The 144,179-nt window shown below is 40.8% G+C and overlaps 1 protein-coding gene across 2 annotated transcripts; it reads left to right on the forward strand.

Annotated features, from left to right (window-relative positions):
- The first annotated feature begins 793 nt into the window (after nucleotides 1–793).
- On the forward strand, nucleotides 794–87,336 carry PTH2R (parathyroid hormone 2 receptor). Of its 2 annotated transcripts, XM_067470252.1 has the most exons (13): nucleotides 794–891; nucleotides 25,372–25,477; nucleotides 30,568–30,678; nucleotides 30,792–30,913; nucleotides 32,412–32,509; nucleotides 34,858–35,044; nucleotides 37,209–37,362; nucleotides 52,555–52,615; nucleotides 71,579–71,645; nucleotides 76,965–77,059; nucleotides 82,071–82,209; nucleotides 83,090–83,131; nucleotides 86,371–87,336. In XM_067470252.1, exons 1-13 carry the CDS (start codon nucleotides 835–837, stop codon nucleotides 86,773–86,775), a joined length of 1,644 nt encoding a protein of 547 aa, XP_067326353.1. In that variant the 5' UTR covers nucleotides 794–834; the 3' UTR covers nucleotides 86,776–87,336. The 2 variants fall into 2 exon arrangements, with proteins under 2 accessions (XP_067326353.1, XP_067326351.1); XM_067470250.1 differs by lacking the exon at nucleotides 794–891 and having other exon boundaries at nucleotides 25,368–25,438.
- Nucleotides 87,337–144,179: the final 56,843 nt, after the last annotated feature.

Below are 144,179 nucleotides of genomic sequence, written 5' to 3' on the forward strand. Positions count from 1 at the left end.
GATAAGGAAGGAAGGAAGGAAGGAAGGAGGAGGAGGAAGGAAGGAAGGATGGGAGGAAGGATAAGGAAGGAAGGAGAAGGAGGGAAGGAGAAGGAGAAGGAAGGAAGGAAGGAAGAGGAAGGAAAGAAGGAGAAGGAGAAGGAAAGAAGGAAGGAAGGAAGGAAGGAAGGAAGGAAGGAGAAGGAAAGAAGAGGAAGGAAGGAAGGAAGGAGAAGGAAGAGGAAGGAAGGATGGGAGGAAGGAGAAGGAAGGAAGGAGAAGGAAGGAAAGATGGGAGGAAGGAGAAGAAAGGAGGAGAAGGAAGGAGAAGGAAAGAAGGAAGGAAAGAAGGAAGAAAGGAAGGGGAAAGAAGTAGAAGTTAGGAAGGAAGGAAGGAAGGAAAGAAGGAAAGAAGGACGGAAGGAAGGAGAAAGAAGGATGGAAGGAAGGAAGGAGAAGGAAGGAAGGAGAAGGAGAAGGAAGGAAGGAGAAGAAGAAGGAAGGAAGGAAGGAAGGAAATGGAGAAGGAGAAGGAGAAGGAAGGAAAAGGGAGGGAGGGAAAAACTTTGGGGAAACGTGCTCAGGACCTGCCTTCTTTGTATGCTGGAGATGAGGGCAGTGACACCCAGCCTTGGCTCCCCAGAATGCGCTTCCACGGCGAGAGCCCCCACCCTCCAGCCACCTCCTCTTCTTCGTTGCGCCTCATTCAAGGCGGAGCGGCTGCTGGAGGGAGCAGGAGGGAAGTTGTCTTCCGACTTTGGAGGAGCGGCTTCGGCTCTGGGAAAGGGATCGCTCTTCCTCCTCCTCCTCCTCCTCCTCCTCCTCCTCCATCCTTGTCCTTGGTCTCCTTCCCCGATGGAGCCAGCCTTGGCTTTCCTGGTGCTGAGCGGATGCCTCTTGGCCAGGGCGCAGGTAAGCATCTCCCTTGCCTTCTCCTCTATGCTTGCCTGTTGGGTCTGCTGCTGCTCCAGAGTCTGGGGATCCTTTCTGTGTGCCTTGCGTTTCAATCCAACTCCCTTGATGCAAACAGCGACGCTTCTTGCGGCTAGCAACTTGGAGTGAAGCCGAATCAAGCCGGCAGACGCCACGTTAAAGACCTGGGTCACTCTCTCTCAGCCACAGAGGGAGGCAAAAGCAAACTCAAACAAACCTGGGCCAGGAAACAGCTCGGAAAGGATGGAGAAATCCTATTTACACTATGGCTGGAACTACACTGCCCAGGACCTGATTATTCCAGATTATCTGGCAGTGTAGACTCATAGAATCCAGTTCAAATCTGTTGAAGCTCAGCCTGTGATTGTGTTCCAGGATCAGGGTGCTTTGGATGTGGGGAGTGATGTCAATGAGTTTCAAGATGGCAATAGTTTGGTCAGTGATTCTCATGCAGAGACTGACCAGGAAATCCCTGTTCGAATGTAGTTCCCCATAAGAATGTCCCTGAGGGCTGTGGGGATGATGGTGTACTCTCTGAATTGTTACCAGAGAGTTCCCATGATTGGGAACATGAAAACAGCTCGGCTGGAGACGTTAATAAGCAAATAGATAATGAGCAAATAGATAGACATGAGGAGATTAGTCAAAATAGGAAAGCCGAACAGTGGCTTCAGCGGTCTGCCAGACTCCGAGAGAAAAAGATAAGAAATTCTAATTTCTGAATGCTAGAGACTAGCTAACAAGGAGATAAAAGTCCCAAGTACAGGATATGTAGTCAGATGAAGCATCATTTGGAATCAAATCAAGATCTCATGCTTGTTCATGGAAGTTTTGATTGGGAAATTAATGTTTTAAGTGCCTTTGTTTCATGGTTTTGATTCTCAGATTTTATGCTCTATATTCATGCCTTGGGTTCATTTTTCCTGAATCATAGAATCATAGAGTTGGAAGAGACCTTATGGGCCATCCAGTCCAACCCCCTGCCAAGAAGCAGGAATATTGCATTCAAAGCACCCCTGACAGATGGCCATCCAGCCTCTGTTTAAAAGCTTCCAAAGAAGGAGCCCCCTTCACACTCCGGGGCAGAGAGTTCCACTGCTGAACGGATCTCACAGTAGAATCATAGAGTTGGAAGAGACCTCATGGGCCATCCAGTCCAACCCCCTGCCAAGAAGCAGGAATATTGCATTCAAAGCACCCCTGACAGATGGCCATCCGGCCTCTGTTTAAAAGCCTCCAAAGAAGGAGCCTCCACCACACTCCACCACACTCCAGGGCAGAGAGTTCCACTGATTCTTGGCATTTTATTTGGAAAGTTTTGCCTTGGTTTTTATGGACTATTACCCCGGATTACTTTGTTCCTGCTTATCTTCCTACCTAATTGGATTAACCTATTTCTTTAAAGTGCTTTTACCTTATTGTTTTTCAATTATCTTCAATGAAATGATTGTTTTCCATCCAACAGTGTGGTGTTTAAAGTCAGTGAGCTTTTCTTGTCCTGGAGTGCAACAAAATCAGATAATCCTGAGATATAGGGTCAGAAAGTTTTCAGAGCTGGAATCATTGGGGTGTTGTGTGCTGCATGGTCCTGTTCTAGCAGCATTTTCTCCTAACCTTTTGCCTACATCTGTGGTTCGCATCTTCAGAGGATCACCAGCCTCAGATGCAGGTGAAAAGTCAGGAGAAAATGCTACTAGAACACAGCTGTGTAGCCTGGAAACTACACAACACTCCAGTGATTCTGGCCCTGAAAGCCTTCAACAATACATAGAACTCTTTCTGTCTTCCCAAGAAGAGGGCTTGGGGCAAGGCCAGCTCAAGTGAATTCTTTTAAGTATTCATCTGTTTCATATGGACCACATTTCGCTGTGTGACAGAATTCTTCATTCCCCTTTTGGGGTGTAGGATGCCATATTTTACACTCAACACCTGTCTCCTAGGGCCCTTCCACACCACCTTATAACCGAAAATATCAAGGCAGAATATCCCACAATATCTGCTTTGAACTGAGATATTTGAGTCCACACTCTAGCTCAAAGCAGAAAATGTGGGATTTTATTCAGCTGTGTGGAAGGGGCCCCAGAAATGGTTTAAACAAAAGATATTATTGAAGACTTTCATGGCCAAAACCACTGGGTTGTTGTGAGTTTTCCAGGCTGTATGGCCATGTGCCTGAATCATTCTCTCCTGACGCTTCAACTGCATTTATGGCAGACATCCTCAGAGGTTGTGAGGACAGTTTCTTTTTTCAAAATTAATTTTTATTAGGATTTTTTAAAACACACTCAGGACAGTTTCGAACAGACCTCACAAATCATAGAATCATAGAATCAAAAAGTTGGAAGAGACCTCATGGGCCATCCAGTCCAACCCCCTGCCAAGAAGCAGGAATATTGCATTCAAATCACCCCTGACAGATGGCCATCCAGCCTCTGCTTAAAAGCTTCCAAAGAAGGAGCCTCCACCACACTCCGGGGCAGAGAGTTCCACTGCTGAACGGCTCTCACAGTCAGGAAGTTCTTCCTCATGTTCAGATGGAATCTCCTTTCTTGTAGTTTGAAGCCATTGTTCTGCTTCCTAGTCTCCAGGGAAGCAGAAAACAAGCTTGCTCCATCCTCCCTGTGGCGTCCTCTCACATATTTATACATGGCTATCATATCTCTTCTCAGCCTTCTCTTCTTCAGGCTAAACATGCCCAGCTCCTTAAGCCACTCCTCATAGGGCTTGTTCTCCCTTGATCATTTTAGTCGCCCTCCTCTGGACACATTCCAGCTTGTCAATATCTCTCTTGAACTGTGGTGCCCAGAATTGGACACAATATTCCAGGTGTGGTCTAACCAAAGCAGAATAGAGGGGTAGCATTACTTCCCTAGATCTAGACACTATGCTCCTCTGAGGATGCCTGCCATAGATGCAGGTGAAATGTCAGGAGAGAATGTCAGGAGAGAATATGGCAATACAGCCCAGAAAACTCACAACAACCCGGTTTGAAGAAAAGTTTGGGAACTTAATTTGGAGTGCACTAGTTGGTGTCCACACTAGGCGGTGCTCACGGCTGCATGGAATTCTGAGGAAGAGTTTGCTTCAGTAAGGAATGCCCGGCTTGCATTCTGGAGGATTTTAAGGGGCATCCCTTCTCCCAGCCCAAACCTGACCCATCTCTCCAGTCTGTCAATAATAATAGATTTATTCCAGCGTCAGGTGCTCTTTGGCAAGGGTCCCCAAACTAAGGCCTATTTACCCAGCATCCGCCCTAAAGATAATTGACCCCCCCCCCCACACACACTTTAGACTTAGGGTTTCCCTCAGTCCAAAATGACTTGAAGACACACAACAACAATCCTGATTAACTTGGGTTGCTGTGAGTTTTTCAGGCTGTATGGTCATGTTCCAGTAGCATTCTCTCCTGACATTTTGCCTGCATCTATGGCAGGCATCCTCAGAGATGAATTGCACTCATTGAGTCTGTACCTCAGCTATGTTCTTTTCTCAGCCATATTGTTTTTATGCTGTTTACAATTGTTTGTACTTTATTTTTATCTGATGTTTTTAATCAGTTAAACTGTTTTGTGTGTTTTACTTGTAATTTTGGGTTTGTCCTTTGTAAGCTGCCCCGAGTCCCTTAGGGGAGATGGTTGGAGGGGGTATACAAATAAAGTTATTATATTATTATTCAGAGGTCTGTTGGAAATGAGGTAAGTGGGGGTGTGTGTACACACACACACACACACATATATATCTGAGGAATGTCCAGAGTGGGAGAAAAAAACCCTCATCTGTTTGAAACAAGTGTGAATGTTGCAATTAACCAGCTTGATTAGCATTGGGTAGCCTTTCAGCTGCAAAGTCTGGCTGTTGTTGCCTGGGGGCATCCTTTGTTTGGGAGGCATTAACTGGCACTTTGTTGTTTGCTGTCTTGAATTCCCCTGTTTCTGAGTGACATTCTTTATTTTCAGTCCTGGTTTTAGAGTTTTTTAAAATTCTGGTAGCCAGATTTTGTTCATTTTCATGTCCCCCCCCCCCTTTCTGTTGAAATTGTTCACATGTTTGTGGATTTCAGTGGCTTCTGACATGGTGGTTGTTAGAGGGGTACAGCATTTCTGTGTTCTCAAATAATATGCTGTGTCCAGGTTGGTTCATCAAGAGTTCATCCACTTACTACAATGCAGTCTGAGCCCTACTACATTAGGAAGAACTTCCTGACTGTGAGAGCTGTTCAGCAGTGGAACTCTCTGCCCCAGAGTGTGGTGGAGGCTCCTTCTTTGGAAGATTTTAAACAGAGGCTGGGTGGCCATCTGTCGGGGGTGCTTTGAATGCAATTTTCCTGCTACACTCTTCAGTAGAGGTTTCACTTCCTGCTAGTAGTATTGTATCATCTGAATATCGGAAATTGTAGATGTTCCTTCCTCCTATTTTTATACCTCCTTCCGCTGATTCTAATCCCATTTTCTGTGTATAAATTAAACTGATAAAATACAACCTTGTCTGACCCTCCTGTTAATGGGAAACCATAATAATAATAATAATAATAATAATAATAATAATAATAATACCAACAACAATAACAATAATAATAATATACTTGATTTATATTGCACCCTTCTCCTTGTGGTGACTCAGAGCAGATTACAGTATTATCAGATACTGGCAAACATTCAATGCCTTGTTACAATACAATGTCTTCCTAGTCCCATATCCTAGATATCTCACACAAACACAAACAAATGCAAAGATTTCTCCTTTCATTTCCGGCTTTGGACGCAGTACTCATCTCTGGCTCTGGGGGAGGTGCTGTTCTCCATTTCAAAGCCGAGGAGCCTGTGTCCATAGACACCTCCTGGTTGTGTGGCCAGCATGACTGCTTGGAGCATCTTATGCCTTCCCCACTGAAGCGGTACCTGTTTATCTACTCACATTTGCATGTTTTCGAACTGCTATGTTGGCAGGAGCTAGGGCTAACATCAGGAGCTCACCTCATCCCTCGAATCTGAACTACCAGCCTTTGGGTCAGCAGTTCAGCAGCACGAGGGTTTAACCCATTGCACCACTGCAACCCCTGAAACCATACTTTTTCATATTGTGTCCTGACAGTGGCCTTTTGTCCTGAGCATAGGTGATGTAACAAGACAATTCAAACACTGTGACATATTCTTGCCTGAATTGGGCTCTAGAACTATGACAATGGAAGGGATCCCTAATCCAACTCTCTGATAACACATGCTAAAGCATCCCTGATGCGTGATCACCCAAGAAAGAATTTTGTATTTAGATTTGAGTCTCATCGCTTAGATGTCTCACGATGTACATGTACGGTTTTGGCCCAACTTACCTGTCCGAACGTATCTCCTCCTATGAACCAGCTAGGACGTTAAGATTGTCTGGGAAGGCCCTGCTCTTGATCCCGCCTGTGTCACAAATACGTTGGGCGGGGACGAGCAACAGGGCCTTCTCAGTGGTGGCCCCTCGGCTATGGAATGCCCTTCCCAGAGATATTAGATCGGCCCCTTCTCTGTTAGCATTTCGTAGGAAGGTTAAGACCTGGTTATTCGAGCAGGCATTCGAAAAGGCAGTGTAAAAAACATTGGAACATGAAATGACTGGATGATGAGATTGGATCTTGAGACGCCATGAGTTATGCAGTATTGACTTTGTGATGTTTGTATATTGATGCTATGCTTTTTAATTGTTTTAATCTGTTTTATGATGTTCAAGCATTGAATTTTGCTATTGCAAACCGCTTTGAGTCGCCCAAGGGCTGAGAAAAGCAGTATATAAATGGAGCAAATAAATAAATAAACAAACAAATGTATGCAAATGCAGGTATTCCAGAATAATTTTTTTAAACCCTCAAAAACTAAAGAACCTTCTGGTCCCAAGCATTTTGGATCAGGGATATTCAATCTGCACCTTTCCTAATCTGCGGTAACCAAAACTGCATACAATAATAAGGAGAATAACATCTGGAAAAGGTTCAAGGAAGCACATACTAGCCTTGGATCTATTTCACCAATGTTGGCTTTGCCCTCTTCATTCCTTGCCCTCCTCATGTTGAATGGAAAGGTCTTCAGGCAGCTATTTCTGGTGCTTACTGGTGTGAATGTGACTCCTGTGTTGGTATGGAAATCCTAATAAATTGGAGTTCCCCATGACTCAGAAGTGTCACCTCGTACCTTCTTTCCACCCCATAAAATATGTATTGCAAATATATGAGGAATGGGGAAGAGCACAAGAGTGGATATAGAACAGGGGCATTTTTAATATCTTACATCTTTGTCTTCTTCCACTGTTATCTAATACAAAAAAAATTATATGATGTTCAAAGAGAAAGAGAAAAAAAAGAGCATTTCTTTTCTAATCTAAAACAGAAGGATAGAAAAGCGGGTGTGTGCAGTGTTTTGAAACAAAGGAGATAGAAGAGTTGAGAAATGGAAAATAGAAAATAGAAAGCCTCTACACTTTCTGTCTCTGCTGTCTTCTTCATAATCAAACATCTTTTCTCTTTGTTATAGAACTTCTTGTCTCTGGTAGATTAACTTTCCAGGATCCCTTGGATATCAGTGAGGATCCTGTTGTTCTTTTCACTATTTTTTTCTATTTTTCTATACTTGTTATTCCTACATCCCTCTATGAATAATTTTCTCTTGAACCCAATATTTTCATTTCCATTTCTTCTCTTAAATAGGCAGTAAAGAGCTGCAATTCTTCAAATTTGGAAGGATCTGGTGGTTTTATAAGCCTAGTCCATTTGTTCCTATCTGCCACATCTAACATTGTTGTAATCCATAAATCTTGGGTGGGATTTTTTTCTTGTTTCCAATAGTAAACATAAACAATCCTTGCTGCAGTCACCAGGTCTAAAAAGAGTATCCGATTTTATTTGGTAATGTTGAATTTGTAAGCCTCAACAGAAAGACTTCTGGCTCTAGTGGTACGCGCGCTGGGCCTATAACAATGTCTGTTTACAGGACGTGCTTTCTGTATGCCCAACGGGATGCCGGGGTGCCTCAGCTAAAGGGTCCCATAGGTTTCCCAACACAAAGTTCTGTAGAGGCTCAAAATAGGTTCAACAAAGCTTTATTAAGGCTTAAATCTTCAAACAAACGAATTAAATGCTTTATAATCTTGAAAAACTAGTAGCTTTCTTGATCTGTCAACAAGGGACAGGCAACTGATGATAAACCGTCCTATCTTCTTTAGGGAAACCTTCCGACCCCTCCTTGGGAAATCTTTCTTTACCCTGCTGGCGTGAGGCCCCAATTACCAGCTCCAAGCTGTGTTATGGATAGCCCGAGTGGTCTCTTACCAGGCAATGGTTACTGTAGATCTGCCAAGCTGGTGTCCTGTAGATTTGCCCCACAAAGGCCATGGAACCATTCCTTCATTTTCCAGCAAAAGCTGGCTGTATTCCCACAGCAAAGCTGTGGAACTGTAAATTTATTCCCCAGCAAAAGCTGTAAGAAGTGAAGCTTTTTGCAGGTGGGACAGAGAAAGCCCACACATCCTGCTGTAAGGCTCCAAACTGTGAGACTGAACTAAAAGCCCCCCTTTCCCTCCAAAACTGGGGAAAGGGGCGGATCTAAAGGCTCCAACGATGATTGATAGGTTGTTGGCCCTATGACTGCAACCTGGGGAAAGCTACCCAACTGCAAAATGCATGGCCCAAAATGGATTCATGCAAACTAACTGCAAGAAAAAGAAATTCAAATCTGGCACAGCCGTGCCAGCACACACACACACACACACATATATATGGCGTTAGGACATGTCCACCACATATGGTAAAAGATTCCTTCTTTTTAATGACATTTTTAACAAACTTAAAAAAATGGTTCCATATTTGCTAATCTTTCTGGGATCATGTACTATCTCATCCTGTAGAATTTTTTTTGTAGTCTACAACATTTTGTAAATTTAATCTTTGTTTTCCAGTGTAACAGTATGTTGTGTGATCATCCATACTGTTGATCACAGTCGTCGAGCCTTTTGCTGTCGTCAAGCATCATCCTGGTCCAATAAATCCTTTGCGATTGTCATTTCTATCTGTTTTCTTGGGTGTGCTCGACTCTCTTGCGTTCATTATTTTTCTGCTATTTTGTTTATTAAGTTACAGTTAGGTTGTTCTATATTGTATAATGTGCTTTGTCTTCATGTAAATTGTATGGTTTTCTTTTTGGCATTGAATGTTTGGCATACTTTGCAATCGCGTCTGGTGGGGACAAGGGACAGGGCCTACTCGGTGGTGGCCCCTCGGCTCTGGAACTCTCTCCCGTTGGAGATTAGATCTGTCCCTTCTTTCCTGACTTTCAGAAAGCTGGTAAAATCTTGGCTTTGGAATATAGCATTTGCAGAATGATGATTGAGTCAATAACGGCTGACCACACCGGCGGATGGTGATGAATTTGTGATTTTACTCTGACGACCTGGCTTTTGTAATGGTATGATCTGAATTTTAATGTATTTTTGTATTAATGTATTATGATGCTATTATGTTTATTCTATGTGTGTATGAATTTTCTGCTGTTAGCCGGCCTGAGTCCCTCTTCGGAGGTCGAGAAGACCGGGTTATAAAAGCTCTAAATAAATAAATAAAAAAAACTACCTGGAAACTGCCCTGAGTCCTTTCAGGGAAATAGGGTGGTCTATAAATAAAATGTATTTATTTATTTTTTTATTGTTCTTTTGGGGCATGTTTCATACCTTCTTGCTCAGACATTTCAATGATACATGCGAGGGCATGGAGGACCAGACATCACATTCATTCTAAGCTTTTCTTGTTTCAATAAATTTTATTAAGTCTTTCAGATAAGTACAATAAAATAAGATAAGTAATGGAAAAGAACTTGATTAATAGTAAAGTGTGTGTATGAGATATCTATCTATCTATCTATCTATCTATCTATCTATCTATCTATCTATCTATCTATCTATATGAGAGAAAAGGAGAAGGAAAAGAAAAGAAAAAAAGGGAAAAAAAGAAAAATATAAAAAACAAGGAAACAAGAGAAAGCTTTTCATATACAATTGAACACCATATGTTTGACCATGGAACGGCTTTGGACTATGATTTCTGGATGGCGTGATTTTAATATTGAATGTAATGCTTTTAAAAGGCTTAATATGTATTCGTTTGAATTTAATTTATTTTAAGCTTAATGTGTTGTATGTGTTTTAAGGCATTGAATAATTGCCGGTATGTAAGCTGCCTTGAGTCCCCTTTGGAGTAGAGAAAGGTGGGGTATAAATAGGGTACATAAATAAATCTTTGGGGGTGCCTTTCTAGACTTCGTGCTGATACACTAAATCATACATAGCAAATCCTATTGAAATGAAGTCCAAACTAAGCATAGAATCACACTAATTTAACCTGGAAATGCTTAGAGACAATATGTTTTTTTAAAATAAAATGCTCCATTGAAACCACATATTTTGGTTCTGTAGTTATGTGGGCATGCATACATGTGTGTGTGCCTGGATCGGGCAAATATTTGTCTTTGCACTTAATGATATTTTTCTAGCTCATGTCAATGTCTCCTTGTAGGAAGTTCAAGGAAGAAGTGATTGAGCCGTACTTCTGTGCATATATACATCTGTTTGCTCAAGGGAACACCAATATTTTAAAGGTACTTTATTTCTAACTAGAAAATTTGGTACACAGTCAATCCAAGATACCAAGATAACTAGAAAAGCAAGAAGCTTCCCAAGGCACTTCTTTGATATGCCTATGAATCTGCCTGTGTATGTGTGCAGATGTTTCAAATAGTTCTCCATCTTTTTGAAAGATACAGCTGTACCTTTAGTTTCATTAGTCATTAATTCCTAATGTTCTACTGAACTTTTTGGACCTTGTGCAATGGCAGTATACATACATCTATTTTTTTTTTGTTTTAATAAAGCAAGGGTTATGAGGCTCATTGTTTGTGTTTTACATGAAGCTTTGCTGGGAGCAAAATGCTTACGGGGGTTGAATGAAAAGTAATGCCTCCAGCTTTGTTACTTGGGTTTGGATGGGAATATTTTAATAAATCAAACACAGAAATAATATTTAGAATGTGCTCTTTAACTACCACTATTCACTTTTCCACATAAGCACCAGACAATTGGATACATTTCTGCCAACGATGAACAAATTTTCTGAAGCCGTTATGGAAGAAGTCTGTGCGCTTTCATTTCAGCATCCTGGGTACCCATAGTGCACAGATCTTCCAATAGCCAAGCAAAGCAATAATGTGACCAACACATTCTTGTGAAATGCCAATTATGCTTACAATTTCCCTTTTAGTGATACGACAATAGTCTTGAATTAATCTGTGAACCTTTTGCTTGTGAAACTCTGTGGTTGCTATCAGAGGACGTCCAACTCTTTGTCACGCAAGTCAGATGTTCCCACCTCAACATCTTTAAACTTACTTGCCCAATGACGTACAGTACTCACATCAACACAATCACCATAAACAGCTTTTATTTCCCATTTCCTCTCTTTTTCCTAATACCGCTGATTCCTTTGTTATGACCCACTCATTTCCTAGTATTTGATTTTATACAAAATGTGTCAAATCAAATACTAGGAAATGAGTAGGTCATAACAAAGGAATCAGCGGTATTAGGAAAAAGAGAGAAAATGGGAAATAAAAGGGAAATAAAAGAAGCAATAATTGAATGTGCACAAGCAGTAATAGTATTAGGGTGGATAAATCAAAATGGACAATAAATAAATGGTGGAGCAAATGGAATTTGAAATTATGAATGTGAAATTAAATGATTTAAAAATCAATGAAAATCGAATGAGAGAAATGGAAGATAGATGGCTATCTTTATGAATCATTCCGGAGATCAAGCCATAAGAAATAAGATACAAATGTTATATAGCATACAGGATGGAAATGTATAAAGATAAAGAAATAATGATTGTCTCAAAAAGAAATGAATATGTGAAAGAAAATAATCCTCATGTTGGTGGTGGGAATTGAAAATGTTTTGTGTGTGCACGGTATGTATTTTTTTGTATTGTAAAAAAAATTAAATAAAAAAAACAAATCAAAACCATAAACAGCTTGCATTCTCTGATGAATCTCCTTTGGGGTGACACCTTCTGCTGCCAAGGATTCAATGACTGCACGTTGCTTAAGTTGCATTGACCCATCGTCTGCGCAGGGTTCCATACTTCCCACTTTAACAACACAACCCTTCAATGCTAAGGCTTCCTGCCAAAATGGAAATGTAGAGGAGAGTCTACTGGACAAGCCAGTACCTGCCGCATACCAGTTCTGCCATCTGTTGAGGAATTACGGAGATGGAGGCATTATTTTTCATTCAACCCTCATAATTCCATGGATTTTCCATGGACGTCATACTTGCTATAGTGAGAGAAAGTGTCTGAGGCAAAAGATTCACAAAACATAGATGATTAAATGTTTAGAAACAAAACTTATGAGGAAGGGCTTATGGAGCTTGGAATGTTTAGACTGGAGAAGGAAAGACTGAGCAGTGATATGATAGCCATTCAAAAGTATTTTAAGAGAAGTTGGGCAGGTGAAAGAGCAAGGCTATTAAAACAGCAGTATGGTACCCTGGGCAAAGTAGTGTGATAAGGTCATAAGCAATGGATTCAAAATACAAGAAAAAGAAAGAAATAATTCCTTACATCGAAATGAACTTTCTTTGAATACAATGGGCTCTGGAATTTTAAAAACAAGGTTTGATTTTTGAAACAGAGCCATCTCTTTGTTGTGTTCTCTTGCCTAGTCGCAGTTGGACTGGATGACCCTGGCAATACCTCCCAGTGCTGTGATTCTATGGTAGGTCATTGTAGCTTGTGGTAGGTAATAATACAAGAGAATAGCTAAATGAAAATCATTATTAGACAATATTATCTCCCCTGCCTTGTCGCTGCAGGTATTTAAGAACAGCAATGGCAGTATACATTTCCTACTGATTGAGCCCACATAAGGGTCAGATGAGGCTTGGTTGACTGGGGAGATCTGCAGCACTAATTGTGCTTTTCAGCAAGACGCTCAACAAGAGCTAAACAGCAGGTCAAGTAGTTTATTTATACTGTTAAAACATGGCTGCGGGCATGTTAGTCATATTTCTCAAAAATATATTTTCAAGCTATTGCTTGTATCAAGAGGTCTTAGCAAAAAGTTTGGTCAGTTTAGTCATGACAAATGTAAGAAGGACAATAATCAATCAGAACTTGGGAAACTTATTTTAAAAACTTGAAAATTTAATAAAGACTTATTATTAAAAAAAAGAACTTGGGAAACTGACTTTTGAAGAGTCTTGACTCTCAGAATACCCCAGCCAGGGAGTTCTAGGTTCCAAAAGCAATGCTTCTGAAGCTCCACAGTCAACCAACTCCTTCGAAATTGAGAAGCCAGAGAAATCCCTTTCCTTGTTACACACTGAGGACTGGAATCACTCAGATGTAATCACCTGTTTCCTTGCTCAGGTTCTTGCAACGTAATTGTCACTTGATGTTTAGCACCTGAACATGTGAACTACTTTCACTGAAGAGGGTAGATGGGATTGAAGGAGGCTGAAGCCTGTAGTAGATTTGCTTTGGTAACAAATGGAAAGAAGGTGTGCCGTCGCTGCCTGGGGGCTATAATTCTTAGTGAAAAAACAAGGACGTGGCAACTTTTCCCCAGGGGATTGCTTCTTGCCTTCCTTTAGAGAACTGGAACTCTCAAGGACCAACAAAACACTATAGATAACTCGAAATAGGCTTTATTGTTCACAAAGAGTTATCTTTCTAAGGCATTAAACTTGATGTTCCAAAAGAGGTAAAGAAAATATACATTACAGTCTCTGGTTGTCTTGAGTCCAAGGAGTTTTGCAGCTGAGTAGCTTCCAAGTTCCCTCTATCTCAATGGCTATGAGGTTGGAACATTCACAGCTCCAGTCCAATTGCCTATGTTGAAGGCACAAAGTCTTCCTCTTGATGCCAAAGGACTGGTTTGAAGGCGCTTAAGATTCTTCAACGTCATCCAGATGAGCTGGGCATGAAGTATGAATCTTAAGGGTATAAACCTGAGAATTGGTGGTAAGAAATGACTTGACTAAGGGCTTTGAGCCAAGCCTTTCGCATGTCCATCTTCCATCTGTTGCTATTTGATGGTGGAATGAAAAAGAAAGCACTGCCCTCCTCCCTAGGAAGGGGTGGAGCCAAACAATTGAGCTGGGAGAGCAATTCAACTGATGCAAAACAACATTGTTTGACAGCTGTAAATAACCAAACAATTCAACTATATATTTACATACAAGTGGCGCCAGACGTGCCGTCACAGAAGGTACCCCTCCCTGCAGAAAAGGAGCAACACGTCAAGAGCAGGATGAATAAATTGTGTGTTCTACAATAGATAAGCTGATCATGAAGGCAGGGCTTGCCAGAAATGGGCTAGAGCCTTGAGTGTCAACGGATATTTGGCTGAAATTTGCCCCAGAAAATATGTGCAGTAGAATCTTGATAGATAAGAAAAACCTATATAATGTGCAGTCAAAGGATATGGGGCATGGCAGCCTTTTTCAAGTACTGTGACCTTCGAGTGTAGTATGCCTGATCCGTTTCCTTATGGCCATAATGGAATAAATCTTTCTTTTTTAAAAAAAAATCATTAATTTATTGAAAGTAATTTGTCTCCAGAAGATTGGAGAGTGAGAGAACTAATAAAATCACGATAGATTTACAGTGAAAGAAAAGTAGGAAGGGGTGAGGATCAAAAATCAAAAAAGGAAAAACAAAAAACCAAGAGTGTAGAAGTTGTAAGTTACTTCCGGGTTACTTCAGATTATGTTAACAACTCTTTTTTTGTTGTATATTCTGTCAGAGTGCTGTCTGGTTTCTCTCTAGACATTAGCCTTTGATACTTTGTTATATCTCCTGAATATGAATTTCTACACTGTCTTTTCTAATAAATTTGATAAATTTTCCCAGTTTGTTTTCTGTCTTGGTACGAGGGGTATTTTTTAAGTAAGGTCCGTTGAAACATAAGTACACAACGAAAGTTTATTTCAAAAAAGTAAATTTATTTTCAGAAAGTACATACTTCACTCTATTTTTCGACATAGTTGCCAAGTTTGTTCGAACACTTATCATACCTCCGAACCAATTTTAAAATACCCTCTTTATAAAAACTTGCCGCCTGCTGAAGCCACCAAATCGTCTGTAATCAAAGAAGGCCGACCGGAGCGGTCCTCATCATGGACGTTGTCACGGCCATCTTTGAATTGTCGTACCCACTTACGCACTTTGCTTTCACTCATAACAGTATCACCGTACACTTCACAAATCTGTCAATGAATTTCTGCAGCAGGCAGGTTTCTTGCTGACAAAAACCGTATCACTGAGTGAACCTCACATGCGGAGGGTGAGTTGATAGTCTTAAAACATTTTTAAAGCACAGAACAGAACCGTACAGGTTAGCTACAGAGCGGAAACTGAGCACAGTTGTTCCCGAGGCATGCCAGTACACGACGCATGCGCTCGTTGCGGTATGCGCACGAACTACTAGTGTCTACAACAAAACGGACCTTACTTAAAAAATACCCCTCATATATTATTATCTGTTAATTTTTACGTAAGTAAGTCCATATTCATTATGTCCCAAACTTTCAATAGCCAGTTTTCAGTTGTTGGTATTTCTTCTGTTTTCCATAGTTGAGCTAGTTTGATCCTGGCTGCCATTATTAAATAAATGAAAGGTCTATTTGTGTTATTGTCCATTTCAAAATCCATTAGTCCTAATAAAAAATATTCTGGTTTGAACTCAAAGCTAACTTGCAAAATTGATTCTGTCATTTTGTGTATCAACCGCCAGAAGGATTAGATTTTCTTGCACTTCCACCATAAATGTATAAAGGTGCCTACTTTCCCCCCGCATTTCCAATATTTTGCACTTATTCTACCTTTATTAATCTTTGATAGTTTTTCTGGTGTTAAGTACCATCTGTAGAAAAGTGTATACCAATTGTCTTTAAATTCTGTGGAGTATGTTAGTTTTAAATTTAGTCCAAATCTCTTCCCATTCTGTTATGCTTATCATTCTACCTATGTCTCTGGCCAGTTTGTCATTACCTCCTTTCCCTGTTCTTTTTCTGTTGACCAATTGTTGGTAAATCTTTTTAGTTAGTTTTGTATCTATTTTTAATATTTTATCCCAGAACGTCTCCTTGATTTCAAAATCTACTTTCCTGTCTATCATAAAATATTCCTTTATCTGCCAATATCGACACCAGGATAGTGTCGGGTCAATCACTTTTAATTCCTCTTGTGACTTCAAGATAGGCTCTTGTCTGTCTGTTTTGAGTAGCTGACTGTAGGTCAACCACTTTTCTCTTGGTAACTCTCTCAAGTGGGTTGCCTCGTTTGGCAAGAACCAAAGTGGTGTTTTCGTGTGAATTCTTTCTTTGTATTTATTCCAGGTTCGAATTAAGGCAGATCTTATAAAATGGTTCTTAATTTTTTTTCCTTATCAGATTTTCCCCTCCATAGGTAGCTGTGCCACCCCGTCTATGCTGCCATATGTTGTTGTTGTTTATTCGTTCAGTCATCTCCGACTCTTCGTGACCTCATGGACCAGCCCACACCAGAGCTCCCTATCGGCCGTCACCACCCCCAGCTCCTTCAAGGTCAGTCCAGTCACTTCAAGGATGCCATCCATCCATCTTGCCCTTGGTCGGCCCCTCTTCCTTTTACCTTCCACTTTCCCCAGCATAATTGTCTTCTCTAGGCTTTGCTGTCTCATCATGATGTGGCCAAAGTACTTCAACTTTGTCTCTAGTATCCTTCCTTCCAGTGAGCAGTCGGGCTTTATTTCCTGGAGGATGGACTGGTTGGATCTTCTCGCAGTCCAAGGCACTCTCAGCACTTTCCTCCAACACCACAGCTCAAAAGCATCCATCTTCCTTCGCTCAGCCTTCCCTAAGGTCCAGCTCTCACATCCGTAGGTTACTACAGGGAATACCATGGCTTTGACTAGGCGGATCTTTGTTGCCAGTCTGATGTCTCTACTTTTCACTATTTTATCGAGATTGGACATTGCTCTCCTCCCAAGAAGTAAGTGTTTTCTGATTTCCTGGCCACAGTCTGCATCTGCAGTAATCTTTGCACCTAGAAATACAAAGTCTGTCACGGCCTCCACATTTTCTCCCTCTATTTCCCAGTTGTCAATCATTCTTGTTGCCATGATCTTGGTTTTTTTGATGATTAGCTGCAACCCAGCTTTTGCACTTTCTTCTTTCACCTTGATTATAATCCAGGTCAAAGCAGATAATCTGGGTTTTTTTTTTTTGCAGTGTAGAAAGGACCTGAGCCAGTTGAGTTTCATGGTTATGTTTGGGTTAGAATCTAGACTTCCCAAGATTCAGTCAAACAGTCTGACCACTTCATCTCTCTACCAGTCATCACAATGAGGAGCAGAACGACTTGTACCTATTCAGTACAAAGAGCAGAAGAAATCACTCAAAGAAACATGCCACTGGCTCCAAATGATCTAAGTAATAATTTGATGTGAAGAGGGAGAATTGAATCAAATACTAGATTACAATCAGTTCTGCTTCTTTCCAGCTTTAAATTGGTTGTAGCAGTTGAGAGGAAGGTTTCCACTTCAAATGGTAAACGGTGCCTTGCAGAAGTATTCACCATTTCTGACATTTTGTTGTAGACCTGGAATGAATTTAATTGGCACTGTTACTTCTTGATGCACACAAGACACTGCAAATGTCTTTTTTCCTGCGGCACAGAAGCAAGCTAACAAAAACCAACTGGCATTTTCTGTTACATTAAACATTCACCCCCTGAGTAATTATTACTTGAGGCACGCACCTTTGGCACCAATTGTAGCAGTGAGCCTTGTCAGGGAAGTCTCTATCATCACTGCAGATCCAGTTTTTTTACTAAATTCTCCCAGCCAAATTGTTCTAATTCTTTCAGGGTGGATGGGAATTCTCTGCCCCCTTCTACACTGCCATATAAAAATCCAATTTATCTGATTTGAACTTGATTTTATGTCAGTGTAGAAGGGGCCTGAATTATCACTGGCCTCCTGATTACTTCTCACATTAAAACCCTTCTTATTTTGGTCACAGTGGGTTAAACCCTTGTGCCAGTAGTGAGGTCGAAGATGACCCCCCCCCCCCCCGGATTCTGTAAAAGATAGTTCAAGATCAGGAATTTAGAGTTTTTCCAAGGACACCAGGCTGGAATTATTCTATAATCCCCTATCTCTCCCCCATGTGGGAACCTAATGCTTTTTTCCATGGCCCCACATGGCAATGCCCCTGTGACCCAATCTAACATCTGACCAATTTGGCTATTTATTTATTTAATGTATTGGATTCCTTTTTTCATGAATGAAACTCCTGTTTTATGAATGGACTCCAAGTTCTCAGTGCTCTCATTGACTCCCCATGGACTCTTACGGACTTCTCTAGGACTTTTACACACTTTCCCCAACCCTCATGAACTTTTATCAACCTTTGAAGGACTTTAGAGCTCTTAGGAGCTCTCTTGTAAAAAACAACAACCCTATGTATCTTTATGATACCACCAATCTTTATGAACTTTTAATGGACTTTGGAGGGAGGGAAGGCTGACATGGTCCCCCAGAAACCACTGGTCTAATGTTTAAAGTTTATGTATGTCTTATGTTTAATGGTTTTAATTGATTTTCGGTTCATAGTTGAATGTTGTAATTAATTATTATGATTTCTTTGTGTACTGTAGGTTGGCATTAAATTTTTGCCCTTAGTATGTTGTAAACCACTTTGAGTCCCCCCTGCTGAAATATTATCACTATGCTTTATTTATTTGCTGTATTTATATACTACCTGAGAAAGGTGGTATATAATAAATAAATAAATAAATAAATACTTATTTATTTAGAAGGCAAGAGCTGGCTAGCAGAGCATAGTGATAATATTTCAGCAGGGCTAAAGTTAACCGCACAATGTAGATTCACTTGAGCACTTCAATAGTGTTAATAGAAAGACAATTTCTATGTCCACTGAGACAGCATATGCTAGCTTTGAACAATTTAGGGCAGATATATGCAGTACTTAAAGCGAGGAACCGAAATATCAATTGCTTTTTTCCTGTCTTCCGTTTTTTGCCTTTGCGAAAATATGCAGCAGACCAATGTGCATTTCATATCTACTACTTTGCCTTGCAGATTTCACAATGATTTCATGAACATCAGATTCATTTCAAATATAAGGCATTGACTTGCTCTTCGTCTGGTGATTATTTAGTATTCAAGGGGCATGTTTGAGATAAGAGACAGCCATTGCATTTGCACATAATCACAGTGGTGAGCTGCTCTATATGTATAAGATATTCCTTTCTCAATGAGACTGTGAACATGGCTTAGAACGAGGTAGGAGTTCACTTTCAATTCATGAGAAGTTTAGTGCCAGTCCTTCACTTGGGAACACATGAGTTAAAATATTCCCATATCATCATTGCAAAGGTGGTTTCATTGCCCATGCTTGATCAAGGGGAGGCATGGATCAGGGGTCCCTAAACTAAGGCCCGCGGGCCACTTCCGGCCTGCCAAGGGCACTTATCCGGCCCGCGGAGGAGAAGCACCCCCCCCACACACACTGCCCCTCCCTTGGCTGGCTCACGCTATCCGTCAGGCCCGATGAGCAGCGTGAGCCAGCCAAGGGCAGCTGCTCTGCACGGTCTACTCTTGCGTAAAGCACCTCACGAGGTGCTTTACACGAGAGTAGGCCACGCGGTGCTGCTCCTCCCTTGGCTGGCTCACGCTATCTGTCAGGCTGCCCCGGCACTCCATGCAGTCATGCCGACCACATGACCTTGGAGGTGTCTATGGACAACGCCGGCTCTTTGACTTAGAAATGCTGATGAGCACCACACCCCAGAGTCGGACATGACTAGACTTCATGTTAGAGGAAAACCTTTAACTAGGATAATTGTGGAAGATCCAGGGTGGGAGAAAGAACTCTTGTCTTTTGGAGGTAGGTATGAATGTTTCAATTGGCCACCTTGATTACCATTTCATGGCCTGACAGTTTTTAGAGAGAATCCTTTGTTTAGAGGTGATTAGCTGGCCCTGATTGTTTCTTGTCTGGAGTTCCCCTGTGTTTGAGTGTTGTTCTTTATTTACAGTTATAATTTTAGAGTTTTTTAAATACTGGTAGCCAGATTTTGTTCAGACTAGAAATAGGAAGATTTCCCATTCTCTGCTCCTGGAATTACTGCCTAAAGAGGGCTAGAAAGAACTCCCTCTAAGGGCCCTTTCCAACAGCAAAATAAGATATGTGCAATGTGCATAGGAGGTTTTTTATTGATTTTTTTAAAAAAACTATAGTCCGGCCCTCCAATGGTCTGAGGGACAGTGAACTGGCCCCTGGTTTAAAAAGTTTGAGGACCCCTGGCATGGATAAACATGAGGTGCCAAGGAGTGTGGTTGCCTCGTCTCACTTCTTGTTTTCCATTTCACTGCAGGAGCTGTCTCTTGCATGAGATAGGGTGATTTGGATCATGCTAGTGGGAATTTTAATTTTTTTCATATAATTGCACTAATGTGGTTGTAATCAGTCAACTCATGTGGGCACCCCTTTGCAAGTATAAATTTCCACATCATTTGACAGCTCATGCTGTGGCAAAGCTAGAAATGAAATGAGTGTGCTTGTGAGTGTTAATGGACATTTCAAGGCAGAGCTTGGAAAGGTTCCTCTATCTATATAAATAAAAATGTAATGTTCGTTTGTGGGATTAACAGAACTCAAAAACCACTGGACAAATTGACACCAGATTTGGACACAAGACACCTAACAACCCAATGTATGTCTTTCACTCAAAAAATTGACTTTGTCATTTGGGAGTTGTAGTTGCTGGGATTTATAGTTCACCTACAACCAAAGAGCATTCTGAACCCCACCAACAATGGAATTGAACCAAATGTGGTATAACAAGACTCCCATGACCAACAAAAAACACTAAAAAGGTTTGGTGAGCATTGACCTTGTGTTTGGGAGTTGTAGTTCACCTATATCCAGAGCGCACTTTGGGCTCAAACAATGATGGATCTGGACCAAACTTGCCACGAATATTCCATATGCCCAAATAGGAACACAGATGGAGTTTGGGGAAAATAGACCTTGACATTTGGAAGTTGTAGTTACTGGGATTTATAGGTCACCTACAATCAAAGAGCGTTCTGAACCCCACAAACGGCAGAATTGGGGCAAACTTCCCACACAGAACCCCCATGACCAACAGAAAATACTTAAGGCCGTTCAGTTCAACTCCCTTCACCAGATCAAGAAAATTTAATCAAAGATGGGACCAGCATTTGGGTACAGGACTGTAATAGGTAAAATGACAAAAGCGGGGACAAAAGCTATTTCCAGAGCTTGTTGATCGAAAGGTCGCAGGTTCGATTCCAGGGAGCGGCGTGAGCTTCCGCTGTCAGCCCTAGCTTCTGCCAACCTAGCAGTTCGAAAACATGCAAATGTGAGTAGATCAATAGGTACTGCTCCGGCGGGAAGGTAACGGCGCTCCATGCAATCATGCCGGCCACATGACCTTGGAGGTGTCTACGGACAACACTGGCTCTTCGGCTTAGAAATGGAGATGAGCACCACACCCCAGAGTCAGACATGACTGGACTTAATGTCAGGGGACTACCTTTACCTTTTATTAGGAGAATGACCAGGGTAATATATAGGGGGCTAGGTCGTGTCCAGACAGTGTCTGGGCTGAGCTAGGTTATCTGCTTATCCTTGATTATTGGGCAGTGTAGACTCATATAATCCAGTTTAAAGCAGATAATCTGGGGTTAGATCATGGGATATAGGGCAGTGTAGAAGGGGCCTGTATGGTTTCATTGGGAAGGCAGCAAGGAGGAAAAGTGAGTACCTTTCCCTCCTGCTTGAACGAAGAAGTGCTGGGTTTGTACAAAAGAAGAAATAATATAGAAAATTAGAAAGTGAATCTTGGGATAAAATGGAAGTGTGGAATTCATTCATTTATTTAATCCTCAAGCAGCCAGAATCTGAATCTTTTCAGGTCGGAAAGACAAGTACTACCTCCACCCCAGCCTTACAGGAGAAAAGGGTTTTTAAGTTTTTCTGAGGTTGTCTGTACATTGTGATTCTATATACAGATGTCTTGTCTGTATATTCTGGAGTGGTTTCTATTTTGTATTATAGTATAAATCTACATTTTGCCTATTATCTGCCCACCTCTTTTTTACCCACACGCTTTCAAATGTACAGTTAAATTTAGATAGATGCAGAAAAGAATGTGCATTTTGGAAGTGTGATAATTCAAACCGACAATGTCATTGACTGAATCAGGATTCCACTATTCCTGCATATATAATCCAAAGGTGACCCTGAATTAGGTATGAGGTTAAGCATTGTGTTTTAGGGTCCGAAACCATAGTGCTATGATTACTTTTATTCATTTTAGACCCAAAAGAGACATCCTAGACAATTTTGGGGTTGTCTGGAAGAAAAAGAGTAGGCCTGTGCGGTTTCGTTCGTTAATTCGTTAATTCGTTAAACATTCGTTAATTTTTGCATATACGAAACGATAACAAAACATATTTCCAAACCCGGAAGGGTTTTTAAATATCGAAACGGCAACCCCCACAGTTTTAACGAGCTTTTGCTCGTTTCGTAAATGGGGCGGGCAGGGGCGAAGGGGCGGCGCGAGCGCGCACCCAGTGAGCCAAGCCCCGCGCCTGCCTGTTGGGCGCGAGCGCGGCTCCCGATTGGCCGGCCCGCGCACGCTCGCCCTTAGGCTGAGGCCCTCTTTGGCAGGAGCTTCCCCCTCAGCGGCAGCAGCTTCCCCCTCACCCCTTTGGTGCTCCGTGCTCCTTCTTCCCCAGGTTGGGCGCCAGGCTTGGGAGCCCAGCCCCGGGAAGGAAGGGAATTTTTAGCCACGGAGCAGCAGAAGGGCGACGAGGAGGCTGCTGGCGAAGAGGGCCTCAGCGGCGGCAGCTTCCCCCTTGCCCTTCTGCTGCTCCGTGGCTAAAAGTTTCCTTCCTCCCCGGGCTGGGCTCCCAAGCCTGGCGCCCAGCTTGGGGAAGAAGGAGGACGGAGGAGCAAAGGGGCGAGGGGGAAGCTGCCGCCGCTGAGGCCCCCTTCGCCAGTAGCCTCCTCCTCGCCCTCAGCGGCAGCAGGCTTGGGAGCATTTCCAGAGGGCATTTCCATTTTAAAATATTATTTTAATATTATTTTAATATTATTCTTAAAAAATACAAAAAATATTCTAAAAATTCGTTAATATTTACAAAATTTTCGTAAATACCGAACTTTTTTTTGGGAAAATTTTGTAATTATTTTAAATATCGAAACAAAAAAACACCCCAATTACAAATCGATTTTAGAAACAAATTTTTTCTTGATCAAACAGGCCTAAAAAAGAGGGCTGAGTACTGTTACGTTATCTGGGTGAAGGCCACAAGAGGGTGCTAGACAGAGAATGATAGTCCAGTTTATGGAGGGGGGGGGGGGAAGAATTGGGTTGAAGAAGTTAAATAATTTCCCCCTGATTTCCTGTTATTCCTTCCACTCATATCTCCGTTGTGGAAAGAACACTCTTTATGAGATGGGGAAGGGGAGGGGGAAAATGATTTTCCTTCTTCAACACCCTCTCCCCTGTAAAACAGACCATCATTCTTTCTCTACCGCCCCCTTGTGGCCTCTGCCTGGATAATGGAACATCATCTAGGGCTGTAAAAAGGGATTTTGGAAAAAAAGGAGATTGCGTAAAAGGGATTTGTGTACTTCATGTGGCCTATAAAATGTACTTTCCCTCCTTACAATTTGAAAACTATTGTCTGTGTTTATATCATATTATATTACTAGCTGTGCCCGCCACGCATTGCTGTGGACAACCTTCCCTCCCTCTTTCTCTCCTGCTTGTTTTCTCTCCTTCTTTCTCTTTTTTTTCTTTCATTCTCTCCTTCTTTCCTTCTCTTCCTTTCCCCTTCCTTCCCTTTTCTTTCCCTTCCTCTTTCTCCCCATTTTTCCTTCTCTACCTATTCTTGGACTGTAACTCCCAGCAGTCCTCCTGATCAATCTAACTACCTACTTACCTATCTATCTCTATCTAATCTATCTATCTATCTTATCTATCTGGAGGATTGCTGGGAGTTGCAGTCCAGGAATAGGAAATTGGAGATATGCAGGGATTGGGATGCTCTCAAAGAAATCCAAGGAGAAGCAAGCTTTCAGCTTGGAAGCAGTGCCTTTGGAACATTCTTCTCTCCTAAAGGGCCTGGTCTAGGGGATGCTGGGAGCTGTAGTTCAGAAGAGAGTGTGGATATGCTGTTGTGTGTTTTTTTGCCAGGGGGAGTTGTTTTTGTGCATGTGTCTTTTTGTGCAGCGTCTTTTTGCTTTTTGGGCCTTTTAAGTCTCTTCTGTTGTGTTTTTATGAGTGATGGTCACTTGTTGGCCTGACAGGTGTGTTGTGTCCAAATTTCATGTCAACTCATCCAGTGGTTTTTGAGATATGTTAATCCCACAAACGAACATTAGATTTTTATTTATATAGCCATCTCCCATGCACGTCGCCTGGCTTTAACGGCCAGCTGTTTCCCTGCGAGGAGGAGGGGGGGCGTGGCCATGGGTCTCTGTAGACATGCAGTTTCCCCTTTGTGGACATGCAGTTTAGAAGTCCTTTCTGCTTTTTGTTTTAGTTTTTTTTTGAGTGGAGAACATACATTGGGTTGTTAGGGACATGGTGTCCAAATTTAGTGTCAATTGCCCCAGTGGTTTCTAAGTTCTGTGAATAGCACAAACGAACATTACATTTTTATTTATATAGATTAGCCACTCTTGAGATAAAGTCAGTTCTTGGAATAGCCGGCTGGAGTAGCAAAAAAGATGGTTCTAGTGATGGAACTACTTCCATCAGCAGAACTGGGAAAGAGAGGTGCCAATGGGAGAACATATATATACAACCAAGCAGAAGGGAGTATTGCTGTTATATTACATTGTGAACTTCTTGCAACTTTTGCTTTTCTTGTTTTCAAGTCAGCCTCGTATCCACCTCCTCCTCCTAGTTTATCTTGAAAAACCTATGATGAGTTTGCTCTAATGGAGATTTGGAATTTGTGTTATGACTAATGTGGCTACTGTTCGTTTTTGTTCTGTTGAGGATGCTTCACAATGTGTGTCTCACCCTGCCTTTAGAAAATAGCACAAAATGGAACAATTGCAAGGGAAAAAAACAATTTTGCTTTCTTGAGCTCACGGTGACACAAACCAAACCCGATTTAGTGATGCAACAAGTGATAGGAAGAAGTTGGTGTGTTACTTAACTATGACTATGGTTCTCATTATGTAGAAAGGTATTGATTCCCCCCCCCCCCCCCACTGAATGAAAACACAGTCTCGGTGAAAATGCAAGTATTTATTATTCATTCTTCTCAACAAAGAATATTCATCACTAAGAATATTTCTATGTGGGCTCTTTTTTGGCAGGATGACTTTGATTCTACCATCACAATGGAGGAACAGATTCATCTTCTGTTGGAGGCCAAAGTGCAATGTGAGCAAAATATCTCTTCTCAGCTAGAAGCAGAAGGGGGTAAAGTATCTCAATATTCTAGACTGTTTTCAGGCACTGTCACATGCATTCAGTCATAGTTGCCGCCTCTGCGTGAAAGGGGCAGCAAACCTGCTCTGATCTTTATAAACAAGATATTGAAGGTGTCTGGTCTATTTCTGGAATAGGGTTCAATATGCTGGATAGCTCAGACCAAATCTGGAGCAGATGTCCCACTCCACTGACTTCAAAGCAGTCAGCGTCCACTCCCTTTATTGAAAGTTAGAAGGAGTCCCCAGTGGTGCAACGGGTTAAACCAGGGGTCCTTAAACTTTTTAAACAGAGGGCCGGGTCACAGTCCCTCAAACTGTTGGAGGACCAGATTATAATTTGAAAAAAAACATGAATGAATTCCTATGCACACTGCACCTATCTTATTTGTAGTGCAAAAAACACTTTAAAACAATACAATAATTAAAATGCAGAGCAATTTTAACAAATATAAACTTGGGGAGGTGGCGGGTGAAGCGGCCCCAAAGCCGCTTCGCCCGCCTCCTCCCCCCTTCTACTACCTTCAGGATGAGGCGAGGCCCTGTCCTGAAGGCAGGAGAAGACCAGACTGGGCCCAAGGAGGCAGCAAGCAAAGCAGCCCCAAAGCTGCTTCGCCCGCCACCTCCCCCCCTTCTCCTGCCCTTGGGATGAGGCGAGGCCCCGTCCCAAAGGCAGGAGAAGACCAGGCTGGGCCCAGGGAGGCAGCAGGCAAAGCAGCCCCAAAGCTGCTTCGCCCGCCACCTCCCCCCCTTCTCCTGCCCTTGGGATGAGGCGAGGCCCCGTCCCAAAGGCAGGAGAAGACCAGGCTGGGCCCAGGGAGGCAGCGGGCAAAGCAGCCCCAAAGCTGCTTCACCCGCCACCTCCCCCCCTTCTCCTGCCCTTGGGATGAGGCGAGGCCCCGTCCCAAAGGCAGGAGAAGACCAGGCTGGGCCCAGGGAGGCAGCGGGCAAAGCGGGCCCAAAGCTGCTTTGCCCGCCACCTCCCCCCTTCTCCTGCCCTCGGGATGAGGCAAGGCCCCGTCCCAAAGGCAGGAGAAGACCAGGCTGGGCCCAGGGAGGCGGCAGGCGAAGCAGCCCCAGAGCCACTTCGCCTGCCACCTCTCACCCTTCTTCAACCCTGCGGACCGGATAAATGCCCTTGGGTGGCTGGGGCCGGCCTGCGGGCCGTAGTTTGAGGACCCCTGGGTTAAACCCTTGTGCTGGCAGGACTGCTGATGGACAGGTCCGAGGTTCAAATCCGGGGAAAGCGCAGATGAGCTCCCTCCTGACAGCTCTAGCTCCCCAAGTGGGGACATGAGAGAAGCCTCCCACAAGGATGGTAAAACATCAAAATATCCAGGCATCCCCTTGGCAAGGTCCTTGCAAAAGGCCAATTCTCTCACACCAAAAGCTACTTGCAGTTTCTCAAGTTGCTCCTGACACACACACACAACCCTTGCATTTTGACCATCCTACTGTAAGCCACCTTGAATCCCATTCTGACAGAAATAGAACAAGAAATAGACTCAGGAAACAATTTCGTGAAGTGCCGTATTATAAAAGCCAACCTTGGAAAGTTTTTATTTGATAGACATTGGCATAAGCATAACAAAGACCTAAGCCCTGAGTCACAGAAATATTTCCATCCCTGAAAACACTTCCCCCATCATTCTTGGGCATTCCTCGCTGTTTTATATGCCCTTTTGTCTCTTGGGGTTCGGTTGAATATGACGGAGTCCCAGTGGCACAATGAGTTAAACCCTTGTGCCGGTAGGAATTCCGACCGACAGGTCAGTGGTTTGAATCAAGGGAGAGCAGGTTGAGCTCCCTCTGTCAGTTCCAGCTCCCCATGTGGGGACATGAGAGAAGTCTCCCACAAGGATGGTAAAACATCAAACATCTGGGTGTCCCCTGGGCAACGTCCTTGCAGACAGCCAATTCTCTCACACCAGAAATGACTTGCAGTTTTTCAAGTCACTCCTGACAAACAAACAAAAAAACTCAAAAACATCCCCCCCCCCGCCAAAAAAACCTCACAAGAAGGCAATCTTGATTTCTGCTTTTACAAATTTAGAACTGAGTGCAATATAGGGGAATATACCCTCCTTGTTTCTCATCCAAACATAATCATTTTCTCAGATAGGCCTTTATGTCAGGAACCTTCAAATGTCACAGTCATCCACAGGTTTATAATTTTCACACTTATTTTCTTCCTTTCATCCAAATAGCAAATACAGGTTGAGCATTCCTTATCTAGAATACGGTGTATAAAACTACTTTCAATACTTACTACTTTATCTTGGTTTATTCCTTTGCCATACAAATCTAGATGTATATTTTTCCATTATTTATATCTACTGTCCAAACAGATATTGTCTGAAGAACGTTGTCATTCTAGGTAACATGTTCATTTTATCATTGAAATACTCCTCAACAGTGACAAATTTACTCTCTCGTGAATTTCATGTTTTCACATATTTATTCTGAAATAACATACCATTTGTATTTGTATTGGTTAGCACTAAGTAGTTAACTTTATTCGCAATTTTAAAAAGAGTTTATTTCAATGTGTTGCACTTAATCCTCCGAACCTACATTTCTCTCTGACATGTTTTGTTTTCGATTATTAATTTGAAAACCCTGCCACAATGCTAATCTTTATTTATTTATTTATTTATTAACTTCATTTGTATACCGCCCCTCTCAGCCTTACGGCGACTCAAGGGGGTTTACAAGGCAAAATTCAATGCCACAAAATACAACACAATTTAAAACATTAACATCAATAAAATCATAACAACAGCAATCAAAACATAAGCCAGCAAATCCTCAATAAAAACATTGTCCAATTCCATCGTATAGTTGTTCCATTTTCCTATGTCCATTACTCAATATTTGCAAATGCTTGCTCAAACAGCCATGTCTTGAGTTTTTTCTGAAAATGTTAGGAGCAAAGAAGCTGATCTAATGTCCTTAGGGAGGGCGTTCCATAACCGAGGGGCCGCCACTGAGAAGACCCTGTCTCTCGTCCTCTCCAATCGTACTTGTGACGAAGGCAGGACCGAGAGCAGGGCCTCCCCAGATGATCTTAACGTCCTCTATGGTTTGTAAGTAATTGTTCCATTAACACCTCTATATCCTCCAAAGGGTTTTTATTTATCCTAATTTCCCTATTTCGTCTTATATCTCTATTTAAAAATTAAGCACCAAAATAAACTAAAGTAGGGACAACAGACATCCTTGTCTTGTGTCTCATTACCTTGATAATTTCTCCAATTACTTTGGTGATTTTGGAGGGGAGGTATAAATCTATTTAATCCATTTAATAAAGCTATCCAAAATGCATAACTTCTAAAGTCTGTAGAAAATAGTTCGGTAATTTATTTATTTATTTATTTCACTTACTTATACCCCGCCCTTCTCACCCCGGGGGGGACTCAGGGCGGCTTACAGTGGGGGCACAATTAGATGCCCAAATCAATGACAAGTAATACAAAATACAAAATAATTCAACAATTAATTAAAACATCAATACATAATAAGATAATAAAACAATCTCACGCTAAAACAATCTCATGCTCAGGGTTCAGAGTCCATATTTCATTCCATTCCATTTGTCCTTGTTTATCGTCAGATCCTTAGTTTAGTTGTCAGAATGACCAAAGGCTTGGTCCCACACCCAGGTCTTCAGTTTTTCCTAAACGCCAGAAGGGAGGTCGCCGATCTAATCTCCCCGGGGAGTGAGTTCCACAGGTGGGGGGCCACCACTGAGAAGGCCCTGCTCCTCGTCCCCGCCAACCTCACTTGTGACAGTGGCGGGGTCGAGAGCAGGGCCTCCCCAGAAGATCTTAAACTTCGAGATGGGATGTAGAGGGAGATCCGTTCGGACAAATACACTGGGCCGGAACCGTATAGGGTAACTTCAACAACTCCAAAGTTCTGCTTCCAGATTATTGATTAGGGGATTTGCAAACAAGCTCATGGCAAACAAATCAGGTGGAAATAGCCCAGTCTTCTAAGAACGGTCAGGAAAATTCCACAAAGAATAGATGGGCAATTAAGGAAATGCTGCATACTTGATGATGATGAAAGTCACCAGCTGTACACAAAAATATTCTCATTGTCATTAATTATGTTTCTGGTTCACTGTTGGCTCATGCAATCAAGAATCTATTTTAAACTGCTTCATAGGTGGAAATGTCTTTTGTTATTGACCTGACTTTGGCTAATTCGAGAGCGTGAAGCACTTTATAAAAGGGCCTTATATTGCATCTTTAATGTTTACAATGTGGCGCAATGAGATAAACCCTTGTGCTGCTGAATTGCTGATCTGAAGGTTGGCAGTTCGAATCCGCAGGACAGGGTGAGCTCCCGCTGTTAACCCTAGCTCCTGCCAACCTAGCAGTTAGAAAACATGCAAATGTGAATAGATCAATATTCACAATAAAAGGCAAAATGATGCTCCAAGCAGTCATGCCAAACACACGATCAGGAGGTGTCTATGGATGCAGGTTCCTTGGCTTGGAAATGGAGAAAGAGCACCTCCCGCAGAGCTGGAGATGAGCACTGCCTCCAGAGCCAGAAATGAAAGGAGAAGCCTTTGCCTTTGTCTGTATGTTTCTGTCTCGTTGTATGTCATTGTAATCAAGGCATTGAATATTTGCCTGTGTCTGTTTATATACTGCAATCCACTCTTAGTCCCCTCAGGAAGAAGGGCGGAATATAAATAAAGTGTTGTTGTTGTTATTATTATTTTACTGACAAAAACACAGTATCTCACAGCAAATGAGATCTATATGCTGGATTTTGTATCACAAAATCACAAGTCGAACACTTCCCAAGCGTCTAGGACTGTGTGATATATTTTCGAATGATGCATGCAGATCCAAGTAAGGTGGCCTTTTGCAGTTGACAGATTGTGATTTTGTCAATGTTTATTGTTTCCAAATGCCGGCTGAGATCTTTTGGCACGGAACCCAGGGTGCCGATGACCACTGGGACCTCCTGTACTGGTTTATGCCAGAGCCTTATTATAATATTATTATTATTATTATTATTATTATTATTATTTTCTTTATGACTTGTTTTTTTCTCTCTCTTTAGGAAGTGATTGCCTTCCAGAATGGGATGGGCTAATCTGCTGGCCCAGAGGGTCAGCTGGGAAGACAGTAGCTGTCCCGTGCCCTTTGTATGTATATGACTTCAATCACAAAGGTACCAGCTCTGCATTCCTCACTGGGTTTAATCTTTCACAAAATCTAGGTTGCGCAGAGCAGGGGAGAAACATCACTAAAGTTATTGACGGAAGTCTTCTTTCTTTCTTGCAGGGATGGCGTTCAGGCGCTGTAGCTCAAATGGAACATGGGCTTACGTACTGAGCTTAAACCGAACGTGGTCAAACTATTCAGAGTGCCTTCGCTTCCTGCAAGCAGAAAACAGCCCAGGAAAGGTATTGGCTCTTTTTCTAGTTTTTTTTTGTCATGTCAGGAGTGACCTGAGAAACTGCAAGTCGCTTCTGGTGTGTGAGAATTGGCCGTCTGCAAGGACATTGCCCAGGGGACGCCTGGATGATTTGATTTTTTTTTAATCATCCTTGTGGGAGGCTTCCCTCATATCCCCACATGAGGAGCTGGAATTGATAGAGGGAGCTCATCCGGCTCTCCCCGGATTCGGACCTGTGACCAGGGGTTTAACCCACTGCGCCACCGGGGGCTCCTTTTTCTAGTGAGAGGTTGGAGTTATAAAGCTACATTTAAAACTAGGACTATGGTGGCACAACGGGTTAAACTGCTGAGCTGCTGACTGAAAGGTTGCTGACTTGCTGACTGAAAGGTTGGCGGTTCAGATCCGTGGGACAGGGTGAGCTCCCACTGTTAGCCCCAGCTTCCACCAAGCTAGCAGTTCAAAAATGTGAGTAGATCAATAGGTACCGCCTCGGCGGGAAGATAAATGGTGCTCCATGCAGTCATGCTGGCCACATTACCTAGGAGGTGTCTACGGACAATGCTGGCTCTTTGGCTTAGCAACGAAGATGAGCACGACCCTCAGAACTGGATAAAAGCAGCACCCCTCAAGAGCCAGAAGGGGAAGCCTATAACTTATCTGTATTTCTAGGCATTGGCTGTTTGCCTTGTGTTGTGTATGCTGGAATCTACCCTAAGTCCCCTCGGGGAGATAGGGTGGAAAACAAATAAAGTATTATTATTATTATTATTATTATTATTATTATTATTATTATTACATTTGACGAGGTCATGCTGGTGCTGAAGATCTTATCTGTTTCTTTGTTGTTGTGTGCCTTCAGGTCATTTCAGACTTATGGTGACCCTACATAGCGTTTTTCTGGGATCGAGAAAGTTCCTTGCCCAGGGTCACCCAGTGGGCTTTCATGGCTGAACGGCCCTGGTCTCCAGAGTCATAGTCCAACATTCAAGCCACTACATTATTCTGGCTTTCACACTGTTCCCTCACTTGATTTCAAATCTTATCCCAAAACAGAAGTGAGGAAAGAGTGTTGTAATCTTTGTGAGAGGATTGCTTCATAAGAGCTAAGGCATTCATGATGATAATGTTTTAATGGTAATGCGTACAGGCGATTTGATGGAAGATGTGCTGCTCTGGGGTGATTGGATCTCGAACAGCTTCTCTTTGCTATAATTTCCAAGATTTAGCAAATCTCAAGTGTCACTAGGTGAGAGAGCGCATTTAGGGAACAAAAACTTAACTCTTTCTCCACCCTGCTATATAATGAATAGAAATGAGCTTGTGATGAGACGTGACTTTAAAATCAAGTTTGTTTCCTTCTTCCCTCGCCCCCTCTGCTTTTTGAAACATTTTGCCTGGTGATCTGGATTTGGAATTTATTGTATAACCAGTAGAGATTACTCTGCTTTTACCATACATTACAATTGCTCACCTAGAAAATGTTCTTTTGTTGTTTCTTCCAGCGGGAATTCTTTGAACGTCTCTATATTATGTACACAGTTGGGTATTCCATCTCTTTCACGTCTTTGGCTGTAGCAATTTTCATCATTGGTTATTTCAGGTGAGTGGGCCATATCTCAAAAGTAGGTCCATTCTCCATTCAATTTGTGTGCCAAGAGTGGGGAATTATTTGGATTCTGAGGGGCAGAAGGTCTTGGGAAGGAACAAAAGCACAGTGGGCTTGAGATGAAGGAGCACTTAGTTTAAAGTGAAAGGCGACACACTGATATTGGTGAGAAAACTTTATGTGGGTTTCAAAAGAGCTTGGAACCTAGAATCATAGAATCATAGAGTTGGAAGAGACCTCGAGGACCAACCAGTCTAACCCCCTGTCAAGAAGCAGGAAAATTGCATTCAAAGCACTCCCAACAGATGGCTATCCAGCCTCTGTTTAAAAGTCTCCAAAGGGGGAGCCTCCACCACACTCTGGGGCAGAGAGTTCCACTGCTGAACAGCCCTCACAGTCAAGAAGTTCTTCCTAATGTTCAGATGGAATCTCCTTTCTTGTAGTTTGAAGCTGTTATTCCACGTCCTAAACTCCAGGGCAGCAGAAAACAAGCTTGCTCCCTCCTCCCTGTGACTTCCTCTCACATATTTATACATGGCTATCATGTCTCCTCTCAGCCTTCTCTTTTTCAAGCTAAACATGCCCAGCTCTTTGAGCCGCTCCTTATAGGGCTTGTTCTCCAGACCCTTGATCATTTTAGTCGCCCTCCTCTGGACACATTCCTGGAGGGCTTGGGCAGAAGACAGAACCCAAATATAGGATGAGGCCAACAAAGGGAGTTTGAGAAGAGAAGACAGACTGGTATGTAGTCCAACTTTCCAAAGTTCTGAACCACAATACTTAAATGAGACCTCCATGTTCAAACACCTCTGGCTATTGAATAATGGGGCAAAACAGTAAGGAACGGTCATTGTGTTCACCTCCTGTAAACATTGGAAAAAGGATGCTGACCTAGGTCTGAGCCATTAGTCTGACTTGGCCATAGTAGTCCACGCTCTGGTTACATCCCGTTTAGACTACTGCAACGCTCTCTACATGGGGTTGCCTTTGAAGACTGCTCGGAAGCTTCAACTAGTTCAACGCTCGGCAGCCAGGATACTAACAGGAGCGGCACTCAGGGAGCATACAACTCCTCTGTTGCTCCAGCTCCACTGGCTGCCAATTTGCTACCGGGCACAATTCAAAGTGCTGGCGTTGGCCTATAAAGCCCTAAACGGTTCTGGCCCAAGTTACCTATCCGAACGCATCTCCGCCTATGAACCCACTAGGACTTTAAGATCTTCTGGGGAGGCCATGCTCTCGATCCCGCCTGCAACTCAGGCACGGTTGGCGGGGACGAGAGACAGGGCCTTCTCGGTGGTGGCCCCTCGGCTGTGGAACGCCCTACCCACAGACATCAGATCGGCTCCCTCATTAATGGCATTTCAGAAGAAAGTGAAAACCTAGTTATTTGAATAGGCGTTTTAATAGGCAGTTCAATGAATTACAATGAATTATAGGAAATCGGAACAACGGATGACGGCTTGGATTATGATTTTAGTTATGAGATGCTAGTGAGTTGTTTATTGATGTTTATTGATGGTTATTGATGTTAATTGCTTAGTGTATTATTGTGTTAATTGTTTTTGAATGGCTGTATGATGTTTGCATTGCATTTTTGCTGCTGCTTCTTGTTAACCGCTCTGAGTCGCCTAATGGCTGAGAAGAGCGGTATACAAATAAAGCAAATAAATAAATAAATAAATTAGGGTTCCAGTTAAGGACTTTCTCACACTGGAATATAATCTGTTTATATCAATATGCATCCCATCTTTTTAAAGGACTGGATACATACTGTATTGAGATGCATACTCTCCTCATCACACCTGATTATTATGATTCTTATGATTTGAAAATACTGAGCTTATACTTATCACACCACAGAAGGCTGGCTCCTCCCAATCCATTCAAAACACCTTCTATGACAGTGTTTCTCAACCTGTAGGTCCCCAGATGTTTTGGCCTTCAACTCCCAGAAATCCTAACAACTGGTAAACTGGCTTGGATTGCTGGGAGTTGTAGGCCAAAACACCTGGGGACCCACAGGTTGAGAAACACTGCTCTATGACCTTTTAAAGAGTATTGTGACTGATGGGATGCATACAGATTTTCCTATCACACACGCAAGCAGCACTTCAGCAATGCAAGAATCTGTAATATTTCAAAAACAATCTGCAAATAATCTGTTTCTGCGATGCTTTGCAGATGGATTCTGATGGAATATTGATGGGATGAGGCAAACATCATGTGATGGGACCCATTCGAAATAATTCTCAAACAGTCTCAGAAACAGAGTATTTCCTAATGTGATAAAGTCCTAAGTTCTTGAGCTCTATTAACAGTTTTTCCTCCACTTCCCACAGAAGGCTCCACTGCACCCGGAATTATATACATCTGCATTTATTTGTCTCATTCATGCTCAGAGCTACCAGCATTTTTATTAAAGACAAAGTTGTTCATACCCATATAGGAGCAAAAGAACTTGATGCACTATTTGTGGGCGACCTGCAAAATGTTTTAGTGGCTCCGATCACAGACAAGTCTCAGTACGTAAGTACTTCTCCCTTCATTCTACTCTGTATCATCCAGATGGGATTACTTATAAATATTCTCTTGCCTGGCTAATAGGAGGGAGTGCTTTCGAAGTGACAGAACTTTATGGTTTCCCCAAGCCTTTGATCCTGCATCCAGGCTGTCTGATTTTGGTTACGATGCACAGTACAAGTTTGTTCCAGGTTTCTGAGAGATCAATGTAAAACTCTAGATAGTGTTGCCTTTCAGCAGACTTAGGGCCTTTCCACCCAGCCATATAACCCAGAATATCAAGGCAGGAAATCCCACAATGTCTACTTTGAACTAGAATATATGACAATGTGGATTCAGATAACTTGGTTCAAAGCAGACATTGTGGGCTTTTCTGCCTTGATATTCTGGGTTATATGGCTGGGTGGAAGGGGCCTCAGAATAGTTTTTTATACTATACTCACATAGGAATCAGTTAGTGCATGCTGTGTTATGTGTAAATATTTCCTCAGTATAGCTCCGGTAGTATTTACCACTTGAATCAATATTGCTGTCCTGAGCTGGGTCCATTTAGCTACATCAAAACTGTGTGAAAAATGACAAAATTGAATGTGTTTTCAAAGTGTTCAATCAGCTGAAAATAATGAGAAAGATACTTCCTTTAAAATAAATAGTATATTTCAGGCAGGTTTGTCACATGAATCCCGACCAACTTTGAAACCTAACAGGCATCTTCATGGTACAATTAATGCATTCTGACACCATTTTAACTCCCATGACTAAATGCTATGGAATCATGGATTTTGCATTAGTTCTACAGTGTAGATATAACCAAGATATCTACTAATTGGATATACCTGATTGCAGAATACCAGATTGTGGAACGTAGGTAGTCTTATACCACCTCAGACCCTTGGTTCATCTACTTAGTGTTCTCCTCTTTGATTAGCAGCAATGGTTCTTCAAGATTTGAGGAAGAATTCTTCCCCAGCAATATTTGGTAATATCTGATGTTTCCTGGTGACTATTCATTCAAGTGTTAAACAGACTCAGCCATGGGTTGTTGTAGGTTTTTTCGGGCTATATGGCCATGTTTTAGAGGCATTCTCTCCTGACGTTTCGCCTGCATCCTCAGAGGTAGTAAGGTCAGTTGGAACTAGGAAAATGGGTTTATATATCTGTCAAATGATATATAAACCCATGGTGGGACAAAGAACTCTTGAAATCCACAAGCATGTGGACAATTTCAACAGAAAGGAAGAAACCATGAAAATGAACAAAATCTGGCTACGAGTATTAAAAAAACTCTAAAATTACGACAGCAAAACAGCAGAGAGGAAACAGTCAGGGACATCGAATCACCTCTCAACAAAAGATTGCCCCAGGTACTCACAAGCCACACCAAACAACTGCCAGGGCATCAAATGCTAATCAAAGTGGCCAGTTGAAACATTCACGCCTGGCTCCAGCAGACATAGATATATAAACCCATTTTCCTAGTTCCAACAGACTTCACAACCTCTGAGGATGCTTGCCACAGATGCAGGCGAAACGTCAGGAGAGAATGCCTCTAGAACATGACCATATAGCCCGAAGAAACCTACAACAACCCAGTGATTCCAGCCATGAAAGCCTTCGACAATACACAGACTCAGCCATGTTACCTTTACAAAATTAGACATGCTCAAGTACGTTGTGTGATGACATGGTGTGATAATGGAAAAGACAGCGAGAAAGTTTAATCCAAGGAAATATATTCCCTTGTTTCATGCACTATTTAAGCAAACACCCTTATAATTCATGCTCATTTTCTGCTGGAAAAAAACCCCCACTAATATAACACTAACGTGTTGTCCTGTAAGCACAATTGCTGCAGAAGTACAGAATTGGTCCACAAAGTATGCATTTCAATAGCAGTAATTGTGCAGAAAAAACCCATTTTTAATGTGTCTGACATCTGCTATTTTGGCAGGCCTTAAATATGAGTCATAACCAATACAGAAAGGAAAAAGAGAGAGTGGTGAAACTTGTTGAAGTGCTTGTCTTTCAAAGACAAGTAATCCTGGCCTTTATGCATCTAATAAATGATGCCTTTCACAATGGAAGATGAAGGTCAATTTCCAAGTATATTGTTGGATTTGATTATACCCTCAGCTGCAGCAACTGGATTTCTTTGTGGTTTGATTGGCAGGTGTGGTGCAAGATTACCGTGGTGATGTTTATTTATTTCCTGGCGACCAACTACTACTGGATCTTGGTTGAAGGCCTTTATCTGCACAGCTTAATATTTGTGGCTTTCTTTTCGGATACCAAGTACCTGTGGGTATTTATCTTGGCAGGCTGGGGTAAGGTACACCATCTGTCATTCAAGCAATATATCTGCACTGAAAGCTAAATTAGAGCTGTTCATTATTGAGTGAATAGATTTGTAGCTGTCATGTAGTTCCCATTTTGTCATTTTTCTAAAATCGATACAGCTTGGGAATCCCTTTTATAGAACTCCAAAAATTTAAACCTTTTTTTGCTGATGGCACCATTTCCACCTTTCAGGAAAGGGGGCTAATCACACATTTATCACCTACTGATATATATATATATATATATATATATATATATATATATATATATATATATGCTAAAGGATCTCTTATTCCACCACAGACAAGCATTTGATGATGGAAAGGGAAGGTACGGGGAAGGACTCTGAGTCCCGTGGCCTGATTTAACAGGCATTTAACAGGGTGCTGCAGTGGTGCAGTGGGTCAAACTGCTAAGCTGCAGAATTTGCTGACCGAAAGGTTGGCAGTTCAGATCTTAGGAGCAGGGTGAGCTCCTGTCATAAGCCCCAGGTTCTGCCAACCTAGCAGTTCGAAAACATGCAAATGTGAGTAGATCAATAGGTAAGGGATTGTGGCGCAGCTGGCTGAGTGTCAGCTGCATTAAGATCACTCTGACCAAAAGGTCATGAGTTCAAAGCCAGCCTGGGTTGGAGTGGGTTTCCAACCAATTGTGTAGCCTGTTGTCGACCTTTGCAACCTGAAAGACAGTTGCATCTGTCAAGTAGGAAAATTAGGTACCATCTTAAAGTGTGGGGAGGCTAAATTAACTAATTTATGAGGCCATAAAAAAGACTCCAGCAAAGCACTCCAGCAAAAAAAGCACGCGGGGAATGCAGAAGTACTTCATCAGTGTCGCAAATGGACGATGAAAGCGACAGCTCCCCTGGCGGCCAGAAAAAGTTAAATAGCCTCTGTGTATGTCTGTATATGTTGTAAGTCAAAAATTGGCATTGAATGTTTGCCATATATGTGTACACTGTAATCCGCCCTGAGTCCCCTGCGGGGTGAGAAGGACGGAATATAAATGCTGCAAATAACTAATAAATATGTTTTCACGGGGAGGTAACGACACTCCATGCAGTCATGCTGACCCCATGACCTAGGAAATGTCTATGGACTTTGCCTGTGCTGGCACGGCTGTGCCAGGAAATTTGATTCTTTTTCTTGCATTGTTAGTTTGCATGAATCTATTCAAGCTATGCTTTTTTGCAGTTGGGTAGCTTTCCCCAGGTTGCAACCATAGCGCCGACAACCTATCAATCATCATTAGAGCCTTTAGATCTGCCCCTTTCCCCAGGTTTTGGAGGGAAAAGGGGACTTTCAGTTCAGTCTCACAGTTTGGAGCCCTGCAGTAAGAGGTGTGGGCTTTTCTCTACCCCACCTGTAAAAAGCTTCGCTTCTTACAGCTCTGTCGGGGCCAAAGATATAGATCTACAGCCAGCTTTTGCTGGGGAAAAAGGGAAAACCTCTACAGCTTTGCTGAAGATTAAATTTACAGTTCCACAGCTTTGCTAGAGGAATACAGCCAGTCTTTGCTGGGCAAAGAAATAGTTCCTACAGCCTTTGTGAAGAAACTAAAAGGACACCAGCTTGGCAGATCTGCAGCAACCATTGCCTGGTAAGGGACCACTCGGGCAATCCATAACACAGCTTGGAGCCGGGAGTTGGGGCCTCACGCCAGCAGGGTTAAGAAAGTTTGCCCAAGGAGGGTTTGGAACGTTTCCCTAAAGAGGAAAGGAACAGTTTTTTCAAGCAGTTGCCTGTCCCTTGTCAGCAGATCGAGAAAGCTACCAGTTTTTCAAGATTATATGGCATTTTATTCATTTGTTAGAAGATTTAAGCCTTAATAAAAACTTGGTTGGACTTAGAGCCTCTACAGAACTTTGTTTTGGGAAACCTGTGGGACCCTTTAGCTGAGGCACCCTGGTGCAGAAAGCACGTCCTATAAACAGACATTGTCACAGGCCCAGCGCGCGACAGCACAATGCCAGCTTTTTGGCTTAGAAATTGAGATGAGCAAAAACCCCCCGAGCTGGACTCAACTAGATTTAATGTCAAGGGGAAACCTTTACCTTGGGGAGGGAGAAGTCCAATGAATGCATTTGCTGCAACTCAGGAAATGTTGGAAAGATTTTGCCACACTCCCCCTTTGTGCTTCATTTCTAGGATGCCTGTCTCGCTGTGCACTGTAATTGCCTTTCTACAGCAATATGCATTTTGATTCTTCTCTTTCCTGACATCTGCTTTTTGCATAGGCTTTGTGTAAGCCAAGCCACAGGACCCAGAATCCTCCCTTTTACCTTTCTCCTGTCAAATGTTTGACACTGGTTGGGAAAGAGCTCCTTAACAAAACCTCAGCAGGTCCTGGAGGTGTAGCTAGCCTCCTTTCCCACATCCCTCATTCATTATGTATAAGCAAACACAGCGGTTCCAAAAGCTGAAGAAAAAAAAAATCCCCAAAACCTATGATCCCAAGCACTTCAGATAAAGATTCGACTTACAGTTATGTGCTGTATAAGTTTACTCAAAAGTGAGTTTTAGGACATATTTTTATTATAAATATAACTGTAAAGCATGCCTTTCTCCACAGGGAATTCAGGGGAAAAATACGGTTCTCTAAGACCCATTTTACACGGCTATATAATATAGATTATCAAAGCAAATAATCCACATTATCTGCTTTGAACTGGATTATATGAGTCTACATTGCCATATAATCCAGTTCATATCAGATAATCTGGATTTTATATGGCAGTGTAGAAAGGGCCTAAGACAAGATGGATGTGTGTACACGTTCCTAATAAAATTCCGAACTCTACAATTCCCAGTGGTGTCCCAGAGGGGAAATAATCAAAATCAAATTAAGATAAAAACCAAGATAGGTCTTTTTATATGGCTATACCTGTGACTATTCACTATATTCTATAACCATTCCCTACCAATTATTGTGTTTTCTTGGATTGGCGCAGCACTCCACTGACATGCTTTTAAGCTTATTTAATTTGTGATCTGAGTTGGCTGTATCTAATGAAATCAGAAGTCTGCATGTCGGCGTAGAGGCCCTTTCTTCCTCTGAAACGTTTTTCTTTCTTTTTCTTGAAAGCACTTTATAGGTTTGCCTGACACGAAACCTCAGATGTTGTTGAGAATAAATATGGATCAATAACTAGTTAAAAACAGGAAGCAGTGGGCATGACTAAGTGAATGGTTATCACCGATGGATAGAAGCAGAGATCTTTTTTCTTAGGACTAATGCTTTAAAAATATTCATAAAGGGTTTGAAAAGAAGGCTGGGAGGCGAAGTGGAAGGTTTGCTGGTAATATCCAGTTAATGTGCTTTTAAAAGAAATAAAGATGAGAAGAAGAAATGCAGAGACCTCAAGGAGGACCTCTCCAAACTGGATGGAAGTACTTTAAAATGATACCAGGGACAGCCAAACAACAAACCAACAAAGATGCACCCTAACGAAAGAGGAAAGTGTCTTGTGATATCTCAGTGGCATAGGTCTTCATGTAGTTTAATGAACATAGTCCAATGCATGAAATATTTTTTGGGTTGCTAAGTACACAAATACACACCACATGTAAAACTGGGCTGCTGTTCATCTTCCGGTCCCAATGCAAGGTGCAGGTTATCACCTACAAAACCCTGAACGGTTTGGGACCCGCCTACTTTCGCAACCGCATTTCCTTCTACGAACCTGCATGACCACTTTGATCTTCCAGGGAGGCCCTCCTCTCGCTCCCACCCCTGTCACAAGTGCGGCTTGTGGGAGCGAGGGAGAGAGCCTTCTCGGTGGTGGCCCCCTGGCTTTGGAACTCACTATCTGGGGAGATTAGGCAAGCACCTACCTTGTCAGCCTTTAGGAAAAGCTTGAAAACTTGACTTTTGATGAATGAACAACAAATCCCCATATCATGACTGTTCCAGCATAAACTTGCCCTCTTGGTGCACTTTATCTCCTCCTCTAGTGGAAAATTAAACCCCGTAGCTTGTCCCATCTATATCCCCCATTCATATCTCCCTCTATCTCACCCAGTTTCCCCTGTTTTTATCCTTGCATTTGGCCCAGCCCACTTTGTTCAACCCTTGTTTTAACTTTTCATCTTACCTCATACCCTGTGTTTTATCCCATTGTATGATTTTTCTTTTATTGTTGTATTTTCTTTGAATTATTATCTGCTGTATGTATTTTATTTTGTTTATTGTATTTATCAGGCTTGGTCTCATGTTAGCCACCTCAAGTCCCTGAGGGGAGATGGTTGCGGGGTATAAATAAAGTTTAATAATAATTTAATAATAATTATGGGATGGCATTTGATCCAGGCAACATGAAGCCTAATGAAAAGCACATGGGAGAATTAGAAAGCATTAGAGAGAAGACTGAAAAAAAAATATCCAGTATCATGTCTGTATGTTGCAACCATTACTGGAATATGCACCAGGATTGTGGTGCAGCTGGCTGGGAGTCAGCTGCATTAAGATCACTACTGACCGAAAGGTCATGAGTTCGAAGCCGCCCGGGTTGGAGTGAGCTTCCGGCCAATTTGTGTAGCATGTTGTTGACCTTTGCAGCCCAAAAGACAGTTGTATCTGTCAAGTAGGAAAATTAGGTACCACTTACATGGGGAGGCTAATTTAACTAATTTATGAGGCCATAAAAATCTCCAGCAAGCATGCGGGGAATGAGGAAGTACTTCATCAGTGTCGCAGATGGATGGTGAAGTGACAGCTCCCCTGGTGGCCAAAAAAAGTTGGAATGTTAAATAGCCTCTGACTGACTGTCTATATGTGTTGTGTGTCTATGGCATTGAATGTTTGCCTGTATATGTACATTATAATCCACCCTGAGTCCCCTGTGGGGTGAGAAGGGCAGAATATAAATACAGTAAATAAATAAATAATATAGTACGTATTTTTGGAAATTGCACTTCGAAAGAAAATACTGTACATCTGGGAAAGGTGCAAATATGGGTAATTAATCCAATTAGAAGAATCACACTGTTGGTTCATGTTTAGCTTGTGGTCTACCAAGACTCTTAGGGCCCTTCCAGACAGACTTTATATCCCAGGATTTGGTACCTGGTTTTCTTTTTATCCCAGATTATCTGGCAGTGTGGACTCATATAATCCACTTTAAAGCAGAATACCTGGGATCAGATCCTGGGATATAGGGCCTGTCTGGAAGGGCCCTTTCATCCATTTCATATGTTCTGTTGTCAAGTCAGGTGTTACCATCCTATACTCATGCATTTAATTTTCCCCTGCTGGGATTCATATTGCTAATTTTGAACCAGTTCTCTCATTTGTTCAGGTTAATCAGATTTTTTTGGTGTAACAGGCAAACTTGATAAGGATGTCCTCTAGTTCCTTCCCTTCTGGGATGCTCAGAGCAGGGAGGCATAGTTACTCAGGCTGTCTTCTACTCATCCTTTGCAGCTGCTGCCACCACTCAAAAAGGCTCGACATAATGCTAGATATTTATTGCTGTGTCATTTTACCTGTGTTTTTGCTGCTATTTTTCTCCTTCTCTTCTGGACTACTGAAAGCAGGGTAGGAGGGTTTACTTGTGAATAAGCAAATGGAAAACAATCACCATTCCTTCCATTTGCTCATGTCACCACATCCCTCAGCTGTTGCTGTTGCTGCAGGTGGTGCTACCTATCCCTTTCCTTGGCCAATGAGGCCCTGATTTGAAATGGCTATATTTCTGCAACCACCAGCCAACCACCCACGAATGAAACTCTTACCACTTGAAAGAGTGGGGCATAGATTTTCAAAGGATTCCCACTAGATGCCTCCTTTGAGCACAGAAACAACCCCTGACCCCAATCATTTGTAACATAAGGCATTTTGTGTTCTGTAGTTCAGCAAGATTGAATCCATAACTATAGTGTAACATGCTTTTCATTAAAGTTTTGACATTTATTTATTTACTTACTTACTTTATTTGTATACCGCCCTTCTCAGCCTATCGGGGACTCAAAGTGGTTTACAATAAATCAGTTCACATAATATCAAAATACAGATTAAAACATAAAACAATATAAAACCACAACAACACAATAAAACCAACATCAGTAGCATCTCATTGTTGAAGCATTGTCCAATTCCATTGTCTAGTCATTTCATTTCCTATGTTGGTTACTCTGCATTTGTAAATGCTTGCTCGAACAACCATGTCTTAACTTTTCTCCGAAATGTTAAAAAGAGAGGGAGCCGATCCCTAGGGAGGGCGTTCCATAGCCGAGGGGCCACCACTGAGCAGGCCCTGTTTCTCGTCCCCACCAAACGCACTTGTGATGAAGGCTGGATTGAGAGCAGGGCCTCCCCAGACGATCTTAAAGTCCTAGATGATTCATAAGGGGAGATGCATTCAGACAGGTAAATTGGACCAGAACCGTTTAGGACTTTATAGGCTAAAGCCAGCACTTTGAATTGTGCCCAGTAGCAGACTGGTAGCCAGTGGAACTGGCACAGCAGGGGAGTTGTATGCTCCCTGGGCACCGCTCCTGTTAACAATCTGGTTGCCATCTGTGGGACCATTTGAAGCTTCAGTCTTCAAATGGTCCCACAGTCCCACAGTCTTCAAAGGCAACCCCACGCAGAGCGCATTGCAATAGTCTATACGGGATGTAACCAAAGCGTGGACTACCATGGCCAATGCCAAAGTATTCATCATTGGTGCTGAAAATTTGAGGAAACAGGCTGTTTATGTAAGGAGAAAAACACAGTACTTTGGCACTGTGTCCATTCTTTTGAAAAACCCTGTATAACTAAATTCTTGGGCCTTAACAGTTATGTGACACAATGAGCTCCCTCTATCAGCTCCAGCTCCTCATGCGGGGACATGAGAGAAACCTCCCACAAGGATGATAAAAACATCAAAATCATCCAGGAGTCCCCTGGGCAACGTCCTTGCAGACAGCCAATTCTCTCACACCAGAAGCGACTTGCGGTTTCTCAAGTCACTCCTGACACGACCAAAAAAAAAAAAAAATACAGATTGAATATAAGAAACGACTGTACTGTTCCATCATCTGGGTGGAGGCCATTAGGGGGCACTAGAGAGAGAAGAATAGTCAATTTTATGGGGTGGAGGGTGGGTTGAAGGAGGAAAACCATTTCCCCCTGTTTTCCTGTTATTGCCCCCACCTATGTCCCCGTCATGAAAGCAACCCACATTTCTGATATGGGAATGGGAGGAGAGGGAATAACCAGCAAAAATGGGGGAAATTGTTTTCCTCCTTCAACTCCTCCCTTCCCCAAATGGACTATCCTTCAATCTCTAGCGTCCCCTTGTGCCCTCCATCCGGATAATGGAACAGTATCGAAATGACAAAGTAACAGCAATGATACATTAGATTCTATGCAAAAATATTATTTACCATCTGCAAAACACTGATGGGAATATAGGATTGAAACAGTTATAAAAAAGAATTGGTGAATGAAGAATATATGTACAACTAGCTGAACCCGCCATGCGTTGCTGTGGCCAGCCTTCCCGCCCTCTTTCTCTCCTTCCTTCCCTTCCTTTTTCCTTCCTTCCCTTCTTTATCTTTCTCTTCTTCTTTCTTCCTTCTCTACCTGTTTCTTTCCTCCCTTCCTTTGCTCTTTGGCTCCATCATTCCTTCCTTCCCTCCCTCTTTCCCTCCCCCCCTCTTTCTCTCTTTCTTGCCCTCTCTCTTCCCTTCCTTCTTTCACTTTTTTATTTCCTTCTCTCCTTCCTTTCTCCTCTACCCTTCTTTCTCCCCTTCCTTCTTTCCCCCTTTCTGTGTATGTGTTTTGTGTGTGTAAATAGGCATATATGTGTGTGTGTATATTTGTGTATATGTGTATATATGTGTTTGAGTATATATGTGGTTTTGCGCATGCGTTGTAATGTAATTTTGGTGGCTTTTTAAGTCTCTTCTGCTATTTTTCAGTGTTTTTATGAGAGATGGTCACTCGTTGGCCTGATAGGTGTCTTGTGTCCAAATTTGGTGTCAATTCACCCAGTGGTTTTTTAGTTATGTTAATCCCACAAACGGACATTACATTTTTATTTGTATAGATTGAGCAGTAGGAGCTGGCTGTGGGAAAAGACCAATAATCTCTGTTGTAGCAGCAATTCTTTGGCCTCTCACTGAAGTTGTGTTTGGAATCTACTAGTGTTGGTTGATTGTGTGCTTCCTACTGAAAAACCTTTTGGAAGCATTTTTTGGTAGAAATCTAGGTTAGAGCTCTTCTGGCATTTTGTTTTTCAGAAATGTCTCTATGTAAAAAAATGATATGAAAGGGAGTCCTCTAAAATGGTACCACCCAGACCCTGATTTTGTTTCTCACGTAAGAAATTATTCTCCTCATCACCCTGTTGTTTATACGTCCAGTTTTGTAAATGAAACTTTTTTATATTATGCACCGATTGAGAAGAATTTTTGTGGTTGTGTTTGAAAGTACTGCTTGCTTATAGAATCATAGAATCATAGAATCAAAGAGTTGGAAGAGACCTCATGGGCCATCCAGTCCAACCCCCTGCCAAGAAGCAGGAATATTGCATTCAAATCACCCCTGACAAATGGCCATCCAGCCTCTGCTTAAAAGCTTCCAAAGAAGGAGCCTCCACCACACTCCGGGGCAGAGAGTTCCACTGCTGAACGGCTCTCACAGTCAGGAAGTTCTTCCTAATGTTCAGATGGAATCTCCTCTCTTGTAGTTTGAAGCCATTGTTCCGCGTCCTAGTCTCCAAGGAAGCAGAAAACAAGCTTGCTCCCTCCTCCCTGTGGCTTCCTCTCACATATTTATACATGGCTATCATATCTCCTCTCAGCCTTCTCTTCTTCAGGCTAAACATGCCCAGTTCCCTAAGCCGCTCCTCATAGGGCTTGTTCTCCAGACCCTTGATCATTTTAGTCGCCCTCCTCTGGACACATTCCAGCTTGTCAATATCTCTCTTGAATTGTGGCGCCCAGAATTGGACACAATTCAGCAGCTTGGCAACTGCTCACTCAATGATATATCTATACAGTATTTTTTTTATTGTATTTGAAGACTATAGCTAATGGGATTCTTTTGTCAGGACACACCTACTCACAGTCTGTGCTTTGCGGTTACTTAGACATGATGTGGGGGAAGTTTCAAGGCACACCTGAAATCACAGGTACTGCTGGTTGACAAGCCCCATCAAAACCTTGCTTTATTTTCATCCCAAAGAGTGGGTGGATAAATGTAAGTTTAATTCATTTTTAAAGGAATCCACTTCAGGTTCTCAGAGAAGCAAGAAATGCTTAACAATATGAAGAGGACATACTGAAGCAGACCACTGAGCAGTAGTTAATTTCCACAGAGAGCTTGGGAAAGTTACTTTTTTTGTAACTGCAGTTCCCAGATACCTCCACATAGTATGACCACTGACAGGAATGGGATTCTAAGAGTTATAGTCCAAGAATGTAACTTTTCTGGATTCACAATTGTCTGTTCTAACTGCAGTCTGCAACATTTTCTTAGAAGGAAGACACTGAGTATACATCTGATTCTTCTGCTCTATCATTGAGCTTTTTTGCTTTTTGAAGATTTTATTTATTTTAGATTGTGTAAGATCAGACCATGGAGGCAGAATCCTGCCTCATGAAAAAGTCCACCAAAGATCCATGGGAAACCCATAAACTGGACAAATACTTAACTTGTACCTTCTCAACTTCCCCAGACAAATATTGGAGGTACCGTATATACTCGAGTATAAGCCGACCCAAATATAAGCCGAGGTACCCAATTTTACCACAGAACACTGGGAAAACCAATTGACTTGAGTATAAGCCGAGGGTGGGAAATGCAGCAGCTATGGGCAAATTTCAAAATAAAATAAGATAAGACTCCCCAAATCTGATTAAACCATGATTCTAACCTTCTTCAATGTAAATGTGCTTACGTATCCTTCCAATAATAATAAAAAGAGGAAAATTAAAATGTGATAATAATAATACAGTAAAATAATGGAAATATAATAATAACAGTAATAATACAGTAAAATAACAAATGTAATAACAACAATAATAAAGTAAAATAATAAATGTAATAATAATAATAATAATAATAATAATAATAAATAGAGTAAAATAATAAATGTATAACAACAACAACAACAGGCTGATCTGGCCGGGGTGGTCCATGCCTTGGTCACCTCCAGATTGGACTACTGCAATGCGCTCTACGTGGGGCTGCCCTTGAAAACGGCTCGGAAATTCCAACTGGTCCAACGGCCAGCGGCCAGGACGTTAACTGGGGCCCATTACAGAGAGAGGTCAACCCTCCTGTTCAAGGAGCTCCACTGGCTGCCGTTTATTTTCCGAGCCCAATTTAAGGTGCAGGTGCTTACCTACAAAGCCCTGAACGGTTTGGGACCATCCTACCTGCGTGACCACATCTCCATCTATGAACCCACGCATTCACTTCGGTCATCTGGAGAGGCCCTGCTCGTGATCCCGCCTGCGTCGCAAGCACGCTTGGTGGGGACACGAGACAGGGCCTTTTCTGTGGTGGCCCCCCGACTCTGGAACACCCTCCCCAAAGATCTTAGACAGTCCCCTACATTGGCAATCTTCAGAAAGAACTTGAAGACCTGGCTGTTCCGATGTGCCATCCCAGATTAGGAAATCTTCAATACCAAGTCCCATAAGCACTTTACTAGAACTAAGATTGGTGCACATCTCACACTCCACTTGCCCTACAATCCTACATACCTCCTGCCACATCAGCACTTTTAATCCTGTACCCATTACTCTGGCCCGGCCCAGTTTTATTGTGTCTTAGTGTATTGTTTATTGCTTGTTGTTTATATTGCTTTAATTGTTTTTAATTTGCTTTAGGTTTTGTATTGTTATATTATGTGTTGAGGCCTTGGCCTTTGTAAGCTGCATCGAGTCCTTCGGGAGATGCTATCGGGGTACAAATAAAGTTTAATAATAATAATAATAATAATAATAATAACAACAACAGAAAAAAATAATAATCTTGACTCGAGTATAAGCCGAGGCGGACTTTTTCAGCCTACAAAAAGGGATGAAAAACTAGGCTTATACTCTAGTAATACTAGAGTCTTCATAACTTGTAGCTATTGACATCCTTTGCTTCAATGAATAAGTGTAATCCTCTTTAAAGTCATTCAAGCTTATGGCTATCACTGCATCTTGTGGAAAGAAATCCTATAGTTTGCTGTGTGCTGTGGAAAGGGGTATATCCCTTACCTGGAAGAAGCAAAGACCACCAGCTTTGAAGAGATGGTCCTCCGCCATCAACTCACTGGACCGGCCATGTTGTCCGGATGCCCAATCACCGTCTCCCAAAGCAGTTGCTCTACTCCGAACTCAAGAATGGAAAATGGAATGTTGGAGGACAGGAAAGGAGATTTAAAGATGGGCTCAAAGCCAACCTTAAAAACTCTGGCATAGACACTGAGAACTGGGAAGCATTGGCCCTTGAGCACTCCAGCTGGAGGTCAGCTGTGACCAGCAGTGCTGCAGAATTTGAAGAGGCACAAATGGATGTAGGTGCCAAGAGGAAGGTGCGTCAAGCCAACCCCAGCCGGGACCGCCTGGAAACCAATGCCCTCACTGTGGGAGAACACATAGATCAAGAATAGGGATCTACAGTCACCTACGGACCAGCCGCCAGGACACTAATCTTGGAAGGCAATCCTACTCGGATAACAAGGGATGACCTAAGTAAGTAAGTAAGTCTCCTATCACTGAGTCTCCTATCATTGAGCTTCAATGATGGATGTGAATTTTAGTAAACTACTATGAGGATGGATTAACATTGCCATATCATTCAGTATTTGATCTCACATTGTCTGCCTTGAACTGGATTATATGAGTCTACACTGCCATATAATCCAGTTCAAAGCAGATAATCTTAGGGCACTTCCACATAACCATATAATCCAGAAAATAAAGGCTGAAAATCCCACAGTATCTGCTTGGAACTGGGTTATCTGATTCTGTAAGGGAACACGGGTTTAGGGTGCAGGGTCCCTTTCGAAGAAGTCCACAGAGTCCAATAGGTTCAGGTAAAACACCGTTTATTCAAGCTGATCAGCAAGAGGCGAAGAGACAGCACTTCTACAAGTGCTCCCACAGGCTGCCACGCTCCTCCTTGGCTTTTTGCAAACCTTTATAGTCAGGTAAACATGGGGGTATTTTTTGGTCATGGAAAGTACCCTCTTTCCAGCCCTCCTCCCTTGACCTTTTGATAGAAAGCCCCTTCTCGCACCTGCATCCAAACATTAGACTGTCAAAACCACAATTTCTACTTTACGCCTCACCACATAAAACCATTTCCTATGTAAATCGAGCAGTTAGCAACTTAATATTCTGACATATAGCATGACCTCTTGTTTTTAAAACATTTTCCTCCTTGTTGACGTGCTGCTCCTTTCTACAGGGAGGGGTACATTTCTTACGTTTCTTTACTAAAGCTTAGCCATTGAAAAAATCACTTATTACCTCCTTCAATTCCACACTGCCATATATTCCAGTTCAAAGCAGATAATTTGGGAATGGACACTGAATTATATGGCAGTATAGATGAGTCCTGAGAGAGAGAGGGAGAAGGAAAGCCATCTCCCAAACAATTTTTACCTAATCTAGACCACGGATAATTTTACTTATTTATCTTTCCCGTTGTTTGATGCCTTTCTAATTGTACATTTTCATTGGAAGAGAACAACCGCAGCCCTGTGAATGCATTGATTGCCTCTTTCTGCACCTTTTCCTTTTCTAGTGTGTCATTATTTAGAAATATAACAGAGACCAAACACACTATTTCAAGTGTAGCTGTCCAATAAATTGGAGTGAGTGCAGTATTATATTTTCCCAGTCTACAATTTGCCTTTTGCACAATAGCTATTTACTGGCTTGATTTTTTTTACCGAGCTATCTATTATAATCTCAAGATCCTTTTCCTAGTCATCATTACACTGTACACGAAGTTGGGGTTTGTTTTGCTTTGCTTTGCTTTATGTTCAAAACAAGAGCAAAGATTTCTCGCTGGATCACACTCTGTTTCTAGTCATTTCATGCATGGTCACTTTTAGGCCCCTTCCACACAGCTGAGTAAAATCCCACATTTTCTGCTTTGAACTGGAATATATGGCAGTGTGGACACAGACAGGGCCATAGCCAGAAAAAAAATTCGGGGAGGGTTGACAATTTCGGCGGGGGGGGGGGGGGGGGGTTGAAATTTTTTTGGGGGGAGTTTGAAAATTTTGGGGAGGGTTGAAAATTTCAAGGGGGCAGGGGTGTTGAAACCTGCCTCCTAGCTCACGCTGAAGCAAAGAGCACAGCAGGGGGCAGAGCAACCTTCAATAGCCTGCAGCTCCACCACTGTCAACCACCTCCACCAAGTCTGGCCTCCTTAATGAGAGCATTCAACACACACACCCACAATTTGGTTGCTTCACTACATTGGCTATTGCTGCAAGTAATGACAGTGTGAATAAATTGTCAATATTTGCTTGAGATAGTGCTTACAGTTCTGGAGGGACTCTTAATTTTTTGCATCTCATAGACTTAGCAGGGGAATTTGGTTAACCAGTTAAAATTCATGAGTAAACCAGGTTTTAAAAAAAAATCTGAAACATTTCGGGGGGGAGGGAGTTGAACCCCTAAAACCACCCCCTCGCTACAGGCCTGGACACAGATAACCCCATGTCAAAGCAGATATTGTGGGATTTTATGCCTTGCTATTCAGGGAAGGGCCCTTAGTGCATTTTGGGTAGGGACAAATAGTTTTTAAGAGATCATACAAGAAGTCTGTGTTTCTTGCATATTCTCATTATAGTGGCTGTTTAAATTGCTGTGAAAGCTTTTGAAGTACTGCAAAACTTGATAATCCTTTCAAACAAGAGGCAGCACGTTAATTTTATTTTGTATATTCAAATACCATTGAAAATAAATGTTCAATGCTTTTTTCTTTGAGTTTGAAGCTATTAAATTTATACAGAATGCTAATCCAAGAAACAAAGAAAAGAAAGAAAATGCTGTTTTCTGTTCCATTTTATAGGTGAGCCACATCCTCTATCTATTGTCTTCAGTCTACTCGAAAACAAACACAATTCCTTGAAGTCAGCAGGACTTACTTTCTACATAAAGTGCTAAGATCAAGGAGCACGTCAATGTGCATCACACCCATTGAAGTTCTAATGTACATTATTTGATGTACTTCTTGAGTGTAGCACTTTACTTGGATAGAAAGCAATTTGTTATTTTTGCAGAAAAACTCAAACTCTGAAGGAGCCACAGTTATCTCTACCCAGAGTATGGATTTCCAGTAGATCAAGTGTGTTTGCGAAAGTGGGTGGCCAAACAAGAAACTGCTGTCTAGCCAAAGGTTTTGATTGCCAGCAGACAAAGTGGAAAGTGAAGAATTGAAAATGAAAGAGAAAAAGCGGGACAAACTAACCTAGTACCTTGTTAAGGTTTCGTCCCAACATATTTCCTTCATGTTCTGTGTAGTTTTTGCAACACATATAGTATAATGAAGCTTCACCCTATCTTACTCACAAAAGGGTTTCAGGAATGAATGAGCATGGGGGAAAAGGGTGACTACCAAATATATATATATATATATATATATATATATATATATATATGTGTGTGTGTGTGTGTGTGTGTGTGTGTGTGTGTGTCTGCTCACGCGCGTGTGTGCATATATATATATATATATATATATGGAGTGCGCGCACACTGCAATCACACACACACACACACACATGTGCGTGTGCGTGTGTGTGTGTGTATATATATATATATATATATATATATCTGTAGAGTGGTAGGTAGGTAAATTTTATTATGGTCCAGAGACCCTTATTACAAGTTATACAGGTAATGAAATTAGGAACATCCTATGGATAAAATTTGCAAACATTAAAAGCTGCTTAAAATACATGTTGGCTAAAAACATGGGTAAAAAGCTACAAGAAGTGCTGGTGTGTTTCAGCCTCAAGATATGCAGGCAATGAGATTAAGAACAACCTGTAGCTTGGGCACACAGATGCTAGTATATCTAAACAATCTGGTTTTCTTCATCTGCTCATGTTCTTTCAAAATTGTTGTGTTACTTTTTATCCACATGAGAAGAAAAGGCATTCAAATTACCACTTCCTTCCTTGGGGTATATGTGATCTAACAGATGGCAATATTTTTTTTTCATACCCGTAGGCTTCCCAGCTATCTTTGTAGTGGCCTGGGCAGTGGTTAGAGCAACAGTAGCAGATGCAAGGTATGTACATACGGTAAAGGACCTTCCTTGATTTTTCTCAGTCATAATGTGGAAACCATTATTTCAGAGGCTCTAACTCCCCAGTTTCTCCAAACAGCATCATCATTGGTCATGCTAATTAGAGGATACTGGGAGTTATAATTCAAAACTTATTTTCCCCCATATTTATGATTGTGCTTTTCCTGCATGGCAAGGGGCATGACTCTTCTAACTCTATTATTTTCTATAATTCTGTGAACCATATGTTGCAATCTGAAAAGAATGAATGAATGAATGAATGCATATATACATACTAGCCATACCCTGCCACGCGTTGCTGTGGCCCAGTCTGGTGATCTGGAAAATAAAATAATGAGAAAGTATTGGTTTCTAATCTATGTAATTTCTTTATGCTTGTTGGGTAAATAGTATTTCTTGCTGTTTCTTTGCCAGTGTTGATGTGGAGAGTGTCTGGTTTGCCTACTCTGGAATATGCAACATGTCATAGTCCTTCTTTAGAGGTCCCTTTCAAATCTATGATACTATCTCTCTCTCTGTGTGAATCATATCTATCTATATTTATGACTGGATGGCTCTATGTCAGGAGGGCTCTGATTACATTTTCTTGCCCAGGTGAAGAGAGTTGGACTGGATGGCCTTAAGTATTTTTTGTTGGTCATGGGGGTTCTGTGTGAGAAATTTGCCCCAATTATGTCATTTGAGCGATTCAGAATGCTCTTTGATCGTAGGTGAACTATAAATCCCAGTAACTACAAATCCCAAATGTAAAGGTCTATTTCCCCCAAACTCCATCTGTGATTTGGACATATGGAATATTTGTGCCAAGTTTGGTCCGGATCCATCATTGTTTGAGTCCACAGTGCTCTCTGAATGTAGGTGAACTACAACTCCCAAACTCAAGGTCAATGCCCACCAAACCCTTCTAGTGTTTTCTGTTGGTCATGGGAGTCCTGTGTGCCACGTTTGATTCAATGCCATAATTGGATGCTCTTTGATTGTAGGTGAACTATAAATCCCAGCAACTACAACTCCCAAATGACAAAATCAAAAAATTTTGAGTGAAGGACATACATTGGGTTGTTAGATGTATGCTGTCCAAATTTGGTGTCAATTCGTCCAGGGGTTTTTGAGTTCTGTGAATACCACAAATGAACATTACATTTTTATTTATATAGATGGCCCAGTGTCATTAATGAAATAGGTAGTTTGGAGAAAAACTGGCAAAGTACATTCATCTTTGCAGCATAGTTCTTTTTAAGTTTACATGGAAAGACATTCATATGTTCAATATTGGTTTTTATATATGCTCACGAGAATCAGTTTCAGTGGAAGAATCTGTTGCACAAAGCGTGTTTTAGCCAAGTTCCATGCAAAAGACACACAAACAAGAGGAAAAAGGAACAGAAAAACTTTACTCTTATCAGCAGAGGCATAAACTTGCAATGTTGCATACAAAATCAAACAGTGCAACAAACTTACATAGTCCTTATAAGTAACACAGAATAAGGCTTCTTCATCTTCATTCAAATGAGAGAGCAAAACATAAACCTTGAGTAAATAGCTATTCCACCATAGCAAAAAGCATTGCTGTTAGAGCATAACAGCATTACAGCATATTGCTTCTCCAAACTGTATTCTAAAATCCATACAGTCAGGCCCGTAGCCAGGATTTCGTTTCGGGGGGGGGGGGGGGGCTGAATTTATTTCAGGGGGGTTTCGGGGGGGGGGGCTGAGTCTGAGTGAAAGAGGGTCTACCCTAGCAAACCTTTTGTATCATTACCCCAATACCCCCATGCATATGAGATATATTGAGTATGGTGATCAGATCATGATATGAATAAACATAACAGTTTAAATAATGCACCAGTAAGGCCTTTTCGCGACCACCATGAGAATTTCGGGGGGGGGGGGAGCTGAAGACCCTCAACCCCCCCCCCCCGGCTACATGCCTGCATACAGTTATACCCCACCGGGTGTGGCCCAAACATGCTGGCTGACCTACATTACCAGTTGTACATAATAATTAACATCATAAGGTTTTTCTTTAACACACACTTTATCCTGCTACGACTTAATGTAACAGAATCTTCCTATTATCTGCTATTATGTTGAATTAATGTCTAATCAATCAATGAATTATTTATTAATATCGGACAAGTTTCAAAGGTATAAGAACCTGTTTGTTCACTTAAATCATTTTTGTAAAGGATATTTAAATCCTTCAGTTCAATACTTCCAGGGGAGTAATTCAAGCAGATGGAATATTTCAGATCCTGTTGCAGAAACGTGATTGTTTGGTACACATTTAAAACAATTACATATCTCAAGAGTATATCAATCAGTACTTACTTCACTCTCTTATACTTAATTAGGTTTACAGATCTCAATATTTAGCTGCCCAGGGGAGAGGTTATATTGAGCTGCTATATTCCAGGAACTTTTCCATGACGTATAAAATAGTAAAATGTAGAACAAACAGCCATTTCTTTATAATTGCTACAGCTTGTTGTGGAAGCAAAGTCCCTTTGCAACCTAATTCTTCTAATTAAGAAGCTCTGGATAATAATTAATGGCAGAAGGAGACAGTTTTGCAGCATTTTTACGTAATGTGGTTTCCACTGAGTGCTTTTTAACTGTTGTGCATTTTTTTCTGTTGATTTTTTCTTTGTGGCGAAGTGATGGTAGTCTTGGAGTACCCACTGCTGCTTTTCAGTTTGATATTGGTGCATCTTTGGACAGGGAAGATCGGTGAAATAATGGTGGATAGCAGAGTGATGGAGGCCTTTTCTGAACTGTCATATAAAATCCAGATTATCTGCTTTGAACTGGATTATATGACAATGTACTCATAAAATCCAGTTCAAAGCAGATAATGTGGATTATCTGCTTTGATAATCCAGATTAAATGGCAATGTAGAAGGAGCTGGAGAGTGGCAGGTGATTCAAAACAGGTGATGACACAAACTTGCAGAAAAACAGATGGGAAGGGAAAGAACTTGGGGGAGACCAGAGGATAGGAGAGTGAGTGGGGTAGAGTGGTTTGAGCTAGGGCTGGGTGGTTTCGTTCGTTAATTTCGTAATTCGTTATTAATTTGTTATTTTTTTTATAATGAAGCGATATTGAACCATTCAGGAGCAACTAAAAAACAAAACGAATTTTTTCAATTCGTTTCGTAATTGTTTCGTAATTGTTTCGTTATTATTTCGTTATTATTTCCGTATGTCTGGTGCAAGTTTTATAGTCGTTGTTTGTTTTATCAGTGATAAAAAAAAACAGTCAACAACAGAGGGAGAGGGAAGCTTCAGGAGTTCCCCCTGTCCCATTTGGAGGGTTTTTTAGTGTATTGCGCAATCGCGTCCGCCATTAATGAATCGATTCGTTATTGTTTCGAAATTGTTTCGTAATTTCCGAAATTTCGTAAATATCGAACTTTGTAAAAGAAAAATTTCGGAATTCTTTTAAATAACGAAACGCAAAAACCCCCTAAAAACGCATCGAGTTTAGAAACAAATTTTTCCGTGGTTGGACAGCCCTAGTTTGAGCACTTAATTTTTACTCTGGAGTCCAGTGTTTGCATCCCCATTTGGCCATGGACACCCATTGGATGGCCTTGAACAAATCACATTCCCTTAGCTCAGTGGTTCTCAACCTGTGGGTCCCCAGATGTTTTGGCCTTCAACTCCCAGAAATCCTAACAGCTGGTAAACTGGCTGGGATTTCTGGGAGTTGTAGGCCAAAACACCTGGGGACTCACAGGTTGAGAACCACTGCCTTAGCTGATTGGGCATTCAGACAACGTAGCCAGTCCAATGAAGTTGATGGTGGAGGATCATTGTTTCAATGCTGGTGGTCTTTGCTTCTTCCAGAACACTGACATTTGCCCACCTGTCTTCCCAAGAGATTTGCAGGATTTTTCGGAGGCAATACTGATGGAATTGTTGCAGAAGTTGAGTGTGACGTTTGTAGAAGGTTCATGTTTTGCAGGCATATAATAGGGTTGGAAGGACAATAGCTTTATTAACAAGCATCTTGGTCTCCCTACGAATGTCCCGATCCTCAAACACTCTCTGCATTATTCGGAAAAATGCTGCACTCACAGAGCTCAGGCGGTGTTGTATTTGGGTGTCAATTTTGACTTTTGTGGAGAAGTGGCTGCCAAGGTAGCGGAAATGGTCAACATTTTCTAATGTTACACCATTAAGCTGTATTTCTGGCATTGGAGAGGGATTAGCTGGTGCCTGTAGAAACAGCACTTTGGTTTTCTCGATGTTCAGTATGAGACCAAATTTTTAGTATGCTTCTGCAAAGGTGCTTAGAGTGGCTTGTAGGTCTTTTTTCTGAATGAGCACAGATGGCATTATCATCAGCATATTTGGGTTCTGTAACAGATGTTGTTGTGAATTTGGCTTTGGCTTTCAGTCTGCTAAGGTTAAATTTATTTATTTATTTACCGCTTTTCTCAGCCCTTAGGCTACTCAAATAAATAGCTTGCCATCCGTCTGATAGATGATTTCCACACTGCTGGGAAGCTTCCCATTAACAAAGTGCAGTATCATAGCAATGAAGATGGATAATACTGCACAGTCGTAATACCATTGTTTTTTGTCCTTAGAGAGGGCACATCAGGGAAACGAAAGCTAAGGCGTGGTTGGAAATATATCTCGATAATCTGTTCCACTTAGGAGTGGCTAGAATTGTAACATTTCATCTTTTTGAGCATCTTACAACCTCTTGTAAGATGTTCATAGCTCTTCATTTTCTCTAGCAAAGAAGCATTTTTATCTTTATTTATTTATTTGCTACATTTGTATACCGCCCCTCTCAGCCCGCAGGCAACTCGAGGTGGTTCACAAGACAACAATTCAATGCCACAACATCATAAAACATTTAAAACATTTAAAAGCATAACAATTAGTAAAAACAAATCATTTCATCTCCTAGATAAAAACATAATCCAATCTCATAGTCCAGTTGTTCCATAATCCTATGTCTGTTACACTGCCTTTTCAAACGCCTGCTCGAACAGCCAGGTTTTGACTTTCTTTCAAAAAGTCAAAAGGAAGGGAGCCAATCTAATGTCCCTAGGAAGGGCGTTCCATAGCCACCACTGAGAAGGCCCTGTCTCTCGTCCCCACCAAACGTATTTGTGACACAGATGGAGTCGAGAGCAGGGCCTCCCGAGACGATCTTAACATCCTAGATGGTTCATAAGGGGAGATGCGTTTGGAGAGGTAAGTTGGGCCAGAACAGTTTAGGGCAGTGGTTCTCAACCTGGGGGTCGGGACCCCTCCAGGGGTCGCCAGAGAATGTCAGAGGGATCGCCAAAGACCATCAGGAAACACAGTATTTTCTGTTGGTCATGGGTGTTCTGTGTGAGAAGTTTGCTCTTTGAGTGTAGGTGAACTATAAATCCCAGCAACTACAACTCACAAATGTCAAGGTCTATTTCCCCCAAACTCTACCAGTGTTCACATTTGGACATATTGAGTATTCATGTCAAGTTTGGTCCAGATCCATCATTGTTTGAGTCCACAGTGCCCTCTGGATGGAGGTGAACTAGAACTCCAAACTCAAGGTCAGTGTCCACCAAACCCTTCCAGTTTCCTTCCGTTGGCCATGGTAGTTTGCTGTGCCAAGTTTGGTTCAATTCCATTGTTGCTGGAGTCCAGAATGCTCTTTGATTGTAGGTGAACTATACATCCCAGCAACTACAACTCCCAAATGACAATCAATCCTCCCCAACCCCACCACTATTCAAATTTGGGTATTTCAGGTATTTGTGCCAAATTTGGTCCAGTGAAAGGAAATACATTCTGCTTATCAGATAATTTCATTACAGTTAATAACAGGATTAAAACTACAGTTATGAAGTTATGGTTGGGGGTCACCACAACATGAGGAAATGTATTAAGGGGTCGCGGCATTAGGAAGATTGAGAAACACTGGTTTAGGGCTTTATAGGCTAAAGCCAGCACTTTGAATTGTAGCAAACTGGCAGCCAATGGAGCTGGTGCAACAGAGGAGTTGTATGCTCCCTGAGCATCGCTCCTGTTAGTAATCTGGCTGCCGTCCATTGGACCAATTGAAGCTTCCAAACAGTCTTTAAAGACAACCCCTTTCCCCTCCATACTGTGACATCAGTATCTAAGATAAGCAGATGGTAGGCTTATTTCCTCCAAGTACCTTGTCTACATCTTAAGCCCACATCCACCAAAGTAGGCTCCTGAATCACAATATAAAGTGTTCTAGAGAGAATCTGCTGCTAGAACTGTAGCAGTAATGCCAAGTAGGAAGTTGTTGGTTTGCCATGATATTTTTTTTGGGGGGGGGGGGGGAGAGAGAGAGACTTGAAGTACAAGTTAGCCAAAAGCAAGTACTGTGGAAGCTGATTTTGTCACCATTATATAATTCAAGGCAGCTTGCCCCATAGGTTCCTAGGCCTCCTCTCATGTCATCTAGGCATGGATCAGGCCCAGAGCTGTGTAAAGGTTCCTGCACTGTGATCTGGCAGACTGTTTTCATGGACCATTGGTTTCAAAACAATAATTAAGCACTAAGTTAAACCTGAAGAGCTTTGTTTCAGCAGACTTGTGCCGCAATTTCTTCTCTCTCTCTCTCTCTCTCTCTTGGATTTGTCTCATGCAGCCAATGAAGTAATATCCAGATTATGAAATGTCAGCAGAGAATGATAGAATGGCCCAAGGATCAGACATGAAATGTAGAATTTACCATAAATCTGATAAATATATGTAAAACAAATGGTCAACTAGAAGACCAGATTTCCTTGGGGTTTAGGGAAGGAATGTAAATTATATTTCTCTCTTTTAAAATGATAACCAAAATCCTGAAGACGATGAATTTTTTATTATGGCATGACTTGTGGCTTGTACAGCTTTCCCTGGGGGCTTCAGCATATATGCAGCCTTCCTTATCTATAAGCTGCAGAAGTTCCTGAAACAAACTCACCTGTTCTGCTTGCTTCCTGTTTCCCAATTGGATAGCAAAAAGCTCATCCTGCCAATCTCCATAAGGCCTGGAGCTGAACTTCTCACATAATCTCCCCCTTTCATGCCATAGAGAAGGGAGCCAACTATTATGGGAGAGCCCCTGACAGCTTTCTGCATTTTTCCGCCTTGGTTGGAAATGCTGTTCTTTGTCTGCATCTCTCTTGTGACTGTTGTTTCTTTAATGGCTGTGCCACTAACTCAAATTTAGTAGCTGAAGTCTTTGTTGAAGTCTTTTTAAGACCAGCAATGTGTGCCAAACTGCAGTTGGTCATACAGCTGTTAAAAAAACACAGAGCCCAGCCAAAATATAACAGATGACAAAAAGGTGTTGCTCTTCTCTCACAAGACAACATTTCCTTTCTTGCCCCAGCAAATCTAAGGGCCCTTCCACACAGCCCTATATCCCAGAATATCAAGGCAGAAAATCCCACAATATCTGCTTTGAGATGGGTATCTGAGTCCACACTCAGATAATGTGGGATTTTCTGCCTTGATATTCTGGGATATAGGGCTGTGTGGAAGGGCCCTTAGAGGGGGGTAGTTTTTTCCTCATTCTGAAACAGGATCAAAGTTTAAATCACTTCTTCCTTTTTTCCTCTCAAAAGAGAACAGAATAAATTACAACCAGGCACATGACAAACTTAACACTTAACTCTCTACTCCAGATAAAATTATTAGTTATCACTCTTATGGATTGTTTTGCTATTTAATTCTGCTGTGTACATCCTTTCTTAGCCAGGAGTCTCCTGAATGTCAACTGGGCAACACCATTACTGATGTGGGACCGAGCATGGAGCATCACATTTAAATAGTGTCTCGGTATTTTACAGGTGTTCAGATCAAAATCAGTGATGAAACTGCCAGGTACATTCATGCACATCAACACACAAAGCTCTATATTGTTAAAAATAATCCCTTCCATTGTTCTGTCAAGGTAACACTGCAAAAACAGAAAAGTAGGATAGCAACAGAGCAGAACTGTAAAATTGTGCAGTTCAATGAAAAAATAAATAAATATAAAAATACACTAGCAGGCCCAAGACAAGGAGAAAGGTATTTATATCTAGAGGTCCTCTACATCTATTCATCAGAAAGTGAGGATGCTTACACACAGCATCAAAATCTGCTCTGAAGTGGGTTTAAGTAACCTGCTTTGGCACGGACGTTCACCCCCCCCCCCCAAATAAACCTGGGCTTTAAAATCAGGATGGCATGCAACCACTCAAATTCACTCCTAAAAGTAAAGTAAAAAGTATCTGATTGTCATAAGTTGCCTCCTCGCAAGGAAATGACGCGCTGGGGGGCAAAGAGGAAAATTCCTCCTCGGCCCCCCAGTCTTGTGGTGTGTCATTTCCTCATGCCAGGTGGGCATGAGGAGTTAACTTATGGTGGCCAGGTACTTTTTACATGTAGGGATAAATGGGGAGCTGAGGGGGGGGGGGAGTTTGGGTCCCCTGGCAGTCTTTCTGGGTCCAAGAAACTGAAAAATCAAGATGGCTGTGTGGATTAGCCGCAGGAATTGTGTGACACAGTCCCCGGGTCTAATCCCTTCAGGGCCCACACCTAGTAAGACTCGGATCTTACCTTAAGATCCTAATCTTACCAAGTTTTTAATTAATTCAGGACAAAACAGGGAAAACCTGGTTTATTCTAAATCAATGCGTTTTTACCGGAGGTGTTGTTTTACCAGATGTGTCTAGTAAAAATTGAGACAGTTCCCAGGATATGAGCCTGTCTGGATGGGCCCTGAGTGGCCGCAGTTTGGGAACCGAAAAGTGGAACAAAGAGGAGTCGTACCCACAACATGATTGCCTACAACACCATGTGGCTTCATCCAATCTTGCTGTAGAAGTGTTGAGACCTTGTCACAGCACTGGAACAAAGCACTGTCAGGAGGCTGTTCACAGGTTTCCTTCGTGCATTGAAAGGTTGACCCATATGTGATACTCTCTGTCATCACATTGAAAAGACTATTAGACTGTAAGGAAAAGGGAAATAACTGGCTTGTGCTTTTTTGAGTCCTTTCTCCCAGTTATGAAAGAAAACAGCCCCTTTGCTGGACATGCGAAACGGAGAAGAAAGACATAAGAAATTTCCATTTAAAATAATTTCTTATATAGATACATCTTTTTTTCTAGGAAAATATTCAGCATTTCATTCATATATATTAGATTGGGGCTCAGTTGATGGTTTCAGACTGCAGTGTTGGGGCACTTAAACTTTAATCCATGTTATCTCCTCCTATGTAATCCTTTCAATCTTTGGGCACAGTCTGCAACTGGCTAGCCTTGACCCACACAGGGAAGATGGCAATAGTTACCCTACTATGGGCTTTAGGGAGCAAAGGCCACACAATTCATTCTCAATTAAAGCAAAACTTGTCAAAAGAAGATTTGTTAGAATGGTGGAGTGATGGAATATGCTGTTATGCATTCATATTAGCATAATTTAGTGATGTTATGCACAGATAATTAGCTTAGACTGCCTTGTGCAGAAAAGACATCTCACATTGCCCAAAGGAAGAAATCTGAATAAGAGGTGGCTTTGATATTTTCAAAGCCACCCTTTATTCAGATTTGTTTCTAGCACTAATTGGAAGATGCGAATGGCCTTGTCATTAGTTCTGTATTTATTTAAAAAGGATCAAAACAATGTTGTAGATGTAGACATTATATTAGTATACAGTGGGAACAGTTTAGAATCCACCAAAACTAAATTGAGTAGTATTTTCAAATATTCAGAACATATATTGTTTGCCTACTCCCATCCCAACAAGAGAAAGATGTGATAGATTATGGAGATCATCTTCCTTTAGTTCCAGGATTCTTCTCTTGGGTGTTTAAATTTGGGGATTTTTTTTTTTTTGCAAGGAGATCAGGCAAGAAGTTCTTGTTAAAGAACATCTGTACATTAAACATCTTATTATTCATTAAAAAGTTTAAACATATAGGTATACTGTACGACAGGCTATTCAATCATGAGGTCTCTTCCAACTCTTTGATTCTATGATTCTGTGATTCTATGAAATCAGAGGAATCATAGAATCAAAGAGTTGGAAGAGACCTCATGGGCCATCCAGTCCAACCCCCTGCCAAGAAGCAGGAAAATTGCATTCAAAGCACCCCCGACAGATGGCCATCCAGCCTCTGTTTAAAAGCATCCAAAGAAGGAGCCTCCACCACACTCTGGGGCAGAGAGTTCCACTGCTAAACGGCTCTCACAGTTAGGAAGTTCTTCTTAATGGGTTGTTGTAGGTTTTTCCGGGCTATATGGCCATGTTCTGGAGGCAATTTTTCTCCTGACGTTTTGCCTGCATCTATGGCAAGCATCCTCAGAGGTAGTGAAGTCTCACTACCTCTGAGGATGCTTGCCATAGATGCAGGCGAAATGTCAGGAGAAAAATTGCCTCCAGAACATGGCCATATAGCCCGGAAAAACCTACAACAACTTAGTTATTCCAGCCATGAAAGCCTTCGACAGTTCTTCTTAATGTTCAGATGGAATCTCCTTTCTTGCACTTTGACACCATTGTTCCGCGTCCTAGTCTCCAGGGAAGCAGAAAACAAGCTTGCTCCCTCCTCCCTATGACTTCCTCTCACGAATTTATACATGGCTATCATGTCTCCTCTCAGCCTTCTCTTCTTCAGGCTAAACATGCCCAGCTCTTTAAGCTGCTCCTCATAGGGCTTGTTCTCCAGAGCCTTGATCATTTTAGTCACCCTCCTCTGGACACATTCCAGCTTGTCAACATCTCTCTTCAATTGTGGTGCCCAGAATTGGACACAATATTCCAGGTGGGGTCTAACCAAAGCGGAATAGAGGGGTAGCATGACTTTCCTGGATCTAGACACTATATTCCTATTTATGCAGGCCAACACTCTATTGACTTTTTTTGCCGCCACATCACATTGTTAGCTCATGTTTAACTTGTTGTCCACGAAGACTCCAAGATGCTCGTTCCAAAGACTAAATGAAATAAATCTTGTCTAAAAGCCAGCAAAGCTACATGTTGTTACAGTGGGTACAGCAGACAGCTGGAAACAAGACAAATCCTAGCCTTAAGCAAAGTGAAACAGTCACTTTAAGGGGCAGAAATTTGGGTGTGAGAGCTAAATATTAGGAAAGAGAATTGTGTGCCATGCAATCTCCTTTACACATACATCCCCCAGGTAGACTGCTGCCATAGGTGGCAATAGAAGATATCCCCAGTTGCCAGTGTTGAAAAAACTACCAGTCTAGTTGAGTTTTGTACATGAAATGAAAACAGCTACCATCCTGTTATCTCATTGCAGGCAGTAAAATATTTTGATTTAATCCTGGCAAGGAAACATCTTATGATTGCCGTTCTGCAGATGCTTAGTAATGTCCTTTATCTGCCATTGTTTCCCTTGCATAATAGTATCTTGTCCTTCTATTCTTGTAAACATGTGAGCCACCATGGAGAAGGGGAACTATTTGAAGGAACATGTAATGAACAGGTTTCTCTTTTGAGAATAATCATAGTTCTCCCAATTACTCTGACCTAAGAGTGCATCATAAAGAAAGGCCATGGTACCAAACCATAACCTCAAGCAGAGCTTAATGAGACAACTTTGTTTTATAAGTGTGTGGTATCAGCTCCAGTGAATAGCACCAATTAATTACTGACTACTGTATGTAATGTGACATGTTCCTATGCCTCGCTTTGGTAGGGTGAAGGAGTTCCTTGCAGTCACCCTCTCCCATTAGTATAATAATTGCTGAGGTTTAAACTGAATGTCACTTGGTGGGGATGGGAAGGGAAAGTGTTTCAGACTTTTGATTTGCACTGAAAACAGCGATTGAAGGGTGCAGATGATTTTGTGTGCTTTTCACTGTATGAAAAAGCAAACCCCAGTATAACTAAAAAGCATGATGTTTGCCTCAATAACCTCATAGGGCATGTGTAGGGTGGCCAGGTCTGAAACATCCCAGGTCCTGAGATTTCAGGACCAAACTCTAAGACATAGGGACAGGCCCGTAGCCAGGATTTCGATTTTGGAGGGGGGGTGTGTGTGAGTTTTTTCCAGGGGTTTTTTTCGGGGGGGGGGGGGCTGAGTCTGAGTGAAAGAGGGTCTAGCCTAGCAAACCTTTTGTATCATTACCCCAATACCCCCATGCATATGGGATATATTGAGTATGGTGATCAGATCATGATATGAATAAACATAACAGTTTAAATAATGTACCAGTACGGCCTTTTCGCGAAACACCATGAGAATTTCGGGGGGGGGGGGGAAGCCCCTCAAGCCCCCCCCCCAGCTATATGCCTGCAAAGCATGATATCATTAATCACAAAAGATCACAAGGGCCATCCAATCCAAATGTGCCAGCTGCAACCGTACCTCAAGAAGTCTGACTTGACCATTGTCGCCCACGCCTTTGTTACCTCAAGGTTGGATTACTGTAATGCACTCAACGTGGAGCTGCCCCTGAAGGCGGCCTGGAAACTACAATTGGTGCAAAGGTCGGCGACCAGGTTGTTTACTGGAGCAAATTTCAGGGAGTGGTCAACCCGCTTGTTTAGCTCCACTGGCTACCAATAAGTTTACGGTCTCAATTCAAGGTGCAGGTTATCACCTATAAAGCTCTAACCTGCCTATCTTCATGACAGTATCTTCCTTTCGAACCCACACAACCTCTAAAATCTTCTGGGGAAGCTCTTCTCTCCCACCTCCATCTAAGGCACAGCTGGTGAGGACAAGAGAAAGGGTTGTGACCCCCTGGCTCTGGAACTCCCTCCCCAGGCAGATTAGGCTAGCACCCTCCCTGTCCACTTTCCACAAAGACCTAAAGACGTGGATGTATCGTTGTGTGTTTGAGTTGATGATTCCCTGGATAGCTGGACCCAGCTAGGACCCAAAATCTTGTCCTTGCACTTTACTATTGTTTTATCCAAAGCTACAATGACCTATTTTATATTGCTCTTATCCTTACTGTGGCTATATGACATATGCACTTTACTCATTGTTGTTGCACCAGTCTGCCCACCTATGATGAGACTTGAATTATGCTCTTGGTTGTTGGTTGTGATGCTTGTTTTATATATTGTTATAATGTTGTTGTTTTTATTTTGTTTTAGATTCATGCTATGCATTTTAATGTGTTATGTTTTAACTGTGTTGATTGGGCTTGGCCCCATGTAAGCTACCCCAAGTCCCTTCGGGGAGATGGAGGTGGGCATAAAAATAAATTATTATAATATTATTATTATTATTATTTATTTATTTATTTATTTATTTATTATTATTATTATTATTTGAAACACAACAAGATGAGTCCACAGCAGACAAGATCACTCTGCTGGCTGTTGTATTGGATCACATGTCGGACACTTTCTAAGGACTGTGTGATGTATCGGCAAATAATGTGTGCAGATCCCAGTAAGGTGGCCTTCTGCAGCTGGCAGATGGTAATTTTGTCTTTGCCAATTGTGTTTAAGTGCAGGCCAAGGTCTTTAGGCACTGCATCCAGTGTACTGATCACCATTGGGAACACTTTTACTGGCTTGTGCCAGAGTCTTTGCAGTTTGATCTTTAAATCCTTATATGGTGTCAGTTTTTCCAGTTGTTTCTCTTCAATCCTGCTGTCGCCTGGGATTGCAACACCGACGATCCATACTTTGTTTTTTTAACATGCTCGTGAGGTCAGTAGTATTGTACTCCAAAATTCTGTCTGTCTGTCTGAATCCAGAAGTCCCAAAGGAGGGTGACATGTCCATTTTTCTGTAACCCTTTTCAGCTTATGATCCCACCAGTTCTTTGTTGCAGGCAGATGGTATTTGTGGTACAATGAATCATCTGAGCAACGGTGTTATGCCTCTGCTTGTAGTCTGTCTGCACAATCTTCTTGCAGCAGCTGAAAATGTGATCTATCTGCTTCTTCGCAGAGTCTACATTTGGGATCTGTTGTCGACTTTTCAATTCTGGCTTTGATGGCATTTGTTCTAATGGCTTGTTCTTGGGCTGCCAGAATCAGGCCCTCCATCTCCTTTTTCAAAGTTCCATTTGTGAGCCACAGCCATGTTTTTTCTTTGTCAATTTGGCTCATTATTATTATGCGGGGACATGAGAGAAGCCTCCCACAAGGATGATAAAACATCAAAAATCATCCGGGCGTCCCCTGGGCAACGTCCTTGCAGACGGCCAATTCTCTCACACCAGAAGTGACTTGCAGTTTCTCAGGTCGCTCCTGATACAACAAAAATTATTATTATTATTATTATTATTATTATTATTATTATTATTAACTCAATTCTGCAATGTTCAGTTACAAATGAGTAGGGAAGTGGGTGCAAGCCACAGTTTTATTAGTAGCAAACTAAAAAGGGCATGCTCATCTCAGGTTGGGATTCTTCATGATTGAGATAGAAATGCTTCAAATAATTGCCCAAGCCCTAAAAGAAGCAAAAGCACACAGTCATGCTTTAAATTAGTCTGTTCATCCAGGCTTTTCTAACAGACACTTTATGGGATTGAACCTGAATCCAGCTTTCCCTGGAGGTTGTTGCTTTTCCACACCACTGGGCACTTGGAGAAAGTCTGCCTTTCATTGTGAAATTGATCCTGTAAAATTTCCAGATCCTCCCACAGTGTCAGCAAGAACAACAAAAACAACTCTTTTTCTATACACAGCATCAAGCCATCTAGTTTTGACTGCCATTTGTTTATTGATCTGTTTTTGTCCTAAAAAGATTTTAAAAGTTGGAAAAAAGTTCTTTCCTATTCAGAAATAAAAGAAGAACTGTGCTGTGCAAACCAAAATAGGCCCTGAACAAAGAAATGGCACGTGCCTCAGATCCTTATTATAATTCACTGTCATACCACATGAATTACCAACATTTTGAATCTTTCTCCTGTGAAAAAACCATTTATAATAATTACTCTGTTGTTTCAGGTTTTCCTTTCAAAAACCATTTATAATCATTAAGCCATAATAAAATTAATACAACATAACATTAGAGTGTTATTACAACATTGGCTTATAATTTTTTTTAAAAGAATGCAACACTGCTGGTAACACCATGGTGTGTAGTACTCTAGGAAAGGTGTACAGAAAACTTCCGATGCAGTTAAATACCTGAATAGTGCCTTTAAATGCTTAATAAGTCTCATTGCAGTGTCACAGAAAAAACATTTATATTCTGGAACATGGCCATACAGGCCGGAAAACTCACAGCAACCCAGTGATTCCGGCCATTAAAGCCTTTGACAACACATTTATATTATAAATAGGAAAACCTTTTGAAATTGTAAGGGAACACAGGTTTAGGGTGTGGGGTCCCTTTTCGAAGAAGTCCACAGAGTCCAATAGGTTCAGGTAAGACACCGTTTATTCAAGCTGATCAGCATGAGGCAAACAGACAGCACTTCTGCAAGTGCTCCCAGAGATTGCCGTGCCCTTCTTTGTTTTTGCAAACTTTTATATACCCTCAGGTAAACAAGAATATTTTTGTCATGGAAAGTACTTTGACCTTTACTCTTCCTGTCCCATCAGCCTCTTGATGGAAAGTACCTTTTCGCACCTGCAGACTTTGCGCTTAACCACAAACCAACTTCCTATGTAAGCTCGTTAATATAGCGACTTTTCAAAAAGCCAAAACCTTGAACTTTGTATGACCTCTATACTAACATTTTGGTTAAAGCTTTTAATTTTTTAAAATATTTATTAGGTTTATGCCTCCTTCAAAATGAGTTTTAAAAGCTTAAACCAAAGAAAACACAGCTATTCTCTTCATACATTTTGTTCTCCCCACCTAAGCATCATAAGTAATCTAAAGATTTCCTTGGAAATTCCCATGGAAAGAACAGTGAAGTAGAATGAGACATCCATATTTAAACTGGTTACTGAATCATAGCAGGAAAGGGGGCCAAAAATTTATTATTTTTAGCATGAGAAAAGATTCATGTTCCCAATGAATATACAGCATAACATTAAGAGTACATCATGTGACAATGCTGAGACAAAAAGCAGGACCAAACCACTACTCTTACGTTTTATCAGTGTTGTGTGATGAGGTCCTTAATATCTTTATGTAGAAGGAGCATTAAACAATTGAGTGTTACAGCTAAAAACCAAATGCTGGAGGATTTACTTGTTTGGCCTATGACTTCCAAAGCAGCCTAGTCAAATGATGTGTTGTTTAAATCACAACTTCTCTGAGGTCCCTGACCCCAAATGGTGACCCCTTAGCTCAATGTTGTGGGTTGCAGAAAATTTGGCAATGGTAAAGCATTTCTGAATGTCACCTAGACATTTATGCATATCTGTTAGCAACAACGTGCAGTGTTTATACAATAGACTCTGCATAAAATGCTTTATAAAAAGGAAAATCAGTCTGTTCAGCAAGACTTGCAAATGCTCTTTTTAAGAGTTGATTTTATATACCTACATATCTAGATGATAAAAAAATTGTTTTAGGCAGAAAGGAGTCACAAGTGGAAAAAGCCCTGGTCTAAACAAAGTAGGCGATAGATTCCATGCTACACAGCATAACTTAGCTTGTGATGGCACGAGTGTCGCCACCTATGTGTAGAACTGTTAGTTGCAAGATTTAAACTGTTGTATCATGCTTAATCCTGCTTTTTTACCCTGCCTATGTATAGTTAGATTGATTGGTTATTTATAGCTGTCAATCAATGTTGTTTGCACCAGTTGAATTGCTTTCTCAGCTCAGTTGTTTAGCTCCACCTCTTCCTGGAGGAGGGGAGTGCTTCCCTTTTTCATTCCACCATCAGATTTTCTACCAGATGGATGTGAGTAAGAGACTTGGCTCTAAAAGCCCCTGATTATGTTACCTCTCAGCACCAATTCTGAGGTTCTTACCTTTGAGACTTATGCTTCATGTTCAGATCAACCTGAACAACATTGGGAAGTCTCAAGCGCCTTCAAACCAGTTCTTTTGGCACCAGAGGAAGGCCTTATCCCTTCAGATATAGGCCATTGGAATTGGGGTTGTGATTATTCTGATATTCACAGCCATTGAGGAAAGAGGAAACTTGGAAAGGCTTCTCAGCTGCAAACTGTTTGGTCCCAAGACAAACAGAGACTGATGTATACATATATATGATGTATATTTTCCTTCACCCCTTTGAAACTTCCAGCTGATTGCCCTAAAGAGATAACTCTTTGTGAACAATAAATCTTATTTTGAGTTATCTACAGTGTTTGGGTCTTTGAGAGTTCTAGTTTCCCAAAGGAGGGCAAGAAGCAATCCCCTGGGGGAAATATGTCACGTCCATGCCTCTTTCACTAAGAGTTATAGCCCCCAGGTGTGACGGCACATAGCTCCTAAAACCTATCTGGAGGAATGGGCCTCAGTTTTCTTAGGGTTATTTTTGCATTACCTAGCTTCTGAAGATTCAGCACACCTAGAGATGTAAAATCCAGGGAAGGGGAAGGTAAAATATTTCTTTTCCACGAAAAACCCTGAAAAAAATGTACTATAGAACAATTTCTTGTAGAATGATGAATACAATATTTAAGGCATGGTATGGTTTAGCCTTGTCCTGTGTGGTGCAGTGGTTTCAGCATTGGACCATGACTCTGGAAATAGCAATTGAATGCCTGCATGGCCATGAAAACCCAGCTGGGAAAATTATATTCTCTCAATCGCAGAGGAAGGCAAAATCAAACTTCTGAACAAATCTTGCAAAAAAAGAAAAATGCCTAGATATATTGGACACTTTGGAAACAATTTGAAGGCACAGAGCAACAACAAATTATTTATGTATTCCGTGTTCTCTCATCCCCCCCACCCCAAAGCTATATAATGACTTTGGTTTCCTTGTCTCAACTCTTTTTATGGTTTTATGGCCTAACTGTCCAAATGTATCTCCCCCTATGAACCATCTCAGAGATTAAGATCTTCTGGGGGGGGGGGGGTGTGCTCTTGGTCCCATCATCCATGTAAGCGTGACTGGTGGGGATGAGAGACAGGGTCTTCTCAGTGGTGGCTCCTCGGTTGTGGAACTCCCTCCCTAGTGATATCAGAGCAGCCCCTCCCTCCTAGTGTGTAGAAAGAGAGTCAAAGCCTGGCTCTGGGAGTAGAAATTTGAAAAATAGAGCAGTGCAGGAATGTTATTATGGAAAATGTGCAATTTGACCTTAGACTCTTAACTCTGGATGGTGTGATTCATTGAAATGTATTTTAATTATGTGTACAATGTCTTAATTTTTAACTTATGTTTTAAGATGATATTGTAGATGCGATTGTAAACCGCCTTGAGTCCCCCTCGAGGTAGAGATAGTGGAAGTTCTGTAAATGGCACTGCGCTACATCCTCCCTATTGGAGTAACCTTTTAGTTGCTATAGCCCTCCTCTATAGCAATTTAATGGCAATGGCCATGGATTGAAGCAGGTGAAACGTGAGTACTACTAGAATTTTGGTAACTTAACAAGGTCAGGAAAGAATTTCACTTTTTGCAAGAACAACAACAAAAATAGAGTAAGTTGGACTAACATTTGTAAGTTACTAACAACCATTGTGTGTAGTGAGCTTCCAGATGCAAGTTCAATGGAAGGAAGTGGTGAAGTTATGCCTACCAATTTCCTCTTCATCTCATTTTCCATTTTACTGTTTTGTTTACATCTTCTTCCATGGGGTGGATATAGAGGAGAATGGTTTTCCTCGATATTTTGTTGAATATGATAACTGACTCTGCAAATTCCAAATCGTTGCCTCTTGAATTATCAACCTGGAATGACAATGAAGATGGTAAATTGTGTTGTATGTATTATTCATTTGGTCTGCTCCCAAAACCTGCATTAACTTGTTAAAGGTAAGGCTCTTTGGAGACTTGTTAAAAGCCTGAAATGGTTATTCTGTTCACCCCTTCGAAATGAATCTGACCTAACACAACCGTCGAATGGATATACTGCATAATTGTTTTATTGCTGCTCTATTTGTTTATGCAAAAATGTTATTGATTTCACAGATGCTGGGAGCTCAGCGCTGGAGACATAAAGTGGATTTACCAAGCTCCAGTTTTAGTAGCTATTGGGGTAGGATTATTCATTCGTATAATTTTTAATCCGGTCTATTAAAATTTGTTTTGTTATACTCAGAGTAGACCTATTCAGATGATTGAAACTTGTGTCAGCCATAATTATCTCAAGTCCCATTGATTTTATTGAATTTACTCATACGTATGCTAAATTTGGATACAGCCCTATAATTTCATTCATAGCTGAAGGCTGTAACATAGAAATAGTGAAAATCACACAAATAAACCACAATAGTAAGCAAAGCCATTCCTGTTCTGCAGTGTTACTTCTTGGCTAAGACAGAATAAAAGGATCTTGGCATTCCAGTATTGCAGATCCTGCGACAGCTGATAAGAAAAGGCATATGAGAAGCCCAATGTTCTGCTTTTGTGTTTTGGATATCATTCCTTAAAGACAGCATGAGGGGGATGGTTATCTTTCAAGTTCTTGTCATTTTAACTATTACATTTGGCCCAGTCATAGGTTTTTAAACATTGTTGTGTTATTGTTGATGTTTACTGCTTATTTTCTGTTTATGAGTTTTATTTTATTGTTTTGTATTACTGTTGTTGTTGTTGCTGATGTATTGTGGGCTCGGCCTCATGTAAGCCACACCAAGTCCCTTGGGGAGATGGTAGCGGGGTACAAATAAAGTTTTATTAATTATTATTATTGTCTTCGCCATCAACTCCGCTGGACCGGCCACGTTGTCCGGATGCCCGACCACCGTCTCCCAAAGCAGTTGCTCTACTCCGAACTCAAGAACGGAAAATGGAATGTTGGTGGGCAGGAAAAGAGATTGAAAGATGTGCTCAAAGCCAACCTCAAAAACTCTGGCATACACACTGAAAACTGGGAAGCCCTGGCCCTTGAGCACTCCAGCTGGAGGTCAGCTGTCACCAGCAGTGCTGCAGAATTTGAAGAGGCATGAATGGAGGGCGAAAGGGAGAAGCGTGCCAAGAGGAAGGCATGTCAAGCCAACTCTGACCGAAACCGCCTTCCACCTGGAAACCAATGCCCTCACTGCGGGAGAAGATGCAGATCAAGAATAGGGCTCCACAGTCATCTGCGGACCCACCAGTACACTGATCTTGGAAGACTATCCTACTCGGACAACGAGGGATCGCCTAAGGACTTGTCTTCGAAAACTGCACATTTTTGGAAGATGTTTTTTTGGAGTGAGAAAAAAATCGCTGAAATTGTTTGTTATTTTGTTTCAGGACAAAATTAGCAAACAATGACATGCCTGCATGTTTGTAAGTTCTTGGAGATGGAAGCAAAACCTGCTGTTCCTCCCCTTTTTATGCAGAGGGGCCTAGAGTCTTGCAATCATATAGTACTTCCATTTCTACATATGTCTCCAACTTCCTGCTTGCAGAAGGCTGCATCTTCTGGGAAGGAATGGGAAGATAGCCCTTATTTTTCTCATTTTCTTTCGTTGTTCTTTGAAGAACCAGAGATAGCAATTTTCATTTCAGGCTCAAGAAAGAGCTGCTGCTGTTTGACTGCTTTTTGATGTCTGAACGCAAAAAAGCACCTGCTCTGTGACAAATACCAAAGTTATTTGCACTGCTTTTCTTCCTTTTGAGTTTCTAGGAAATCTTCGGCATTACTTTGCAGATCCCATCAATGTTTAGAATAGAAAAAAATGATCATATTTGTAAAATGTTTTGAAGCCACATTTCTCCATTAATGAAAGAATGAGTCCTTAAAGCCACCCGCCACAAATTCTTCTGTGAAGAGTGTGGAGAGGCAGATTACACTATGTAACACAATTTGAAAAAAAAATAATCTGTTCCTGGTTTGAAAATATTATTTCCTGTTTAATTGTGTGGTACTTATTTTGAAAATAGTTGTTACCCTCCAGAAACTTTGTTTTTGTGGCTGCCACAAACTATGTTTAATTGGGTTGTTGTGAGTTTTCCGGGCTGTATGGCCATGTTCCAGAAGCATTCTCTCCTGATGTTCTCAGGCATCCTGAGAAATTGTGAGGTCTATTGGAAGTGAGGCAAGTAGGGTTTATATATCTGTGGAATGTCCAGGATGGGAAAAGAACTATTGTGTGTTTGAGGCAAATGTGAATGTTGCAGTTGATGACCTTGATTAGCATTGAATAGACTTACAGCTTCAAAGCCTGTCTGCTTCCTGTCTGGGAGAATCCTTTGTTGGGTATTCCAGACAAGAAACAATCAGGGCTAGCTAATTACCTTCCAACAAAGGATTCCCTGAGGCAGGAAGCAGCCAGGCTTTGAAGTTGTGAGGCTGTGCATTGTAAGGACAGCCAATGGTCCATTTCAAGTGAGTCCAGGTTTTTGGGCTCACTTGACAGCCCCAAGTGAAACTGTCAATCCTAGGTCTATAACCATCTGACTACTAGAAGTGTGCAAAAAATCAGATCTCGCCATAACTCTGATCTATTTCATATGTTTCACACTTATGATGCATATTCCGATGCGCCTGTGCGGTGTGTGGAAAACATTAAGAAATTGTACCTTTTGGTGGCTTTGATTCTTAAGTTTTGATTTATTCAGAAAAGCCTGTGATGCAGTTAATATTCACAGGGCACTCGGGTCCCGCTGAGAGGTGAAGCCAAACCTGTTGGCATGCCTCTCAGCCAATCAGGGCTGACAGAGGAGGGAGGACGGAGAGCAGCTGCCATGTTGCCTTTACATTTGGGTAGGGGGCCAATGCAAAAAATTCAAAAGGCTCTGCCCTAAACTACATTTCCCAGTATGCATCAGAACGAGAAAGGACCAATCAGGAGAGGAGCGAGAGATTTGTCCCTCCCTAAACAGTTTTTATCAAAAAAAAATTTAAAAATCCCTAAAATCAGTAAAGTATGAGTATTTCTGAAAGTTGGGGGAAACTATCCTCTGTTATCTTGTGTCATTGGATAGAAAATTCAAGTAGCTAGCTCTTGTAGTTTTTAAAAAACTACATTATATTTATGTAATTATGAGATTAGATCAGCCCCCTCCCTCCTGTCCTTTGGAAGGATGATAAAAACTTGGCTGTGGGACCGAGCCTTTGGAACTGTGCAATGAGGCAGCGATAGGCATTCTTATTATGCCAGCGAGATTCAATATAGATTTTGAAACAGTTGTAAACAGAGGATTTAAACGTCAAGATAAGTGATTTTAATGTTTATGTATGTGTATAGTCTAGTTATGTCTCGGCACTGAATGTTTGCCGTTTATATGTTGTCTCCTTCGGGGTGATAAGGGCGGAATAGAAATGTTTTAAATAAATAAATAAATGAAAAATTGAGACTCATTCTAGTTCTGCTTAATGATCTAATTATATTTAAATGAAAACAACAGCCATGTTTTCATTTGTGTATAATTCATCTATAAAGTCGGGAAAGTGGAGATTAATTTGACTTTCAAATTATGGGTGAGTAGTGTTGAGTCCAATTGGGACATTTATTTCCCTTGGTTTAGTGCTCCCGAAGACTTTTTTTCTTGCTGGTATGTTCAGTTACAGTTTGGAATGTGGGCAAAGGACATTTTTGTGACTGATCATTGGAAAGGGGTCAATTCCTCTCTCCTGCTGTGAGTTTATTTTATTTATCATGTCAGGGGCAACCAGATAATTGTATTACATTTCTAACAGAACAAAAACAAACAAACAGACAAAACACAAAATTTGCAAGCTTGGTAGTTGATTAAATGTCCTTTGACCAGTATCTGGCCACTTGGAGTGCCTCTGGTGTTGCTGCAAGAAGATCCTCCATTGTGCATGTGGCAGGGCTCAGGTTGCATTGCAGCAGGTGGTCAGTGGTTTGCTCTTCTCCACACTCGCATGTCGTGGACTCCACTTTGTAGCCCCATTTCTTAAGGTTGGCTCTGCATCTCGTGGTGCCGGAGCGCAGTCTGTTCAGCACCTTCCACGTCGCCCAGTCTTCTGTGTGCCCAGGGGGGAGTCTCTCATTTGGTATCAGCCATTGGTTGAGGTTCTGGATTTGAGCCTGCCACTTTTGGACTCTTGCTTGCAGAGATGTTCCAGCGAGTGTCTCTGTAGATCTTAGAGAACTATTTCTTGATTTAAGTCATTGACGTGCTGGCTGATACCCAAATAAGGGATGAGCTGGAGATGTCACTGCCTTGGTCTTTTCACTATTGGCTGCTACTTCCTGGCGGATGTCAGGTGGTGCAATACCGGCTAAACAGTGTAATTTCTCCAGTGGTGTAGAGCACAGACACCCCGTCATAATGCGGCATGTCTCATTAAGAGCCACATCTACTGTTTTAGTGTGGTGAGATGTGTTCCACACCGGGCATGCATACTCAGCAGCAGAGTAGCATAGCGCAAGGGCAGATGTCTTCACTGTGTCTGGTTGTGATCCCCAGGTTGTGCCAGTCAGCTTTCGTATGATATTGTTTCTAGCACCCACTTTTTGCTTGATATTCAGGCAGTGCTTCTTGTAGGTCAGAGCATGGTCCAGAGTGACTCCCAGGTATTTGGGTGCGCTGCAATGCTCCAGTGGGATTCCTTCCCAGGTAATCCTCAGAGCTCGGGATGCTTGTCTGTTCTTAAGGTGAAAAGCACATGCCTGTGTTTTAGATGGATTAGGGATCAGCTGGTTTTCCCTGTAGTAGTCAGTAAGGGCACCTAGAGCTTTGGAGAGCTTCTGTTCAACCATCTCAAAGCTCCCGCTTGAGCAGTAATGGCACGATCATCTGCATAGATGAAACTCTCTGTCCTTTCTGGCAGTGGCTGGTCATTTGTGTAGATGTTGAACATGTTACAAAACAGGAGCTTTTTAGTTGACTTCCAGGGCCAGAGAAGTAGATGGCGGAAACAGAAGAACGGCTTGCCTCAGGGGAGCATGCCTGCTCCATCCATGTTCAACATCTACACAAATGACCTCCTGTAGCAGACGGTGATAAGTTATTGGATTAAAACTGCACTATTGTTTGATACATCGATGAGGAAAATGTGTAATTAAAAGTGTTGTTGTTGTTGTTGTTGTTGTTGTTGTTGTTGTTGTTATGTAATTAAAACAAAGGTTTCCTAATTTTCTAATTTCGTCCTATATTCAGTGGAACCAAAACCCAACTTTTCTTCAATTTGCTATATACTGAGTGCAGGAAAGTTACTTTTTTGACTGCAAATATCAGAGTCTCTCATTTGGCATGACTACTGGTTGGGCAGACTCAGCTAACATCTTTCATAAACACAGAGAAAGACAGTATGGAAAATTAGTTTCTGCTTCAAAGCTGTAATTTATCCTCACTAGGTTCTACTTACAGAAGAATGAAATAGGCAAAACTTTTGACTTGCGTCAATATCTCTAAAGGATTGTGGGATAATACAAATCTCTGAATTGTTTTGCAGTTAAACTTTGTCCTGTTCCTGAATACTGTGCGGGTTTTGGCAACAAAAATCTGGGAGACAAATGCTGTTGGATATGACTCAAGGAAGCAATATAAGTAAGTAAATTTGCTAATTTTACATGTGTTTTCTCTGGTCCCCAAATAACTAAACAATTTTGCAAATACAGCATTACCTCTCAATATCTGCAGATAAATAGTAAAACAAAATGAATGCCTTTCTAATTCAACAGAGATACCATTACTTTTCATTATGTGTATATTCTTAGTGATCTCACGATTTCCATTTCCATTTAGGAACATATTCCTGAAGAACTGTGATTTTGAGACAACCATGATGATAGTTTTAAATCTTCTCTGTGTTTGATGTAATGACTTTCAAATGTGGCTTAGAAATTCCATCAGTGCATGCTGGCCTTTATTTCAGATTTTAATGGAGTTGAAAACTATGAGCGCTGGAATCCAGTTGGTGTTTTCTGCTGTTGTGATAGTCCATTGTGTGAGCAACTGTACGAGGGTTGAATGAAAAGTAATGCCTCCACCTTCGTTACTTGGGTTTGTATGAGAATATTTTAATAAATCAAACAAAGAAATAATCTTTGGAATGTGCTCTTTAACAACCACTATTCACTTTTCGACATAGTCACCAGACAATTAGATACATTTCTGCCAATGGTGAACAAGTTTTCTGAAGCTGTCATGGAAGAAGTCGACACTCTGTTTCCGCAACCCATTGTGCACAGATCTTTCGATAGCCGAGCAAAGCAATAATGTGACCCACACGTTCTTGTGACATGCCGATTATGCTTGAAATTTCTCTCTGAGTGATATGACGATTGTCCTGAATCTGTCAACCTTTTGCTTATGAAACTCGGTGGTTGCTGTCACAGGACATCCAACTTTTTGTTTGTCACGCAAGTCAGACACATTGATGTGTGGTTTGGGAGTACTACAGTTAGGTCTCTTGAAATGTTGGATTTCTGTAAAATGTGTAGAGGTTACTGAATGAATTAATGGACTGGTTGCACATAATATTTTACTATGATTTACCTAAACAAATTTCAGCAAGCTCAAGCAAAGCCTGGGTCTCACATTACCAAGAGGATTAATAAACCCTGATTCAATCTCACTTTCCCGATTAGTGGCTAGCTATTATCTATAAACTGGGAGATTATTTGACAGGTTCATAGTCTAAAATAGGCTTTTTAGACAATTAACTGAGCTTTATTCAAGTTATCATTTGTGGCTTAGACATAACAACATAGGTAGTTATAAACTGAGAATTGGGAAAATCAAAATTGAAGCTTCATTTATTTTTTCCCCTGTCTTTGTGGGAAGTGAAGACGTGAGGTGTATTTTTGAACTTGAGCTGTGTGTTAGCTCATAGAAAATCATGTCTGCAAAATGAGATGTGATCAAGGCAATTTGTGGACCAACTCAATGAATAATAATATTTTCAATGAGACACAGAACTATCAAAGAATCATGGGAAGGAGGATAGGATGCAAATAGCCACATACATCCCTTAGGCCCCTTCTACACTGCCATATAATCCAGATTATCAAAGCAGATGATCCACATTATCTCCTTTGAGCTGGATTATATAAATTTACACTGCCATATAATCCAGTTCAAAGCAGATAATCTGGATTTTATATGGCAGTGTAGATGAGGCCTTATTTATTTATTACTTATTTCACAGTTTTCTATACCGAGCTTCTCAACCTCATTGAGGGACTCAGCCCGGTTTCCAGCCATAAAAAACATATACACTCATTAAAATATCATATATCACAATTACAAAAACAACTTTAAAATCACTATATATAAAACTACAGTGGTCAGTCGTCCTATTAAAATGGATCTACATCAACTTCCATCCAGGGTCCTATGGTGTTGTCTCATTCATCGAAGGCCTGACTCCACAGCCACGTCTTCACCTGTTTCCTAAATGTTAGGATGGATAGGGCGGTTCTGGCCTCCAGAGGGAGAGAGTTCCAGAGTCGCGGGGCCACCACAGAGAAGGCCCTGTCCCTCGTCCCCACCAGGCGCGCTTGCGAGGCTGGTGGGACCGAGAGCAGGGCCTCTCCAGATGATCTTAATAATCTTGATGGTTCGTAGGGGAGAATACGTTCGGAGAGGTAAACACAGGATCTAAGACATTTGTATACCACTCATATATGAAAAATATGTTGCAAATTACCGGGCCCAGGACAGAACTCCATAGAACATGACTTGAGGTCTCTTTCTAGTCTGAGCCATTGATGTGCAGCCCCTGAGTTTGATACAGTGGAGAAAGATCCAATTGTGATCAAACTATTCCTTGTTTGGATCAGAGAGTTAGGCAGAAGTAGTATTTCCAGATCACAAGGCAATTATCTCTTACTGATTCTGGAAATGTGTTATTTAAGATGTCTTCTTGAATACAGAGTGTGATTAGCAAAGAAAAGTAGAAGTGGAAGAAAGGGAGGAAATATAAAAACTTCTAATAGGTGAAAACGAGCCAACCAGTCCATCCTTGCAGTTACCTGCCATAGGAAGCCGTTTTAAGAATATAAGAATCATGACGGATATGACAAAAGGCCTCTCTAGTCCAGCATTCCATTTCCACAACACCAACAGATTATAAACAGGAAACCATGGGTGTTACAGATGTTTTCCAGCTTGTTTTCCTCCACATACTGGCTCTGATATAGAGACATCCTCGTTGGTAGCCCTATCCTACAACAATGTCCTTAATTGTCTTTTCAAGACATCCAAGCTGGCAGCCATTGCAACTCTTTATGATTGTGAATCCCATAGTTCTCAAAGGTGAAGGTCCATTATGCTCTCTTCTACTTCAGTGGATGAATCCAGGTTCTAGTGTGGTATCTTAAGCATTGCTCCATCTAGTACAGTGGATTTCAAGAAGCAATTCTTCCCAACACCTCCATGGAATTGTACTTGTGATCTTTTTGCCTGCAATGAAGGTTTGTAGCAATTATGCCATGGGTCTTCCCTGAACAACAGTTATCTAATTTTATTCTGTTACTAATCCATCATACTAAAAGTAACAGCTGTTCACAGTTGTGATGATGTGCCATTGTCTGCTTCATCTTCCCAAAGCGGATTAACAAAAGCTTTAAAGTTTATTGTTTATCGTTTGTTGTTCTTGTGGAACTTCAAGTTGTTTTCAGCTTATGACAACACTAAGATTAAATGTTTAAAAGCAATGCTTTTGGGTTTGGTAAGATTAGCTGTTTACAAGAAACGTTGCCCAGAAGTTGCCGGACTGTATTTACTAAGTCTTTGAGGAAGTTCTTTCTTTGTCATATACAAAGAGCTTTATATATGCTGATGACCTTGGTCTAACAACACAACTAAAAGACTTTGAAACAGTCGAAAACCATCTTACTAATGCCTTGAAAGATTTCTTCAGCTACTACAAAGATAACCACTTGAAGCCTAACCTTGCCAAGACAAAAATGTGTGCTTTCGACCTATGGAATTGTGAAGCCAACAGGAAATTGAAAGTTACCTGGGAAAGCCAAGAGCTGGAACACTGTTCCTATCCTAAATATGTCAGTGTTACCTTAGATTGAACACTAACATTTAGGAAACACTGCATGAACACCAAGCAAAAAGTAGCTGCATGCAATAACATCCTACAGAAACGTACTGGCAGCGCATGGGGTGTAGACCTAAAATTAATAAGAACATCAACCCTGGCCTTGTCTTACTCAACTGCTGAGTGTGCCTGGCCTGTTTGGCATAAGTCTGCCCATGCGAAGCAGGTGAACATAGCACTGAACAAAACATGCAGAATAATCACAGGATGTCTCAAACCTACACCTGTTGATAAACTCTACAAGCTAGCGGGCATCCCCCCCCCCCCCGGATGTGCGACAGGAAGTTGGGAGGGAAATAAAGTTGAACACTGTGAAAGCCACCCACTACATGGCTATTGGCCTCTTCCCAGTAGACTCAAATCAAGGAAAAGCTTCATGAGAACTACCACTCTTCCACTTAAAGTTACTCCAGCACCAGCAAGAGTATACCTCTGGGCAGCTAAACCAAGAAATCCCAATGGGATGTCCCTCCACAAGGGTCTGCATCCAGGGGCAAACCAAGAATGGGCAACTTGGTTTGAACAGACTCAGAAGTGGAGTGGGCAAATCCAACAGATAACCTGGCAACATGGCACTACCTAGAAGCATCCTCCACCTTCTGCGACTGTGGAGTGGAACAAACAACACATGATTACCCACTATGCCCTGTCTTATGCACAGAGGAAGAATTGTTTAAGGCTACAGACAATGAGGACGCTGTTGCCTGTTTTTTGTCAAAAATTCTTTAGCCGCTTGTGCTCCTTCTATTTTTTAATCAGTTTTAAATTTATTTATGCAATGCTTTTCACACAAAATCAATTAATAACACTAAGATGAACCTATCATGGCATTTTCTTGGAAAGCTTTTTTCAGAGAGGGTTTGTCTTTACTTTCTTCTGAAGCTGAGATTCTTAGTGCTAAGACAAAAAGACAGAAGAAGGTTTTTAAAAAAGGATAATAATATTATGTTATGCCAGTGTTATCACAGGGCTCTGTTAATCATTCGACTGGAGAAGAGGTAGAGGTCCTGAATAGTAAACAGTAGGGGTAGGTGAAATTCATATGCAAAAAAAGTAGACGGTGAGAATGACCTTAATAAACACCATTAACAAAACTGTTGTTAGGTAGGAACACAGACATATTTGCATTGTTGAGTGATTAGTTAAAACACGCCTTTGTTCAAGCCACAAGAGATAAGAGCTGAAACTTTAGGTGAATTCTTGTCCATCTACTTGCCTTTGACATCTGTCTTTGAAGTTCCTTTGATGAAAAAATGACCACTTTGAGGTCAGGGACTGAGTGTCAGATGCTGTCAGATTTTGTGTTTGAGACAGAATATTGGACAATGGGAAACCTTGTCTGGATGCATCTTTTACCTGCAGGTCTGTGTAGAGTTAGGCTGTTTATGTTCTGCTGTAACTCAAACAGCCTTAGTGTGTGTGGGAGTGTAATCTACATCAATTCAGTCTCCAGTTTCGCATGGAACACTTAAAGGATCATAATTACTCTCACATCTTTTCCAGGAAACTAGCAAAATCCACACTGATTCTGATCCTCGTCTTTGGTGTGCACTACATTGTCTTTGTATGCCTGCCTCACACATTTACTGGGTTGGGTTGGGAGATCCGTATGCACTGCGAACTCTTCTTCAACTCATTCCAGGTATGGTGACTTATAGTATTACACTGTTATTATGAGTTATGTTGTTCATTTATGTAAACAGAATAGAGAAAGACCTCTTGCTGTCACACAGGGACAATATAGATATATGCCACCAAAGCATTTGAGTCTTTTTAAATTCCCCCTTTCCTCCTCATCACCTGTGTAACTAGAGTATTTTTAAAGCAATGTTGGCATTGAGCTGAAGACACACGGTAGTGGATTGTATAAGCATGTCCAAAATAAACAGTGCAATAAATAGAGCTTGAGTTGAGAGAGAATGGGATTCTAATCTCCGCAATCTTAGCAGTATGTGCCTGTATCTAACAGGCAAGATGAATACAGCTGCCTCCAGAATCCCTTACTAAATACGTTTGAACAATAGAGCAGAGACATAAGGAGAAAGCAGATTAGCTTGTCTCACCGGCTATTTGAAGCATGTTGAAAAAGCAAAGTATATGTTTTCCCACCAAAGTAGAAAACAGAAAAAATGTGGAGGCTGTTGAAAAAAGTTATCTTTGCATGCATTTTGGAAGAAGCCTTCAGATGGTCTTCAAAGGTTCAAAATGTTCTGGTTTGATTATGGAAGGCTTATGTGACATGATTATTCTATTTCAGATCTGCATACTGTTCGTTTTGAATATAAAGTTACTGAAACATTTTGAAATGCTCTTCTTTTTCTGGTGTGGAAATTCCTTTTCTTTCCATATTATTTTTGTTTTGATATTAAATTTTCTGTTATACACATCTGCTTTGATAGCTGAACCACCTCAGGGCTCTTTAAGTAATTAAAAACCAGTGTAAAATTAATGATTCAAGGTGAAGATAATGAAATTACTGATTTTTTATTCTCTTTGTAATTATCTTTTCTTTTCTTATGCAGGGTTTCTTTGTCTCCATCATCTATTGTTACTGCAATGGAGAGGTAAGCTATATCATAGAGTTGGATGACACTACAAGGGCCATCTAGTCCAACCCCTGCCATGCAGAGACATTGAACTGAGACGTGGAGGATGATATGAACTGGGACAAATATCAATTTTCCTAGATGCAAAACAGGAATGATTGTATGTCATCCACACTACAGAATTAGAGCACTTTGATTGAGCTAGAATCTTGTGCAATATTAAGATTTGTGGTTTCACATGGTACTTGGATTTCTCTGCCACAGAACTCTAGTTCCCCTCCAAAGTAGAAATTCCTGGAGTTAAGTAAAATCAAAGTGCTACAGTTGTGTAGTATGAAAAAGACTTTTGATTTCATTGGATCTACTCTGAGCATGGATCAAGCCCAATGTTGTTGCAGTATGTGTAGTGTATTTGATTAGTAATAGCTGACACACAAGAAATTAAGCACTGAGCTTGGAAAAGCTACTTCTATTAAAAAATTGTCCTGTGAGATGCTTCCATCGAGTGCAAATATCTTTCTTGCAGAGAAATGCACTCTGGAAGTAGCCAAAGAAAGAAGGAAAGCAAAAGGAAATAGTGATAGGGGAGATATGCCCCAATTAAATGCACAATTCCAGAGGTTAGCCAGAAGAAATAAGGAACTATTTTTAAACAAGCAATGCAAGAAAGCGGAAGACGACAGCAGAATAGGAAGGACAAGAGACCTCTTCCAGAAAATTAGAAACATCAGAGGGAAATATCAGGCAAAAATTGGCATGATCAAAAACAAAGATGACAAAGACCTCAGAAGCAAAAGAGATCAAGAGAAGGTGGCGGGAATATACAGAAGATCTCTACAGGAAGGATAATAATATTGACAATAGCTTTGAAAGTGTGGTGAGAGAATTGGAACCAGACAGTGAGGTTGAATGGGCCTTAAGGAGCATTGCTAACAACAAGGCAGCAGGAGATGACGGGATCCCAGCTGAACTGTTTAAAATCTTGAAAGAGAATGCTGTCAAGGTGATGCATGTCATATGCCAGCAAATATGGAAAACACAAGAATGACCATCAGATTGGAAAAAATCAACTTATATCCCCATACCAAAAAAGGGAAATGCTAAAGACTGCTCAAATTTTCGTACAGTGGCCCTTATTTCTCATGCCAGTAAGGTAATGCTCAAGATCCTGCAAGGAAGACTCCAGCAATACATGGAGAGAGAGTTGCCATTTCTGTTTTATTGACTGTTTGACTGTGTGGATCATAATAAAATTTGGGAACTTCTTGATCGTATGGGGATCCCAAATCACCTTATCTCTTTCCTGAGGAATCTGTATAAGGACCAAGTAGCAACAGTACGAACTGATAATGGAACAACAGACTGGTTCAAGATTGGGAAAGGCGTACGGCAGGGTTGTATACTCTCACCCAACCTATTCATTTGTATGCAGAAGACATCATACGATATGCGGGGCTTGACGACTGCAAGGCTGGGGTTAAAATTGCTGGAAGACACATTAACAACCTTAGGTATGAAGATGATACCACTTTGATGGCCGAAAGCAAGGAGGAGCTGAGGAGCCTTCTAATCAAGGTGAAGGAAGAAAGCGCAAAAGCTGGGTTGCAGCTAAACATAAAAAACCCAAAATTATGGCAATAAGAATGATTGATAACTGGCAAATAGAGGGAGAAAATGTGGATGCCGTGACAGACTTTGTATTTTTAGGCGCGAAGATGACTACAGATGTGGATTGCAGCCAGGAAATCAGAAGATGTTTACTTCTTGGGAGGAGAGTAATGACCAATCTCGATAAAATAGCTAAGATTAGAGACATCACACTGGCAATGAAGGTCCACATAGTTAAAGCAATGGTATTCCCCATAGTCACCTATGGATGCGAGAGCTGGACCATAAGGAAGGTGGAGCGAAGGAAGATAGACGCTTTGAATTGTTGTCTTGGAGGAATATTCTGAGAGTGCCTTACTGGAAGGAAGGCTATTATGGGCAAAGATGAAGTACTTCGGCCACATAATGAGAAGACAGGATATCTTGGAGAAGATAATGATGCTGGGGGAAATGGAAGAGAAAAGGAAGAAGGGCCACCCAAGGCCAAGATGGATAGATGTTATCCTTGAAATGACTGACTCAACTTCAGGAGCTAGGGGTGGCGAGGCCAACAGGAAGCTCTGGTGTGTACTGGTCCATGAGGTCACAAGGAGTTCAGAAGCGACTGAACAAATAAACAACAATGCACCCTTGGTCCTACCTAAGCAAAAACAGCTTTTTCATGGAAACCCAAGGACCATCTTACTCAACCAACGATAATATGAGTGATGCAGTGTTTGTGAGCATTAGGAGGGAGTGTTGGTACTTCTTTTGTGATTTACTTGTCATTTCCATTGCATCACTCCAGCTGGTTTACTTGCTACCTTTCCACGCCCAAGGTTATTTCTCAGATTTAATTGAGGAAGCTGCAAGTTGAGAGAGAACTTTGAGCGATTACAGGTCAACCCTATAGTATTTTTGTACTCTTAAAGTAGTTTATACTAAATGTCGTGGAAGAGTGTAATATCTGTTTTTAAAGTGTATGATTTTTCGCAGTAGAAGGAACCAACATATTATTTAGAAAATATCAATTTTCTTTCTTTTTTTCTTTTTTCAAAAAACCCCTTGACTTGAGGGTGGAGGAAAAGGAGTTGAATAAACTTTCTGATAGCTGTGCTGGCTGATGTTTAGTCTAAAGAGCTTTTTTCTGTCCTGTGGTTCTTCCATTATATTAGTATATGATTTCAGTCCACAGGGAAGTTAGAATAGCTTTTTCTTGTTTTCCTCTCTGCAGAAAGTTAAATCTTTCTTTTCTAGCAAGCCCTTGGAAACTGATTTTAACAACAGAAAGGGGACTTTTATGGTGCTGTACTGTTTTTATTCTATTTTAATTCAATGATTTAATAATGTTTTAATTTTGTTTTTATATGTTTCAACTATATGCATTTTATTTTATTCTCTGCCATTTTGTAAGTCACTTTGAGAAAGAAAATGATGGGTGAATGGATGGTATTGTTTTTTTTAAAAAAATCCATTTTTTTAAAAATCCATTTGATAAATCTGTGGCTCACTTTTCCATGAAGACCTCGATTGTAGAAGTGAGATAGCTACAACGTTAATGTGTTAATGAAATGCTTCATTCTAAGCTAATATTTGGAAAACATTCTTTTTCACTTGTCCTCCCGATCCTTTCATGCTTTTTTATCGGGTCATTTCCTCTTTCTTCCAAGGTGCAGGCTGAGATCAAGAAGACATGGTCAAGATGGAACCTGGCCATTGACTGGGAGAGGCCAGCACCTTGTGGCAACTACCACTATGGCTCTGTCCTCACTAACATGACCCATAGCACCAGCAGCCAGACCCAGATGGTGGCCAGTTCTCGCATGGTACTCATTTCCAGCCGGGTTTGCAAAAATGTCCCCCAGTGGAATGACCCACATGTAATTTTGCCTGGATACGTTAGGAGTAACTCTGAACAGGACTGCATCCCTCAGTGGGTTCCTGAAGAGGCTGATGAAGATGAAGAGAAGAAGTTGGATGGCATTTCACTCCAGAAGCCCCATAGGCTTCAGGACAATCATGTTGGTCCCCTTGAGGAAGAAGAGAGAAGGGGAGAAGTAGAGGCAACACTTTAATAAACCAGAATGTGTCTACACATGGGGAACAGGCCTAGTATAATACTAATGGAGCCCTCTGTGCACAGGCAACAAAGGTTTTATCAAACTCTGTCATCATAGGTCATTCTCAGTGGCTTCCTCAGTGATACAGCTCACTTTCTGTGATGCTGTGTTGTGTTGATGTTTGCTTGACCCAGGGACATTTACTCTGTTCCTGACCCAAGGCGTTTCCAGCTCCCAGAACCTGGGAAATGTTCTATGTACAAAGCATATGAGCTTCCAGTGGACTATGGTCACCCTTCATTTGCAAGTACTTCTCAACTGCATGGTGCAGTTCAGTGGCATAAACATCACAAAGGCATCAGGGAATTCAAGTAAAAGTAGAACGGAAGAAGTGGATTTGTTCTTATTAGGCCTATAAGAAGTCCAGGAAAAAATACAATGGATCCATAGTATCCACTGGTGTTTGTTTCCAGATCCTCCCATGGATATCAAAATGCATGGATGCTCAAGCCCTATTATATACAATGGTGTAGTAAAATTGTGTCCCTTATTTAAAATGGCAAAATCAAGGTTTGCTTTTGGGATTATTATTATTATTGGTAATATTTTCAAGTCGTGGATGGTTGAATATTTGGGTGCAGAATCTATCTTGCATCTGTTTTTCATCTGTTTCAGTTCTAATTTCTTTATCAAAAGGCCCAATTTTTATATATGTATTTTAAGAATTAACAAAGTAACATTCATGTCCATATTAATTCCATATTGTGACAAATGGTTGTCAATTAAAATATGATTATTTCATAAGGCATGTGTGCCTATCTTATCCCATTATTGCAATGATCCAGATTATTTTAATGAAATCAATTCTATGTTGATATAATGTATCTCTACCATTTATCTATAAAACATTACAGCCACTAAGCGGTACAGTGCAGATTAGCTATGTAGTTAATTTTGCACCAGTTCTTCATTACTCCCTAGCAAGATCATGTTATTGTTAGGTGATGATTTATGGCCAACCTGGTGATCCACTGAAGTACACAAGGCGGTTTATACCATAATAGAAAGTACAAGTTCAATTCAAAATCTAAAGACAGCATTAAGAATTATGAACACAGCCATAGAATCATAGAATCATAGAGTTGGAAGAGACCTCATGGGCCATCCAGTCCTACCCCATTCTGCCAAGAAGCAGGAATATTGCATTCAAATCACCCCTGACAGATGGCCATCCAGCCTCTGTTTAAAAGCTTCCAAAGAAGGAGCCTCCACCACACTCTGGGGCAGAGAGTTCCACTGCTGAATGGCTCTCACCGTCAGGAAGTTCTTCCTCATGATCAGATGGAATCTCCTCTCTTGTAGTTTGAAGCCATTGTTCCGTGTTGATATACCACTATGATATTCACAACAAAAAGGTCGCCGTGAGTCCCCTTGTGGGGAGAAGGGCGGGATAGAAAAATATGTAATAATAATAAGTAAAAACATATCTCTGGAAAATCCAACATTGATCAAACTATCTTCACTGCGTGCACAAAAACAGTTTATACAGCTGTCCTTCAGTTCAGTGCTTTCCTCTTTCTCTAAATGATTTAAATCTTTAATTTAATCTTATATAATGAGGTGTGTAAATTGTAATTTATTTTGCTGAGGAACCTTTATTCATAGAAAGTGCATTAGTTTAATCTGACATTATGTTCTCCATTTGGAACAATTTCCACTTCAACAGTCTACTAATGTCCTTTTTTATATTTATGATTTAATCTGATTTTCCAGATTCCAGGTCATGACATTGGGGTAATTAGAGCTGTATTTATATGAAATGTTTGAAGCCAAAGTATTTGTTGTATGGTTTATCAATTCTTTGTTGTTTTTGTTGTTGTGTACCTTCAAGTAATTTCTGACTTGCGGCAACCCTAAAGCAAATCTAATGTAGTTTTCCTGGCAAGATTTGTTCAGAGGAGGTTTGATCTTGCCTTGCTCTGAGTAGGTTTCTGTAGCTGGTCTCCAGAGTTAGAGTCCAACATTCAAACCACAACATCATGCTAGCGCTAACAATTCTTACCTACCTCCATTTGCCAGGGAAAAAACAATGAGCCAATGCCCTTTTGCAGTAGTAAAAACAAGCAAAGGGAGCCAATAGAGTTTGTCAGTTGCATTTTCCCTCAATAAAGTGTGAATTAGTCTGCCGAGAGTAAGGTTTTGTACTGGTGCTCAAACAACAACCCTTGGATGAGTATCTTTCAAAACAACAACTGCTGTGAAACAATGAGTGGTGTGTTTTGTTTTGTTTTAAAGCCTGACATTTTATTTTGGAGAACCTAAATAAAAGGTTTAGGTTGGAAACGAGCCACTCAAATTTAAATGTATGTTGAATCACTTTCTGTGTAAGAGAATTATGTATGTACCTGAGAGGTGAACTTGGAATTTGATAGCAGACCCGGGATCACCCCTAAAGGCAGCGTTTCTCAACCTGGGAGTCGGGACTCCTGACTGGGTCACGAGGGGATGTTAGAGGGGTCGCCAAAGACCACCAGAAAACACAGTATTTTCTGTTGGTCATGGGGGTTCTGTGTGGGATGTTTGGCCCAATTCTATTGTTGATGGGGTTCAGAATGCTCTTTGATTGTAGGTGAACTATAAATCCCAGTAACTACAACTCCCAAATGTCAAGGTCTATTTCCCCCCAACTCTATCAGTGATCACCTTTGGGCATATGGAGTATTGGTGCCAAGTTTGGCCCAGATTCATCAGTATCTGAGTCCACAGTGCTCTCTGGATGTAGGTGAATTACAATTCCCAAACTCAAGGTCAAAGCTCATCTATTTTTTCCAGTATTTTTCATTGGTCATGGGAGTTTTGTGTGCCAAATTTGGTTCATCTCCATCATTGGTGGAGTTCAGAATCCTCTTTGATTGTAGGTGAACTATAAATTCCAACAACTACAACTCCGAAATGACAATATCAATGCCCTCGAACCCCACCAGTATTCAAATTTGGGCGTATTGGGTATTTGTGCCAAATTTGGTCCAGTGAATGAAAATACATCCTGCATATCGGATATTTACATGATGATTCATAACAGGAGCTAAACGACAGTTATGAAGTAGCAACTAAAATAATGTTATGATTGGGGGTCACCACAACATGAGGAACTGTATTAAGGGGTCGCGGCATTAGGAAGGTTGAAAAGCAGGGGAGAAGAGCTACAGGTAGGAGGGTTGTATGTGATTCACTATCCTCATACCTGCAGCTTCTTGGCTTCATGCCTCTTACCTCAGTAGCTTTTCTCTTAGTTGGTTTCCCGGATACATGCCTGATGCAACATAGGGTGCAATGGAAAAGGGTGCAGTGGAAAAGCCATGGAAATGGACCACATACGCACCCCCTTCCCTGCTGACTACTTTTCACCTTGGGGACCCATTGCAATGTTTACAAACAACGGGGAGTTTTTCCACTGCAACTAATTCCATCCAGGTTATTTTAATAGTGCTCCGTTTTGTCAACATTGGGCACAATCCAGCAAACACAATTCTGATTTCTGTTTATTCTCTCAGACTGGCTGGCTTCTTGTTTGTTCACTTAGCTGTGATTGTGTGTGTTTACAATTTGTAGCTGCCTGCATTTTCAGCAGGCCATATCTGCTTTATGCCTGACCAAGTGCACAAGAGCTAATCTGAATTGAATGTTGCTGTTGATTATTGTATTGAACTAAGAAAACATTGTGAAGTGGTGTAAAATACATTAAAGCATTTTGATTTGTAATTTATGTTGGCTTTATTCTTGAAAACTGAAAACCACCAACACTGTGTATTTGGTTCGAACGTTATTTCGTATTAAAGACCTTTGTGGAGGATCGAGTTCCCTTTGAAATGGGCAATGCAAAACTGTTTTCTTCTTGAGCATTTTGTTCTTGAGCATTTAGCTGCTGAAAAAATTCTGGCCCCTATTTCTTCAGAGGCATAGCAATATAAGATGAATAACTGAAATAACTTAATAACATGACTAAAAATAAATAAATTTCAAAAACATGACTGAAGAAACAAAAAGGGGAGGACTAGCAACACCAGATCTAAAATTATATTTTGAGGCCTGTGCATTAATGTGGTCGAAAAATTGGGCAGAACTAAAAAAAGAGAAATTATTAAACCTAGAAGGAGTACATCTGAGAACAAGTTGGCATCATCATTTGTGGTATGAAGGTTCAAAGAAAGAGAAGAAATTCGGTAATCACTTTGTTAGATCTGCTGTTATAAAAATTTGGCAAAGATATAAAAATAAAATAAATAAGAAAACCCCACTATGGGTATTCCCATTAGAGGCAACACAAAGAAGGGAAATGGACTGGAATGTCTGGCCAAAATATAAAGAATTATTAAAGAAAGAAAGAGGTGTGACTGTAATGAAGACACAACAGAAAATGAATATGATAGACAAAAAAATCTCATGGTATCAATATAGACAAGTAAAAGAAGAGGTTTTCAAGAATATGATACCTTTTGGGACACTATAGTAAATTCAGAAAGAAAAGTAATAACAATGATTTACAAAAATTACTGGAATGGAACGTAGAACCAGAAGGAGGAAAAAGTTATCTGAGAAGATAGACAGAAAATATGGGAAAAATAATTAAAAAAAAGAAAATTGGAAAGAAATATGGAAAACAAAAATCAAATATACACAAGACCTTAAAGAAAATTGGATTAAAGTCGCACACAGATGGTACATGACACCCCAGAAACTTGGAAAATGTTATAAAAATATAAATACTAAGTGCTGGAAATGTGGAAAGATAGAAGGAACGTATTTCCACTGTGGTGGTCATGCACTAAGGCTCGGATATATTGGAGAAGAATACATAAGCCATTACAGGAAATATTAAATATGAGAATCCCATTTGAACCAGAAATATTTTTACTAGGAATAACAGACCAAAAAATGGAGAAGAATACAGATAAAATCCTGAAAAACTGAATAACTAAGGACTAATGCAAGCAAGGTCCTTTCATCAAACCTATGCTGATCTATGACCGTAATAAAGATTTATTTGTTTGAAGTTATTTCTTTCATTCAATGCATCCCAGTGAAATAAGCCGTTGATGTAATTCCATGCATATGTTGATGCAATTCCACCTTAAAAAATTAAAACACTTGTCAAGGCATTGAAAAGCTTCTCTTTGTTCTTAGCCATTTAGATGAAGAGAGCTTTCTATATCCATGGAATGAGCACAAAAGAGTATCCCCAACCCCTTAACAGCAATACTGGAACATCCTGTCACTGATTCAAGATATTTAATCACTCAGTTCTTTGTTGTATAACATGTCATGTTTCTATAGTAAACGTTTTGTATCGTTGCCTAACCTTTTACCAAGAATAGCTAGAGCATCACTATTTTGAGTCATGTACATGGAATAATGGACGCTGAAAGGTCAAGTTAGAGCCATTAAGAAAACTAAATTATGTATCATAAAGGCAATCTGGTTGCTTCAGATCTAATGTCATTTGCAGAAATGAGACAGTGACACCATGCTATTTCCTTACTGTCTATAAAGGCTAACCAAATGGAGAAAGGAATGTGCAATTCTCCATCTTGAAAGACATGGTCCTTTTGTAGTGATTTCAGCTAGGACTGCGGATAAGGAGGTCTGTGCCCAGTGAGCTTCTGCTAAACCAGATCAGCCAGGAGAGAGAACATGCGCTCCAGGTTGAAGGCAAACCTACAGAGCTTTATTAAAATTTGGTCAAATAGAATGCAAATACAAGCAATACACTTCAAAAGGTACAAGCACAAGTTCACAGGAAAATACATGACATTTTTGCACATTTAACATTTTATTTAGACTTCCAGCTCCATCCCGATTGGCCGGAAAGAGTGGCCTTGCTATTACACTTGCTAACACACATTTTGTTCTCTCAAATGTGCTTCCTTGCCACAGTGACTGGATGGAACCAAGGAAGTTTATTTCTTTACATTACCTTTTATCTTGTGTCATTATTTTTTGTACAATTTTTTATTTACAAAATACATTTTCTTATTTAAAAACACGTTACAAAAATAATGGGGGGTGGTGGTTTGGGGGTCCAGAATAGATTAATTACATTTCAATAGGAACAGTTACTTTGAGATAAGAGCATTTAAGTTAAGAGCTTGGTGATGGAACAAATTAAACTCTTAAGTAAAGATATCACTATAATTATTACCAAAAAGTCATTAGCATATATACAGACATTTTTTCCCTAACCTCAGTGTAAACTAAAATCCGTCCAACTATTCATTTCAACAGATGTGATTGTACTATAAGGTTTTGTACTGCCAAAACTGGGACTCGGGTGGCTCAGAATTTAGGAAGGAGACTTAACATTTGTTCAGCACTAACTAGATCTAAATAACATTATTTACTGTAATTATTTATTATTATTTTATTTTGACCATTTATATCCCATCCTTCTCACCTAGGGGGGGGGGGGGTGGATTCAGAATGACTCACAACTGGCAATCATTAGGTGCCCAATAAACAAACAAACAAACAAACAAATAAATAAAATATACAAATATGCAACCATTAAAAAAATGAAACACAAACAGCACTATAAAAATCAGTTAAAATCCATCAAAACATATTCGAAGTTAGAAAACCACAGCATCCCTGACTAAATCTTAAAAACCTTCATCTTTAAAAGCCTGTCTGAATAAAAGGTTTTAGCCTGCCGTTGGAAGGACTGCAGGGAGGGGACCATTCTGAGTCAAGGGACAGCAACTGAGAAGGAAGGACCGCTCTCTCATTCCCACCAACCGAGCTTGAGATGGAGGTGGGACCGAGATAAGGGCCTCTTCTGAAGATCTCATGGCCCAGGCAGGTTCGTACAAGGGGATGTGGTCGCCCAAATAGCCTGGACTAGAACCATCTAGGTCAGTGGTTCTCAACCTGGGGTCCCCAGATGTTTTTGGCCTACAACTCCCAGAAATCCCAGCCAGTTTACCATCTGTTAGGATTTCTGGGAGTTGAAGGCCAAAAACATCTGGGGACCCCAGTTTAAGAACCACTGATCTAGGGCTTTAAAGGTCAGAACCAGCACTTTGAACTGTGACCGGTAACAGCCTGGCAACCAGTGGAGCTGCTGCACTGGTTGCCAATTGTATGCTTCTTGTAGCCAGTCCCAGTTAGTAACCTGATTGCAGCTCTTTGAACCAGCTGAAGTTTCCAAGCACTCTTCAGAGGCAGCCCGGGATTGTGGCACAGCTGGCTGAGTGTCAGCTGCATTAAGATCACTCTGACCAAAAGGTCATGAGTTCGAAGGCAGCCCGGGCTGGAGTGGGTGTCCAGCCATTGTGTAGCCCGTTGTCGACCTTTGCAACCCGAAAGACAGTTGCATCTGTCAAATAGGAAAATAAGGTACCACCTTGTGTGGGAGGCTAAATTTAACTAATTTATGAGGCCATAAAGAAAAAAGACTCCGGGGAATGTGGAATGCGGAAGAACTTCATCGGTGTCGCTGATGGACGATGAAAAGCAGCAGCTCCCCTGGCGGCCAGAAAAAAGTTAATTAGCCTTGGTGTATTTGTGTGTTAAATGTTGTTTGTCAAACTGGCATTGAATGTTTGCCATATATGTGTTGACTGTAATCCGCCCTGAGTCCCCTGCGGGGTGAGAAGGGTGGAATATAAGAACTGTAAATAAATAAATAAATAAATAAATAAATAAATAAATAAATACATGTCTTAGTTACATCCCATCTAGATTACGGTAATAGTAATCTAGATGGGATGTAACTAAGGCATATACCACCGTGGCCAGATTTGGTTTCTCAAGGAACGGACACAGTTGGTACTGCCCTCCAGGAAGGACTAGAGCCACTGTAATACAGTGCCTCCCAGTCCCATCCCAGCAAGACAACACAGAAAGATACAACAGTCAATGCTATCAAAAGCTGCTGAGAGGTCCAGCGACACAATCCCCCTGTCTAGCTCTCTGCATTGGTCATCCACCAAGGCAACCAAAGCTGTCTCTTCCATAGCCAGGCATGAAACCAGATTAAAATAGATCTAATGATCCATTTCATCCAGAAATCCCTGGAGTTGGGAGGCCACGTAATGCTCCAAGACCTTACTCAGAAAAGGGAGGTTGGACACTGGCTGATAATTATCCATTATAGAGGAGCTCATTGATGCCTTTTAAAAATATAGGTCTCACAATTGCCTCCTTTAGGCAAGTTGGAATTTAGCCTTGTTCCAAGGAGGCATTGAACACCACCTTCACCCACTCTACCTGTCTCCCTCTGGCCTGTTTGATCAGCCAGGAAGGACAAGGATCTAGAATATATGTGGTAGCTCTCACCTCTCCAAGGATCCTGTTCACATCCTCAGGCTGTATAAATTGAAAGGTATCCATCAACACTGGATAAGCAAGAGCCAAAGTGATAATGTTATAAACTTGCATTTTCATGTTCTCTGGCTTTACAAAGATTCTTACTCTCTCTCCCGTGCTTGCTGTTGCACACACACACACACACTGAACAAAGACATGTGAAGACAGCATGGAAAAGAGGAGATCTTAAAGGGAAAACTTCTATTCTAAGCAATCAATCTGCATTAGCAAAAGGGCATCTTATATGTCATTTGCAAAAAGGTTTCTTATATGTCACTGTACTGTCATTTTAGCTGTTACGTAGGAGTAGTTTCAAGGTTCCAAACAGCTTAGGTCATTTTCAGCCAAGATTGAAAAATATAATTTCTTGAGTATTTGAGTTGAATATATAGATGAAATAATTATAACAAATATAAGGTTTCTCTTCCCCCTCAATCCTCTTCCTCAGTGACATAGTAGACATTTATATAGTTCTAATCGACTAATCAGAGCTCCACAGCCCTCATCCCCTTCATTGTTTTCTCTTTTTCATTGAAAAGCATAATAAAAACTAGGCTTGGTTGATTTAAAAAGGTTCAAAACTAGTTTCGGATATAGGAGGTGTTGGTGGTTCAATTCTAAAGTTACTTCCTTTTTTTTTAAAAAAAAAAATCAAAACTTTCCAAAACTTCCGAAACTTTGGAATTGCTTCGTTAATGGCAGACACGCATGCGCAGTAGGAAAAAAAACAGCACTGGCACTGGGGAAACTTCGATCATGATGAAACTTGCTACAGTGGTAGAACACATGGACAACTGTTAGCTCACCAAATTTCATAACTTTTGACTTATCCATGGATTTTTGGTGAATTTTCAATTTTTTTAATAAAAAGTTTTTATAGTCTGACCCGGCTTCCCACTGGGAAGTGAATAAGTAAGTATAACTTCCGAATTGCTATTTGCTACAGGACAGTCGCAGCTCGGAGATAGTGCACTGCCCCCAGAAATAGTACGCCGTGAGTTCGATCCCTGCCAGGGAAATTTTTTCAAAGTTTTTTTCAAAGCATTTTGTAATACTAAAGAAAATCTGTTCCTGGTTTGAAAGTGTTATTTCCTGTTTCATTGGGTGGTCTTTACTTTGAAAGTAGTTGTTCTACTCCAGAAACTTTGTGTGTCACAAACTGTGTTGATTTGGAGGAGAACAGAAATCATATACAGACTCCATCTAGGGACATCTAGACTAATCCCCTTCTTTCCTGCTGGGAAGTAAAGTATAAGTTAAAAATCGCTATTTGCTACAGGGCAGTCTTGGCTCAGAGAGAGCACACCGCCCCCAGAACCGGGAGGTCGCGAGTTCAATCCCTGCCAGGAAAAAATGGCCAAAAGGAAAAAATCATGGCAAATGGTGGCAAATAATGGCAAACAGCGAGGCGCAGGGCATGGGGAGCCAAGGCATACATTTTGCCAAAAAGGAAAGTGTGGAGAGTCATGGAGATTTTTGTGGTGGACACACATATCTTTATTGCAGGGATGACAGAAAAAGAAAGGGTTAGTGTTGCTTATTGCTTTGCTGCCTTCTCTTTAGACACTTTTGTAGATTCAATCCGTTTATTTTATATTTAGACGAAGACTGCTACAGACAGCTATGGGGGTCCTTCAGACATTTTGATTAATGAGCAGCAAGGCAGTGTGGGAAATGTAGTTTAACAGCAGGGCCTTTTGCAATCTCTACCATTGGGGGCCTGGCCGTCACAAACTACAAGAATGGTTGTGCTTAGCCACACTCATCTCATCCCCCGTTGCATCGCCAGGGAAGGGAAACTATGAGATTTTAAAACTGTTTATGCTTTACCAAAGTTGCTTAATGGTTGTGAAAATTAAAATAACCTTGGGAGACAGCCAAACATTATGGAATTTTCCGGGGGAAAAAGGTGTTTCAAATTCGGATTTGCCCCTCTCACCTTTCCTGCGTGGTTCAAAACTGCTTTGGAAGCCTAAAGTTGGAAGTTTTTTACGATTTTTAGGCCCTTCCGAACCGAACCTATCCAACTCTAATAAAAACATATGGAAAATATATAATCTCTAAATGGATAAGGAATTGATCTGGATGATGTTTATAGTTTTAATGGATTTATATGGATTTTTATTATTATGTTATATTAAATGTTTTTAATTGATATGTATGCATGTATGTTGTCGCACAAATTGTTGCCAATCTGTACACTGCCTTGAATCATCTTTGGGCTGAGAAAAGTGGGATAAAAATGCTGTAAATAAAAATAAATAAATAGATAAATAAAGTTCCTAGCTAAACATCCCCTATTCTATGATCTACAACCATTCCCTATTATATGAGCCTATGTCCAATCTTCCTTTCACGAGGCAGGCGGCATCCGTTCCAAGTCTTTTTGTCTTCTTTTCTCTCTCTCTCTGCCCCATTCCACACTGAGGTCTTATATCTCTCACTCAAAGTTTTCACATATTCCCCCGACTGAGCATCTTCATAAGGCATCTGTCTCTTGTGATCTCTGCTATTTCTCCATGACGCACAACAAATCAAGCTTAAAACCCACACGCCATTATCCCTTTTGTTTATCTGGAGGGGAGACTATACTCCTCCACAATGTTGCACAGATAATGAGAGAGTCCAGTGAAATTCTTGGCTGAGCTGCTTTATGGCTCTCTTTCCTGCAAAACAAAAGGCGACTAGCAACCTTATCGGGATCCCTTTGATGAAACACTACCTGTGTGCTACTCTTCCTCAACATCTTCTTTCTTTATTTGTGGCTGTCATTAAACTGAGAAAATGGCTCGGCTTTGAAATATATCTTGTCCCATTATCTCTGCGCAATAATCCCATACTAATGCATAGAAGTTTTCTTTGCTTTTATTCTCCTCCCTCCCCCATTCTGAACACTCTATAGCCAATGAAATTGCAAGAAAAGTTGAAAAGTCTCTCTAACTTAGTTTGACATCAAAGGAATGTACTGACAGCAGAGTTTTTAAAATGTTATAATGACATCTGAAAAAGAGATGTCATTTCAGGTACTCATGGAAGGGAGGCGATAAAATGTGCAGCGAAAAGTGCTAGAAATACTGTAAGGGAACTTAAAAGTAAATTGAAACAGATGTCAAAATTAATTGCTCTCTCTTTCACACATACACACAAATGGCTGGGTGGTTTTCCCTCTCTGATTCAAGGAGTTTTTAATTCTCCATTTCTTAGCAGAAAATAGAATGATACAAATTTATTTATTTATTTATTTATTTATTTATTTATTTATATATATTCCGCCTTCTCACCCCGCAGGGGACTCGGGGAGGATTACAGTGTACACATATATGGCAAACATTCAATGCCAATTTGACATACAACATATACAGACACACACAGAGGCTATTTAACTTTTTCTGGCCGCCAGGGGAGCTGTCGCTTTCATCGTCCATCTGCGACACTGATGAAGTACTTCCGCATTCCCCGCATGCTTTTGCTGGAGTGCTTTTGCTGGAGTCTTTTTTATGGCCTCATAAATTAGTTAATTTAGCCTCCCCACACTTTAAGGTGGTACCTAATTTTCCTACTTGACAGCTGCAACTGTCTTTTGGGTTGCAAAGGTCGACAACAGGCTACACAATTGGTTGGAAGCCCACTCCAACCCGGGCTGGCTTCGAACTCATGACCTTTTGGTCAGAGTGATCTTAATGCAGCTGACACTCAGCCAGCTGTGCCACAATCCCGGTTTCATTTTCTCTCTCTTTTTCTAATGAGAAATTCATTTTCTCTCTCTTTTCTAATGGAAGTTCCCTTCCATTCTCTCAGCTTGTTTTATTAGTCATTAATCCAAAATATAGGTAAATTTAAAGTACATTATAGGCACATATACAAAATGGATCATAAATAATCACAGGTACATGAGCAATACAAACCTGAAATAAGACAACAAAATAAAACAAAGTAAAACAAAGAAACAACTTGTGGGGAGGTAATATAAGTTGAATGGCTAAGGTATATAGTACCCATCAGGTGTAAACAATAACCATGTCTTATGGAGAATTTGCACTACTAGTTGTAAAGAGGGAATGGGGTTCCTTTCCTAGTCAATCTATTTACATGCGCTTGCATGTTTCTGCAAGAGCATGTAAAACTCTGCCCAAGGCAACCTGGATAGTGTGCATAATGCCCAGTGAATGGATAACAGGGAGAGAAAGGTCTCTTTGTAGAAGACTTGAAGCATCTACTGTAGCATCCCAAGTGTCAGCAACCATGTGTTTCTCCACTGAAGAACTAATGACTTTAGATTCAACATCTGAACTGATCAAAGATGGCTAAAAGAAGATCTCAGCAGCATTTCAGGTTCTGAATTTAAACTAGAGGACATCCAGAGATTAGTACATCAAAGCAGCGAATACCACGACCAGGTTATAGTGTTGGTGAGTGTTGGACTAGAGACATGGACCTCAGCATCTTACAAGATATTGTTTTTGTTTCTCAAATTAGTTTTTTTCCTGGAAGATTGCCCAGTTTGCCATTCCTGTGAAATTTTTAAGTGATGTCTATTATGAACAGGTTATTAGGCAAGCTTTGTAGTTTCAATGTTGTATTTTCCCCCACACCCAGATAATTATTCTGGAGAGTCAGCATGGTATAGTGAGTTGAATGTGGGACTAGGACTCTGGGATGCCAGTGTTCAAATCCCAACTTAGCCATGGAAACCCACTGGGTGACCTTAGGCAAGCCACACTCATTCCTTCAATTGTAAGACACAATCAGTTGTAAGTATCACTACTTATCGCACTTAAAAGTATCAATAATTTCAGTACCACCACCAACAAAAATATGTAAGTTACACCTGTGATTCAAAGCTGCACCCCATTATTCAGTAAAAACTATAGTAATAGATGCTGGAGATGTGAAAAAGAGCTAGGTACCCACTTTCATCTGTGGTGTGGATGCAAAATAATCAAAAAGTACTGGTTAGCAATACGCAAACGCACACAAAAAATTCTGAGAGTGAAATTCGAGTTGAAACCGGAATCCTACATCTTGAACATAATAAACCGGAATTTAAGCAAAAACGAGGAGTTGTTTTTTTATATATATCAGCAGCAGCAAGAACAACAATTGCCCAAAAATGGAAAGAAAAAGACCCTCCACAAAATGGTGATTGGATAAATAAAATTCTAGACTACATGAGTATGGACAACTTATCATATCACATTGACAACAAAAATAAGAACAAACAGTCGAACGGGGAGCCTTTGAAAGGGTTCATGCAGGAAGATATGCAAATCCAACTCTAAGGATGAAGGATTTACCAACCGCTATAGAGAAAAGTAACTACGTTTTTAAAGTGGAAAAGCAAATGGACATAATTGTTACCATCCCTGCGGAGCGAACCGGAAGACAGCACCTCTTCTCCACCCCCTCCACCCCTTCCTCTTTTCTTTTCTTTTTTTCTCCTTCTTTTCTGCCCCTCTTTCTTTATTCTATTCTTCCTTTCCAACCTTCTTTCTAGAACGATCACATTGTTCCCCAACTTTCACTGTAAACTTTTGAAAATGCTGAAAATAAATAATTAAAAAAGAAAGCTGCACCCCATTTTTAGAGATGTTTATACAGGCAGTCCCCAAGGTATGAACAAGATAGATTCTGTAGGTTTGTTCATAAGTTGAATTTGTATGTAAGTTGGAACAGGTACATTTTTAACGTGTAACTCCAGCCACACACACACATTTGGCTTGTTATGGAAACAAAGGTTGGTGATAAAGCTTAAGTGGAGACACCTTTTCCCCATGATAACTCTTCTAAGAGTGAATTTTCCTTCCTGGGGGTAGGTTTTTTCACTTCCCATGTTCTTAACTATGGGTTGTTTGTAAGTTGGATGTTTGTATCTTGGGACTGCCTGTGTAGGAAAAAGTGTATCTTAGAATGGAAGAAATACAGTAATTCTAGAACAGTTTTTTTTTTGGAAAAATAATATGTGAAATGATAATGAAACTGACTATGCCTCAGCAGCTGCAGTGGAGAAGAACTGAATAAACTTTGCTGAAATAAATTACTGATAGCATGTCAAGCACAGTTGACTGAGCTGCCATTTTTTTTTAGTATATTGAACCTTTTCAGGCCCTTTATTTATTTTGTCAGAATTGAACAGTGTAAGGAAAGTATAGTGTACTATTTTCTATTATTTTTCAGTTACAGATTCTACATATTCTAACTTAAATATTGTTTTAACATCCTTCCCTTATCCTAAATGCTTCAGGTCAAGCATGTCTGATGTATTAGAAGTACTTGAATACACATATATCAGAAGTAGTTGGATATATAATGAGAGAGAGAGGTGGTTCACTAGAAATGCTTGGTAAGGTAGAAGACAGTAGCAAAAGAGCAAGACCACATTACCAAGGGATAGACTCACTCAAGGCCTTGCGTCTTGAAGAAATGAGCAGGATTGTTGAAGACAGGGTGACTTGGAGGTTTTTCATTCATATGATCACCATAGTTTCAAGTTAGCTTGATGGCATTTAACAACAACTTGTGATATATTTAGACCAAAAATTAGCATGGGGCTGTTAAGAGCTTTTTAAATACTAAATGAAATAAACAGTCAAAATTAGATCACTCTGTATCACATTGGAATACTTTCTGCTTCAGGGAGAATACCAATCGCCTCATGCAAACAGATACTTTTCCAGCGTGTTGTCAAGAGAAGGCAATCCAATGTGTCCCTGGAAATTGTAAACATCAAGAAAAAATACAAGAAGGAGGCAAAGCAAAAACGGTTCCGACCCAGCTTATCTATCTGAAAACATCTCCCCCTATGAACCCACCAGGAACTTGAGATCGTTGCAGGAGACCCTTCTCTTGATCCCACCTGTTTCACAAGCACGTCTGGCGGGGACGGGAGATAGGACCTTCTCTGTGGTGACCCCTCGGCTGTGGAACTCTCTACCTAGGGATATTTGATTGGCCCCCTCCCTCCTGACTTTTAAAACCCCCCGGAAAACTTGACTTTTCGAGCAAGCCTTTGGAACCTCAATATAACTTAGACAAACTTGAATCGGAAAATGACCTAGGAACGGCTATGATGATGGAAACGGATGAGGACTGAACATAAAGATATAGTTTTAAAACTTTTTATTGTTTGCTGTTTTTATCCTTTTAAATGTTTTGAGATGTTTTTTACTTTTGTTAATGTACGTATTTTATATATGGCATCAAATTGTGCCAACTTGTTCACTGCCCTGAGTCGCCTTCCGGCTGATATGGGCGGGGTAGAAATAGCGTAAATAAATAAATAAATAAATAAATAAAATGAATGCCATGCCAAGCAACTTTGGCAATTTTTGCAAAAAGCCAAACCAAAGCACTATCACCACCAACACCAACAATCCTGTTCTGAGCTTCCTCCATCTGTAGGCTCCAAATCAACATGTAAATGCTCCTCTAAATCATACAGATGTGCATTTACCTCTAGTTACTCCTTATCCCAGATTATCTGGCTGTCAGTGACCAGCAACCAACTTTTAAACAACAACAGCAACAACATACTTTATTTATATTCCACTCTATCTCTCAGAGGGGACTGAACCCGACTGGGACTGCCTTCCACTTGGGATCTGACGCCCTCACTACGGGAACACATGTGGGTCAAGAATAGGGCTCCACAGTCACCTACATACCCCACCATCAGGACTTGGAAGACAATCTTACTTCGACAATGAGGGATTGCCTAAGTAAGTAAGCAGACGGGACTCAGAGCAGATTACATATGGCAAACATTCAATGCCATTATATAATTGACAGAGACAGACAATACATAAACAGAGGCAGGTTTCCCTCTTTCATTTCTGGCATCTGGAGGCTGTGCTCTACTCGGCCATGGGGAGGTACTGTTGTTTCATTCTTGCACATCAAGGAGCCTGTTGATCAAACCGTCTGCATGTTTTTCTTTTACCTCCCCACTAAAGTGGTACTTATTTATCTCCTCACAGTTGTTTTCGAACAGCTAGGTAGGCAGAAGCTAGGCTGATGGTGGGAGCTCATCCCACCTGTGGCTTGAGCTGTCAACCTTCCAGTTGGCAAGTTCTTTGTAGCTGGTGGTTGAATCTGCTGTGCTATAGCTGTGGCCCTGTGACAAGCAACCAAACCAACTTGAAGGCTTGGAAGTTAATTAAATGTATTATAATCTGGGATAAGGAGTAACTAGAGGTAAATGCACATCTGTATGATTTAGAGGAGCATTTACATGTTGATTTGGAGCCTACAGATGGAGGAAGCTCAGAACAGGATTGTTGGTGTTGGTGGTGATAGTGCTTTGGTTTGGTTTTTTGAAAAAAAAATGCTTAAAAAATACAATATTTGGAATATTTAAACTAGCTTCCAAGGTTTCAAGTTCTTTAAAAAAAAACCCTTGCTCTTTTTATATAGAGAAATTAAGACCGTTGGATACTGTTGCTCCATCTTTAAATTGAATCCACCTTACATATTTGCTCTGTTTCCCCTGCTATTTCAGTCATTTTTAGACTTCAGAAAAGCTAAAGTGGGAGAGAGGAGAATGAAGTCTAGTTCATTCAAGGCCACTATATGGCTTTTTGTTGTGGTCTTGGAACAAATTCAGAAACATTTATGGAAAAATACATTTCTTAGACTTAAAGGTACCACAAGAATTCAAATAAGTGCAGCTGGCCTCATGGCATTAAAAATGTTTTACTTTAAAGTATAAATAAATAGACAAATAGTTTTCTCCCATCCATGCTATTTATTTGCTGTCCTCTTTTAGTTGAGAAATTCAGTGACTCATAACATTTTCTGTTTATAGACATCCTTTAAATCTAATACGTTCAGTTCATCTAAGCAGGAGAGTGAGCATCAGGGTTTGCCATTAATGGGGGAAAGCTTTTGACAAGCAACGTACAGAAAGAAAAGAGCACATCTGAATGAGGTTTCATTCCTGAACATTTTAAATATATAGGTACAAATATATCCAGAAGTCTCTACAATCATCTTGCTCTGAACAACGACGTGTTCTTTCCTAAATTAAGAAGAAGAAGAATAAAGACGAGTATAATAGAGCAGCAGGTTCAACTGCATTTGAGATGGAAAGTCTGTTGAAAGGGACTGATTCTCAACCAAAAATTGCATAGTATTAGTTTCCATCACACAACTCCTATTACAAAAACATATCGATCTTTATAAGACTGTGACATCACCTTGTGCCATATTTCAGCAATCAGTCAGGAAGGGTCACCTTTGATAGAGTTTTGAATATTAGAGGTTTATTTTATTTATTTATTTATTTATCGTGTCATCAGCAACCGTTGTATTACAATTCTAACAGAGCAAAACAAACATAGAGATTAAAAAGAAAAAGGAAAAAAAAACACACAGATTTTGCAAATTTGGTATTTGGTTAAATGTCCTTTGACCAGTATCTGGCCACTTGGAGTGCCTCTGGGGTTGCCGCAAGAAGGTCCTCCATCGTGCATGTGGCAGGGCCCAGGTTGCATTGCAGCAGGTGGTCAGTGGTTTGTTCTTCTCCGCACTCGCATGCCGAGGATTCCACCCTGTAGCCCCATTTCTTAAGATTGGCTCTGCATCTCGTGGTGCCAGAGCGCAATCTGTTCAGCGCCTTCCAAGTCGCCCAGTCTTCTGAGTGCCCAGGGGGGAGTCTCTCATCTGGTATCACCCATGAATTGAGGTGCTGGGTTTGGGTCTGCCACTTTTGGACTCTCGCTTGCTGGGGTGTTCCAGCGAGTGTCTCGCTGGAGGTGAAAATTATTAGAGGTGAAAATTAATTTGATCATGTTAAATGTTAGAAAATTGATTTAACTACTGCTTATATCTCAAAATCCCGAAATTCTCATGGTGGTCCATGAGAAGGCCTTACTGGTGCATTATTTAAACTATTATGTTTATTCATATCATGATCTGATCACCATACTCAATATATTCCATATACATGGGGGTACTGGGGTAACATACAAAAGGTTTGCTAGGGTAGACCCTCTTTCACTCAGACTCAGCCTCCCCTGAATCAAACTTAGCCCCCCCCCCCCCATCTGAATCAAAATCCTGGCTACGGGCCTGAACATGATGCTATAAATACTGCTTCTTCTCTCAGTCCAACATAGTCATCACTGCCTGCCATAATTGCATTTAAATAGAATTGTTGAGTGGGACTAAACTGATTTCTGAATCTATTACATAAACAGGAGAAAAAAAATGCAGAAAATCTCAAAAGGCTGTGGTTTATGATGCAGTGCCAATTTCTTTTCCTAAGAAAGAAACAATCGTGACAGAGAAATAAAATATCAATATATCTACAGCCCTTCAGTAATCACAAACAAATCTGTAATTTATACCAATGAAAAAAGAATTATTGTATTCATCTTCTGTAATGATTTCGAGGAAGGACAGTATTTTCAGGTCTCCTGGGAGAAGATTAGAAATGACTAATAACACATAGCTGATTCTGCTTCCCACAAACAGAAATGCATAAAGCCGAAAAGCCCTAACAACATGTCAAAACTGCATTGTTATCTGACCCACAACCTTAAACTGTCTACAGACTTGTACCCAAAGGTCCCCCAAAATCTACACAAAAGGAACACATGCTTTTTATTTCTCTGTTCTCTTTCTTTGGCTTGGAAACAGGGAGCAAAATATTGATTTAGTGGGAAATGCATTTATGCTTTTGGGAGGCCTTGCTGTTGCTACTCACTGGTGGTGGTGATGGATGGAATTGAAGAAGATAGGTATATTGATCTTGCAAGTTGGTAAAAGATGAGTCAACATGGTTTTTTGTGCTAGAGATCAGTGTGCTTTTTCACACTGATACTGGACTGGTTCATCCCAGTATGAACCAGAATGTTACTTTCAGTCTTGAGTTTACACTCCTCTTCCACCCTCTTTTAGGATCCTTTCACACTACAGAATTATAGTATCATGATTCCACTCTAACTGCCATGGTAACATTCCATCGAATCTCGAGATTTGTAGTTTGTTGAGGCACTGGAACAGATCTCCCCAATTGGAAAATCACAATTCCACAGGTTGTTCCCAGAATGATTAAAATGGAATCACAGCACTATAATTCAGTAGTGTGTAAGGAGTTCTTGGAGCCCCCGGTGGCGCAGTGGGTTAAAGCACTGAGCTGCTGAGCTTATTGATCGAAAGGTGGCAGGTTCGATTCCGGGGAGCGGCGTGAGCTTCCGCTGTCAGCCCTAGCTTCTGCCAACCTAGCAGTTCGAAAACATGCAAATGTGAGTAGATCAATAGGTACCGCTCCGGCGGGAAGGTAACGGCGCTCCATGCAGTCATGCTGGCCAAATGACCTTGGAGGTGTCTACGGACAATGCTGGCTCTTCGGCTTAGAAATGGAGATGAGCACCACACCCCAGAGTCAGACATGACTGAACTTAATGTCAGGGGACTACCTTTACCTTTACCTTAAGAAGTTCTTAGTCATGAGCATCTTCGTTTCTTTTTCCTTTTCACTGGAACTGTTTGAAAATGAGCCTTGAGTATCTCACTCCTAAAAATCATCCTTCCAAAATGAATTCTCTTCCCTTTCATTATTCCATTAATCATGGGTCATTTCCTCAACTGCTTATTTATTTAAGACAGCGTTTCTCAACCTGGGGGTCGGGACCCCTGGAGGGGTCGCCAGGAGGTATCAGAGGGGTCACCAAAGACCATCAGAAAACATAGTATGTTCTGTTGATCATGGAGGTTCTGTGTGGGAAGTTTGGCTCAATTTTATCATTGGTGGGGTTCAGAATGCTCTTTGGTGAACTATAAATCCCAGTGACTGGAACTCCCAAATGACAAGGTCTATTTTCCCCAAATTCCACCAGTGTTCACATTTGGGCATATTGAGTATTCATGCCAAGGTTGATACAGATCCATCATTGTTTGAGTCCACAGCGCTCTCTGGATGTAGGTGAACGACAACTCCAAAACTCAAGGTCAATGCCCACCAAACCCTTCCAGTGTTTTGTGTTGGTCATGGGAGTTCTGTGTGCCAAGTTTGGTTCAATTCCATTGTTAGTGGAGTTCTGAGTGCTCCTTGATTGTATGTGAACTATAAATTCCAGCAACTACAACTCCCAAATAACAAAATCAATCCCCCGCCCCCTCCGCAACCCCACCAATATTCAAATTTGGTCTTATCGGGTATTTTTGCCAAATTTGAATACTAGTGGGGTTGGGGGGGATTGATTTTGTCATTTGGGAGTTGTAGTTGCTGGGATTTCCAGACACTGAAAATACACCCTGCAGATATTTACATTACGATTCATAATAGCACCGCAATGAGTCGTCCTTGGGCTGAGAATTGCGGTATATAAGCGTAGTAAACAAACAAACAAATAAATAATAGTAGCAAACTTACAGTTATGAAGTAGCAATTAAAATAATTTTATGCTTGTGGACATGAGGAACTGTATTAAGGGGTTGCGGCATTAGGTAGGTTGAGAAACACTGATTTAAGAGGGTTTTTTTTCATCTCACTGTTGGATATCCAGTTCTCTCCATAAGAGTTGGGATATTATCTCCAGCAGTTGATCAACTCTTGCCCGTAAGAATATTATCTCCTTTCCTCAAGTTCTGAGCAAGATTTAGCAAAAACATTCTGGAGAACGGCCATCACATGCCAGACGCCATCCTCATGAAACTGCAGACCATAGTCCAAGAAACCAAATTGTTCCAGGTGCCACCATCTATGGAGTCAATTGTACATCTTCGTTATTTATCTCTCTTCCTGGACTGTGCCCTTCAACTGGATAATGGAACAGTACCATAATTTCTTGTTTTCCCTAGAACAACTATATTCCTGTTTCTTGAGAAGTACCTGCTAATTTGCTTGTTGTACCCTGTTGTCTCTTGCTTCCATTCCTGATTCTTCAACTTCTCCTGAACACTTTACCTCTAGACCAGAAGCAAAGGACTTTCCAAGGTTTTAAGGGAAGAGCTCACACACTATTGGACCTTGAAGTACCACATTTTCCTCACCCATTGATTATTATTTCTGTTATTAAGTCCCTTTAAAGTAAACCCTCTAGGACAGTGGTTCTCAACCTTTCTAATGCCATGACCCCTTAATGAAGTTCCTCATGTTGTGATGACACCCAACCATAACATTATTTTTGTTGATACTTCACAACTGTCCTTTTGCTAATGTTATGAAAATACATCCTGCATATCTAATATGCAGGATGTATTTTCATTCACTGGAACAAATTTGGCACAAATACCTGATACGCCCAAATTTGAATATTGGTGGAGTTGGGGTGGGGGGTTGATTTTGTCATTTGGGAGTTGTAGTTGCTGAGATTTATAGTTAACCTACAAGCAAAGAGCATTCTGAACTCCACCAATGATGGAATTGAACCAAACTTGGCAGGCCCGTAGCCAGGATTTCGATTCAGGGGGGGGGGGGGGCTGAGTTTTTTCAGGGGGGGTTTCGGGGGGGGGGGCTGAGTCTGAGTGAAAGAGGGTCTAACCTAGCAAACCTTTTGTATCATTACCTCAATACCCCCATGCATATGGGATATATTGAGTATGGTGATCAGATCATGATATGAATAAACATAACAGTTTACATAATGCACCAGTAAGGCCTTTTTGCAAACCACCATGAGAATTTCGGGTGGGGGGAGGCTGAAGCCCCTCAAGCCTCCCCCCCCCCCCCGGCTACATGCCTGGGCACACAGAAATCCCATTACCAACAGAAAATACTGGAAGGGTTTGGTGAGCATTGACTTTGAGTTTTGGAGTTGTAGTTCACCTATGTCCAGAGAGCATTGTGGACTCAAACAATGATGGATCTGGACTAAACTTGACATGAATATTCCTAAATGTGGACACTGGTGGAGTTTGGGGAAAATAGACTTTGGCATTTGGGAGTTGTAGTTGCTGGGATTTATAGTTCACCTATAATCCAAGAGAATTCTGAACCCCACCAATGATAGAATTGGGCCAAACTTCCCACAAAGAACATTCACGACCAAAGGAAAATACTGTGTTTTCTGATGGTCTTTGGCGACCCCTCTGACACCCCCTTGCGACCCCCCCAGGGGTCCCGACCCCCAGGTTGAGAAACACTACTCTAGGAGATTCAGAGGGAGTATGTTTCCAAAATAAAGGTAATTAAAAATACTCTGCCCTTTCTGTCTTTCTGCATGAAGTTTGGCTTTCCATTGCTGGCCCAAATAGGAAAAATAACTACCTCTAGTTGGATTAAGTGGAAATTGTAGTCAAAAGCCGGAGTAAAATCTCAACCGACAACTTGGAATAATATGAGACCATTTACCTACTAAATATAGTTCACCCCCTGTATCTGTGGAGGATATGTTTCCAGACTTGTATAAATATGCAGAACCATGGGTAATAGTGACCCTATTGAAATGAAGGACTTCTAGCTCAAGAATACAATGAGTGGAAATGGCAGACCTAGAAAATTCCCAGAGAGGGACTATTTTGTTGGATGTGGATAAATGAAACCGTGGATACTGGCATATTTTACACAGGTATCATCAGTACATCATAGGACAAAATATGGGAAATGTGGTCTTTAGTTATCATGAATAGAATATCTAACTATAATGCAGTGTGAGATGGTCATGGCAATTCTCTGTAGACCTTTGAAAAAAGGAGCTGGTCTTTATTTCAACTTATTTTGGAGTATGAACTGATCAAGGATATGCAAAAGCATGTTGATTTTGCTAAATTTGGAGGATTCTTCTAAAAGTACCCTTTTGTTTCACCTGATGTGGGAACTTAGAAAAGTTACTTTTTGCAGTTCAATTCTAGAACTCCTTTAATGAGCAAGACCCTGAGAGTTGGAACCCAATAAATAAAATTCCCAGGCTCAATATATTATACTAGCTGTGCCCTGCCACACGTTGCTGTGGCCTATAGTAAAACTTATCAAAGTTGAGTTAGATATCTGGACTATTATGAAAGAGAGGTACCTACCTATTCCTTCCCCCTTTTCCTCCCCCTTTCTCTCCTTTCTTCCTTCTCTACCTCTTTCTTTCTTTCCTTCTTTCACTACTTGGTTTCATCCTTCTCTCTTTCCTTCATTCCCTCTCCCTTTCTTCCTTTGCCTTTCTTCCCTCCCTGTTTGCTTCCTTCTTTCTCTTTTTATTTCCTTTTATTTCACCACCATCATAACAATAACAATAATGCAATGCATTGCCTCTGAGACCTGACACCTCTCCCATTCCCCCTAAAAGAGTCTAATAGGAATAATAATAGCATCATAATAATAATAATAGAAATAACAACCTTTACCTGCCACGCGTTGCTGTGGCCAACCTTCCCTCTTTCTCTCCTTCTTTCCCTCCTTCCTTCCTTCCTTCCCTCCCATCTTTCCTTCTCCTCTTCCTTTCCTTCCTTTCCCCTTTTTCTTTCTCTTCTGTTGTCTCTTTTCTTCCTTCTCTCTTTCCTTCTTTCCTTCCCTCCCTCTTTCTCTACATCTTCCCCCTTCCTTCACTCTCTCTTTCCTTCCTTCATTCTCTTTTTTCTTTCCTTCTCTCCTTCCTTCCTTCCCCCTTTTTCTTTCCCTCCCTCTGTCTCTCATTTCTTCCTTCTCTACCTCTTTCCTTCCTTCCCCCTTTTTCTTTCTCTTATGCTGTCTCTCTTTTCTTTCCTTCCATCTTTCCTTTTCTTTCCTTTTCTTCTTCCTTCTTTCTCTAACTTTCCTTCCTTCCCCCTTTTCTTTATCTCCCTTTCTCTTTCTTCCTTCTTTCCTTCTTTCCTGTCTTTCCTGGATTTTGACAGGGCGGGAAGGGGCGGGGTGGGGTTTGGAGGTGGCGTGAAGTAAAAGGAGGTAAGATTGGGGCAGGCGAGTGATGGAGCGTGGGGTTGCGTGTGTGTGTGCGGCAGCAGGGGGGAGTGGGGTTGTGTGTGTGTGTGTGGCGGTGGGGGGAATGATGGAGCGTGGGGTTGCGTGTGTGCGTGCGGCGGGGGGTGTGTGTGTGGGAAGCGGCGCGGTGGGGCTTGGAGTGGGCATGGCTTCCGCAGAGGGAACTGTATGCGCGCGCCAGGGAACTTGCGGCTGGGCACCAATGCGCATGCTCAGTTGTTTTGCCGTTTTGTGAGTGTGTTGTTGTGTTGTTTTTCATTTTGAGTAGATATGTTTGTACGTTATGGGTTGTGTTATGGGCATGGGAATTTTGGTTAAGTTTCGTTGGGGGGTTTGTGAGTTTTGTTGTTTTGCCGTTTTGTGAGTGTGTTGTTGTGTTGTTTTTCATTTTGAGTAGATATGTTTGTATCTTGTGGGTTGTGTTATGGGCATGGGAATTTTGGTTAAGTTTCGTTGTTTTTTTTTAGTTTTGTTGTTTTGCCATTTTGTGAGTGTGTTGTTGTGTTATTTTTAATTTTGAGTAGATATGTTTGTACCTTGTGGGTTGTGTTATGGGCATGGGAATTTTGGTTAAGTTTCGTTGAGTTTTTTTGAGTTTTGTTGTTTTGCCGTTTTGTGAGTGTGTTGTTGTGTTGTTTTTCATTTTGAGTAGATATGTTTGTACCTTGTGGGTTGTGTTATGGGCATGGCAATTTTGGTACAGTTTCGTTGGGGGGTTGTGGAGTTTTGTTGTCCGATTGAACCAACCTAACAGATTTATATATATAGATAGTTGTTTGAAGGTAAATTGAGTGTCCATGCAATGAACTGTGTCATGGTTTGCCCTTGCAGAGGTTTCTTATGAAAGAGCTAGCAGCTACACTCCAATTACTTCATCTTAGTGCAACGTTTCTTTAGATTTAAAAATGGCACATTGCAATCAAAATTTCAAGATATTGAAGGCTATCTGCTAGAAATCTTCAAAATTTCTTCTGGAATTACATAAATTATATCTTTGCAAATGCCAATGTATGTATTTTTACACAATGAAGGACAAGTGAATACTGCTTTTTTTTTTGTCAAGAGTGCACATAGTGATTTAGACATTATTTCTTTATCAGTGATCACATAAGCTGTATTTAAAGATCTTTGCCTGAAGGAGTTTCACAAAGTTTTTTCTATGTAGATCAATCATACAAGATGTAAAATAGCTAATCTACACTTTTTGTTAAAGACTGGCTAAATTCTATCTAAATGTTCTATTTCCCCCCTGAAAATGTTTAAGTACAGATAAGCATATATGCTTGGAATATGAATGGCTGAATCTCTTTACCCGAAGTCCACCGGGATTGTGGCGCAGTAGGCTGAGTGTCAGCTGAATTAAGATCACTCTGACCAAAAGGTCATGAGTTCGAAGCCAGCCTGGGTTGGAGTGGGTTTCCAACCAATTATGTGTAGCCTGTTGTTGGCCTTTGCAACCTGAAAGTCAGTTGCATCTGTCAAGTAGGAAAATAAGGTACCACCTTAAAGTGTGGGGAGATGAAATTAACTGATTTATGAGGTCATAAAGAAGACTCCAGCAAAGCATTCCATTGGGGAAGCATGCGGGAATGCAGAAATGCTTCATCAGCGTCGCAGATGGACGATAAAAGCGACAGTTCCCTGGCGGCCAGAAAAGTTAAATAGCCTCTGTCTATGTCTGTATATGTTTGTATGTCAAAAACTGGCATTGAATGTTTGCCATATATGTGTACACTGTAATCCGCCCTGAGTCCCCTGCGGGGTGAGAAGGGCGGAATATAAAAGCTGTAAATAAATAAATAAATAAATATTTTTAAATTTACAAATTGATTCTAATACCAATATCCCCACTGACTAACATGTTGTATAAGTCACATTATTTTGTCAATTTCAGAAAACTCCCTGCTAGCTATTAACCTGAAGACCAAATCCAAAGCAACAGGCGTGAAACTGTTATTTTTACATGCATGGATAGGAATGAAATTATATATGTGAGTGTAAAATAAGATACCAACACTCCTACCCTTGATCCTGTCTACGGTAAAGTCAGGTCTGATTTCTATTCAAGCAGGGAAAATTAATCTCCCACCTGCACACAGAAGTGCTCTTATAAAAGCAAATTTTAAAGTCTCCATTTTTCATAAGTGCTCTTATAAATTATCCTCATTAAAAGGGGGCAACACCTCTGGACAAAAAGCCCCATTGAAAAACTTGACAGAGAACATGACTGGGCTAACTTCTGAATCACAGAATGTCCCTAATAACAATCACTGAATGCAAAACATATTTGACAAACTCAAAAAGAAGAAACACAAAATCTTACAAATGAAATGTGTGGGGTGGAGGACAGAACCAACCAAACAACGATGTAGTCAGGACAAAAATACTCTGCATGAAAGAATGAATCAGAGGCCTGGCAATTACAAGCCCCTCACATTTGTTTTTTGCTAATTCATCAACTGAACAATTTCTCTATTTTACTAAAATCCAATATGGTACTGTTCTATTATCTGGGCGGAGGCCACAAGGGGAGCTAGAGAGAGAAAGGTAGTCCATTTCCGGGAGAAAGGGGGTTGAAGGAAGTAAACTATTCCCCCCTGTTTGCCAGTTATTCCCTCCACCCATGTCACCGTTAACGGAACAACCATTGTTTATAATATGGGAAAGTTGGCGAGGGGTGGTGGTGGTGAGGGTGGGAATAACCAGTGACAACTGGGAAAATGGTTTTCCTCCTTCAAATCTCCCCCTTTTGGTGTCTGCCCGCATAATGGAATAGTAGCTAAAATAGAATGTAAACTGGGTTGTTGTAGGTTTTTCCGGGCTATATGGCCATATAGCCCGGAAAAACCTACAACAACCCAGTGATTCCGGCCATGAAAGCCTTTGACAATACACAGAATGTAAACTGTTATACATACCAAATGTATAAAATATTATTCCTATCACTTCCATCTATCATCTCCATCCATGGTCATAAGTAGCAAAGCTCCTCTTTGTTATAAAAAATAGTTCTTTGGTCTTTTGCTACAGATTAGGGACCAGGGCTAGAGAAGAAGATGGTGAAAACAGAAGAAAGGCCTGCCTCAGGGGAGTGTACTCACTCCCAGGGCCGTAGCCAGAAAAAAAATTCGGGGAGGGTTGACAATTTGGGGGGGGGGATTGAAAATTTCGGGGGAGGGGTTGAAAATTTCGGGGAGGGTTGAAAATTTTGGGGTGGGTGGGGTTGAAACCTGCCTCCTAGCTCACGCTGAAGCAAAGAGCACAGCAGGGGGCAGAGCAACCTTCAATAGCCTGCAGCTCCGCCCCTGTCAACCACCTCCACCAAGTCTGGCCTCCTTAATGAGAGCATTCAACACCCCTCCCCCCCCCCCAACTTGGTTGCTTCACTACATTGGCTATTGCTGCAAGTAATGACAGTGTGAATAAATTGTCAATATTTGCTTGAGATAGTGCTTACAGTTCTGGAGGGATTCTTAATTTTTTGCATCTCATAGACTTAGCATTTGGTTAACCAGGTTTTTTAAAAAAATCTGAAACATTTTGGGGGGGGGGGTTTGAACCCCTAAAACCACCCCCTCGCTACAGGCCTGCTCACTCCATCACTGTTTAACATTTACACAAATGATCAGCCACTGCCAAAAGATACAGAGATTTTAATCTATGCTGACAGGAGTCCCTCCCTGGTGGTGCAATGGGTTAAACCCTTGTGCTGGCAAGTTCAAATCCAGGGAGAGTGCGGATGAGCTCCTTCTGTCAGTTCCAGCTCTCCATGCTGGGACATGAGAGAAGTCTCCCACAAGGATGGTAAAACATCAGAACATCCAGGTGTCCCCTGGGCAATATCCTTGCAGATGGCCAGTTCTCTCACACCAGAAGTGACTTCTCAAGTCACTGCTGACACTAAAAAAAATATGTGCTGATGATCATGCCTTAGGTGCTCTTAGTGCCTATTACAGGGACAACCAGCTGATTACTAATCAATTTAAAATGCAAATGTGTGCTCTTCCCCTTAAGAACAGACAAGCATCTCGAGCTCTGAGGATTACCTTGGAAGGAATCCCACTGGAGCATTGTAGCACTCTGTCCTCCCCGCTCCCCAAATATTTACAAATTTCAAAAAAAGCCCTTTCTTTTAGTTCAGCTCTTTGACTCTCTGCTATTCCCTCCACAGCCCTACCTTCTGGATCATGTATACTCCTGCACCAGTCCAGAAGCCTTCCTCCTTGATTTGTACGAGGGGTATTTTTAAAGTAAGGTCCGTTTTGTTGTAGACACTAGTAGTTCGCGCGCATACCGCAACGAGCGCATGCGTGGTGTACCGGCATGCCTCGGGAACAACTGTGCTCAGTTTCCGCTCTGTAGCTAACCTGTACGGTTCTGTTCTGTGCTTTAAAAATGTTTAAGACTATCAACTCACCCTCCGCATGTGAGGTTCGCTCAGTGATACGGTTTTTGTCAGCAAGGAACCTGCTTGCTGCAGAAATTCATCGACAGATATGTGAAGTGTACGGTGATACCGTTATGAGTGAAAGCAAAGTGTGTAAGTGGGTACGACAATTCAAAGATGGCCATGACAACGTCCATGATGAGGACCACTCCGGTCACCCTTCTTTGATTACAGACGATTTGGTTATCGGAGCAGGCGGCAAGTTTTTATGAAGAGGGTGTTTTAAAATTGGTTCGGAAGTATGATAAGTGTTTGAACAAACTTGGCAACTATGTCAAAAAATAGAGTGAAGTATGTACTTTCTGAAAATAAATTTACTTTTTTGAAATAAACTTTCGTTGTGTACTTATGTTCAAACGGACCTTACTTAAAAAATACCCCTCGTATAAACTTTAACAATTTCTTAAAAATTTGTAGATGGCCGAAACATTCTGAAACTTGGAGGGCTTGCGGTTGTAAATGTGTCCTCCAAGTCTGGCCATTTTTGTTCTGATAGCAAGAAATGATGGAAAGAGGACCCTTGCAAATTTCCCCATTGTTACCATTGGATAGGATCTTCCTGGAATGTAAGCAGAAATTCCAGATCATGGAACAGTATTTTTTCCCCTTCTTATTTTGGGAATTTCCTGGTAAATAGAATGTGTGTATGGAGATGACAATAGGACTGAAAATGGGATGTGTTTTTGACGAATCACACACCCCTAGTACCTGCCCTATATATCCTTTCTCTTCCCACAATGAGATGCTCCCTATCTCTGTCTTGATCTTTTAGCTTTCTGCATCTCCTCAAACTCTGCACAGAAGGGTTCCTCAGACCTCCAGAGCAGATAGTGAGAGTACCCCATGAAAGCATGCCTTCTGCTCGATCAACCGATGGACTTCTTCTGCCAGTGCAGGGACCTAATAGGTTGTGATGTTTCTGCTTTCTTTTAATCTTTAGTGTTTGCTTTCTGCTTAAGACCCCATGGATTGTATTTACAAGTCAAACTGGACTCCATCTAATTTCGCCTTCTGTCTTCAGAACTCAGCAAGCCAGATGCAACATTTATTACCTTCTGTTAACCCCCTGCAGAAGCATACGCCTTTAGAGAGAGAGGCTACAGTTCTGCTTCTTTCAGTGTTGGCTGAACCTATCCCCTCAAGGCATTTTGGATAAGCTGGTGCTGCCTTTGTGGCAGTAAGCCCCACCGTGGAAGAACATTTTTTCTCTTCTGTGAACTGATTGCTTATCAGTGTGGAAAAGAGATAATAAAGTTCCTTCTGTTTGACTAGCTTCACATTGCTTCTGAAATCAGAGAATAAAATGATGAAATATCCCCTGAGAACTGATTAATATAGAAAGGTTTTTATGAAGAAATATCATATGTGAAACTAATTTCCCAATTCTGTCCTCTGTGTGAACTGTGTGGTCCCAAGGTAGCCAAGATGGAGACCAGCTCTTGCTTTTTCAAAGTACATGAATACTGCTGGAGTGATATTCCTTACTGCTTTTGCCTGCCAAGAAGCAGAAATGTATTGGTCAGAACTATGCATCCTGCATATTTGGTTTTTAAAAATACGCCAGGACACCCATATACACAGGATGAATACTCATAGATTCATTTATCCACCTGACAAAATATGGAATCTCTAGACATTTTCTAAAATTTCCCAGTGCAATTCTATGGTGTTCTTGGGCTAAGAGTCATTCATTTCATAGTGTCTGCTAATATGCATTCTAAGTTGGAAAATGTATTCACAGAGAAAATAAAAATTAGCACAGCAGGGAAAGGGCAAGGCTATTAATTTCTTCTCTAACATGCATTAGTTGACTGGTTGCCCTGACACGACAAATAAAATGCATTAGTTAATTAGTAATTTTTTACCTGAAAAGACAGTAATGGTCAGCAAAGTGAAGGGCAAAAGGAAAAGAGGAGGCCACATTAAAAGTGGAGTTGACTCAATAAAGGAAATCACAAAACTGAGTTTGCGATACACTTGAACCAGAATTCCAAAATCTGAAATACTCTAAAATTGTTCACATGAGTGGCTTAGATAGTGACACCTTGAATTTCTAGTGTTTTGCTGCTTATGCCGCTCAGGGGCGGCTCAACCCATTACGCAAAGTAAGCATTTGCAGTATAGTTGATTTTGCCCAGGGGTACTCTTGAGGCGCTCTTGGGGGAAAATAGACCTTGACATATGCAAGTTGTAGTTACTGGGATGTATAGTTCACCTAAAATTAAAGAGCATTCTGAACTCCACCAATGATGGAATTGAACCAAATATGGCACACAGAACTCCCATGACGAACAGAAAATATATATATCAGTGATTGGTTGGGGGAGGTGGGGTGCCAAAATACTGTTTGCTTACCGTTGAAAATTACCTAGGGCCGCCTCTGATGCTTCTGTTCAAAAGATTTCACCTCATTTTCTGTCCCTGCAAGAACTGGAATTTGAAAAACCAATCCTTGTGGAAACAAAAGGTACAAGCATAAACATATAGAGAAATACAGGATAGCTATTCAGACTTCCCACCTCTTCCTCGGTTGACTAGAAAGGAGGTTGGCTAAGATCCATGCCAGGATTGATTGACAGCGGAAAAGGGCAGCTGAGGATTGGTCAGAGTGAAGGACTGGTCAGATACAGAGCCCCCCCCCCCCGAGGGCACAGCCTGGGAAACACATTGTATAGATAAGTTGATGGCTTTTGATGAGCTAAAGGGTTGGTTTGATCAGAAATTTTAAATGAGCCTTGAAATATCATTGGTTTAGCTAGGCATGATAGAAGTTTTCTTTAACATGATTTCAGACTTTGTAATAGGAGCCCCCAGTGGCACAATGTATTAAACCCTTGTGCTGGTGGGACTGCTGACAGATAGGTCAGCGGTTTGAATCTGGGGAGAGCAGGTTGAGCTCCCTTTTTCATCTCCAGCTCCCCATGCAAGGACATGAGAGAAGCTTTCCACAAGGATGGTACAACACCAAACATCTGAGCATCCCCCGGCCAATGGCAGATGGCCAATTCTCTCACACCAGAAGCAACTTGCAGTTTGTCAAATCACTCCTGACATTAAAAAAAAAACTTTGTAAGTACTTCTAAGGAATGACTGAAGGAAAGTATCTTCATGAACAGGATACCCTTTAGTAAATGATTTAATTATTTAAAAGATGTCCTCTTTTCCATTCTCTCTTCACATGGCTCTGTTCTGTGTGCACACAACCTCTCACAAGACCATTGAATACAGTATCTAAGAACCTGCTTCACATTTTTAATCTAACTCATTTCACATCTACATTTGTGTTTATTCTTTTTCACCTTTTCCACTTCTGAGGATGCTTGCCATAGATGCAGGCAAAACGCCAGGAGAGAATGCCTCTAGAACATAGCCATATAGCCCGAAAAAACCTACAACAATCCTTTTGAATATAGCTTTTTTTGGAGATTAGTTTCTTGGCTAATCTTGATTAAGCGAAACCCTGCAATTCTATGTTCTTCATCAAATAACTACTAATGCCATTATTACACTGCACTACACCAACCCCCCATAGCCAGCTTATTCATTGCAAACCAAATGCATACACTTTTTAATGTTGCTCATATGCACTTTTCCCTGTTAGATACTCTCCTCTCCCTTGTATGATAAATAATTCCTCAAAATTCAATTTCTTGTTCAGGCTAGGAAAAAAAAGGAACCTTGTGCTGTCATTGTGACGTTTGTTTTATGTGTAATTGTATAAGCACAGCAGAATGTGAAAATGAGCACTCATATAGCAGGCGGCTCAAACCATAATCCTATTTTTGATTCCCCGCAAAGCAGCAGAATGAATCTCACCCGTTTCCTTTGATTCTGGTAATATCCCATCTTATTTCTTCCCAACGGCCTCCTCCAGATTTAGTTTTAGATCAATGAGGGAAAAATATTCCTTGCTATTATCTGCCATTGAGGAAATCTATCCTTGGATCACCCTGGCTTTTTGGTAAGCAATTCAGATGACCATCCAGCCATCCATCCTTGAGATATAGGAGGGTAGGTTAGAGAACCTGTTTCTGATGGCAAATTATAAGTCTTCCTTGTTCATCACTAACTCTTTGCCCTGAGCCCAGCTGGCTTGGCTTCACTCATTTCTGCAAGAGGAAAGGGCAAACAAAGCCAGATCTGCTCAACCAAGAGTTTTAGTACACTTGGGACTCAATTGGCTCTGAAAACTACTGAAGCAGAAGTCTTTAGACTTGGCTGGACTTGGAGAAAGATTCTCCCGAGCTTTAGAAAGAAAGAAACTGTTGAAGTAGCTCAATGGTCTGGAAATCTCTACTTAATTATTCAAAACCGGAAGTGGTATTACAGTAAAAGATGTTGCCAAGGGTGGTGTATGTACTTTATGCTCAAGGCACAGCAGTGTGGTTTTCCCATCCTGTGGTTGATCCCACAGTGCTCTTCTAGTAGTACATTGCAACCTCTGGCCATTTGGTCAAAGGGGTTCATATATCCCATGGTGATACTCTAGGTTTGCCATGTAACCAAGTGTCTTGGCCAGAAGAAATACTGTTGTCAAAAACCAGGACCTCAGACCCGTGGTTGCAAGAGCACTCACAAATAGAGTCTGCAATAACCTTTCTCCCACTTTCATGTGACTTCCCAATGAACATGCCAAAGTTTGCACAAGCCCCCCCCCCCCCCCCGGGAATATCCTACAATTTAGTCAAGGAAAAGACTCATAATATCCTAAGAGTTCCATAATGGGTTTAAGAAGAGCTATGGGTTTTTTCCAAGATTTCATCAGAATTTATCCCTGGGAACACTTCATCAGCCCCATTGCCTGATCAGACGCCTTCCCTGGGGTCTCAATTGAAGCTGTGCCAATACCCTTGGCACCCATTGTGCAGCAAGCCCAAACTCATTGTCCTGGACAGGAACAGGACCATCAATCCCATTAAGACCAACTGAGCTTGCAATCCATTCCTCCTGTACTCTTTCCATGGGCAGACCAAGAAACAGCCAATAGATTTCAAATCAAGGAATGACAGCTTATTAAATTAACCACGACACCTGCAAGTCAATTATTGGCAACAATTGATATTATGTCTTCTTCAATCAACCAGTAGATCCTAGCTGGTTCCATTGTGGACTGATTAGATGCTGGAGCAGCAAAGTCTATTCATTCAAAGTGCTATAAATAAACCTGTATATTTCCAATTTCTTCATGTGAGTTTTTGGAGTGCAGATTCTGCTGACACCCACTTTGGTCAAGGTGAATAAATGTCTGTGTTCTTTGCCTTTAACCCATCTGTGCCTTATTTAGTCCTTTGGATCTTGACATGCTGGGCCCTCGAACCTGCGGTTCTTGTGTAGCTGAAATCACTTAACACATTGAAGAGATATTTAAACATGATGTTTACCACTGCTCAGTGTCTGAAAACACAACCTGATTGAGATTGTAAATCCCAATACAGTCTATTGTTGTTTGGGGCTTGGCCTCATGTAAACCGCACCGAGTCCCCATCGGGGAGATGGAGCGAGGTACAAATAAAGATTATTATTATTATTATTATTATTATTATTACCTTCCATATCCATGAGTTCTGTATGCACAGATTGAAATACAATCTGAAAAGGAGACCTTGATTTTGCTAATTTTATAAGGGGCATAATTTTGCTTTGCTGCTTTATACAATGGGACTTTAGCTTTCATGGATTTTAGTATCCATTGTGTATGTGTGTGTGTTTTGGAACCCCTTTCTAGTCATAGAATAGAATCATAAAGTTGGAAGAGACCTCATGGACCATCCAGTCCAACCCCCTGCCAAGAAGCAGGAATATTGCATTCAAAGCACTCCTGATAGATGGCCATCCAGCTCTGTTTAAAAGGTTCCAAAGAAGGAGCCTCCACCACACTCCGGGGCAGAGAGTTCCACTGCTGAACGGCTCTCACAGTCAGGAAGTTCTTCCTCATGTTCAGATGGTATCTCCTTTCTTGTAGTTTGAAGTCATTGTTCCACGTCCTAGTCTCCAGGGCAGCAGAAAACAAGCTTGCTCCCTCTTCCCTATGACTTCCTCTCACATATTTATACATGGCTATCATATCTCCTCTCAGCCTTCTCTTCTTCAGGCTAAACATGCCCAGCTCTTTAAGCCGTTCTTCATAGGGCTTGTTCTCCAGACCCTTGATCGTTTTAGTGGCCTTCCTCTGGACACATTCCAGCTTGTCCATATCTTTCTTCAATTGTGGTGCCCATAATTGGATACAATATTCCAGGTGTGGTCTAACCAAGGCAGAATAGAATGGTAGCATGTCTTCCCTGGATCTAGACACTATGCTCCTACTGATGCAGACCCGTTGGCTTTTTTTGCAGCCACATGACATTGTTGGCTCATGTTTAACTTGTTGTCCACGAAGACTCCAAGATCTTTTTCACACGTACTGCTCTCGAGCCAGGCATTGTCCCCTATTCTGTATCTTTGCATTTTGTTTTTTCTGCCTAAGTGGAGTATCTCGCATTTGTCCCTGTTGACTTCATTTTGTTAGTTTTGGCCCATAGTGAATGCTAAGGGTTCACTGTGCCACATCTGGTCTGTTTGTTCTGATTGCCACAGATCTCTCCTTTCTGCTTTTCTCATACATGCAATCAATCATTCCTTACTATTGATTCATGCAAGGTAATACACATAGGATACATCCAGTCTGATTAAAAAGACCCCAAATCCCAGATTTTGTCCCCATTCTTTCCTGTTTTATTTCAGAGATCCATAAATATATTTTATTCCAGAATATTTTGTCAGTTTCTAGTACAATTAGCGACTTTTTATGCTAGTTCCTCAAATCTATTTATTTTAGCAGTATAAAATGAGAAAGAACAAAATCAGGGAGCTTTTAATACATCTTGATGCATCAGATATTTAGTGAAGATTAATGGGTTTTTAAAACCATACAAAACACTACTTCTTTAAAATGACCCTCTGATAGATAGATTCTCATCATAATAAATTTGGTTTAAAAACTTGGGAGAGTTCTTGCATCAAGAGTTTTACTCTCCTCACTGAGCCGCAAACCCTCCTCCACAAACTATTTGTGAAACAGTATCATTACAATGTTTTATATTGTGATTAATGGACAATCTAATTTATTGAACCAGCAACAGGCTTTAATAAACAACATAGCACACAAAAATGGCTTCATTAGGGTTTGAACTGTGATCTTCTTTAGGTAGGAAATGCATTCTTCTTTCAGGAAACATTTCTATTTATTTTGCTTCTGCGCCCTCTTCTTTATCCTTAAAATAAAGTGTATATATTGTTCAGACCCATTATCTACTACTGAAAATGTCACAGAAGCAAAGCACTGCTAAATATACACATGTTCTATGATGATTCAGTTCAAATTTGGCATCAAGGTAAAAATGTATAGGTTGTAGGCAAGCCACTTTCTCATAGCCTTAGAAAAAACATGCACACTTTGTTGTCATGAGCCACAAGTTATAGTGACCTTAAGGCAAACCTATTATTGACAATAGAAATGTCAATCCCAGGAAAACAATTTATATGGAAAATTAATGAAGGTCTTTTGAAGAATCAAGAAAATCTTGATAAATGTATGAACGAGTTTAAGGAATTCTTCCAAATAAATACCTATCAAGAAATATCTCCAATAATTATATGGGACACAAGTAAAGCCTACATGAGAGGAAAATTGATCCAGCTAAATTCAATACCTAGAAAGAAGAGGCAGTAAAAATGAATAAATTACAGGAGGAGATAAAGAAAAAGAAAGACAATTAATTAAAAATAATAATAAATGTAAAACTCCAACAAGAGCTGAAACGACTTTGTCAAAAACCCTCAGTTACAGGTGCATCAAATGAAAAAGACCCTAAAATTTGCAAAGCAAAAATATTTTGAGCACACAAATAAACCAGAAAAATTGCTGGCAAATCAATTAAAAAGAGAGATGCAAATCAAAATATTAATATGCTAAAAATGAATGAATAAGATATAAAGGGAGACCAAAAGATAAAGCCTCTGGTGGCACAGTGGGTTAAACTACTGAGCTGCTGAACTTGCTGATCAAAAGGTTCGAATTTGGGAGCGGGTGAGCTCCCACTGTTAGCCCCAGCTTCTGCCAAACTAGCAGTTTGAAAACATGCAAATGTGAGTAGATCAATAGGTACCGCTCTGGCCAGTGGTCCTCAACCTGGGGTCCCCAGATGTTTTTGGCCTTCAACTCCCAGAAATCCTAACAGCTGGTAAACTGGCTGGGATTACTGGGAGTTGTAGGCCAAAAACATCTGGGGACCCCAGGTTGAGGACCACTGCTCTATGCAGTCATGCCAGCCACATGACCTTAAAGGGGAGTAATAAGGTGCTAATTAATAGAGTTGAATATATTTCAAGCTATCAAATTGCTTTGTTGGGGAATATGGAGCTCTAAAAACTCTTTTAATGTAGAAGCAAGAGAGTAGAAAATGTACCCAAGAGACTTCAGGCTAGAAGTAGGAGCTCCAAGGATCTAGTCAATTACAGAGGAGTTTCTGCAGTGGTTTGCCACTTGACAGAGAAGAGTTCCTCTTCAAGCCCAATCAATAAGATAAAGAACCACACGGAAAGAGAAGTCACATGGCTCACTGGGTCAAAGTCTTCTCAATTATCGTGAGGTATATTGTCTGTATACATGGCAGCAACTTTTTCATCTTACATCTATACCAGGGAAAGGCATGCTCTGACAGGGCCATTTTCAGCTTCTTCCATTCTTGGTGGACCCTGTGCTTATCATTGCTGCAGTACTAGAAGAGACTCTTTGGGAAATGACAATCAGATCCAAGTGATATTGAGGACAATCTGCTGTTGTTTTGAGGTGAATGGGCTCCCCCAAATTATTCTAAGATGTACAATTGCATCCTCTGGAATACTTCTTCTGGCCAAAAATTATGTCCTGGAACTACAAAAAGGGGAGATGCCAGAAGCAGCTCATGACTTACACAATTTACAATCCTATCTATACACTTATATTGCCTTCTGGATATTTCAGACCAATATGCATCCCAGTATGTGACTTACAAGTGACTACCATCTCCCCTGCCTTCAACTATGACCTGAATCAATAATATTTCATTCCAGGGGAGCATTAGTGGAGGACTGTTGCAGTGAAGGATAATTCCCAATGCTACATGCTGTAGCATGAAACAACATTTTTAAAGAAAAAAGAGAGGAGTAATCTGTCCTTTTCACCAGTCGGATCCATGAAGAATTCAAACAGGCAGTTCAAAATTGCTGCCTGAGAACAAAAAAAATTAATTTTTGGAGTAGCCATCAAAGTTAATTAAGCAGATATTAATTTGTACAGAACAAAACTGGCCAATACTTTTATTTATCTTTGAGTGGTGGAAGTCAGCCACATAAAAGCCTGAACATAGATACTGAACTGAAAATCAGGGTGGCCAGGGGAGCTTTTGCACAATTAAAACTTGTGCACTAGTTACACCCGTACTTGGCCATGGTAGTCTATGCTCTAGTTACATCCCAAATAGACTACTGCAATGCACTGTATGTGGGGTTGCCTTTGAAGACTGTTCAGAAACTCCAAATGGTCCAATGGGTGGAAGCCAGATTGCTCACCGGAGTGGAGTACAGAGAGGACACAATCCCCCTGTTAAGCCAGCTCCATTGGCTGCCAGTCTGTGGTCGAGCCCAATTCAAAGTGCTGGGTTTAGCCTATAAAGCCCTAAACAGTTCTGGCCCAACTTACCTGTCTGAACATATCTCCTTCTATGAACCATCCCGGAGGCTAAGATCCTCCAGGGAGGCCCTGCTCTCCCTGCCTCCTTTGCATGTGCGATTGGTGGGTACGAGAGATAGGGCCTTTTCAGTGGTGGTCCCTTGTCTATGGAAGTCCCTCCCCAATGAAATTAGATGAGCACCCTCCCTCTTCAACTTGAGAGAAAAAAAACAAAAGCATGGCAGTAATCAGGATAAGAAATGAACACAGATTATGTGCAATTGTTATGTGATACTGGAACGGCCTGGACCATGCTTTTGGATCATGCAATTTTAATGTTTATATCAATCTGTTTTAATTCCTTGTTTTAGTGTTTAAATGTAGTTATGTTTTATGATTTAATTGATAGTTTTATGTTATTGTTGTTTTATGTTAGGTTTTGTAAGGCATTGAGTTTTTCTGTGAATATTTTGGAAACTGCTTTGAGTCCCCCCAGGGGTGAGAAAAGCACTATATAAATGAAGTAAATAAATAAATACATGTAAAAGGGACCTAGGAGTCTTAACAGACCAAAAGCTAAACATGAGTGGTGTGATAGCTAAAAATGCAATATGATTCTAGACTACATTATTAGGAGCATTGTGTCTAGACTGAAATAAATAATAGTTCCACTCTATTCTGCTTTGTCACATCTCACCTGGAATACTATGTCCAGTTTTGTTCAATTCAATCAAGATATTGGCAAGCTGGAATGTATCCAGAGAAGCATGACCAAAATGATCAAAGGTTTGAAAGCCAAGCCCATGAGAAGTGGCGTAGGGACTTGGGTATGTGTAGCTCGGAGAAGAGAAGCTTAAGAGGGGTTGAAATAGCCACGTTTAAATATTGAAATAATTCCATTTTGATGGAGCCAACCTATTTCCTGCTGCTCCAGAGACTAGGAGATGGAGCATTGAATTTTAATTATAGGAAAATAGATTCCACAAACATTAGGAAGAATTCCCTAGTTGTAAGAGATGTTTGACCGGGGAATATGTTACCTTGAAGTGTGGTGGAATCTCCTTCTTTGGAAATGTTTAAAACAAAACTGAGTGGCCATCACCATCATCATTTTATTTCTTACCTGCCTCTGCTCATGGCTCCCATCTGTTGGGAGTGCTTTGATTGTGTATTCCTGTATTGCAGGGGATTGGACTCAATGGGTCTTGGAATATCTTTCAACTCTTAATCTTACCGTTGACGGACCTGGCTTGATCCTGGATGAGGGGGCGGACCTGACTTGCTTCACTGAGACCTGGCTGGATGAGTTGGGTGGGGTAAATCTCACCCAGCTGTGTCCATCTGGCTTCGGGGTGCACCAACAGGCTAGGCCTGTGTGGCAGGGAGGAGGAGTCACAGTAATCTTTCAGCAGTCCATCTCCATGATCAGAGGCTCCAGATTGGATGACTGTAATGCACTCTACGTGGAGCTGCCCTTGAAGACGGCTCGGAAATTTCAATTAGTCCAGTGGGCGGTAGCCAGGTTACTAACTGGAGCTACTTACAGGGAGCGGTCAACCCCCCTGTTTAAGGAGCTCCATTGGCTGCCGTTCATTTTCTGGTCCCAATTCAAGGTGCAGGTTCTTATCTACAAAGCCCTGAAAGGTTTGGGACCTGCCTACCTGCGTGACCGCATTTCTGTTTACGAACCCATGCGATCTCTTCGATCATCTGGAGAGGCTTTGCTCTCGCTCCCACCCTCTTCACAGGCACGATTGGTGGGGACGAGGGAGAGGGCCTTCTCTATGGTGGCCCCCAACTCTGGAACTCACTCCCCAAGGATATCAGACAAGCCCACACATTTTGTGTGTTATTGCTTATATGTCGAGTTAGATTACTTGTACAGTTTTATTTGCTTGCTGCCTTGTTTGTACTAATGTGTTGTTGGACTTGGCCTCATGTAAGCCGCCCTGAGTCCCCTTGGGGAGATGGTGGCGGGGTATAAATAAATAAATTATTATTATTATTATTATCATCATCATCATCATCATCATCATCATCACCATCATCATTATTTGATCCTATGAATGACTTATGATGGGTGATGAGAACACAGAACATTTTACTAGAACAGCTCTATTATTATTATTATTATTATTATTATTATTATTATTATTATTATTAAACTTTATTTGTACCCCGCTAGCTCTAGTAGAGGACATGGAGGTAATGAGTCTGCTGGTAGAATGTTGAACTAGGCTTTTGGTCTGATCCAGGTATGTGTCCTTAGGTGTGAAATGAAATGTAAATGAAAATGAAAATTGGGGAGCTAGTATCACAGAACACAAAGATGGATAAGAAAACCAACAGCAAAATAGATGTGGAGTTGGGAATCACTGAGGTGGGTGAGTTGGCGGGAACGTTGTGGAACAGATACGATATAAAAGAAGGTTTCCATCACCAATGTGGGTTCCACAGGGTGGTATGTAACAGTATGGTATGCAACTTCCATAGAGAGGTGGCAGTTCTAAATGTTAGAGCAGAATTGCCTCAGTTGAATAGGAAATAGCCAGATGGCTGAGCTGGCTGAGATGAAGGAGGTTGATCCATTAGACAGTCCTTCAATATTCAAGATTATTTAGAAATCATGCTGAGCTGCACATTGCAACCAAATTGAAATGTCAAGCTGCTTAATGCAAAAAGTTATTTGTGATAAACAGTAACATAATTAAATTCCACTCTCATTGTAGTGGTTCAATACCTACCAAGAAATATTCAAGCAACAGAGAAGTAAGTGGCATTTAGAAATCATATCCACCTCTCATCAAAGATGAGTGAAGTACATGAGTCGTAGGTGTTATTAGATATTACAGATACTTAATCAGAATATTTTTTCCTATATTACTGAGACAGACAAACAGTGTTTGCTAATAAAAACATGTACAACATCAAGAAGGCATACCTTGTGTTCATGTGTAGAACTGTTTCAGAGAACATAAGCAAATACCTTTATTAATAACATCATATGATTCCTTTGAGATTTTTAAAATTTGAATTCAGACTTTGATAAACCATTGTGATTTTAGAATATAAAGTTACTCTTTTATTCCCAGGTGGATCCTGGAAAGCTGGTTTTGTCCGAGTCCAGTTTGTCATACATCTTAATGAAAAATACCTATAATAATAACAAAGAGTCAACTTTAATATACTAACAAGATTTTTGGAATATGCTTTTGATAACAATAGCCTATTTATTGTTGAAGGCTTTCATGGCCGGAATCACTGGGTTGTTGTAGGTTTTTTCGGGCTGTATGGCCATGGTCTAGAGGCATTCTCTCCTGACATTTCGCCTGCATCTATGGCAAGCATCCTCAGAGGTAGCGAGGTCTGTTGGAACTAGGAAAATGGGTTTATATATCTGTGGAATGACCAGGCCTATTTCTTTGGAAGCATGGAGTGGTGTTTCAGTTGACACTAAATTATTAGACACATGCTTGTGTAGTACAATTGATAGAGGGTGTCATCAGGGCAAAAGAGAAATGGGAAAGAATAGGCATCGACCCTTCTCTTAGCAGTGACAAATCTATTTGAATGGTAGCACGTACATGTATCCATCAATGAACAAATTGGTACATGCACAGTCATTTTCTTACTCAGAGCTCAGGAGAAAGAGCTCCCTCTCTAAAGACTTCTTATAAGTGTCAGATTATAAACAGTGTGATCTGAGGAAGTATAAATTAATCCCCGAGAAGCTAATAATAATGTGTTTCCACTGAACATAGTAATAGTGTAGGCACCATGTCACTCTCAAAAAAGAATGACAAAGACCATACTTTGTAATTATTCTCTCTCTCTCTCTCTCATTTTAAAAGAGGAAAGCAATTACGTACACCAATAAGGCATGTTGGCAAAACAGGGTTTGCTGACATCATACTGTATAGTTATAATGACAGATTGCTCTTTTGGGTATACAAGAATGGCAGTTATTCTTTATTGTGAGAATGATTATCTGTTTAAAGTACTAAATCAATGTTTGTGGACAAAAGTGCTCGGACTGAAATGATCAAGTGATAAATGCAACGGGACGTCCAAAATTCATTCAGAAATATTTTAATTATTTCATTTTATTTCAACATAATGACCACTTCTTTCCAAAGGCTCAAGGCAGGCAGCAAAAGACTATTATAGGTAGGTAGGTAGGTAGGTAGATAGATGTGTGTGTATACTCACACACACACATAACTACAGTTCTACAAAACCAGCACAAAGAAATACCTCTACATGGAAGAATAATTGAAATACATTTTCCATGCTGTGTTCCTGATCTGCTCAGTAGCTAGCCAGTGATTCTTGTGCTGGTACGGCTGTACCAGGAGCTTCAGCTTCATTTTCTTTCTATTGAGTGTTTGCATATATTCCAAGGTTCCATGCATTTGCAACAACATGGCTTCCCTTGGTTTGCAATTATAGGGCTAATGACCTGTCTATCATTGTTAAGTTTTGGGTCCGCCCCTTTTTCCAGGGCTCTGGGAGGGAAAGGGAACCATTTTTAGTTCGGTCTTGTAGTAGAAAACTTAACTACAGGACGTGGACCAGCTCCATCTGTAGACAAGCTTCGTTTCTCACAGCATCCGGGGGAAACAGAAGCATCCGGGGGAAACAGCTCCACGGCTTTTGGGGAAAAGATCCAAAAGAACTCCCGCTGGAGAATCTACAAAACCTTGGCTGGTAGGTCTACTCAGGTAACCAGCAGCAATTGGAGCTGGGAGTAGAGCCCACACCAGCAAGCATAGAAAGTAGATTGCCTGGGAGGGGTTAAAAAAGGATTTTCCCTTTAAAGAAAAGAAACAGTTCACGAAGCCAGTTACCTGTCCATTTGGGCAAGTTACGAAGCATTTGTTTGACTTGTTGAAGATCTGAGAAGTGATTGTTTAAATTGTTGAAGATCTAAGCAATAATAAAGGACTTTGTTAAACTTTTCAAGCATCTAAAGACTTTTGTATAGGAAAATCCTTGGGACCTCTCACTCGGGGCACCCCGGCTTCCCTCTGGGCACAAAGAGCACGTCCTGTTCAAAAGACAATTATTATAGGCCCAGCACGTGACAGCACAGTTCTTAAACTGGGGTTCCCAATGTTTTTGGCCTACAACTCCCAGAAATCCCAGCCAGTTTGCCAGCTGTTGGGATTTCTGGGAGTTGAAGACCAAAAGAATCTGGGGACACCAGGTTGAGAACCACTGAGCTAGACAATTCTTTTGATGTTATGTGATTTCAGCTTGGCTAAAACCATGGGTTCAGGGTCCAGAGTACCAAGCTTTCAAAGGACCAGATAAGACACAAACAGGTTGAAGGCAAAATCAGAGGCTTTATTTTCATTGGCCAAAGAGAATGTCAGTGGAGAAAGCCCTCCCCCCAAAAAAAACAAAACCTGGCATACACCAATTACAAATGCAGGACATTTTTATTTCATTCTGATAACTATTGAAAAAACTTGCACCAACTCTTGATTGGTTGAAAAACAGCCTCACTCAGGAGAGAGATACAATCAACAAGGAATGTGGTGTGTCTGATGGTAATGGGCTGGGATGGGTCTCCACATCTTCAGCTCTGGTGTGGACAGTGGTGTTGGGCTTGATAAACAAATGGGTGCTTCAAGGAGCTGGTCAAGTCAATAGGTCTCTTTAAAGGGGTCCAATACAGAGATCTGGGAAAGGGAGTGTTTCTGCGCTAGCCCAGATTATATCAGGCAAATAAAGACAAAGGGGACATAAAGGTTTTGATGCAAATTCATTGTGTGTCCTCTTACCCTTCTTACTAATTCATTGTGTGAAGATTATGTTCATTTCCTCTGGATGAGGGTGAGGTGAGGTACCATTTTGGGGAATTTCCAGGGAATTTCATAGAAGTAGCTATTTTTCCCAGTTGAACCACGTCACATAGTTCATGGTGTTGACAAATGTTTTAACTGCTTTTAACCTAATGATTTATCTATTATTTTAAACTATTGCTATAGTGTTGTTTGTTTGCATTTATGGCATCGAATTGTTGCTGAATGTAAGTTGTCCTGAATCCCCCTTTGGGAGTTGAGAAGGACAGGATAGAAATGCCAGAAATAAATAAATAAATACATAAATAATTTTGGAGTCTAATTTTTATAACATGAAGATTCTACATTTATTTTTGTAACTATTGTGCTTCTTGCAGAAAACTGCTCCAATATACCATGCTCACCTATAATAATGTCTGTTCAATTGCTATGGTATGGAAGCATATAATGTGTATCAGTAGCTCACTGTGTTGTTCAACTTTGTGTTGCTCATTTATGTCAGTGTTTCTTAACCTGGGGGTCAGGACCCCTGAGGGGGTCATGAGGGGGTGTCACAGGGGTCTCCAAAGACAATCAGAAAACAGTAATTTCCTTTGGTCATGAGGTTTCTGTGTGGGAAGCTTGGTTCAATTTTATCGTTGGTGGGGTACAGAATGCTCTTTGTTTGTAGGTGAACTATACATCCCAGCAACTACAACTCCCAAATGTCAAGGTCTATTTCCCCCAAAATCCACCAGTGTTTACATTTGGGCATATTGAGTATTCATGCCAAGTTTGGTCCGGATCCATCATTGTTTGAGTCCACAGTGTTCTCTGGATGTAGGTGAACTACAACTCCCAAACTCAAGGACAACGGCCACCAAACCCTTCCAGTATTTTCTGTTGGTCGTGGGAGTTCTGTGTGCCAGGTTTGGTTCAATTCCATCTTTGGTGGAGTTCAGAATGCTCTTTGATTGTAGGTAAACTATAAATCCCAGCAACTACAACTCCCAAATGACAAATTCAACCCCCCCCCCCAACCCCACCAGTATTCAAATTTGGGCATATTGGGTATTTGTGCCAAATTTGGTCCAGTGAATGAAAATACATCCTGCATATCAGATATTTACACGGCGATTCATAACAGTAGCAAAATGTCAGTTATGAAGTAGCAATGAAATAATATTATGGTTGGGGGTCACCACAACATGAGGAACTATATCCAGGGGTAGTGGTATTCAGAAGGTTGAGAACCACTGATTTATGTACTTCTCTGGAATTTAAGAAGAGATCTGGAAGATCAAAGAGTCATTATTTTCATTTTTTTAAAATAGATAACATTTTTATCAGCTGTCACTTCTGAAATTAATGCATTACCCATTTACTTTTGGAAGAAATGAGTAAACAGTCATCAAAACAACACTAAGCTTTATGCCATTAGTATAATGCATCCTCTTTTTCCACAGATTTTATGCACATTGCTTCACTTAGCACACTCCAAAAATCTCTCCACCTCCCACCCTTATGACCCCAAAATGCTTGTGAAACCGCCAGTGTGATTCTATAGTATGCTCAAGTATAACCAAAATATAGGGTTTGAAACATAACCCCTACAAAGTAAGGGATCATTGGCAGAAACAATATCATTATGCCATTGGTACTCCCATAAATAGCATATCACAGTGTACAATATTACTTGCGAAAAATTACTTGAAAGCTCTGAGATGAAGAAAAGTGTTTTTGGCAGTTCACTGTGAAATATATTCTCCTGTGCTCTCTTCCTACCATGGCTTCCCACCCTCCCTCTTCTTCAGGGAACTTTTTACCATTCCGAAGTCTATGTCACAAGCCATCAATCACATACAAAAATTAAAGGCCATAGGCTATTTTTGCTTTTTTATATTTTGTTTAACAGGAGAAGACAAAGACTCCTAGGGTTATTTCTATATTTTTAGAGGCCGGTTCTCTTGAGAAGAAATGGCTAGAAGACATTTATATGAAAAAATGTTGCTAGTTGGTCAAATATTTAAGACTAGAAACAGGATTGAGCGATTGCTCAACTTCTGTGACTTCCTTTTCTTGCTTCTAGGTTGACAAATGTTTGAGAGGCTGATTCAGTTGTTGCAGCCAACTAACACAAGATTTTTCAATCAATACTGAATAAGAAGAACACAAGCTAGACGCCAAAGGTGAAGGTGCATTTTCAGGCTCGGGGAGATGCATTGTGGAATTGCACTTATGCAACCAATAAGTCGATTGCACAGTGGATAGAAAAAAGTTTGCACGTGTAATAAAACATATACATAGGCATGATCCTAATAATTGTCTTGCATACATCAAATGAATACAAATTAGAAGGTTGACAATAATGACTTAGCTGATTGGCTAACCAAGGAACGCCCTATGATTTCAATTTGTTATGTGTCATATGTTCTGCAGTTGATGGTTGGTGATGGAAGAGTTAATATATTAGTTCTAGAGGGTTTGGTAATCTGTAAGTGGGAGCTCATGGGTGAAAGCAAGTAAGGGTGTAGGTATGCAAGAGATGGGTTGCAGCTGGGTGTTTCTGGATATAAGTAGCTAGCCTTGGCACTGATCTTTGGGGGGAAAGTATTTATTGCATTTTGGTGGTGGATGTTGTTGGTTTTCCCCCCAGGTCTTGGATTTTCGGTGTCCTGACCTGTTTCCTGTAATCTTGGAATCCTGGAACCTTAAACCTTTGGACTGGCTTTTGACTACGGTATACTCTTGATCTCTGGACTCTGTTATTGAACTCTCGGCATTTGACCATTGGACTGGACCCTTTTGACTACGAAGTTATTTTTGCTATCAGTTTTATTTATTCTGTAGCTGCGTGTTATCTTTGTGTTTTATATTTTGGACTATAAAAACAGCCAGCAAGTAACTGCTGTTTTAATTAAACTGTTTGTTTTAACTGGGAGTTTTGATTCATCTCTACCTAAACAAGGTAGAGCCCTGACAACGTGACATTATGTAATTTCAACTCCATAAGTACTGTGGATTCGGGTACCTATCATACCTGAGGTCAAATATGAAATAAGACACCACAAGGTAAAGGTGAGGATCAGAGATTTATAGGTTGTTTGATAAAAAAATATGGTTCAAAACCCATTTCGGATGGTGGTTCGATTCAAAAGTCAATTTCGATCTTCACAGAAAAAAATGTTCAAAACTTTTCAAAACTTCCAAGACTTCTGAATCCTTCCTTAATGGTTTAAAAGTGTTATTTCCTGTTTCATTGGGTGGTCTTTACTTTGAAAGTAATTATTTTACTCCAAAAAGGGGGGGGGGGGAAGCAAAGCAAAGGAAAGCAATCAACTTAGTTTTAAAATGCTTCCCAGGCTCACGGGGAGAGGAGAGGGAGGAGAGGCTTGAGTCGAGCTGTTGTGACCCTCTTGACAACAATCCACAACATTTGCCTGCTGGAATACAATTCTTTTTATTGAAAAACGTTGAATGCAAAGCAGAGCCAAGTAAAAACCATAGCAAAACTGCAACAAGCAATGTCCATGAACAAGTCCATAAAAAACACAGCAAACGATGATTTACCCTTGATGAATCATGGAATCTGGTAGCTCCCAGCTAGCGGCACTCAGAACAACTTGAGAAACTACGAGAAACCCAACCACTTGAATCAGGAGGCCTCCACAGGCATGCACTTGGAACTGGAACGATGGAGAGAAATCTTAAAGGAGAGAAATCTGTTACGAGAACGCCTGAAGTTTTTGTTTGCATTTCTCTCAGTCTTTCTGATCTCCGTAAACTTTGTGCTTCTCCCCTGCTCTGCTGAATCTGCCCCCTCCTTCCCTCATTAGGCTGACCCGGTGTCAGATTCTCTGGGGAACTAAGGCTGAGAGAAAAAGGGAGTGAAACTTCTCCGCAAGGGAGTGAAACTTCTCCACTTGGTTCGGAATGAATGTTTTCATGGGAACTTTGACTTTCACTTTCCAAGGGTGTAGGATTTTCACTATTCAACCCATCATCAGTATTAACATCTACATTGGCCTCAGAATCAACATTGACATCTACATTGGCATCAGGAAATACAATCAATACAATCAATACAATCAGATACAGGGTCACACAGAGGCTGAACCCCAACACGAGCCCAGGGACCAGAAGCAGGGAAATGCTGAATCATTTCTGACTCACTACTTTGTAACAGAAATGGCAGAAAAAGCTTTGGATGGGCAAAAGGACTTCCAGTTTCCTTAAAAACGTCGAAATCGCTTCAAAAAGCAAATCTTTCTGAATGTATTCCGAATTACGAAGATTCTGACTGAACCTAACCATGCCTAGAGATTTATTTGCTTTGGCTAAATATCAGATGTCAGAGAGACAGCACTCTCAAATAAAGGCACTTAACTGGTGCAAGTTACAATTTTTTTGTGGTCTGGGGTTTCAACAACTTTTTTAAATGCCAAAGCTGCATCCTATGGAATACTTGGATTTATAGTTTGGTGTGTTACATAATTCTCTGGCTACAAATTATATCTAGACTATCTAGAATTCCATGAGATGTTGCCATGGCAATTTTAATGGAGTATAATACTTTGATTTACAATGTAAATTAGTCACATGTGCTGTTGGCTATATTTCAAAAGAAGGTAATTCAGGAGGTCAATATAACCAACAGACAATTTTTAGGTGACCCCCCCCCCACCAAATGTAAGAGCACACAGACAGACCTGCACCACAATTTAAAATATCTTCCATAAGTTTCATAAGTTAAATTTAATATTTATTCCATTTTTTTAATCTAAGGACATTTCCTGGCGATCTCCTGTTTGATCTCCCATCAAATTCTTGCAGAAAATCATGTTGTACACCACCACACCAATTAAGTGGACTTGATGTGCAATCCTGACACCATGGCTGTTCTGCTTCAGGAAAGACAGACTGTGGCAGCTTTGTTTTATTATTTCATGTGCAGAAGCAAGTGTTCAACACTAATAAGACCTCCAGATCTTTCAGCTCCACAGCAGTAACAATGAGAAAATCTGCAGCAAGTTGTGACTGAAGAGTGCAATACGAAAAAAATCAAAATATAATCTCATATACCGATCACTTAAAATCCCCACACATCACTATTATCTGATTTTCCATTGATAGTAATTCTTGATTATGGGGGCTGTATGCTTTCAGGGTGCAATTCCTTCCTTCAAAGTGAGTCTTTTGCTCCATTCTGTTCTAGCAAATGCATTCATAGGAACAGGTATGAGTAATGTCATTCAACACATGGATTGCACAGACTAATTAATGGTAACTCAACAGGGACATTTTATGATATGCACCCTTATGGTAGGATCACAGTTATTATCTTCCAAAGGAAATCCTTTTATAGCTCATATGTCAAAGTGACTAAAGGTTTTATATCTTCTTCATTTTGTGCCTTTACCATTTTCAGCTTGTGCACTTCAGCACTGCTATTTTCCCAGCAGTGGTCTGGTAAAGCTTCATTGATGCATGAACCTTTGATTTGAGATGATGCACAATTATTTTTAAGTGATCTTTTCTTTCTGTTATCACATCACTTGCAGTTGGCACAGGGCCATTTTCAAGTAGTTTGTGCTTTTTATATTCTAGGCCAATGATTCTCAAAGTGTGCTCTGCGGAGCTCTTGGGGCTCCATGAAGCATGCTGAGAGGCTCAGTGCTTTTTTCCTCCTCCTCCTCCTCCTCCTCCTCCTCCTCCTCCAAGCTTTTACTTCTCTTTCCCGCTCCTCCTCTCCCCTGCCACTCTTGCCCCCAAAAGCCTTGTTCCCCCTTATACCATTATTATTATTATTATTATTATTATTATTATTATTATTATTATTTGAAACACAACAAGATGAATCCACAGCAGACACTCTGCTGGCTGTTGAATTGGATCACACGTCGGACACTTCCCAAGTGTCTAGGACTGTGTGATGTATTGGCGAATAATGCGTGCAGATCCCAGTAAGGTGGCCTTTTGCAGCTGGAAGATGGTAATCTTGTCAGTGCCAATTGTGTTTAAGTGCAAGTCAAGGTCTTTAGGCAGTGCACCCAGTGTGCCGATCACCACTGGGATCACCTTGACTGTCTTGTGCCAGAGTCTTTGCAGTTCAATCTTTAAATCCTCATATCGTGTTATTTTTTCCAGTTGTTTCTCTTCAATCCTGCTGTCACCTGGGATTGCAACATCGACAATCCATACTTCGTTTTTTACACAATCGTGAAGTCAGGAGTGTTGTGCTCCAAAACTCTGTCTGTCTGAATCCAGAAGTCCCAGAGTAGCTTGACGTGTTCATTTTCTGTAACTTTTTCCAGCTTGTGATCCCACCAGTTCTTTGTCGCATCATCATCATCATCATCATCATCATCATCATCATCATCATTACAAAAGCTGGATGGCCACCTGGCAAGGGTGTTTTGATTGTACTTTTCCCGCATGGCAGAAGGGGGTTGGACTGGATGGTCCCTGGGGTCTTCCACTGAAATATTGTTAAGTTTATGTTGGTCAAAAAGCTTGTCCATGTCTAATATATATACACATTATATGTAATGAAATATATAAACATTTCCTGGTGATCTATGAGAAACTTTTGCTAGATATAGACATAATCCACAGGCAACATGCCACATGTGCCTTCCTGTTCTAAATGGTCTTGATTGATCTAGCTCTTTGAAGCTTTTTCAAGATATTTACATCAAACTTTCTTCCTTGGGAGAAAAACTCTGTAACCCTCCTTTACAAGTTACGTTTTGTCTTTGTCTTGATCTGCTGGTCATATTTTGATATGGTATATTTTTATTCATTTTCGTAATGTGGAATTGTCAATTTAGATGGTGGTAGTCACAACAGTGAAAACTACAGAGACAACATACTTGTCAAGGCATTTTGAAATGTTTTATGTATCTATTTTGTATGTTCTTTTTACCATTTGTTGCTATGCATCTTGTCTAAAGATCTATGTCAGAAAAATTTGTACCAGCAGTATGCTAATGTTTGATTTGTGTTATATTGCTTTGTTTGTATGTGTTGGCATCTAATTCTTGCCGGTTGTAAACCATCCTGGGCCTCCCCACCCTGGGGGGGGGGGGGGGGGGAGTTTGAGAAGGTCTGATACAAATGTTCAAAATAAATAAAATAAATATGCCATGACATGAGATATAGACCTCACCTCTGCATCATTTTCTGTGTTACATATAGTGTTGTTCCCTGTCAAATGTGATCCTTATCAGCTGTTAAATTTTTAGCTAAGCACAATAAAATGGCTTCAGTTACCTGGCCCTCTAATAAATTGGATTTGTAGAAAAACTTGAACATCTATTTGTTTTCTCTCAATAAAGGCTTTCAAAGGCATTCTGTGGAGAGACCATACCAGTGAGGAAAACTATCAAGTTGAAGCCTTATTCCAGAACCCTAAAGCCCCATTTTCTTCTACAGCTATTGGCTGTCAGAAGGTTGCAGGATTGCTGGGAAAAGAGAGAACTTGCAGCAAGACATCCTAATGGAAATAGAGTTCCTGATTCATAGTTCTATTATATTCCACAAACAACTGTTATGATTGGAAATAGTGTATTAAGAAAAAAATGGAGCATGCACCTCTCTCCAAATGGATTTGAGAAATCAAATATGAGTCTACCCATCTTATAAACTTCAGTGGAGGGCTTTTATCTATGTCCCACCACTTTCACAAGCTTGTCCAATTATGTCACAAGAAAAACCTCTTTGTGGTTGCTCCAAAGGTATGAAACTCTTTCCTTAGGGAACTTTCCTTGGTCCTCCTCTGTTCTCTTTCACAAAAACGTTTTTACTTAAACAGGCGTTCAGCTTTTAACTGGTTGGGGAACAAGAATGTACAATTGATATGGTCTTTTAAAGTTATCTAATATGTGTTTTTAATTTTTAAAAGAAAATGTTTTAATTCAAATGATTGTTTAATCATTTTAAACCTTTGTACCACCTATTTTTGGGGCCTCATAATGAGGTGAGAAGATGGAGTGTAAATCAAATAAATAGCCTTCCAAACTCCCTGGTAGTTGCTCTCCGAATTCTCCGGCTTTTATAAGAAATAAACTGACTAACAAGACTTTAACTGAACTAGTGAAATACTTTAGACAAGTGTGAACAGATGGCTGTTGGTGTTCAGTTAAGTTACAATGCTAGTAGCCTTCTAATTGTGATTGCCTATACCCCACCACTCAAATTTAAAGTTCAGATTGAAACTACATGGGGTAAACTTTGGCTTAGAAATGGAGATGAGCACCACCCCCAGAGTCAGATACGACTAGACTTAATGTCAGGGGAAACCTTTACCTGTTATTAAGGTGAGGCCTCTCAGATCATGGAGGACTCCTCTCACACCCTTCCTTGACCAACAGGAGAAACAAAGAGATATCTGAGTTTGCTCTCCACCTTCCGTGCAATAGGATCTTGACAGAGAATCATAGATTTATAGACATACTAGAAGGACCACAGGATTTTGGACAAAAAAAATGACTAGGGTGAAGGTGGTGGTGGTGGTGGTGGTGGTGGGGGGGCACTTCAATGGCCAAGAGTTGATCAAGAATCTGTGACTGTTGTGGCAGTGATAGCAGCAGTGAAATTAAGTTAGATTGGGTTTAGCCCTGCTAGACTGTGTAGATATTGCTTCAGTGCCACTGTAAAAAGATTCAAGCCCCCTGAGACCCTGAAATAACTGACTAGTATAGACAAGATCTTAGTCTCCCAGATGTGGTTGGACTATCACTCCCATGACAGCTAAAGAATACTACAAAGTGTGAGGAATATTACAAAAATGGGGGGGGGGGGATAAATGAATCCTACTTCTCTCTTGGAAAATGTATCTTACAATATAGAAAAAAGAAAATGCAAAGAAAATTGTATATCTTCCAAGAAACCTGAAGTGTGGAAGGTCTCCTGATATGGTGAGTCAGACCAAAAATAATTAAAAAATTGTATGTTTAAGAAAAAAAAAATCTCAAAGCCAAATCAATCAGAACTTTGAAAAAGATGAATATATGCAGAAGCACAGATTCCTTTCAGGAAAGAATAAGACTGACCTTTTGGTATTTGCCAAAACAGATGAAAAATGTAGGAAAATGAACATTTTGAAAGCCAGGCAAGGAAAAATAATGACATTTACAGAGCCCTAAGCACACACACAAGTTTAACACAGGACTTTATCTGAACAAGCAGCAACAAACCTTTGCTTTCCTTTTGGAACAAACAGCAACAATCTGCAAACCATCCCATCTGTTTTTAATGTTGTGAACATCTTTGTGTCCTAAACTGAAATAAAAAGTATATAAATAAAAATCATTGTTGAATTGTCAAAGGCTTTCATGACCGGAATCACTGGGTTGTTGTATATTTTTGGGCTATATGGTCATGTTCTAGAGGCATTCTCTTCTCTTCTCACTACCTCTGAGGATACTTGCCATAGATGCAGGCGAAAGGTCAGGAGAGAATGCCTCTAGAACATGGCCATATAGCCTGAAAAAACCTACAACAACCCCCAAAATCATCATTATCTTTATCCCTCTGCTATATAAATCCGTTTTCTAACTTTGAAAAAAACAGAGCAAGAAGGTAATTAATTAATTATCATTCTTAGCAACTACTAAGCCTTTGGATACTTCTCAAGTCACACCTGCAGCCACTGCTGTTCTACGTATAATACGATAAAGGAAAGAGAACAAATTAACATGCTTCTCCCATGCTTTACCATCTTCCTCCAAAATATAACATGAGAAATCTAAATTTGTTTTGGAGTGCGATGCTATCAACATGCAGAAGTCATCCAATACTCCTCCTCATTTCCACCCCAAGACAAGCACGCTGTCTTCCAAAACAAGTTTTCATCAATCATTAGGAATAGTCTGGACCTACTGATAATGGTTTGTTTGCTCCATAGAGATCAGAAAGCAGAATAGGGAATAAGGATTTAGTCAATTCTAGATAGGTATTACATCCCCCCTAAAAACACAGGTTCACAGTTTAGGTGTACTACTGGACCCAGTTTTGAAGCTGGAGGCCCAGGTTTCTGTGGTGGCCTTTGCACTTTCATGCTCAAGGAAGCATCTTCCTTTTTTCTTTATGTTCAGGGGAGAAAAGAAGAAAAGTGCATGAAATAATGGAGAACATTAAAAAAGAGGGAGAAATTTACTTGTGTGTTTTAATACACAAATCTCCAATCAAAAGTCAGGATCACTAATAATAATAATAATAATAATAATAATAATAATAATTGATGTCACCATACTGGGTGACAGTCGCATTGAGGAAAAACAAGAGGGAAAACCCAGCCGCCATCAAGACCTCAAAATTGAACTGCAAAGACCCTGGCATAAACCAGTAGAGGTGGTCCCAGTGGTCATTGGTGCACTGGGTGCCGTGCCAAAAGATCTCAGCCAGCATTTGGAAACAATCAACATCGACAAAATCACGATCTGTCAACTGCAAAAGGCCACCTTATTTGGATCTGCATGCATCATTTGAAAATACATCACACAGTCCTAGACGCTTGGAAAGTGTTCGACTTGTGATTTTGTGATACAAAATCCAGCATATAGATCTTGTTTGCTGTGACATACTGTGCTTTTGTGTCAATAATAATAATAATAATAATAATAATACACTTTATTCATATTCCACCCTTCTCCCCTAGGGGACTCAGAGTGGATTACAGTATTTACATACATAGGCAAATATTCATTGCCTTTATTATCATATACAATGAAACACACAAACCCAAACAAAGGCTCCTTTCATTTCCGGCTCCTGGAGGCGGTGCTCCTCTCTAGCTCTGGGAAGGTGCTTTTCTCCATTTTCAAGCAGAGGCGCCTGCATTGTCACCTCTTGGTTGTGTGGCTAGTAAGATTGCTTGGAGTTTCTCTTTGCCTATTCCTGCCGAAGTGGTACCTATTTATCTATTTATCTACTCACATTTGCATGTTTTCAAACTGCTAGGGTGGTAGGAGCTGGAGCTGACAGATGGGAGCTCATCCTGTCTCATGTATTTGAACTGCGAGCCTTCAGATCAGCAGCACAGGGGTTTAACTCATTGCACCACTGCAGCACAATTCAAAGAGAATTCAAGGAGAATTTTGAATCAACTGCAGGGAAATTAATGAAGGTTGGTGGTGAATTTTTTAAAAAGTAAAGAGTGGGAGAGTTTAGTTAAATTATATTTTTCTATAGGATCCCACAGATTAATGATAACAATTAAATGGAAAACTGGGCACAAGTGCCTATGCTCTTTAGAGAAGGCTTGAGAAAAATATTGCACAAATTCTCAAGTACAATTAATAGAAAAACTAGTGTTCCAAGTGCTATAAATGGCCAGTTGAACAACATAACTATGCTGTGTTCTTCCACTCCTGTGAAATTCAAGATAACTACTGAGTAAACACTGAATTGGTAGCATACATTTAATAGAAGCCTTGAATATAGTCACAAGAGGTGATAGATGGATCTACATTGGGAAGCAAGAAGAGGTTTGCTATTTATTAAGTAGGTCAAAGCCATGGTATTCCCTGTAGTAACCTACGGATGTGAGAGCTGGACCTTAGGGAAGGCTGAACGAAGAAAGATAGATGCTTTTGAACTGTGGTGTTGGAGGAACGTTTTGAGAGTGCCTTAGACTGCGAGAAGATCCAACCAGTCCATCCTCCAGGAAATAAAGCCCGACTGCTCATTGGAGGGAAGGATACTAGAGACAAAGTTGAAGTACTTTGGCCAGATCATGAGGAGACAGCAAAGCCTAGAGAAGACAATTATGCTGGGGAAAGTGGAAGGCAAAAGGAAGAGGGGCCGACCAAGGGCAAGATGGATGGATGGCATCCTTGAAGTGACTGGACTGACCTTGAAGGAGCTGGGGGTGGTGATGGCCAACAGGGAGCTCTGGCGTGGGCTGGTCCATGAGGTCACGAAGAGTCGGAGACGACTGAACGAATGAACAACAACAAATTGTCTGGTTGTTAAGTCTGTGTTGACATCTCCTGTTATGAAGACACTTCATTCATCCCAATTATCTTGGTAAAGGGCAACTTTAATACACTGATCATCCTATAAGGGAATCAGAGAGAAGTGAAGAGAGAGAGAAAGGAAGTGTCAGTTTTTGACTGCTACTATATATATATATATATATATATATATATATATATATATATAAGCCAAGAGCAATCACAACACCAGGAAAGAGATTTTATATATATTCAGGAAGTGAATATAAATCACTGCCACTAATTAGTTTTCTGGGGTGATTTGCTTGCTCGATATATAAATGTTGTTTCAATTAATAGCATCTCAGGCAGTAGTTTGGGATTACATTCTCCCCACTTCCCTGAACTGTGAGAAGTCCGGGTCAGTGCTGAAAGATCATGATTCCTTTGATTAAGGCTGTGTTGGAGGCTCATGGTGCCTTTACAACTCCTGTTTTATTAAGAAACCATACAATCAGAACCTATTGGAAGATAGCAGACTTCCTCAAACAGACAGCAATGATTTACAAAAATTGATGTTTCCAGCACCATCACCCCCAAAGGTTAGGCTGTATCTGCCAAAACACTTTTCAAACTTTCACTTCTCTCTCCCAGCTCAGCCCAGATTGCAGAACTGGATCAAAATATTTTGTCTGCTCATTCCTCTGGCTCAGAGGTTGGCATACCCCAGCTCTCAAATGTTGTTGCATAGCAGTTGCCACCGTTCTTCACTCTCAGTATTGCTTAAGTGGGCTAGAGCCAATTGGGGCTGCAATCCATCAACATCTAGAACAGTGTTTCTCAACCTTCCTAATGCCGCAACCCCTTAATACAGTTCCTCATGTTGTGGTGACCCCCCAACCATAAAATTATTTTTGTTGCTACTTCATAACTGTAATCTTGCTACTGTTATGAATAGTCATGCAAATATATGATATGTAGGATGTGTTTTCATTCACTGAACTCAGTTTGGCACAAATACCCGATATGCCTCAATTTTAATACTGGTAGGATTGAGGGAGGGGGATTGATTTTGTAGTTGCTGGGATTTATAGTTAAGTTACAATCAAAGAGCATTCTGAAAGCCACTAATGATGGAATTGAACCAAACTTGGCACACAGGACTCCAACGGCCAACAGAAAATACTGGAAGGGTTTGGTGGGCATTGAGTGTTGGAGTTGTAGTTCACCTACATCCAGAGAGCACTATGGACTCAAACAATGATGAATCTGGATCAAACTTGGCACGAATACTCAATATGCCCTCATGTGAACACTGGTGGAGTTTGGAGAAAATAGACTTTGA

The sequence above is a fragment of the Anolis sagrei genome, chromosome 1 (assembly GCF_037176765.1).
Source record: "Anolis sagrei isolate rAnoSag1 chromosome 1, rAnoSag1.mat, whole genome shotgun sequence".
Classification (NCBI taxonomy): Eukaryota; Metazoa; Chordata; class Lepidosauria; order Squamata; family Dactyloidae; genus Anolis; species Anolis sagrei.

Coding starts and splice junctions, on each gene's coding strand:
- PTH2R (XM_067470252.1), top strand. CDS start 835: ATGGAGCCAGCCTTGGCTTTCCTGGTGCTGAGCGGATGCCTCTTGGCC. Junction 30,914..32,411: donor CAGAAAACAGCCCAGGAAAG/GTATTGGCTCTT, acceptor TGTTTCTTCCAG/CGGGAATTCTTTGAACGTCT. Junction 77,060..82,070: donor GACTCAAGGAAGCAATATAA/GTAAGTAAATTT, acceptor CATCTTTTCCAG/GAAACTAGCAAAATCCACAC.